Here is a 144,179-nt window from a genome sequence, read left to right as displayed (position 1 = left end):
TTTTTCTAGAGTTTTGAACATAAAGGAATGCTGTACTTTGTCGAATGCTTTTTCCGCATCTATCGAGATGATCATATGGTTATTATTTTTAAGTCTATTGATGTGGTGAATAACATTTATTGATTTCCATATATTGAACCAGCCTTGCATCCCAGGGATTAATCCTACTTGATCATGGTGCACACTTTTTTGATATGTTTTTGTATCCGATTCACCAGAATTTTATTGAGGATGTTTGCATCTAGGTTCATTAGAGATATTGGTCTGTAGTTTTCTTTCTTTGAAGTGTCTTTGTCTGGTTTAGGTATCAGGGTGATGTTGGCCTCATAGAATGAATTTGGAAGTTCTCCCTCTTTTTCTATTTCCTGAAGTAGCTTGAAAAGTATTGGTATTAGTTCCTTTTTAAAGGTTTTGTAAAACTCTGCTATATACCCATCCGGTCCTGGGCTTTTCTTAGTTGGTAGTCTTTTGATGGTTTCTTCTATTTCCTCAATTGATATTGGTCTGTTTAGGTTGTCTATATCTTCTTGACTCAATCTGGGCAGATCATATGACTTAAGAAATTTATCTATGCCTTCACTATCTTCTAATTTATTGGAGTATAAGGATTCAAAACAATTTTTGATTATCTTCTGTATTTTTGTGATATTGCCTTTTTCATCCCATATGCTAGTAATTTGAGTTCTCTCTCTTCTTCTCTTTGCTAGCATGGCTAAGGTTCTGTCGATTTTGTTTATTTTTTCAAAGAACCAACGTTTAGTTTTGTCAATTTTTTCAATTGTTTCTTTTGTTTCAATTTCATTAATTTCAGCTCTGATTTTAATTATTTCTTGCCTTCTACTTCTTTTGCTGTTGTTTTGCTCTTCTTTTTCTAGGATTTTGAGATGAAGTATGAGATCATTTATTTGTTGTTTTTTTTCTTTTTTAAAGGAATGAACTCCACGCAATGAATTTTCCTCTTAGAAATGCTTTCAGTGTGTCCCATAGATTCTGATATGCTGTGTCTGTGTTTTCATTTATCTCTAAGAATTTTTTAATTTCCTCCTTGATGTCTTCTATAACCCATTGATCATTCAGCAACCTATTGTTCATTCTCCAAGTGATGTATGCTTTTTCCTTCCTTCTTTTATCATTGATTTTCAGTTTTATTCCATTATGATCAGATAAGATGCATGGTATTATCTCTACTCCTTTATATTATCTAAGAGTTGCCCTGTGACATAATATATCATCTATTTTTGAGAAGGATCCATGTGCTGCTGAGAAAAAAGTGTAACTGCTTGATGTTGGATAGTATATTCTATATATGTCAATTAAGTCTAGGTTATTAATTGTGTTATTGAGTTCTATAGTTTCCTTATTCAACTTTTGTTTGGAAGATCTGTCCATTGATGAGAGAGGTGTGTTGAAGTCTCCCATGATTATTGTATGGTGGTCTATTAGACTCTTGAACTTGAGAAGAGTTTGTTTGGTGAACATAGCTGCACCATTGTTTGGGGCATATATATTTATGATTGTTATGTCTTGTTGGTGTATGGTTCCCTTTAGCAGTATGTAGTGTCCCTCTTTATCCCTTTTGATTAACTTTGGCTTGAAATCTATTTTATTTGATATGAGTATGGACACTCCTGCTTGTTTCCGAATTCCATATGAGTGATATGATTTTTCCCAACCTTTCACCTTCAGCCTATGTATGTCTTTTCCTATCAAATGTGTCTCCTGTAGGCAGCATATTGTTGGGTCTTGTTTTGTGATCCATTCTACTAGCCTGTGTCTCTTAATTGGTGAGTTTAAGCCATTAACATTTAGAGTTATTGTTGAGATATGGGTTGTTCTTCCAGCCATATTTGTTTATTTATGTTACTAAACATGGTTTGTTTTCCTCTTTGATTATTTTTCCACCCTTTACTGTCCTACCTCCCACTGTTGGTTTTCATTGTTATTTTCCATTTCCTCTTCCTGTAATGTTTTGCTGAGGATGTTTTGAAGAGAAGGTTTTATAGCTGCAAATTCTTTTAACTTTTGTTTATCGTGGAAGGTTTTAATTTCATCTTCCATCCTGAAGCTTAATTTCGCTGGATACACAATTCTTGGTTGGAACCCATTTTCTTTCAGTGTTTGAAATATGTTATTCCAGGATCTTCTAGCTTTCAGAGTCTGTGTTGAAAGATCAGCTGTTATCCTGATTGGCTTACCTCTAAATGTAATCTGCTTCCTTTCTCTTGTAGCTTTTAAAATTCTCTCCTTATTCTGTATGTTGGGCATCTTCATTATAATGTGTCTAGGTGTGGATCTCTTATGATTTTGCACATTCGGCGTCCTGTAGGCTTCTAGGATTTGGGATTCTGTCTCATTCTTCAAGTCTGGGAAGTTTTCTCATATTATTTCATTGAGTAGATTGCTCATTCCTTTGGTTTGAAACTCTATCCCTTCCTGTATCCCAATGACTCTTTTTTTTTTTTCTGTTAAGAGGTGGTTTAACAATTCCAAACACAAAATTTCTCATCAGTTTTTAAAAGCTATTTACAAAAAGTTTCAATTCTACTACTTTTACTTTTAAATATATCAAGCACTTCTAAATATATAGAAGGACTAGATATTCCACATAAGACCCTGTCCACTATTCACACAGCACTGGTAAATAAAGTTGCACGCATAGCAATGGTTAAATATGAGGTATCTTCTAATATGACCATTTTGTCCTTGAACCTCTCCCTCCTCATTTCCTTCTATTTTCAGTCCAGTGGACAAGTACAGGCATATGTAACAATTAGAGATGGTCGAACAAATCCATATCCAAAAGTCTTTTTACAGAGGACAAGCTTTCCTATGAATTTCAACAAAAAAATGTACAAAATGTTCTAATTTTACTAACTACTTGGTCATACACTGGCAACCTCTTTAACATCTAGAGACTAGATGTTACAAAATTGGGACTTATTTGTCCATTATATACACTATATACACAGCAAAAACAAAATGCACAAAACATAGAAAACTGATGTCTGAAAATGTCCAAATATGAACACACTAACCTTTTGCAATTTCTTCCCTCCCACCTCCTCCACATCACTGAGCAAATACAGACAGTACTATACCGCTCACAGAGGTGGTTTAATAGTTCCATTCCCAAAAGACTATTTCATATGAATTTTAGCAAAAAGATATTTACAAAGTGATATTTTACTACCTCTACGTTTAACATACATCGGGCACTTCTAAACATCTAGACAAGACTAGATGTTTCAAGTAAGGACTCAATTTGTCCACTATGTACATGACAGTCTTGAATACACTGCACACATGTAACAATAGTTCTAATTTGAAAATGTCTTCAAAATATGAGCATTCTGGCCCTTCACCGACCCAGTGGGCTATAATGCTCAAAATTTTCAGAAGACAATCTTTCCTAGGAATTTTAACACAAAATATTCAAAACTGGTTTACTAATTCTACTTTGTCATACACTGGCAACCTCTTTAACATCTAGAAAGGCTAGACGTAGATTAGGAGGACTCATTTGTCCTTTATATACACTATGTACACAGCAAAGTTAAACAAAACCCAGACAACTCTTGGCTCTCGGTAAGCACACTGGCATGGTGCTCCCCAGGACCAGCGCCAACTGTACTATTCAACAGGGGTTTGGCTATTGCACCCCCCCCCCCAAAAAAAAAGAAACCATTTCATAAGAATTTTAACAAAATAAATTTACAAAATGTGTCATATATTTTACCACTTCTACTTTTAACATATATCAGGCACTTTAGAACATCTAGAAAACCTAGATATTTAAAAAAAAATATTTAGCATTTTCAACTATATATACACTAATGAGTAATAAAATGCACACGCAAAACAATGGTTATTATATGAAAAATGTCTTTTACGTAAAACCAGTCTGGCACAGGACCTCCTTCTCATGGTCAGTCTTCTCCATGTCCAACAACCCACTGAACAAACGTGGACAAGTGTCGCTCCTAGAGGTGGTCTAACAAATTCATTTCAAAGTCACTTCCAGAAAACATTTCTGATTTTTTCAAACAAAGGGACATTTACAAGATGTTATTTTCTAACTCTATCATGCGTCAGGCATCCTCTTTACATTTAGAATGTCCAGATGCAGCACAGGTTTTAAAAGGTTGGGGGGCAAGTTGAGAGCAGCTTTTTCATATTATATACACAGGCCTTTTACAAAGGGCCAGGAAATCTCCCCAAAGGGTGGCGGGCGTTTCCAACTGGGTAGATGCAGCTTGTGACTACCGTTTCTCTCTTTGGTAAAACGAACACCAACCGCCCGAGGCCGCTAACCGTTCCACCCGTCGTCGTCTTCCGGGGCTTCGCTCACCTTCCAGGACGGTTCCGGTCTTTGTTGGCCGAGACAAGGTGCGGTCTCGAGGAGCCGGCACTGAGCGCTCACGGAGAGCCCTGGTCTGTGCGGCTCTGCTGTCCAATGCGTGGTCGAGCTTTCAGGCGTCCATCCTCCTTCTTGGGACCTTGAAGCCCCTGCCGGCCTCCGCGGCGTTTGGACGGCCGCCATTCTTCTCGCCATGCCACGCCCGCCGCCACCCAAAGGCGCCACGTCCCAGGTGGCGGCTTCAGCTGGGACGGGCACGATTGAGCCAGGAGACCCGGCAGCCCTCGGGGTCCGGGGCCCGACAGGTCGCCGCCGCCATCAGGTCATCCATCTGGGTGGCAGGTTCACCAGTCCTTCACAGCCAGGGCCAGCCAGTGGGCACTCGCAGCAGGAGCTCCGGGGATCTGCAGGAGAGGCCGCGTCCTGTCCTCGGGCCCCCCAGCGCACCCGCCATCCTGGGGCCGGGGGTCCCAGAGGGCCCGGGGGAGCAGGCCGCACTCCCGTTTCTCACCACGCTCTCTGCCGGAACTCCCAATGACTCTTAAATTTGGTCTCTTGATGTTATCCCATATTTCTTGGATGTTGTGCTCATGGTTTCTTAACAGTCTTGCTGAGCTGTATATGTTCTTTTCAAGTTGAAATACTTTATCTTCATTGTCTGATGTTCTATCTTCTAAGTGTTCTACTCTGCTGGTAGTATTCTCAATTGAGTTTTTAAGTTGGTTTATTGCTTCCTGCATTTCTAGGATTTCTGTTTGTTTGTTTTTTATAACCTCTATCTCCCTGTATAGTTGATCTTTTGCTTCTTGGATTTGTTTATGTAATTCATTTTTGAAGTGATCTTTCATTGTCTGATTTTGCTGTCTGATGTCTTCCTTGAGACTCCAGATCATCTGAAGCATGTATATACTGAATTCTTCATTTGACAATCCATCTGCTGCAGATATTACATCTTCTAACATTGAGTTGACCTGCATTGCTTGTGGTCCTTTCTTTCCTTGTCTCTTCATACTGTTCACGTTTCTTTCTGCTTGGTGAAACTGTTGTGCTATTGAATTTTCCCCCTATATATTTATATTGGTCTTGTATAGTTGCAAAGTCTCCCTCGCAGGTGCGGGCGCCGGCTCTGCCCCTCTGCGGGACACTAGGCTTGTTCTGTCGGTGGTCACAGTTCTGCCTACTTTGCAGGCACAGGCAGAGGCACTGCCCCTCTGCAGGCCTCTGGGTCTTTTCTGTCGGTGGTCACAGTTCCGCCTACCTTGCAGGCGTGGGGGTGGTGGCGGCTCTGCCCTTCAGCAGGCCACTGCGCCTGTTGTGCTGGTGGTCACAGTTCCGACTACCTTTCAGGCATGGGGGGAGGGGGGCGGCTCTGTATGGATTTTCTTAATGTTTGACTTAAATTACATCCAACTTCCTTCATGGTCAGATAAGTGCTGATGGAAGAATGAAAACTAAGTAATGATGTTCTAGAAGACAATGTAATGAATAATGTGAGTGAGCCCTTTGCTCTATGATTTATGGAGAGGCCGAAATGCCATGTCAATGAAAATGTCTGTTACTATGGACAAAAACAATGTGTTCCATTAAACTGGGAAAAGATTAAAAATCTTCTGATGAGTGTTTGGCAAGGTAATAATAATCCAGATTATTGTGTTGACTGTTATGAAGACAATATGTTTTCTACTAATTCTTTTTGTGTTTCAATAGTGGATTGTGATGACCTTGGACTAAGAGCCAAGTGACTGAAAGAAAATTTCCCAGTTACATTCTTTTTAAAAAAAATATATTAAGAAAGGGAGAATATGTGGGAGGCCAACTTTAGGGGTGACTGAGTTACACTCCCCAGCTGGGTGCTGAGGCGCTCAGTCACAGAAATGGGTGTATCTTGCTACAGCCACATGGGTGAAGCTATGCTCATCTGTTCCTTTGTAATATAACCCCTTGCCCTTTTCGGATAGAATCTTCCATGGAAGTGCCTTGTTATGTCCCCTCCTCTTACAGTGCCCTTTTGTGTGGCATACCCAGGTGTCAGTCAACCTGCTGACAGTGGACATCATGAAGATAGACTCAGCCCCCTGAAACCCAACCCCTTGCCTCATTTGAATACCTTCTCCTCAATAAAAGGGATCAGCCCATGCTCTCTCTCTCTCTCTTTCTGTGGACCCTTAAGGTCAGAGGAGCTGTCACAGCAACCACAAAGAAAAAGGTATTTGTGTCTCTTGTGTGGTTATTTCATGCAGCCCAGTTAGCCCAGTTTAACTGGAGTGACCCCTGAGCCTTTTAGTTGCGAGAACAGAAACCTGGCAAGCCTGGACACCAAGGTGGGAGGGGTCTCTCGCCTAAAGGAGCAAGTCCGCTCTACCCAGGCTGCAGAGTTGTAAGAGCTCCCACAGACAACCTAGCTACCTCTTTGCTTCATATTCACCTAGGGATCCAGGCTAGTAGAGGCACTGTCCTCCAATATGTGATATCCTATGTTTCCCTTGATGTCAATATCTGACCAGAAGATGCCAGAAATGAAGAGGATCAAATAAGGACAGTCTCTGTGGACTAGGCCTCATCACGTCTGTTCACATTGCACATTAATTTAAATGATATTTAAATAAAAGAGGAGTGTGCATCTTCTAGGAAGTGTTGTTGAAAGGAGGGAGCATACTTTTCTTCCAACCATCTTCTCGCTGAATAAAATTGAGAAATGGTGGCTGGAGCACAAGCAGCTATCTTTAACCATCTGGTCAAAACCACACAGTAAAGATGATGGCATAACAGTGCATGAGTTCCTGAGGGGCAAGGAGCTCCCATGGCAGAGCTCCAGGCTGTTTACCTACTGTCTTTAAGGAAACAATGAGCTCCTGTCATATTTAAGCCACTGTCATTTTGAGTTTTATTTGCAGTTGAATCAACTTAACTTACAAGGTATTCTCTAAATGTTTGGTATGCTATTTTCTTTTCTGCCCACATCCACCCCTTTGTATTGGTGCCTTCTGCTATTTCCTTCTCATAATCCAGAGTAGTTTCAGAACTCTCAAATATTTAGCAGCCAATAGTTTTAGCACATATTTTACATCTCTATTATTTCACTTGAGAAAGAAAAAAAAAAAAAAAACACTTAGGATTGGTTCATAAATTCAGATTATTTCAAGAAATATTTTTTGACAACCACTAATGTTAAGTCCCAAACTGGATACAAAACATATAAACATAATTAGCAAAACTACCCCTGCATTTAAAGAACTTGCATTATGGGTACATTACTGGTACCCCTTCCAATTCCACTCCACCCTCCTGTTTGAAGAAATTGAAAAGATACAATTACATTTCTCAGACTCACTTCCCACTTGAGTTCTAGGTACAAATAAGGTCTGCCAAAGAGATATTCTTAGAAAAAAATGTACAAGTAAATGAAGGTTATGTTCCTACATTTGCAGGTCACTTGTGAAGTGTGATGACATGTGACATTCACACTCCCCTTGTGGTCTTCATGGTGTGAGAGTCAGTGCTGACAGCAGCAATAGCAGTGTCTAATCCTAGGTACATTCTACTCAGAATAAGCCAGGCTTATTAGTAACAAATGATGGAGGGGGCCTGGGATTGTGGCTCAGTGGTAGAGCACACCTCTAGCACTTGGAAAGCCCTGGGTTCAATCCTCAGCACACCAAAAAAATAAATAAAGGTATTGGGTTTAACTACAATTAAAAAATTTAAAATAAAATATTAAAAAAAAAAACAAATGATTCCCAAAATCTCAGGCCTAATGGATCTTTTGATTCTAGGTTAATTTGTGTTCTGAGTGAGCACACAACAGTAGAATGTCATAAAAAAGAGGACCTGGTTTGTAAGGGTGGCCGGGTCAGGAAATGGGGACTGGGTTTCACTCCTTGGCCTTTGTAAGATGCAGTGTCCTTTGTGCACCTGGATCCAAAGACTCTACAGCCCCTTCTGGAACACTGGCCAATTTTACCTCCACAACTTAGAAAACCCAGAAACCATGCTATTCTAGAGAAATGAGTGAACTTCATCAAAGCTAACTCAGGGAGCTGGGGACATTTCTCACTGGTGGAGCACTTGCTAGCATGTGGAAGGGACTTGGTTCCATCCAAGGCATCACAGAGACAAGTAAACAAAGAAATAAATCCAAAAATGACATGACCACATTGGGAAGGTTTAATTGGAGTAGAGCTGTCTATCTGTTAAGGTCTAAACAACTCAGGATGGCACCTGGCATTTTGCCAGAGGGAGTGGTATATGAAGTAACACCAGCGAGCCATTAAGTGTGGAGGATTCCTTATTAGTTGACTGCTGTATCTAGTTTATGTTAATTTGATAAGCTGTGTGCAATATATAAATACTGCTCCTGTCCTACAATAAAGGGCTCCCACTCCTGCTGTATCAGTGTACACAAGTTGTTCGTCATCCCTCCCCGGCTAGTTTGCTGCAGCCAGACTGTGGCAGATGGTGGCCCATACAGGTAGCCCCAGGACACTTGGGTTTAAATGACGAAAAAAAGCTGCCCGTCCATAGATAGGACAACAGCAAATCTGCTCATCCCTAGGCAGATAAGGTGAGAGGAAAATGGCCATTTCGAGAAAATGGAGAAGATTGATACAGTATGTTTTTGTCTTGTTTTGTCTTGAAATATTGTATTGTCTTTGTGATGAAAATATGGAAGGGATGTTAAGTAAATTGATAATGGAAAGAGGCACCCCAGTGGAACCAAGAGCAGTTAGGGCATGTGTTGATAAGAGCCCAGGAACTCTAGTCAGAAAGAAAAAGAAAGTTCAGAAGAAGAAGGATTATCAGGAAAAAAATTGCAGCAAAATGGTATTACTGAATACTTTTCGTTGCCGGAGGGTGTGTGAATTGTTGCGGCTGCTGCCACGTGCGCGAGCGGGTCACAGCACAGCAAGTTCTTTCAAAGCGGAGGCAGCTGGCTCTTCCACTGCCAGAAGCCGAAATCTAGACCTGACCTGGAGGCACAGTCTCACAGTCTCTTGCTCCCTGTGCCCAGAAGCAGTTTGAGTCCCGGACTCTCCCTGGGGCTATCTGGGGCTGCCCTGGACGCTGCAGGCAGAAGACGCCCCCGTGAAGTTTGATCATTTCCAAGGCCAGTAACTACAACCATTAAGGCCTGTTTCAAATGTAAAAAAACCTTGAGATAATGTACTAAATTGTTCACAAGTTTGTTTTCTTAGTGCCTGCTGGAATACTACAGGATTTTCTTTAGCCATCCGGAGTTCTTACCTTCGTGCAAGTGCCAGTGAAGATGAAGGTGGTAGAATTTCCAGTGTTGCTGAGAACAGGAAGAGACTTCGGATCACGCTAGCTGCCTGCAGAGCTTACCTGGATTGTGATTCAATCTAGCTGCCTGCAGAACTTACCTGGACTGTGATTTAAGCTAGCTGCCTGCAGAAATTACCTGGACTGTGATTTACCTGGACTGTGAGTTAATCTATTGACACACTGCTTTACCTGGACTGAGACAACAAACTGTAATCTACAACAAATTGTAACTCGGTATCTTTGCTAACGGTGTCATTGCTGGTATCATTTTTCCAAGGGCTTCTTACATGGAGCCATCAATTGGCTTGGTATTGTCACATTTTGTATCCTCCCCTTCTGCTTGTAGCAGATTATTAATGGTGTTTGTGTAAAAACCACTATGGTCGTTATTTAAATTAAACAAAAGGGGGAAATGTTAAGGTCGGTAAACAAGTCAGGTTGGTGCCTGATATTTTGCCAGAGGGAGTGGCTAATGTTAAGGTCTGCAAACAAGTCAGGATGGCGCCTGGCATTTTGGCAGAGGGAGTGGTTTATGAAGTAGCACCAGTGAGCCATTAAGTGTGGAGATTCCTTATTGGTTGATTGCTGTATCTAGTTTATGTTAATTAGATAAGCTGTGTGGAATGTATAAATACCGCTCCTGTCCTACAATAAAGTTCTTCCACTCCTGCTGTATCAGTGTACAAAAGATGTTCGTCACCCCCCGGCTAGTTTGCTGCAGCTGGACTGCGGCATCTACCTGTTAGAAATATTCAAAAAGAAAGAACCAGAACCCACATGAAAATAATGGAATGCATTCTTTAATTGGCCTGGACAGGTGGGTCAAATTGATGTCCTGAAAAATTCTCTTCCAAAAACAACTGGAAAAGCTGGCTTGGTGGTGCTCAGCTGTAGTTCCAGCAGCTCAAGGGGTGAGGCAGGAGGATGGTGAGTTCAAAGCCAGTCTCAGCATTTTAGTGAGGTTGTAAGCATGTTTGTGAGACCCTGTTTCAAAATCCTACCTGGGGATGGAGCTGACTGGTGTGGCACCCTTGGGTTCACTGCCTTGTCCCCAAAACAATAACAAGTATGAAAAGCCAGTTGCAGTGGCACATGCCTGGGATCCCAGCTACTCGAGAAGCTTTATGATTTTATTCCTTCTCCCAAATTTACTAACTGGGGCATGAACCATCCTTTTATTTTTTCCAGTCCATTGAGATGCAATATTAGGCCATTTATTCGAGAACTGTTTTCCTATTGAATCTATTTCTTGCTGAGGACTTCCCAATTAGAATTGCTTTTGCTGTATCGCCAGGTTTGAATATCTTGTTTGGCCCTTTTCATTGGTCTGGAGGCATTTACACTTTCTTTTTTTATTTTTATTTACTTTTCTTATTTCTTACATACATGACAATGTTTTGATTTCTTCAATGACCCATTGGTTGTTGGGGAACACGCTGAAGAATTCCCATGCTTTGTAACTGTCCAGGTGTTCCCCCTGCTATGGATTCCATTCTTATTAAATTTATTGAGATTTATTTTGAGAATAAATGGAGAATGTGTCGTGTGCTGTTGAGAAGGATGTTTGCTCTGCAGTGGTTGGGTGGGATGGTCTGTAAATGTCTACTGTGTGCAGAGATGATCTGTCCAGTGCTGAAAAGGGGAGTTGACTGGGCTGGGGATGTGGCTCAAGCAGTAGAGTGCTTGCCTGGCATGCATGCAGCCCGGATTCCATCCTCAGCACCACATACAAACAAAGATTGTGTCCACCAAACAACTAAATAATAAACATTAAAATTCTCTCTCTCTCTCTCTCTCTCTCTCTCTCTCTCTCTCTCTCTCTCTCTCTCTCAAAAAAAGAGGGGGAGTTGAAGCTCCCACTGTTCTTACTGTGTTGTAGTCAAGTCAACTTCTTCATTACATTCCAGTAATATCCCTTTGCACATGTGGGTGCTCAGGTGTCGGGCACTTGTATGTGTACAATTGCTGTCTCATGTTGCTGAATTGACCCCTTTATCATGGTGTGACCACCTTGTCTCTTTTCATTGTGTTTTAATCTGTAGTCTATTTTATCTGACAGGAATCTAGCCATTCCTGCTCTAGGTTGGTTTTCTTCCTGTGGAATATCTTTTCCATCCCTTCACTGTCACTCTGTGTTTGTCTTGAGGTGAAGTGACTTTCTTGTAGAGAGCAGGTGTTTGATTCCATTAAAAAAGAAAATCCATTCAGTCATTTTACATCTTAAATTTCAGGAGTTTATTTCCTTTACATTCAGGGTTTTTTACTGAAAGATACACAATTATTTCTGACTGGTATTATTTGTTTTTAGATTTTTTTTTCTGATTTCTCTTTAGATCTTTTTCTCCGTTTTCCTCCCTTACTCTCTAGTCTGTTTCTGTGGGTTGGTGCTTTCTTCTGGGATAAGTTTGGATTTCCTTCTTTGTCATTTGTGAACATGCCATCATTTTTGTTTTTTTCTTTGGGCTTCCTCTGGGATTTAGAAAATTTTTACAGTTACCAAAGAGCATTTTAAGCTGAACAGAACCTCCCTCTGCTCTGATACCAGTACTCTGGATTCTGTCTTTTTCCTTGTAACTTTTGCTTTGGTTGCCCTGGTTTCCTTCTCCTGGTTTTGTGCATTCCTTAACCTCTTACTTTGGCCATGCTTAACACTCACCATTTTGTTTTTAACTTTCCTATTAGTCATTTGAAAGTTTAAATATTCCTGTTAAGTAAGGCAGGCACACTGCTGTATGCATGTAATACCTCAGGAAACTGAGGCAGGAGGATTGCAAATTGAAAGCTATCCTTAGCGACTTAGCAAGGGCCTAAACAACTTAGTGAGACCTTGTGAATTCTGCACCGAACATGGGAGTCTCCAAGTAAGGCAGGGTCCACCATCAGTTGATAGGAATGAAAAAGTCAAATGTATTTTTCTGCCTCCTGATGTGGTTTGGGGTTAATGCCCAAGGTGTTACCTGTGCCCCCAATGTGGTATGTCACCATGCAGCAGGTCCTAATCCGGATGTCTGTGGGGTCTCCAAGCTGTGGTCCAGGCTAGCTGTAAGGATGGCCTTAACCTAAAAATGGCCTAAGCCTGAGTAATTCCAGTTGAAAATGAACCTGCAGGTCCACCAGGTTCAGCCTCCAGAGCCCTCTAGTATGTATCAGGCACATCCTGATAAAGACAATTCTCTGTCCACAACCCACAGGAAACTCAGAGTGAAGTTATGGTCATTTGCCTTCACCCTGATGGGAGTCAGAGGTGAGAGGTAAGGGCAGAAATTGTCAAACCAGAGGTCATGACCTGAATGTAAGATGTCACTAAGAAACAGAGTAGTAGCTGATAGGGACTTAAAAGGTGAGCTGAGCCCCAACATTTAGTAAAAATGATGGAGCAAGTGAACAGACATTGAGCCAGCTGCACTCATGGCCACATGCTGGAGAGCCTGATGAGGTCCTGCATTAATATCCTAACTCTTGTTATTGTCTGCCTGATCCTGTGCATCATCCTCACTGCTCTCAAACTCTACAGCCACATTTGACCTGGTGAGAATGGTGACTTCCTCTTAAGACTGTCTACTCAACCACCTGTCACATCCTGCCCAGGAGAAGCCTCCATCAGTTCCTGGCCTGATCACTGTGATCTTAATGAGTGAGCATCTGCTGGACTTCAAACCTAAGACTTGAGATACTAAACCTGGCACTTCAGCGGAGCATGCAGAGGGAATGTGTGTAATGAGTCTGGCATGATTAAGTGTTTGCTGTGCTCAGAGTTAACTTAGGATTTTTAGTTTTGAATTGATTATGTGTATTGCAGTGCCCAACATTAAGGATTATCATTTTCTTGATTAAGAACCTATACAATGAAGTTGTATTGAGTGATTTGAGTGAACAAAGCATTGAAAAATGCATTAGTGTGTGAATGTGATTTATTTCTCCCCTCCACAGCAGATGTCACACCTTCACGCATCCCAACACTAGCCAGGTTCCCTTGGTCCCTAACCACTTCCACAGCATTGTCCTAACTTTGCCAATAATCTTGTGGGCTTTACAACATGCTTACTGTACATTCTCTCTGCTTAAATGTACCTGGGTTAGTTTTTGATATAAGAACCATGGATGCAAGTCACAGTGGCAGATGCCTGTAATCCCAGTGACTTAGGAGGCTGAGATAGGATGATAACAGGTTCAAAACAGCCTCAGCAATGGCAAGGCACTAAGCTCATCACAGAGTTTCTGTCCCTAAAATATATTCACAATTGTGCTGGGGATGTGGCTTAGTGGTCGATTCCCGTGAGTTTAATCCCTGGTGCCCACCACAAAACCAATGATGGTTGATGTGTGAAAATATGTAGGGTTCAAGTGACCTGGAGAGTAAACACATATGTGAAAATTATTCTCTCTAGCCCAAGGCCAAGTACAGCCTTCATTCAGTATCCAAAGTGAATTGATTCCAGAACCCCCCCCCCCTGTATACCAAACTCTGCACATGTTCAAGGTACATGTATGAATGATGGACTGTTTGAATAAAACCTATGCACATCCTCCGGTGTGCTTTAAACCATCTTCAGGTTCCTTGTAGCATTTAATACAATGGGAATATTATATAGCAGTTTACACTGTGTTGTTTAGAGAATAATGACAAGAAAAAAGACTCTACACATTAAGCACAGATAAACTTATTTTCAAGCATGTTCAAAGCAAGATTGATTGAGTCCAAAGATCCAGACCCTACAGCATCAGAGCCTAGATTAGAGACGCAATAGCACAGAAGTGTGAGAAGAGTCAGAAGCAAACAGAGACATGAGATAGAGAAGATGACCAAAGAACCAGGAAGTGCAGCCTTGAGAATTAGAAACACCACAGCTCTGACATCTGCTTGGTGTCAGCACAAAAAGACCTACACACCTAGGGACAACAAGGACATTTATGAGAGAAAAATAAGACTAGCAAAATGCACCTGGCAAATTTCATTCAGTGCCTAGGTTTCAATAATGAAGGGAGTTGTGTCTCTACTAATTTTTCCAATGAAACAGTTCAATGTTTCATCTTACCTAAAAGCAATAAGCTTCAGAAATAAGGAACTGAACTAATAGGAAAGGCCTAATTGCCCGACATGTTGTATAATTAAAGTATTCATTTCCTCCAACTTGTATTTATTGAATTTAAAAAAATGCTAGAACTGTGGCTCAGTGGTTTAGTGTCCTTGGGTTCTACTCTTGGTACCAAAGGTGGGGGGGAAGAGGAGAAAAAGAAAAAGTGACTTGGGTACCTTGTTCTTTTGCTGAATAAAATTTTGGGGTGGGTAGCCTTAAAAAAGGTGGATTGCAGTGGACACAGTGGCAAAACCTCTAATTTCACCAACTCAGGAGCTGAGGCAAGAGTATTGCAAGATCACGGACATCCTGAGCAAGTTAGTGATAACCCTTTCAAATTAAAAAAATAAAATGTACTAGGGATGTGGCTCAATGTTAAAGTACCCCTGGGTTTAATCCCCACTCCCTCCACAAAAGGGGGAGTTTGGATGTGGTTCAATGTGTAACAGGGGTTTGCTGATTCTTTCACTAAATCACTTGTGGCTTTGAATCTTACATATTTTTTTTTCTTTCCCCCAAATCTTCTCCATAACTTCTTTCATGATCTTCTTGTCCCTGATGTTCTCCTTCCTGGTTTCTTCACTCTAATCTAATTTTCTCAGAATCACCTCTAAAAAACAACCTGTTCAGCACTAATCTCTAAGGTATATAACAAACTCAAAAAGCTAAGCACCAAAAAAAAAAAAAAAAAAAAAAAAAACAAGTTACCCAATTAACAAATGGGTCAAGGACCTGAACAGGCACTTCTCAGAAGAGGATATACAATCAATCAACAAACATATGAAAAGATGTTCATCATCTCTAGCAATCAGAGAAATGCAAATCAAAACTACTCTAAGATATCATCTCACTCCAATCAGAATGGCAGTTATTATGAAGACAAACAACAATAAGTGTTGGCGAGGATGTGGGGAAAAAGGCACACTCACATATTGCTGGTGGGACTGCAAATTGGTGCAGCCAACACCGAAAGCAGTATGGAGATTTTTTGGAAATCTGGGGATGGAATTACCATTTGACAAAGCTATTACTCTCATCAGACTATACCCAAATGACTTAAAAACAGAATCCTACAGGGACACAGCCACATCAATGTTTATAGCAGCACAATTCACAATAGCTGAACTGTGGAGCCAACTTAGATGTCCTTCAGTGGATGAATGGATAAAAAAAATGTGGCATATATACACAATGGAATTTTACTCACATTAAAAGAGAATAAAATCATGGCATGTACAGGTAAATGGATGGCATTGGAGAAGATAATGCTAAGTGAAGTTAGGAAATCCCCCTCCCCCAAACAAATGCCAAATATTTTCTCAGGTTTAAGAAGGCTGACTCATAGTGGGGTATGGAGGGAGACCATAGGAAGAATAGATGAATTCTAGATAGGGCAGAGGTGTGGGAGGAAAAATAAGGGCACATGGGATTAGCAAGGATGGAGGAATCGGATGGACATCATTATACAAATACATGTATGAAGACAAGAATTGGTGTCAACATACTTTATATACAACCAGAGATATAAAATGCTGTGTTGTTTACATGTAATAAAAAATATAATGCATTCTGCTGTCATATATTTTTTTAAATCAAGCAAAAAAATAACAACCTATTCCTCTGATAGGCAGAATGACAGCCTTTGGGACAGAAGACACTTTTTTTTTTTCTACCAAAATAGTAAACATTCCCTTTCCTTTTTCTCAAAACTGTGTCCTCATTATTACATTAGCATCAGGGATGAGAACAGAGCATTTGAAAACAAGTGCTTTACTGGTATAGGGCATCTGAGCAAAAAACAGTACCTTTAGAGGGTCTACACTCAGACAGTCTTCCCTCATGACCTACAGCCAAGGAGTGGTAGCACATGCCTGCAGACCCAACAATGCCATAGGCTGAGGCAGGAGAAGCACAAGTGGGAGGCCAGCCTCAGCATTTAGCAAGATCCTGTGTCAAAATAAAAATGAAAGGAGGTGGGGATGTAGCTCCGTGGTACAGTACCACTGGGTTCAGTCCCCAGTACCAAAAAAGAAACACAAAATTGTGGCACATAGTTTGTGATGAAAAGAGAATATCACATTTCTATCTCTTCAAATGACCAGAGGTCTGGACTTAGTGTCTCTACATGCAGTTTCCCTTCATCCCAATAGTTTTGATTTCTGCTTTGAATTAGATCATATGAAACTTCTTTCCTTCTGTTTTTCTTTTCCTTTTTCTGTTGTATTTTTTGTTTTGTTTTGGTTTTGGTTTTGGTTCTGAGGATTGAATCCAGGTGCACTACAACACAGAGCTACATCTCCTTTTCATTTATATATTTTCAGTTTGAGATGGGGTCTCACTAAGTGGCTTAGGGTCTCATTAAATTGTTGAAGCAATTTAATCCTTGCTTAAGCAATTTGATCCTCCTGAGTCAGCCCCAAGTCATTGGAATTACAGACACCTGCCACCACACTGTGCTATATTTCTTTATTTCCCCTTTGCAAATATGTGTGAGTGTGTTTTGCTGGGTATTGAAGCCCAGGGATGATCTGTTGAAGCTACATCCCAGGCTTTACAGTTTGTATTTTCAGACAGTGTCTTGTTAAATTGCCAAGGGCATTGCTTGAAGTCTTAATCTACCTGCCTCAGCCTCCCAGGAAGCTGGGATTACAGTTTCAGGTCACCAAACCTGGAATGACACAATATTTTTTTATACACTGGATTCTATTCTGATCTATTTCTTTCCCAGGACTCCACTCCAAAGTGGCACGCTGTCACATGTACAAGATGCACATGACAATCGAGCCTCATCTCAGAGTTAGCATTTTCCATCTCTTACTTGAAAATGTTCTCAAATACTATATGTGGTTTTTAGCATTGTTTACATTTAAATGGAGCATGTTGGTACCTGTCTGTAATCCTGCTATTCAAGAGGCTGCAGCAGGATGATCATGAGTTTGAGACTAGTATGGAAAACAAAGTGATACCCTGTCTCAGCATAAGACAGGGCTGAGAACCAGATGTGGTGGGCCATGATTGTAATCCCAGTGGTTTAAGATGTTGAGGCAGAAAGGATCAAAAGTTCAAAGCCTGTCTCAGCCACTTAACAAGGCCATTATCAGCTTAGTGAGACCTTCCCTCAATAAAAATTGAAATGAGCTGGGGATGTGGTTCAGTGGTTAAGTACCCTGAGTTCAAACACCAGTATCAAAAAAAAAAAAAAAAAGAAGAAGAAGATGAAGAATGGGGAGGAGAAAGAGGGGTAGAAAGAGAATAAGGAGGAGGAGGAGGAAAAGAGAAAAAAAAAAAATCTAAGGGCAAATGGACAACACTGACCTAAGGCAGAGTAAATCCACAAGCTGCCCATTCCCTGTACTGGGCACAATGACATCTGGCTCTAGAACCCAGCAGTAGAAAGTCAATTGATAGGAAAGGGGACACACTGGGACAAGCCTGCCCCCTACTGGATCTTTTGACACTGATTTTTAGGTGGTTCTTGCTTCAGATTACACTTTTCTGTGATTGGCGCTGACTGTGGAGAGTAGCCATGAAAATTAATTCAAAACCAATCTCCCCCAACCCCAAAAGTGACTTTCTGTTTGTTTGTTTTTGTTATTGGAAGGTGTGTAGGGGCTGGTGGTGTACCTGGGTAGAGGCATCTTGGAGGGCAATGGGGAGACAAAAGTAGAAAACTGGACCCTATTTGTTGGTGAATCTAGCTTTCCTGCTGGGTGATTTTTCTTCCTGGACTCGAGCTCCTATGACCCCTGGTGCAAGCATAGCCTGGCTGCATGTGGCTTCTGGGAACCGAGTGCCTCAACTCTCCAACTCCCCCCAAGGCCAGTCTTACTACCCTTGCCACTGTAGGTTTCTTCCCTGCCCAGGAGAAGCTTTATTCCTTTTTGTGGTGCAAAAGAGCAACCTCAGGTCAAGTTGCCCAGGGCCACCTGCACGGACTGCCAAGTTGCTCATGGTCACTCACATGCAAGCCAGTATTTTTCACCTTGGTGGCAATGATTCCACTGATGCTGTCTCTGTTTCTTGTTAATTCCCTCTAGGGAGCATGGTCCTCTCAATAGCCTTCTGGAAATGGAAACAGACCTCAGGCCATGTTCCAAACCTGCCAAAGCCTGCCAATTGCCACTTAGCAAGCCCTGCCTGGGGCCACCTCTCCAGCCCCAGCTCCCTTCTCTCCCCTAGTTTCAGGTGATGAGTGGACTCCTATGTGCCTTCTGTGGGCACCTCCCAGCCAAACATTCTGTTCATCCCCCCACACCTTCTTTCACTCCAGTGGCTTGAGTCATAAGATTATCTTGAGAGCCCTGACAAGGTATCAGACTAAAAGACTGTAGGACAGAAAGGACAGGACTCTTTGGATTTGGAAAAAGCCTTGGACAAACATAAGCTTTGGAGAAGATTCAGAAAAACCCCTGAGGAGGAAAGATGAATTGTGTTCTGGTTGGGATGGCACCTACCTGGGTTATGGAAACAAGCTAAAACCAGTCATTGTCAGAGGACCTTAGCAGCCAGAGAGGGCTTCTGAAACTGCCTATGTCAATGGTTATCTGGGATTTAAAACATGCCAATTAACAGAATATATATATTTATACGACACACACACACACCACACACACACACAGAAATATATTCATTTGATGGATTAATCCACTGATTGAATTATAGCTCTCATGATCTGATCATTTCACCTCTTGCTTTAACACAGAGGTTTTGAAGGACAACTTATATCCAAGCCATATCAGAGACACTTGCCTTTGACACATATCTTCTGCTCCCCAACTTCCCAAAGAAATCACAGTTCCCACCTCAGTGGATTATGGAGACTGGACTCTCATATTTAACATACAATGAGACCCCAACCTGGGTGACTCTCCTTAGGAGACCAATGGAGTTCCTCTTTGGGAAGTTCCTTCAGGTAGGAATGAGACCCTGTCATTTGTCTTTGTTCCCTTAATTGTTTTCACTTTTGATGGGCAGGACCACCTCAGGAAGAAGGTCAGGAAGGGTTTTGAAAGTCTATATTTGTTAAATTCATAATTTTGATCTGATACACCTAGGTTAATATGTTTTTCTGTTTACATTCTGCTTAGTTCTAAGGCCAATTTACAGGGATTAATTCTCAGTATAATAGATTTTTATAAATAACCTACAAGGCTTTCATTTGTCTCTTTTTTGTAGGGGCACCGGGGTGCTGTCCATCTACATGTATTGCCATGTCTACATATATTTAGTACTAAAAATTGATATATGAGCTCAGAAATTAAAATTTAAAAAATGGATACAAATACTTTTGCTTCATATGATTTAAAAGGTTCAATTGAAATTGGGTTAATAAATAAAAGTCAAAATGTCTTTAAACATACTAATGCAGAGTTTCATTTCTAGGTGATCAATCATTTAATAAAAGGGTAATGTCTATAAAGTGTCTAATATCTATTGTCTCTAGAATTTTTCTTCAATGGGAAAATATTACAAATTCTATTCAATGTACTTCTCTTATAATTTTTTTAAAAAATGTAAATCTGATCTGACCTATATGAAATTAACCATGGATGTGTTTGTTAGAGACATCTGATTGGTTTACAAAGTTTAAATGTTAACTATTAAATGTAATATCAAGTAATCAAACTTTTTAAATTCCATAAGGTAAAATAATTAAGCATTGTTGGTGTTTTCAAATTTTGGTACATTTAAAAATATTCAAATTACTTTACATTATCCCCAAAAACTAAAAGTTAAAAGTCCCAGCGGGTATAATTCTATATTCAAATAGTCAAGAGGTTTCAACTGCATTTCAATTAGAGTACTATAAATATATTTCCTCTTATTAAAATGGATTAATTTATCTAAATTCAGAAATTGACAAGGGTTATTTTAAGGTATAAACAAAAAGAGGGATCCATGGATCAAAAATTATTAAAAGCTTCTCAATATAAAAATATATTTAGTAAAAAACATGTTTCCAGGTAAGAAAGTCTTTGTGTGGTAAAACATAATTATAATACATCTAAGTATACAAGAGGGTCTAAGTAAGTAATGTAAACATCTATAAATAAAGGAGAAATATTAAAATGTTTTTTTTTAACTAAGTTGTTTATATATGAAATACAAACAGTTAAAAGTATTCAAGGTTATTCCCTAAGAGCAAATATTAATGTACTGATATAAACAAAAGTTTGATTTACATATTAAAATGACAAACACTTCTTAAAGTATTAACAACATTGTGTCTGTTAAGTTTTATTCTCTAGAGCAACTAACTGGAAAAATGAAGGTTTGTATACCTCTGGTGAAACAGCAACATTTATTTTAGAGTATTGTTCCACATTACAGAGTCTAAAACTTGGTTGACATAAAAATATCAATAAAAATGTAGTATACTACTCTTCTTTACATATTAAGTGTGCTTGCTTACCTTGATTTGACCCCCAAATCTCGCTTTTGTGGATTTTTGGTTTAAATATGAGGCATAACTGAAGGTGGTATGTTACTCTGACCATCTCGCTTTTAGACAGTAGAGTGTCTGCTGCTGGCCAGCAATAAAGGCTTAATTGGAATGGCAACGTGTGGTCTGAGAGTTATTTCAGGGTCTCGGTATCCATATAATATTCACCCAGAGGAATTTTGCAGTCTGAGGCTATTATTCTCCTTTTAGATATGGCACTTTCTCCCAGGTGCAATGTAATCTCTTGAAGGTTTTAAATCCTCTATGGCCACGTACTGAGGTACACACTTACAGTCCCAGTAACTTGGGAGGCTGAGGCAGGAGTATCAATGATTCCAAGCCAGCCTGGTCAACATAGTCAGACCCTGTCTCAAATAAAAATATAAAAAGTGTTGGGGGTGTAGCTCAGTAATAAACTGCCCCAGGTACAAAATCCCAGAAAATACATACACACAAACACACACACACACACACACACACACACACACAGAGTCCAGAAGCCTCATGCATGCCAAGTGATTGCCATCAGATTCAGAAAACTCAAGGGAGCCAATACTGACCATGTAATGGCTTAGAATATTCCGTGATCACAATGTCACAGCTGATGATGCTACTGTGAAAGATTGCAGAATCAAAATGAAATTTATGTACCAAATCCTCACAAAACTGGAGGGCAGGGGACCATGCAGGAGAAGGTCCTTGAGCTTGATAGTTTGATAATAGACTTTCAGGAAGACTCTGCCAAAACCACAACATTACACCAAAAAATGGCTTCTAAACTCCTAAAGTTCCAAAGAAGATCACAGGATTCTTATCATTGGCTCTCAAGAGATTAAAAAAACACAGAATGGGACCTGCAACTTCCAAGAAACTCCAGGAGAGCCTTTCTTCTGCACTGCAGTGGAGTCTACGATGGTTCATTCTCAAGCACATTTTGAAACTGGTGGGCAATGATTCCGAAGACAATTAAAAACAGTAATGGCTTCCACGTGGAATGTTCCAGTTGAACATCTCTCAATCATCTGCTCTTTTAAGCAAGGTGAGGTGGGCCATGCCTGTAATTCCAGATTCTCAGGAGCCTTAGGAAGGAGGATGGCAAGATTCAGGCCAGACTTGGCCATTTGGTAAGCCTGTTTCAAAATAAATCAAAGAGAACTTGGCATTTGGCCCCTGGTACAATGCTCAGTACTGGATGAGGGGAGAGTAAGTTTTTATGCTTCAAGTTGGTTTTATCAACTTCGCTGATTACACGGAAACAGTAAAACTGAATCATCTCTGTTAAAAGTTGAAGTATTATTTCATAGGACATAACTTCTGTATTCACTTTAAATATGTTTCATCACTCTGGTTAAATGACTTATCTTTTATAATGATCTGGGACCCCAGGTTTCATTAAGTGCTTTAAACCTTTTGAGATTATTGACTAACTTGTCTATGATCAAAGACTGCATTGTCATTTGACCTTGAGGTAACATTGGGATGTTCTAGAGAACTCCATATTTGCTCAAGGGATTTCTAGAAGAGAGATATTAAGGCAATTAGCCTAATTTGATACGAGGGGGAGTCCTGTCAAATATGACATAACATTTTCAAGTTATATTTATTTAGATATTTTATTAATATTTGCTTTAAAATGGCAAAAATACATAAAAAATCTCATATGTTTTTAGACATAATTCTGGACACTATATTAAAACCTACGCCAATCAAATCACCTTGTTAATAACTGATTATCATAAATTCCCAACAGATTTTTAACCATGATGATTCTAAATGTTTAGCATCAATATTTTTCATTTGGGGGGGATGTGGCTCAAGCAGTAGCATGCTCACCCGGCATACAGGTGTACCTGGGTCCCATCCTCAGCATCACGTACATATAAAGATGTTGTGTCTGCCAAAAAATAAAAAAAAATGAATATTAAAAAATTCTCTCTCTCTCTCTAAAAAATAGAGTTATCATTTGGATTATTGCCCTGAACATAACTAAAATCAGATTAATTGATTAAGAAGACAAAAACTACTAACAAGTTTACTTGAACACAGGTCTATCATCTATCTATCTGTCCGTCTATCTAGCTATCTATTTATGTATTTATTTATTCATTTCTTTATTGTTGCTAGGGTTCAAACTCAGGGCCTCATGCATGCTAGGCAAATGCTCTATCTTTTCAAAATTGGAATTCAAAACAGGGTGTGGTGGTGAACACTTTTAATCCCATCTGCTGTGGTGTGAAGTGATAAATGCAATCAATAAGATTGTCAGTTATGGGTTCCAGATTAGTAAAAAATACAGATGATGGATATAAAATCTTGAAAAGTGAGATAAGACAATTATAAAGCAAGAACTCTCATAGGCAGGCCTGAGACTCCATTCTGCTGCCTCCTATGAAAGACTATTAAAAGAGCTGTTTCTGAGAAACTGAAATGACAGCTGTTTTCTTATTTAAAAAAAATTGCATTCTGTACTTTGTACCCCACAAATTGTACCCTACTCAGGATGCACTGGTGGTCATGGAGAGCTATATCCTGGGTTTGATGCTATTGTGCGTCTATATGACTTTGAAGTAGATTCTCATACTGATGACCCCCACCCAAATTCAGGATGTGACTGTCTAGCACCTGCTTGAACCCAGGACCGTGCTCAACTGAAATGCAAGGCTAATGTGCTGGCTTGCTGACTGGAAAATTTTGATCCTGCCTAGAGCCTAGAGGCCCCACTTATTAATGTTATAATTTCTATAATTGGCTAGCTTACATGAGGATAAGTAAGTCACTGATTTGTGGATTTTGTGCTTATAATGTCTTTGGATGGATCAGGAAGCTGCTCTCCTCTCACAGAGCTTGAGACTCTGTGGTGGGTGACAGTCCCTAGTCAGGTAAGTAAAGCTCTCTTTTGATTTGAAATTCAGACTTAGAGTGCTTTCAGGAGGGACTCCCCGTAATGCCATCTATTTAGCAGGCTAAGGCAGAAGGATCTCAATTTCAAGGCCTTTCTCAGTAATTTAGTGAGAACCTGTCTCAAAAAAAAAAAAAATAAATAAATAAAAAATAAAAATAAAAAAATGGGCTCCAGATGTAGCTCAGTGGTGTAGTTCCCCTGGGTTCAAACCTTGGTACCCAAACTGAATACATGAAAAATATAATTAACTAAATAATTAATTAATAAAAATGAAAAGAAGCTGAGGATGTATTTCAGTGGTAAAGCTCTCCTAGGTTCAATCCTCATTGTCAAAAAAATAAAATAAAATAAAAATACATAAATTCAGGGCCTAAATATTTTTTTAAAAAAATGATCACCTGTACTCATAAAATTTGTGCAAAAGTCTAACTCTTCATAGAATAGTAAAGGCTGCAGCTTGGAGATGAGATACCCAAGGCCTAATGAATGAGCAAAATTGAATTTAACAGTGATTTCCTGGTGGAGGGACTCTGAGAGCCACTCCCTCCAAAACAGCGTGATATGGTTGTTCTGATCGTTGGAGATGATCTCCAGTGGCCATTCTTGAACACCCTGATGCAGCAGTAAGTGGTCCCCAGGTCCATGCCGACCACGGTACCAATGTCCTTTTCTTGTCCTCCTTCTCCACCACGCTGCACAGAGCAGCAGCAGAACCGTGGCCATCAGAGAGAGCTTCATCTTGCCCTAGCTATTGGCCACTTGCTCTCCTCAGCAGACAGCCAGAGTCGCAGGCAATCCAGCAACAGGCCTCAGCTGAGAGGAGTGAGGTTACAGGTCTCTCACACTCCAGACGCCTCAACTCTCTCCGACTGTGTTGTCTCCGCCAATGTCTCAAACTTTTTAGTATTGAAGTGCATTTTCTTTCTACAATTGTATTAATTCCCATATGTAAAAATTGACAAGTAGAATGCTAGTAAACACAGATTCGCAAGCTTTTTGGCCACTATGTAAATATTAAAAAGTTAAGTGAATTGCCAATGCTTCCACACATGCTATAACAACACAAGTGGTCAAAGATGCACTAGAACATAATGTTGGAAAAAATATATTCATACCCAGTCAAGATTTTTCAGGCACTCGCCTTCAGAAGCATTTTATGAATCAGCACTATGTTTGCTCCAAAATAAAGCTCATTTTCCCCTACTGCCCCTATTTGTTGAGAACAATATTATACATTAAGGATGCATTTACATGGATCATTTTATAGAGAAAATTATTTGAAATTTAAAATTATAATACTTATTTTATGCATAACTTCAAAAACACAGAATTTAAAGACAATACCAGTGAGGCACTATCATTCTATATGACTAAAACACTACCATTCTATATGACTAGCAAACAGGATACAAGGCCAAAAGGCAAAATATACACTTTGGCAATCCTATACAAAAGGGTTTCTGTCACAACATTGTTTCATAAATAAACACAATACATAAAAATGAAACAAGAAAAAGAATAACTGAATTTTGACAACCCTACCCAAACTGTGGCATTTCAAATTCAAGGTCTTGTAACTCTTCCATTTGTTTTAGCCTGAGTCCCTGGCACATTGGATTCATGTCAGGCAGGCCGAGCTCCTCACAGTTCTCTTTAGGCTCAGCAGCTGGCTTCAAAGCATAAGCTGATGTGCTGTCTGCCTCTGGAACAGACTTCTCCACAAGACTCAGGGGTGTAAGAGCTGTGCTAGGAGGCACTGCTGCTGAAGGTGAAGCTGGTCTCTCCTCAGTCCCCCTGACTTTGCTGGTCAGAGTAGGTGGTTTGTAAAATGTTGTCCCGAGATGGGGTTGCAGTATTCTGGGTACTCTTGCAGGAGCAAGATGGTGAGAATGAGAGGACAGTTTCACTGGTGCCTCTCTTGCTGATCTGGCTGGCATGTTGGGCTGTGTGGAACTGCTAGAATGGTCACCACTAACCTTGATGCTCATTGTCCCCTTTTCCTGGAGTGTACTTGGCACAATCACTGTACTCGTGCCAGTTAAGTTCTTTGGTCCACATTCCTATCCCTGAGGATTTTTTTTTTTTTTTTTTTTTGGAATCTGCTGATTAAAACCATTAAATTGGGAGCCAACAGTAGCAGGGGTATCTTTTATATTAAGTCCTTCAAAGGTAAGATTCTGGCAAAACTCGTCTGAGTTGACATTTCCCACATTTCTGCTGTTTTTCTCATTAGGAGAGCTTGCAAGATGAAACTTATCTACAGGAAAACAGAAACATCTGATCTTTGTGCTTGGCATAGGCCTCTGTATATCATTTGTTGCCACATCATATTTCAGACTAACTTGTTTTGTGGTTTTACACATACTGTCCATCTTTTGTGATGATAATTCAAGTTCTTTGTTATCTGAAAAAGAAGAGTTTTTTTTTTTTAACTTCATGGAGCTTGGTTAATAAGGAAGTGGTGGTTATTTATGAATAGGCATTCTCTCAAACAACACGGTCTTACATATTTTTTCCAACATTATTTTCACAGTCATCTATGCAGAGGAATTAAAAATCCATACAATATTAAAGGCACATTCTTAATTAAAGCATTACTTTTAAAAATTTATCTTAAAAGAACAAATAATCACAAAGCACATAAAAATTTTAAAAAATCACTTCCTGAAGTAACTTATTTTAATATACTACCCATAAATGAGTATTTTCTGGGTTAGGATTTTCCTGATTTCAACAGGCAGACAATGGTAACTCTAGAACAGTAACACTGTTCGTTCGGTACACTAAAAAAGGCCGTGTCCTGAATCCCAAGGACTTTGTCTGTCACTTAATCTGCTTTCCAGCTACATTCTGTCCATACTAAGGGCAACACACCAGAGAGGACTTGGATGCTCTCCCAGCTGATCCACTAATACATGCCAGCATTCTCTGGTGAAAAGGAAGGTGGAAAAGCTGTCAAAATTGCCATTGTGCTACTGGTCCTGGAGACTCCAAATTTACCTCCTTCTCTTTCTCCTCTAGTCTGGTACGAAGGTCCCTGTTTTCTCACCTAGAAACCTAGCACCTCACACTTTGTCTTTGCTGCATGTACCCCAGAAGCTGCTGTTGCTAGAAAGGTGCAGCCCTCTGGCCATGATCCTCCTCTCCCTGCTGAGAAACATCAGACAACTGTGTGCCTTGCCACTGGTCTGATGGCTTTCCAACAGCCTTTTTCATAGCCCACAGTCCTCATCCCTGTCACCAGGTCCTTCTCCCATATCCTTGGGCAGTGGTTTACAGAGAGGTGCACACCAGCATCACTTGCAGGTCATCATCTCCTCTGACCTCCTTATTCAACTGAGGCTGCTGGCTTCTCTTCCCTGGTTCCCAGGCAGTGCTCATGTGATTTGCTGTCCTGAGCCCTTCTCCTCATTGATAGAAGGGAGCTGAGCCATTGTGGTTGGATGGCAACCACTAGAACATATTTAGAGTCCTGCAGAACTTCTAGCACCACTTCTAGCTGCCTGGGTGCTGGCTCAGCTCCTGCTCCAGTTCTTCCCTGGGCAAATCTAGTGCACTAGCCCTACCTGCCTTCTTCTATCAAGACAGACTCCTATGTGGAAATTGGCAGGTGGTGTTAATGATCTACTATAGAAAAAGCTCAGAATTACCTTGTATGTAATGAAAACTTCAAATATTTTAAAATTATTTATTGTTATTACCATACCTACCTGGGAATCCATTTCATTGGACAGGGAAACAAGTTTACATTTAGGAATGAGACAGGATGAGGTTCAAATCCTGAATCAATGATAATTTAGGGACATGACCCTTGGCAATATTTACCTTCCTCAGACTGTTAGCTATGGCTTAAATGAGGCCAAGTTTCATAGCACAGAAGTGCTAATAAGATCAAATCATAGAAATGGAATCAGTGAGTCCAGTGCTTCTCTTTGCAGAGAGGTAATGGACTGTCTTTGTTTTCAGACTTTCTCAGGCTACACTCATTGATATTTCATTAATTTTATATATCAAATTTAACATAAATGGCTATATGTTGAAAAATTCAGAGTTAGCCCTACTAAAGCAGTAATGAATGGAAGGTTTTCAACCCCCTTACCAGAAACCATTCACTGAAATAAAGTGATCAAAAAACAGTGAGCAATAAGACTGGAGCCAAAAAATGGAAGACATGTGTGCTTAATGTGCTAAAGTTAGGCCACAGGTAAAGGGACATCAAAAATCTTTAGGAGTCTATTTTTTGAAGTTTCAGGAGTCCATCTTTTTTTCTTTCTTGAATTTAATTGATGACAAGGAAGTAAAAGTGAAAAAAAAATCAGAAAGAGAACAAAAATAATTTATGAATTTCAAGATATCTTTTTACAAAAAAGAAACAAAGCATGATATTCATTTAAATGACATTCATTAAACTTTCTCAATGGCTAGCAAAGTTAACTAATAAAACCTTGAATTGTGAACTTACCTCAACTTAATTCACCGTTTTTTTTTTAATAATGAGAATTGTAGACGGACACAATATTTTTATCTTCATTTATTTATTTTTATATTGTACTGAGGATCCAACGCATGGCCTCACACATGCCAAGGCATCGATTTACCACTGAGCTACAAGCTCAGCTCTCACCTTGGTTTTTAATCATGACTTCTTGGCAAGGTTTGAAATATGCAAACATATAAGTTACATGACCACTCACCAATGAGACATGCATCCCATTTTTGCAATGCATTTTGCTTGCATTCTGATTCCTCAAATGATGTAGCCAATTCAAAATTTTCAATTTCAATATCTACAGTGTGGCTATTCTATTGATACAAGAAAATTTTTAAACTAAAAGCAATACACATCTCAAAACCAACAGTTCAAAGACTATTAACTTGTTAACATAAACATCACAAATTTAATGCAATTCTATAATGATCAAAACTCAATTGCTTTGAAGAAATATATTGTGACTTTGTGGAATGTTTTGTTGCTATTACGTTTGGAAGGAGGTCTTTTATCCACTCAAGGTGCAACAAAATAAGTAATACCTGAAACATTTTGTGGCTCTAGGGACCCATCAAAGACCATCTGTGCATTGGTAATGAGGAACTCTTCCAACAGGGCCTGATTGGTGTATGAAGCAAGGAAGGAGGAGATGGTACCAGGAGTGGTTGTAGGCCTGGTCCTCATGAGACAGGGTCCAAATACCACCCCAAGTTTTTGAATTCATCAGGTTTTCTTCAGAATGGTCTACTATCCTGAAAGGAAGAACATATAAAGTGTATGAGATTTTCCTAGTAGATGTCCTTAATGTTAGTTTACTATGACTTGACAAGCGTGGAGAAAACTCAGGCTATAGAAGACTACAAAACATTTGTCAAGGGTGAAGATGATGAGTCTAGGGAAATAAACCTTTGTTTCATTATGATAATTACCACACATCAAACTTAGTTTCAGAGTACTATATTAGGATAAAATGCATGTAAGTAGGAGGAACTACTGAACTCAGTAGCAGATTGAAAAAAAAACACCACTAAATATTGCTCCATCTTTGTATGTGGATATACTCCCTGTTTCTTATACTGGAAACTGAAACATCACTGTCAATTTCTCTTTCACTGCCCAGTTAGTTTTCTTTTTTTAAAAAAAATAATTTTTACCTAGACATGGACACAGTACCTTTATTTTATTTATTTATTTTTACGCAGTGCTGAATATCAAACCCAGTGTCTCACATGTGCTAGGCAAGTGTTCTACCACTAGCCACACTTCCAGCTGCCACAGCTAATTTTCTAGCCTAGATAATTCTCTCTCCTGAACATCTCTCTATTCTATTGCCACTATCAATGTTTTGGTTTTACTTCAAACACTCTCAGCTTGTTATTTCTATGACTATCCAAGGAAATATTTCTCTGCCTGGTTTAGCTATCAGGATGATACTAGATTCATCTATAAGTAAAGAAGCTGTGAGATATATATTTGTCTTTCAGAGGATTCATCACTGATGTATAGAAATGCATTTGATTTATGGGTATTTATTTTATGTCCTGCTACTTTTTAAATCCATTTATTATTCTAGTTTTCTGGTGGAGTTTTTTGGATCCTCCAAGTATAAAATTATGTCATTGGCAAAGAATGATAGTTTGAGTTCTTCTTTTCCTATTTATATTCCCTTGAATTTCTTTCATCTAATTGCTCTGGCTAGAGTGGTAAGGATTATGTTGAACAATTTTTAGATGAATGCTTCCAATTTGTCTTCATTTAGAATGATATTAGCCTTAGGTTTAGCATAGAGAGCTTTTACTATGTTGAGGTATACCTCTACTACCCCTAGTTTTTCTAATATTTTGAACATGAAAAGGTACTGTATTTTGTCAAATGCTTCCTCTGTATCAATTGATATAATCATAGAATTCTTCTTTTTAAGTTTATTGGTATGATGAATTACATTTATTGATTTTTGTATGTCAAACCAACCTTGAATCCCTGGAATACACAACTTGATCATGGTGCATTGCTTTTTTTCATATGTTTTTGTATATGTTTTGTCAGAAATTTATTGAGAATTTTTGCATCTATGTTCTTTCGGGATATGGGTCTGAACTTTTCTTCCCTTGATATTTCTCTGCCTGGTTTGGGTATCAGGGTGATACTAGCTTCACAGAATGAGTTTGGAAGGGTTTCCTCCTTTTCTATTTCATTGTTATTTATTTTACTTTATTTTTTAAAAAATAAATGACAGCAGAATGTATTACAATTCTTATTACACGTATACAGCACAATTTTTTATACCTCTCATTGTATATAAAGTATGTTGACTCCAATTCTTGTCTTCATACATGTATGTGTATAATGGTGTCCATCACATTCCATCATCCTTGTGAATCCCCTACCTCATTCTTTTCCCTCTCACTACTCTGCCGAATCTAAAATTCATCTATTCCTCCCATTGTCCCCCTTCCTACCCCAGTATGAGTCAGCCTCCTTAAAGCTGAGAAAATATTTGGCATTTGTTTTTTTTGGGGGGGGGATTTTCTAACTTCATTTAGCATTATCTTCTCCAATGCCATCCATTTACCTGTAAATGCCATGATTTTATTCTCTTTTAATGCTGAGTAAAATTCCATTTTGCATATATGTCACAATTTTTTATACATTCATCCACTGAAGGGCATCTAGGTTGGCTCCACAGTTTAGCTATTGTGAATTGTGCTGCTATAAACATTGATGTGGCTGTGTCCCTGTAGAATTCTGTTTTTAAGTCCTTTGGGTATAGTCTGAGGAGAGTAATAGCTTTGTCAAATGGTAATTCCATTCCCAGATTTCCAAGGAATCTCCATACTGCTTTCTGTATTGGCTCTACCAATTTGCAGTCCCACCATCAATATGTAAGTGTGCCTTTTTCCCCACAACCTCGTCAACACTTATTGTTGTTTGTCTTCATAAGAGCTGCCATTCTGACTGGAGTGAGATGATATGTTAGAGTAGTTTTGGTTTGCATTTCTCTGATTGCCAGAGATGATGAACATCTTTTCATATGTTTGTTGATTGATTCTATATACTCTTCTGAGAAGTGTCTGTTCAGGTCCTTGGCCCATTTGTTGATTGGATTACGTGTTTTTTTTTTTTTTTTTTTTTTTTTTTTTTTTTTGGTGCTTAGCTTTTTGAGTTCTTTATATACCCTAGAGATTAGTGATGAACAGATTGTTTTTAAAAAGGTGTTTCTGAGAAAATTAGATTAGAGTGAAGAAACCAGGAAGGAGATCATCAGGGACAAGAAGATCAGGGAGGAGGAAGTTAGGGAGAAGACTTGGGGGAAAGAAAATAAATATGTAAGCCACAAGGGATTTAGTGAAAGCATCAAGCAAACCCCTGTTACACACTGAACCACGTCCCAAACTCCCCCTTTTTTGGAGGAACTGGGGATTGAACCCAGGGGTACTTTAATACTAAGCCACATCCCTAGTACAGTTTTTTTTTTTAATTTTGAGTGGGGTTATCACTAACTTGCTCAGGATTTCCATTAACTTGCAATCCTTTTGCCTCAGCTCCTGAGTTGGTGGAATTAGAGGTTGTTCTACTGTGTCCAAAACAATCCACATTTTTAAAAACTCCCACCCCAAAATTTTATTCAGCAAAAGAACAAGGTACCCAAGTCACCATTTCTTTTTCTCTTCTTTTCCACCCCATTGGTACCAGAAGTAGAACGCAAGGACACTAAACCACTGAGCCACAGTTATAGCATTTTTTAAAATTCAGTAAATACAAGTTATAGGAAATGAGTAGTTCAATTATACAACATGTAGGGCAGATAGGCCTTTCCTATTAGTTCAGTTCCTGATTTCTGAAGCTTATTGCTTTGAGATAAGATGAAACATTGGACTGTTTCATTGAAAAATTAATTGAGACACAATTCCCTACTTTATTGAAATGTAGGCACTGAATGAAATTTACCAGTTTCATTTTGCTAGTCTTATTTGTCTCCCAGAAATTCCCTTGGTGGCCCTAGGGGTGTAGGTCTCTTTGGGCCAACACCAAGCAGATTTCAGAGCTGCAGTGCTTCTAATTGTCAAGAGTGCTCTTCCTGGTTCTTTGATTGTCTTCTCTAACTGGTGTCTCTGTTTGCTTCTACCTCTGCTCACACTTCTGTGCTATTGCATCTCTCACCTGGGCTTTGAGGCTGTAGGGTCTGGATCTTTGGACTCAATCAACCTTGGATTGAACATGATTGAAAATAAGTTCATCTGTGCTGAATGTTTAGAGTCTTTTTTCTTGTCATTATTCTCTAAACAGCAGAGTGTAAACTGCTATATAATATTCCCATTGAATGCTGTTTTATAAGGAACCTCGAGATGGCTTAAAGCACACTGGAAGATGTGCATACGTTATATGCAAAACTGCGTAATTTATACATGGACATTGAACGTGTGCACAGTTTGCTATACAAAGGAGGTGGGGTCCTGGAATCAAATCACTGTGGATAATGAGTGATGGCTGTACTTGGCCTTGGGCTAGGGAGTATAATTTTCACATATGAGTTTACTCTCTAGGTCACTTGAACACTACATATTTTCACACATCAACAATCATTGGTTTTGTGGTGGGTACCAGGGATTGAACTCAGGGACACTCGATCAATGAGCCACATCCCCTGCACAATTGTGAATATACTTTAGAGACAGGATCTCCCTGATGATCTTAGTGCCTTGCCACTGCTGAGGCTGGGTTTGAACCCGTGATCCTCCTATCTCAGCCTCCTAAGAAACTGGGATTACAAGCATGTGCCACTGTGACTGGCAACCATGGCTTTTAGAATCAAAAACGAACCCAGGTACATTTAAGAAGAGAGATTGTAAAGGAAGCATATGGTAAAGCCCACAAGATTATTGGCAAATTTAGGACAATGCTGTGGAAGTGGGCAGGGACCAAAGGAAGCTGGCTAGTGTTGTGATGGGCAAATGTGTTGCATCTGCAGTGGAGAGGAGAAATAAGTCATATTCACACACTAGTGCTTTTTTCAATGCTTTATTCATATAAATCACTCAATAAAATTTCACTGTATATGTTCTTCATCAAGAATATGATAATCCTTAATGCTGGGCACTGCAATACAAATAATCAATTCTAAAGTAAAAGTTCTAAGTTAACCCTGAGCCCAGAAAACACTTAATCATGCCAGACTCATTACAGACATTCCCTCTGCATGCTCAGCTCAAGTTCCAGGTTTAGAGTCTCAAGTCTAAGTGGTCCAGTGGATGCTCACTCACTCAGACCACAGTGATCAAGTCAGGAAATGATGGAGGCTTCTCCTGGGCTGCATGTGACAGCTGGTTGAGGAGACAGACTTAAGAGGAAGTCACCATTCTCACCAGGGTTGAGATGTGTCTGTAGAGTTTGAAAGCAGTGAGGACTATGCAGAGGATCAGGCAGATAATGACAAGAGTTGGGATATTAGTGCAGGACCTCATCGGGCTCTCCAGCATGTGGCCATGAGTGCAGCTGGCTGAATGTCTGTTCACTTGCTCCATCATTTCTACTAAATGTTGGGGCTCTGCTCACCATTTCAATCCATATCAGCTATTACCGTATTTCTTAATAATGTCTTACATTCTTGGTCATGACCTCTGGTTTGAGAATTTCTGCCATGACTTCTCACCTCTGACTCCCATCAGGGTGAAGGCAAATGACCATGACTTCACTCTGAGTTTCCACTGGGTTGTCGACAGAGACTTCTCTTTTTCAGGCTGTGCCTGATTCATACTAGAGGGCTCTGGAGGCTGTGCGTGGTAGACTTTCAGGTTCATTTTCAACTGGAAATACATAGGTTTAGGCCATTTTTATGTTAAGGCCATCCTTACAGCTAGCCTGGACCACAGCTTGGAGCCCCCACAGAAATCCTGATTAGGAACTGCTGCCAAGTGACATAGCACATTTGGGGCACAGGTCACACCTTAGGCATTAACCCCAAACCACATCAGGAGGCAGAAAAATACATTTGACATTTTCAAACCTATCAACTGATGGTGGACCCTGCCTTACTTGGAGACTCCCATGTTGGATGGGGAATTCCTTGACACAGGAAGGGCTTTCATTCAGAGGCCAAATAAACTACACCTCAGCTACAAATGAAAACTAACACATATTACCTATTTATATATGTGTGTATACACCATCCCTAACTTATTCTCCTACCCCTGAATAGTCATACTGGCCTCCCTCACCAGAGTTCTTGATTGTTCAGAGAAGGGGAACATGATGGAGATGTAGAGACTGCTCTGTAGCTCTGGGGTTGGGTGTTACCTGTCGGGCTGGGACAGCCCACCTATTGCTTTATTTGGTGAATCATATTCTATGGAAAAGTCTTTGGGTATCCCCCATAGAAAAATAAAACCACACACTCACTCTCTCCTTCCAGTGTGGAAGCAGCACTCTTAAGATCTCAGAACTGGCCTGTCCTTGCATTTCAAAATTGTTTCTGTGCTGTCTGGTTTCTTCGTGTAACTCACAGCCAGCTTTCTGCAGGACGGGAACACAGCATATCATCCAGTGCAGGCCACAAGTGAGAGTACAGGCTCTTGAAAGGGCTGGGTCTAATGGGAAGTCAGCACTGTTTATATTTTATTTTGAGACAAGGTCTCACTAAGTTGTTTAGGCCCCTGCTAAGTTGCTGAGGATAGCTTTCAATTTGCAATCCTCCTGCCTCACTTTCCTGAGGGATTACAGGCATAAAGCAGTGTCCCTGGCTTATATAACAGGCATATTTAAACGTTCAAATAAATAATAGGAAAGTTAAAAACAAAATGGTGAGTGTTAAGCATGGCCACAGTAAGAGGTTAAGGAATGCACAAAACCAGGAGAAGAAAACTAAGGCAACTAAAGCAGATGTTACAAGGAAAAAGATGGAATCCATAGTACTTGTATCAGAGCAGAGGGAGGTTCTGTTCTGTTCAGCTTAAAATGCTCTTTGGTAACTGTAAAAATATTCTAATTCCCAGAGGAAGCCCAAAGAAAAAAACAAAAATGACAGCATATTGACAAATGACAAAGAAGAAAATCCAAACTTATCCCAGAAGAAAACAGAAACAGACTAGAGAGTAAGGGAGGAAAACAGAGAAAAAGATCTAAGGAGAAATCAGAAAAAGAAACTAAAAACAAATAAGACCAGTCAGAAATAATTCTGTATCTTTCAATCAAAAACCTTGAATGTAAAGGTATTAAACTCCCCAATTATAAAATGTAAAGTGACTGAATGGATTTTCTTTTTTTAATGGAATCAGTCACCTGCTGTCTACAAGAAAGGCACTTCACCTCAGGACACACACAGAGTGACAGTGAAGGGATGGAAAAGATATTCCACAGGAAGAAAACCAAACTAGAGCAGGAATGGCTAGACTCCTGTCAGATAAAATAGACTACGATTAAAACACAATAAAAAGAGACAAGATGATCACATGAAGATAAAGGGGTCAATTCAGCAACATGAGACAGAAGTTGTACACATACATTGAAACCTGAGCACCCACATGTGTAAAAAGATATACAGGAAAGTAAAAGAAGAAGTCGACTACAACACAATAAGAACAGTGGGGGCTTTAACTCCCATTATCAGCACTGGATAGATCATCTCTGCACACAGTAGACGTTTACAGACCATCCCAACTAACCACTGCAGAGCAAACATCCTTCTCAAGAGCACACATTCTCCATTTATTCTCAAAATAAATCTCCATAAATTTAATAAGAATGGAATCCATAGCAGGGGGAACACCTGGACAATTACTAAGCATGGGAATTCTTCAGCGTGTTCCCCAACAACCAATGGGTCATTGAAGAGATCAAAACATTGTCATGTATGGGAGAAATAAGAAAAATAAATAAAAATAAAAAAAGAAAGTGTAAAATGCCTGCAGACCAATGAACAGGGCCACACAAGATATTCAAACCTCTGGACACAGCAAAAGCAATTATAACTGGGAAGTCCTCAGCAAGAAAGAGCTTCATTGGAAAATAGATCTCCAATAAATGGCCCAATATTGCATCTCAAGGGACTGGAAAAAATAAGGATGGGTCATGCCTCAGTAAATAAATTTGGGAGAAGGAATAAAATCATCAAGCTTCTCGAATAGCTGGGATCCCAGGCATGTGCCACTGCAACCAGCTTTTCATACTTGTTTGTTATTGTTTTGGGGACAAGGTAGTGAACCCAAGGGTGCCACACCAGTGAGCCCCCATCCCCAGGTAGGATTTTGAAACAGTATCTCACAACCTTGCTTACAACCTCCCTAAGTTGCTGAGGCTGGCTTTGAACTCACCATCCTCCTGCCTCACCTCCTGAGCTGCTGGAACTACAGCTGAGCACCACCAAGCCAGCTTTTCCAGTTGTTTTTGGAAGAGAATCTTTCAGGACATCAATTTGACCCACCTGTCCAGACCAATTAAAGAATGCATTCCATTGTTTTCATGTGGGTTGTGGTTCTTTCTTTTTGAATATTTCTAACAGATAGACAGCTGTATTCCAATTAAACCTTCCCAATGTGGTCACATCATTGTTGGATTTATTTATTTGTTTACTTATCTCTGTGATGCCTTGGATGGAACCCAGGCCCTTCCACATGCTAGCAAGTGCTCCACCACTGAGAAATGTCCCCAGCTCCCTGAGTTAGCTTTGATGAAGTTCACTCGTTTCTCTAGAATAGCATGGTTTCTGGGTTTCTAAATTGTGGAGGTAAAATTGGCCAGTGTTAAGGAAGGGGCTGTAGAGTCTTTGGATACAGGTGCACAAAGGACTCTGCATCTTTCAGTGGCCAAGGAGTGAAACCCAGTCCCCACTTCCTCACCCGGCCACCCTTACAAACCCGGTCCTGTTTGTTATGACATCCTACAGTTGTGTGCTCGCTCACAGCACAAATGAACCTAGAGTCAAAAGATGAGGAACTCAAAGAGAGGTGAGTGCTTTATCCCCAGGCATCTGAGAAAACAAAGTGCCCTCACAATCCTTCCAGTGTTCAAGGGGTCTGGAGGCACCAGAATATCTTCAAGTCCCTTTTTAGTCATGATAACGCTTAAAAGAACACATGATGACAGATCTCATTATGCAGATCTTCCTTGACTTTATTTGATCCTAGAATCCAACAAAATGAATGCCATTCAGAACCTTCCGCCTGCCCCACTCGTGAAAGCTAGACTTAGAGCCCGAGCAAAGGAAGTGCCATAAAGAGGGAGCGAGGCACAAAGATCACTCTGTGGGTGACAGAGATGCGGGCTGTGCTTCGCCCTGACTCTGCTACCAGTTCCAAGAGTGAGCTGCAGTCTGCTTACACATCAAAGTGGGTTCCAGTTCACTGTGTGTGGAGAATTATTCAAGCCATAATTAAAACACGTCCACAGGCAGCTTTAGAATACCTCAAATGAAGACTGGGTGGACCTTGTTCTCATCCTTGGATGAGAAACTAAGGCTAAGGTCACTGTACAACCCCATCAGCCCAGTCCTCAGCGGAGGGAAGTGTTAGAGGAAGATCTCTCAGTTATGTGCTACCCGACCCCCCACCAGAGCTTGCAATTGATTCAGTTTCATTTTGAAATATTTACAAGTGTTTTCTACCTATATGATTCTACTATTTTGCTGAAAGGGGATTTGGGTCCTTCAAGGGGCACCAAAGGTTTAACTGTGGACAGACTACCTAGGTGGATGACAGGCAAAGTTTGGTGAGGCCCAGAGGCTCTGATCAATGTGCAGCATGGACACCTCCTGCAGCACTGGGAGTGGGACGATGAGTCCTGTCTTATGCACAGATGCCCTTGCCCAGCACTCCCAGAGACCAGGACCTGAGTTTTCTGGGTCTACATGGAGAACCACGAGGAAGAACCAGCATTGAATGTCTGGGTGGCACTGAGGTCCACTGAGGTTTTCTTGCAATGGCTCATGTTCAGTGCCAACATAGAATGTTCCAATCCACCTGTGTAAACCTGCATGTGTTAAGCCACAGACTAGCCACATATCATGACCAGATTTCAGTTTGATACCTTGGATTTTTGGGGCTGAACCTCATTGTTCACCAAGAACCCCATGCCTTCTTTCTCCATCAGGACCTGGAGAATCCCAAGGTTTCATTAGAAAGCCAGGTAAATCCAGTGCAGAGGACGTCAGAAGACTAACCTTGAGATTCTGTTCATTTCTGACGATTTATGGACCAGCCATGAAAGAAAGTAGCATCTTCCTGTGCCCATCAAGCCTGAATTTCAATCTAGAAATCCAGGTCCCTATGTATGTCTCTATAGAGACACATGTCCGGAAGGTCCTATCCTCGGGGGGCTTCCCTCCAATGGAGCCCCCTGCTGTGCTTTCCTTTCCCCATCCACTCTTTAGGCAATGTCTGAAATGGTGGGCTCTGTGTTCCCTCTAAGGTGACCTTTCATCCTGGTTATACCTACAATTGCCTAGAAGTACACTTTTGAAACACACCCAACTAGGCAGCTGTTGGACAGGAGCAGTGAATGAGACCCTGGTTATACATGAACTTGGAGCCACAACGACGACAGGGGACAGTAGAGAACACAAGGATGTTTGGCTGCCTAAAGTCCCTCACTATTGCTGTCAGCTCAGCACAGAGTTGGGAACATCTGCCTGGGTGGATGGTACCCCGGGCATCATAGCTCTCCAGAGGGGCAGGGTACAGCTCTATGCTCAACTGGCTCAGCCTGGCAGTGTGAAGCAGCAGGTCCCTCAGGGTTGACATAGAGAGGCGGTTCCCATGGATGCTCATGATCACAAGCTGGGAGCAGCGGCTCAGGGCAGGCAGGAGGGCCTGGAGCTGGGAGTCAGTGATCCCGCAGGCTTCCAGGTCGAGGCTGTTCAGGGTGGTTGCAGTGCGGTCCAGCAGGATTTGGAGGGGCTCCAGACTGAAATCGGTCAGTTTGATGCCCCTCAGTTCCAGGTGTCTGAGCTGTCTGGCGTTTGGATATCGGGAAAGATAATTCCAGTCAGAATCGGACAGTGGGCAATTGGTTATTGAGAGGGTCTCCAGGGGCGTCTTCAGGTGCCTAAGGAAAAACCAGATAGTTAGTGCTGAGGAGCAATGTCATGGAGGCAGAAGACAAATTGGCCCAAACCCAAAGTCACCCTGGTGATCTGACAATGGTCCACACTTAGGATGCTGCCTTTTGCAGAATCTGGTCATTCACCTCACCCCATGTCAGGGTGACCCTTTCACCACATCTCCTGTGATGAGTCCGCATCTCGGTGTCCCCTCCTCTCTGCCAAGCAGAAAGTCACAGGTCTGGCCACAGGAGGTCATGGGGAGTCATGTATGAAGGACACATTTGAACAGGATGTAAAAAATCCACTGGGGTGAACCCTCTGAGAGGCTCACACCCTATATCCTCAGCAAGATTTCCACCCCTGCTCCTGACCCTTACACCCAGGATCACTACCTGGAGTTCAGAACAGCCTTCCCCAGGTGGGTATAGAGGCAGGTCCTCTGCTCCCAGCTGGGGAGCACAGAGCTTCCCTGATGACAGGTGTCAGTGTGGGGGCTTCCCTCCTTCCAAGCCCTCTTCTCTACCCGCTTTCCACCACCTTCACTGGACAGGCATCCCACGGAGGGAACATCAATCCCATCCCTAGCTCCTGTCCCTCCCAACTGGATTCCCAGCATGATGGCACTTCCCAGACTATGGGCCCTCCTTTAGGAGTTTGCTCCAACACACGTTATGCAAACTAGCTTCAGAATCCAATAGGAACAAAAGGATGGGTTATTTACCTTCCAGTGTCTTATTAACCATGAGAGTGTCAGTGGCTGGTAGGTGCAAATTTCCTGTAACTGGTCTGCAGAGGGTGCTCACCCCCCCCCGTTACTCACCTCAGCACCTGTTCCAGGTGGCCCTCGAGGAGGAAGACAGCATTGGCACAGAACTTCCGCAGGCAGTCCATCCTGAGGAACTGCGAGGTGAGCTGGGCGAGCAGCTGCTCCTGCTCCTCTTGGGAGGTGTAGGCAGGCACATAGACCTGGGAGACAAGCAGCTTCCTCAGGTTCCTCATCTGGCCCAAGAAAGGAGCACAAGCAGCCAAGGTGGAGGGCGCCCAGGCGCAGTGCACTTCCACCTTCTGGACAGAGTCCAGCTGCAGCAGTCTCAGGACCTTCCTGGTGTGACGGGTGGGTTTCCCAAAGATCTTCAGCCTATTGCAACACAGGTGCAGCCTGTCCCTTCTCTGTCTGACCCACAGGAACAAGTGTGTCAGGAATTCATCCAGGGATCTTTTTCTGAGGCTCAAGTCTATGAAAACCTTGAAGGGTGGCTTAGCTGCCATTGCTGGACCAAGTTTTAATGTTCGATTCTTCTTAATGTCCTCTGGTGAGCAGGCATCAAACACGGCTCCAGACCACATCCTCCAGAAGTTCTGGGGAACATCCCGCAAATCCAGCACCTGCAGTTTCCACCTCCTGCGGGGACGACAGCAGAGTCTCAGCCCCGAGGCCCCTTCCTTCACCTCTCAGCTGCGGCCCCCTGCTCCACCTCTTCCTTCTGTCTCACTTTTCTCCATCCACTTCCCTCCAATCCAGCCTGGTGCCCCCACATGTACAGACTGAGGCAGGGGCAGTTACTGCCTCCTTCATGGGTCACCACAGCTGCCACAAGCACCTCCACATCTGGAAGCCTTTCCCAGATGGGGCTCAGCATGGCCAAGGCCTCTCCACCCCTCCTTGCTGGCAGCTCAGGAAGCCTGTGGTGCACAATTCAGCACCCACTCTCCCTGCCTATTCCCATTCCTTCCCTGGCACTGAGGGTGCTCCCTTCCAGGCCACCTAGGTCCCCCTCACCTCGGGTGATCCTGCTGGGCAAGCAGCATGTCCAGCCCATCCAGGGCCACTTGGATCATCTCAAGCTGTGGCTTCCTCATCAGGGCCCCCAGGGGCAGGCGGGTGAAGGGCCAGGCCTGTACCATTTTCTTCAGGACCTCAGTGTGTCCCCTGCTGAAGGCCTCCACAAAGAGTGGTGGGAAGAGCTCTATGGGCAGGTCCTCCAGATCCAGGACAGCCCTGGACTTGTTGCTTAGCAGGCTGTGCCCTGCCAGCTCCAGCAGCGTGGGTGGGGACTGGATGCTCATCCTGGGGAGTCTGAAAGAAGAAAAATGCTGGCAAATGGTCCAGGGAAAAGGTCACTATCCCATCCATTGCCAGCCTCTGGGAAGGGGGTACTGGGAAGTCTATAAGCACACCTCACCCTTATGGGGGAAAGCTTTGGATTATTATTTTGTCCTTTTAAAAGGGGAATTGGAGTGTCATGTGACCTAAACAGTAGGCCCCTAGATTCAACAACTATATGGCTGGAAATGGACTTGCCCTCATATGGATGACATTCGTTTTAATTTTTTTTAAATGAGCATTTATAAAACATGTGCCCATATTATAAAACACTTGGATATTACAACAGAGCCTCATGGATATCTGTTACACATGTGACATTCTGCCATCTTAGGGGGATGTTGAAGAGAACAAACAGATCAGAACAGAGTCTGTGAACTGTTCCATGAGATCATTTGAAGCTTTTGGTTTAATTTGTTTAAACAAATTATAAAAGTACAAAACCCACCTAGGCCACACAGTACACTCTTTTAGGGGCCGATATTGGCGACTGAATTTAGGACACTCAACCACTGAGCCACTTCCCTAACCCTATTTTGTATTTGAGATGGAGACAGGGTCTTACTGATTTGTGTAGCATTTCGTGTTCTGAAGCTGGCTTTGGGCTCTAGCCCTCCTGCCTCCTCAACCTTTGAGTTGGCGGGATTATTGGTGTGTGCCACCACACCCAGCCAAAGAGTATAATTTATAGGCACACAATATAAATATTTCCATCATCAGAAAATAGAATTGCAATCAATTAGATTGAAATAGGAATCCAATCTCCTTGGTGAAGAAAGTGGCTGGGGCTCGAACTGGGCTTGATCCTCAGCAGCACATAAAAATTAAAAAATGGTGGCCTGGGGATATACCTCTGTTATTAGAGTGCTTGCCTCACATGTACAAGGCCCTGGGTTCAATCACCATACCAACAAATAAATACATAGATAAATAAATAAATTATATTTTCCATATATATCTTAAAAAACAAACAAAAAAATAAAACATATCAATAAAAGTTGGGCGTGGAGCCTACAACTATAATCCCAGGGGCTCTGGGGACTGACACAGGAGGATCAAGGGATCAAGGCCAGCCTCAGCAAGAGCAGGTGCTAAGCAACTCAGTGAGACCCTGTCTCTAAATAAGATAAAAAACAGGCCTGGGGATGTGGCTCAGAGGTAGAGTGCTCCTGAGTTCATATACCCGGTATTGAAAAAAAAAAAAAAAAGAGAAGAAAGAAAAGAAAAAAAAAGGAATTTGAAAGTGACATAAACTAAAATGGAAATCCTAATATTCAGCATAAAGGCAAAACCACACTGAGAGGCAAAATCGAAGGCCTGAGTTGGTTCATGAGAAAAGACAGGAACAAAATTATTCCTGAATCCACACAGGTGAGGAGGGAAGGCGCTGTTCCTTAGGCCAGTGAGGGACTTACAGGATCTGGCCAGGTGTGCAGGTGCTCTGAGCTTCAGCAGGTCAGGATGTGTCTCCTTAGGCTGCAAGACTCTTGTGCTTCTCTTGTGGCTCTGCAGAAGATTTTATGGACCTCTCTGGCCACGCCCCCACCTCCATCTGATTGACCAGCATCCAATCAGAAAGCAGTATGTGATCACCTTCCCCAGTCTCCGCCCACTTAATCATGATGGGATTTTCTTCCTTGCATTAGTTCATTGAATCTGATGGTCATGCAAGAGCAGCAGAATCGGAAGATGTGAGAGTCAATGATACCTTTGTCCATGCACTCCCCACCGTGGACTCAATTTTGTCCATATGTGACCTTCCTGTTTCTACTGTGAGATGAAAAAGTATTTAATCCCTAATGTAAGAAAAACATTACTGGAAAATACCTTTCTACAGAGATCTGAGCCAAATCAAAATTATTTGAAAAAAAAATAATTTTCAATAATATTTTGAAAATTCCAGAGAGAAAACAGCTTTTGGAAGACAGTAGTGTCATCCACAAAGATTACAGAATGGAAACCATGTTTCCAACAGTCACACAAGTGTCAAGTTAACTTGCAGCAAATATGAGCACACTAGGGAGGCAGAGGACACGGGAAGGTAGAATCAGTCTTCTAGACTTAGGGCAAAATTTCTTCTGTCTCTTTGTACTGGGGATGAAACACATTGGCTCTCTTCCACTGAGCCACATCCCCATCCCTTTTTATTTTTTTGCTTTTATTTGGAGGCAAAGTCTCACTAAATTGCTTAGGTCCTCCCTAAGTTGCTGAGGCTGGCCTCAAACTTACCATCCCCCTTCCTCAAGTCTCCTGAGTTGCTGTGATTACAGGCACAGGCCACCATGCCCCATCAGACTTGGGAAAGTCTGAAAGCCACTGAGGGTGGAAGCGGTGGGCAACTTGGGATGTTGGAGAGAAAGACACAGGGTTGGACAGCAGGTGTCCTTGACTTCAGGGAGGCCACCAATTAAAGAGCCTTCTTCAGAATCAGGGACTTCCCCAGAGAACATCTCCCAGAAAACCTTGGCCACAGTCACTTTCCAAGGCCTTTAGCCAGGGAGAAGAACAGAAGCAAAGGAAACTTTCAAGAGTCTGAGTAAAATGAAATTCTAAAATTGAGGAAGGAGAGACAGAAAGAGATGGAATGCTTGGATGAGCCATGTGAGGTGAGCACTTCCAGGGAACCTGTAGAAGGAATGGTTTGATGGGTGGCTGTTAGACAATTGCATTTCTGTTTTTTCAGTCTGTCTTTGTTTTAGTCAGCTTTATGGTGCTGTGACTAAAAGACCCAACGACAACAACTACAGAGGAGGAAATGTTTATTTGGGTGGCTTGGTTTCAGCGGCCTCTATCCAGAGACAGCACCTCCAAGTTGAGACTGAACATCATGGTAGAAGTGTGTGGCAGAGGGAAGAGGCTCACATTACCAGAAAGCAGAGAGAGAGAGAGAGAGAGAGAGAGCGAGAGAGATAGAGAGAGAGAGGGCCACTTGCAGATACAAACTCTACACCCATATTCACACCCCAAAGATAAGCTTCCTCCAACCACAGCCCACCTGCCCTCATTATCCCCCAGATAATACCACCAGGGATTAATTCACTGGCTAGATTAAGGCTATAAACCAATCATTTCTCGTCCAAAAACATTGTCACATGTGGGCTGTTGGGAGACACAGCATCTAAACCGTGATGGTCTTTTGGGGTATCTTGCTGGAAAATATCACTGCTCACATCACATAATCATATGTTAGTTAAATAATTACAATTGGCTAAGGTTATATTTGGTTTCTGTTTCACGTAATAACTTGCCACAAATGAAACACATTTAATTTCATGTGTGTGTGCAGCCATATAGGATTAAGGCTACATCCAACAGGGTCTCTGGTTTTTATGCTCTACAATATTTGAAATCTACTCTCTGATTTAATTTTAAGTTTCTCTGGAATTTGTCTGTGTGTCATCAGCTGAAAGGGTGACTTCATGCCACAGCCCTGACTTCTCTCATTACCCCTGACTTGGTGCACAAGGCAGGACAAAATTACAGTCAACCTATGTCACAACAGACACTGGCTCTCCAAAGGACAAGTGTAGTCAAACATAATGGGGCAGGAATGCAGGACACTTAAAGAAAGATGAGTCAGAGCTCCATCCAGGAGGCAAAGAAAGACAGGGTGTCAAAGGCAGCTTTGAATCAATTATCACTGGCTCCACAGATTCAGTACCAAGGGTGGCCTCAGTTCAAGGAAAATAGGTGGTGACTGGCCAGGTGTCCTCTTAGAAAATTTGAGGGGTGACGTTTTGGTTGGATTTGATGTACAGCTCATGTTGGGGCTGACTGGTTTGTGATAGTTCCTGCCATTCAGGCAGGGCTGCCCAGGGACCTTCCCTTCGCAGCACCCTGCTTCCCCTTCCTCAGGATTTGACACAGTTACTACCTGTTGATTTGAGCACCATTTATGTTTCCCCCTTGGGATGAAGATTTTTTTTTCCTCTGGATGTATCACATAATGGTTAGGGTTTGATTCTATCTCAGTGCCAGGATAGACTTTTCCTGTTTGGTCCAGTCCCCCATTGGAGGGAATTAACAGATGACTAGGAATCAGTGTTGAAACACATTGAGCCATATTTGAACAACAAGGTGGGTTTGGAGGGAGTGGCTCTCAGAGTCCCTCCACCAGGAAATCACTGTTAAATTCAATTTTGCTCATTCATTAGGCCTTGGGTATCTCATCTCCAACCTGCAGCCTTTACTATTCTATGAAGAGTTAGACTTTTGCAGAAATTTTATGAGTACAGGTGATCATATTTGAAAAAAAAAATATTTAGGCCTTGAATTTATGTATTTTTATTTTTTATTTTTTGACACTGAGGATTGAACCTAGAAGAGCTTTACCACTGAGCTACATCCTCAGCTTCTTCTCATTTTTATTAATTAATTATTTAGTTAATTATATTTTTCATGTATTCAGTTTGGGTACCAAGGTTTGAACCCAGGGGAACTACACCACTGAGTTACATCTGGAGCCCTTTTTTTTAAGTTTTTTTTTTTTTTTTGAGACAGGTTCTCACTAAATTACTGAGACAGGCCTTGAATTTGAGATCCTTCTGCCTTAGCCTGCTAAATAGATGGTGTTATGGGGCGTCCCTCCAGAAAGCACTCTAAGTCTGAATTTCAAATCAAAAGAGAGCTTTACTTACCTGACTAGGGACTGTCACCCACCACAGAGTCTCAAGCTCTGTGAGAGGAGAGCAGCTTCCTGATCCATCCAAAGACATTATAAGCACAAAATCCACAAATCAGTGACTTGCTTATCCTCATGTAAGCTAGCCAATTATAGAAATTAAAACATTAATAAGTGGGGCCTCTGGGCTCTAGGCAGGATCAAAATTGTCCAGTCAGCAAGCCAGCACATTAGCCTTGCATTTCAGTTGAGCACGGTCCTGGGTTCAAGCAGGTGCTAGACAGTCACTTCGTGAATTTGGGTGGGGGTCATCGGTATGAGAATCTACTTCAAAGTCATGTAGACGCACAATAGCATCAAATCCAGGATATAGCTCTCCACGACCAACAGTGCATCCTGAGTAGGGTACAATTTGTGGGGTACAAAGTACAGAAATGCAATTTTTTTTAAAATAAGAAAACAGCTGTCATTTCAGTTTCTCAGAAACAGCTCTTATAACAGTCTTTCACAGGATGCAGCAAAATGCAGTCTAAGGCCTGCCTATGAGAGTTCTTGCTTTATAATTGTCTTAACTCACTTTTCAAGATTTTATATTCATCATCTGTATTTTTTACTAATCTGGAACCCATAACTGACAATCTTATTGATTGCATTTATCAATTACACACCACAGCAGATGGGATTAAAAGTGTTCACCACCACACCCTGTTTTGAATTCCAATTTTGGAAAGATAGAGCATTTGCCTAGCATGCATGAGGCCCTGAGTTTGATCCCTAGCAACAATAAATAAATAAATAAATAAATAAATAAATAAATAAATAAATAAATAAATAAATACATAAATAGATAGCTATATAGACAGACAGATAGATAGATGATAGACCTGTGTTCAAGTAAACTTGTTAGTGGTTTTTGTCTTCTTAATCAATTAATCTGAATTTAGTTATGTTCAGGGCAATAATCCAAATGATAACTCTTTTTTTTTTTTTTGAGAGAGAGAGAGAGAGAGAATTTTTTAATATTTATGTTTTTAGATTTTGGCGGACACAACATCTTTATTTGTACATGATGCTGAGGATCGAACCCAGGGCCGCGTCCATGCCAGGTGAGCACTCTACCGCTTGAGCCACATCCCCATCCAAATGATAACTATTGATGCTAAACATTTAGAATCATCATGGTTAAAAATCTTTTGGGAATTTACGATAACCAGTTATTAACAAGGTGATTTGATTGGCATACATTTTAATATAGTGTCCAGAATTATGTCTAAAAACATATGAGATTTTTTATGAATTTTTGCCATTTTAAAGCAAATATTAATAACATATATAAATAAATATCACTTGAAAAAGTTATGTTATATTTGACAGGACTTCCCATCATATCAAATTAGGCTATTTGCCTTAATGTCTCTCTTCTAGAAATCCCTTGAGCAAATATGGAGTTCTCGAGAACATCCCAATGTTAGCTCAAGGTCAAATGCCAATATAGACTTTGATCATAGACAAGTTAGTCAATAATCTCAAAAGGTTTAAAGCACTTAATGAAACCTGTGGTCCCAGATCATTATAAAAGATAAGTCATTTAACCAGAGTGATGAAAGATATTTAAAGTGAATACAGAAGTTATGTCCTATGAAATAATACTTCAACTTTTAACAGAGATGATTCAGTTTTGCTTTTCCCATGTAATCAATGAAGTTGATAAAACCAACTTGAAGCCTAAAAGCTTACTCTCCCCTCCTCCAATACTGCGCATTGAACTAGGGGCTAACTGCCCAGTTCTCTTTGGTTTATTTTGAAATAGGCTTTCCAAATGGCCAAGTCTGGCCTGAATCTTGCCATCCTCCTTCCTCAGGCTCCTGAGAATCTGGAATTACAGGCATGGCCCACCTCACCTTCCTTAAAAGAGCAGCTGTTTGAGAGATGTTCAACTGGAACATTCCACGTGGAAGCCATTACTGTTTTTAATTGTCTTCGGAATCATTGCCCACCAGTTTCAAAATGTGCTTGATAATGAACCATCATAGACTCCCCTGCAGTGCAGAAGAAAGGCTCTCCTGGAGATTCTTGGAATTTGCAGGTCCCATTCTGTGTTTTATTAATCTCTTGAGAGCCAATGATAAAAATCCTATGATCTTCTTTGGAACGTTAGTGTTGGGAAAAGTATAAACGGCAGCCATACCCCAGAGAAAAAAACCCCAACATGGCGCCTAAGCACCTCTTCTTTCTACCTTCTTCTTTCCTGCAGTGGCGCGAAAAGTTCCCGCCTGTGTGAACTCTCCCGCTGGCGCCAATTTCAAACCTCACTGGTGTGGAACCTTAGCCCCAGTGAGAACTAATTCCTGGGCTCCGGAGCTGATATCTGAAAGAACTTGCCAATAAATGTGTTGCCTGCCATTTATCTAAACCCTACCATCTCCCCCTTAGTTCTATATAAGCACACTGCTTTTTGCAATAAAATTGGAATTCTCCCGGCGAAGTGTCTTTGCGTGGGGAATTCTTTCATTCTGGTGCCGTGACTCGGATATGGGTGAGCTCTTTCCAACAAGAGCCCTGTCCCCGCTCCGCGGAGACACTCCGCCCTGGTCCGCTCTTTTCAGACTCCGGCTGCCTGCACTCAACACACTGATCTGGCGTGGTAAGGATCCCCTGACCCCGGCTCGCCAACTCCCTTCGAGCTATCGCTGGATTTGTGACTGTGATCTTCCGGCACACTCCAGACGCCCGGTGGGGGAGAGGGAATCCACCCCACTAAGACCTTTACTGGTTGAAGTGGACCCTCTGGTGATCCATTTCCCTTTGGGGCGTGAGGCTTCTGAGTTTACTTGAGAGGCTCTGTGGTTTTTTTCCCTCCTCCGCTGCTGCTGCCGCTGCCGGCTAAGAGTTGCTGTTTCCTGCGGGGCTGCTGTGTCTGGCTGAAGCTGCCTCTCTGCTCGGGAAAACTGAACTCCCAGCCTGGAACTGCGTTCTGCCAGAGCCGGAGTTCTGTTTTCATTACTGACTTCTTCCACTGCGGTCGAAAACTTTCCTGACGTCAGGTTGCCCGTGGCTCCGACCCCATTGGGTCTCACAGATCGCACTTCACTGGTGACGACCAGGTAGTGCCCTCTGTATTTCCTCGTGACGGCTGGTCATTTTGGGGACGCCCACCTGACCCCCGTTCGCCCTGGGCTTCCTGGAAGCTGGTGCAGCCCGGGTTTTCCCTTTGTCTCTCTTGCTTACTCTTATTCTCTCTCTCTCTCTCTCTCTCTCTCTCTCTCTTCCATCTTTCCCTGTGACTATGGGCACCTCTTCGTCTATACCTGAAGCCTCACCTCTCAAATGTTTAATAAAAAATCTGGCCACATTCTCCCTCACACCAGACATCAAGCCCAAACTTCTAATCAAATTCTGTACCCAAGATTGGCCTACATATCCACTGGATAATGGCAATCATTGGCCTCCAGAAGGCTCCTTAGATCCAAACCTCCTCCGGGACCTTTTTAACTATTGCCAGAGTCTGAAAAAGTGGAGGGAGATTCCCTGCGTTGAAGGTTTTAGCCTTCTCGCACAGCACCCTGCTCTCTGCTCCTCCTGCCCTCCCTCTCAGGTCCTTCTTGCTTGCAAACCCCTCTCTTCCCCTACTTCTACTCCTGACTTCGCAGATTCTTCCTCATTTGACCCAGCAGATGAACCCCCACCTTATCCCCCAGCCCCATCTGCCCCTTCTCTCCCACTATACCCTCCTCTTCCTCTGCCTGATTCCACAGATCCTCAGCCTTCCGTTTCATCCCCCTCCTCTCCACCCTGTTCTGCCAGCTCCACCTCCTCCTCCTCCACAGAGACACTCCCTTCCCCTCCCTCTCCTTCCTGTCCACCGTCTGCCTCTTTCAGTCCTCCTGTTACCAGGTCTAAGGGACTCCTTCCCACCCCCAAGACAATCGCACCCCTTCGTGAGGTAGCTGGTCCCGAGGGTGTCATCAGAGTCCACGTGCCCTTCTCCATATCGGACATTACTCAGCTAGAGAGGAAATTAGGCTCATTCACCACTGACCCCACCACTTACATTCGGGAGTTTCAATGGGTCCTACAAGCATATAGCCTCACTCATCATGACATCTACATGCTCTTGGCCAATACACTTCTCCCCGAGGAAAGGCGACGGGTCTGGGAGCTAGCCCAAGCCCATGCTGATGAAAATCATAGGACCAATCCTAACCACCCCACGGGCCCTCATGCTGTCCCAGAGCAGGATCCCCTATGGGATTACAACACCCCTGAAGGCTTACAGTCTCGTGACCTTTTTACATCCTGCCTCTTGGCGGGCCTAAAAAAGGCCACGCAAGGCTGTTAACTTTCAAAAGGTGCAGGAGGTCATTCAAAGGAAGGAGGAAACACCTTCAGAATTCCTGGATAGACTAACCAAGGCTCTTCAACAGTACACAAACCTTGACCCAGAAACCCCTGTTGGCCGTCATGTCTTAATGACATATTTTCTGGCCCAAAGCTACCCTGACATTAAAGCCAAGCTTAAAAAGCTTGAACAGGGCCCTGCTAGTCCTCAGACCGAAATCCTCGCTGTCGCTTTCAAGGTCTTTCATGGTAGAGAAGATGAAAGTGAACGCCGTAGGCAGAGAGCTGAAAATGCCAAATTCCAAATGTTGGCCCAGGTCATTCAGAGAAGGTCATCACCACGCCATCCTAGTAAGGCACCCCCTGGAGCTTGCTTCAAATGTGGTAAGGAGGGACATTGGGCCAGGGATTGTCCTTCGCCAAGGACACCCTCCAACCCCTGCCCAAAATGCCATCAAAGGGGACACTGGGGGGCAGACTGCCCAACAACCCAGAAGGGAGGTTGGTCAGCTGCCCGGCAACCCCAGCCTCTCCTGGGCTTGGCAGAGGAGGATTGACGGAGCCCTGGGCCTTCCCTCCCGACTATTACCATCAAAAAGCAAGAGCCTAGGATCACCTTCCTGGTGGATGGATGCTTCATTACCTTCCTCTTGGATACTGGTGCCGCTTTTTTGGTCCTGAGGAAGTATTGGGGTCCTAACACACCCTCAAAAACTCCTATTGTCGGGGTAGGATGTAAACAGATTTTCCCTCGAACCCCCCCCCCTTATCATGTTATATGCAGGGATCCCTTTTGTCCTTCACACACTCCTTTCTCGTTATGAGCCATTGCCTCATTCCCCTTCTGGGAAGGGACATACTCTCACTATTGAAAGTCACCATTCACATATCACCCCACACCTCTCCTACCTCTCATTTCCTCATGATGTTCCTAGGGGCAGATACACCTCCTTCACACACTCTTCCACAACTATCTAAACCAGTTAACCCTGAGGTTTGGGACACAACTACACCCTCTATGGCTAAATGCAGTCCTATTCATATTGTCTTACGGGACCCTTCAAGATATATTAGTCAACCACAATATCCACTCACAACCACAGCCCTCCTCGGATTAGAACCCATCATCCAGGATTTATTACGAAAGGGGTATCTTAGGCCTACACACTCTCCTTTCAACACCCCCATTCTGGCAGTTAAGAAACCTAATGGGTCCTACAGGCTGGTTCAAGACCTTCGCCTTGTCAACTCCTCTGTGGTCCCCATCCACCCGCTAGTGCCCAACCCTTACACCCTCCTCTCTCAGATCCCTGCTACTACTACCCACTTCTTGGTCCTAGATTTAAAAGATGCATTCTTTTCTATTCCATTGTCCTCAGAATCTCAGGATATCTTTGCTTTTACGTGGACTGACCCTCACACCCGCCATTCTCGTCAGCTTACCTGGACTGTCCTCCCACAGGGATTCAGGGATAGCCCCCATCTCTTTGGCCAAGTTCTTGCCCAGGACCTCACATCCTTTCACCCCACCTGTCCTGACTCTACTGTCCTTCAATATGTCGATGACCTTCTTCTATGTAGTCCCTCTTGGGAACACTCTCAAACCCACACCGCCCAGCTTCTCAATTTCCTAGCAGATAAGGGATATAGGGTGTCTCCCCACAAGGCTCAGGTTTCCCAGTCTTCTGTCACCTATCTTGGTTTTCGTCTTACACCTGGGAAAAAGGAAATAACACTGAATAGGAGGCAACTCCTCTCTAATCTTCCAGTGCCCCATACGAAAGCCGAAATACTATCATTCCTAGGACTAGCAGGTTATTTTAGGGCCTGGATCCCAAATTATTCTCTTCTAGCCAAACCCCTGTATGACCTAGCAAAGGGACCCCCTAGTGAATCTCTTGCCTCCTCCCCCAACTACCACTTCCGCAGGCTTCAGCAACTCCTCCTAAAGGCACCCGCCCTTCACCTTCCTGATCTTTCAAGACCATTTCATCTATATGTCCATGAAAAAGGGGGACAAACACTTGGGGTCTTAGGTCAAAACTATGGGCCTACATTTGCACCTGTGGCATATTTGTCCAAACAACTAGACCCTACCATCCGTGGGTGGGCCCCTTGCTTAAGAGCTCTGGCTGCTGGACAAATTTTACACAAAGAAGCCTCTAAGCTGACTTTTGGGGCCCCTTTAACTATCCACTCCCCACATGACTTGAAGGATCTTTTAGCTTATAAGGGCCTTCAAACCCTTCCTCCATCCAGAGTTCTGTCGCTCCTCACTTCCTTTCTGGAAAACCCTAATATTACTTTCCTCCCCTGCTCTGCACTGAACCCTGCCTCACTGCTCCCAATGACTCCCACGTCTAACACACCAACTCATAATTGCTTGGAAAACTTAGATGATTTCCTCCCCTGTCATTCTTCCATTTCTGAGGGACCACTCACCAAGCCTGACCTTATCTGGTTCACTGACGGCAGTTCCTTTAGGCAGAATGGCACTCATTACTCTGGATACGCTATAGTTTCAGCCACTGAGATTATAGAGGCCAAAGCTCTGCCTTCAGGAACTACCAACCAGCAGGCTGAACTTATAGCAGCCACTCGTGCCTGCCTTCTAGCACAAGGCAAATCCCTCACCCTTTATACTGACTCAAAATATGTCTTCCATATCTTATTATCCCATGCTGCAATATGGAAGGAGCGAGGCCTACTTACCACCAAAGGTAATGCGATCACTAATTCGGCTCTTATAACCAATCTGATAGAGGCCTCCCACTTACCCACCCAGTTGGGAGTTGTCCATTGTAGGTCCCATCAGAAGGACGGCTCTCTCATCACTGAGGGCAATGCCAAAGCTGACCAGGTGGCACGAATAGCTGCTACCACTTCCAATTATGGCCCCCCTGGAGGACATATAATGGCCACTTTAGACAGCTCATCTGAAGCCCCTACTTCTTCCAGTAAGAACAAGGATCTTTTCAAGTTCCTTCATACTCTATTCCATTCCAATTCTCAGTCTTTAACCCTCTTTTTCACAGAGCTTCTTCTCCCTCACCCCCTCTGACAAAGCCATGCTCCAAAATATAGCCTCTAATTGTCAGATCTGTCAGAGGACCAACCCTCATACTCCTTTAAGGCCCAAACCCTTCCCTTCCCACCAAGCCCGGGGACACATTCCCGCTGCTGACTGGCAGGTAGACTTCACCAACATGCCCACAGTACGGCGCACTAAATACCTCCTTGTCTTTGTGGACACTTTCTCTGGTTGGGTTGAGGCATTTCCCACTTCCAATAAAAAGGCTTCCACTATAGCTTCAATCTTACTGACAGACATCATCCCCAGGTTTGGTATGCCCACTTCCTTACAATCTGACAATGGCCCTGAGTTTATTTCTAGGATCACACAAAAGGTCTCTCAAGCCCTCTCCTTCAAGTGGCATTTCCACTGTCCATATCGCCCCCAGGCTTCAGGGAAAGTGGAAAGGGTAAATCGTACTCTAAAGGAAGTCCTTACCAAATTGACAATGGAATTAAACTTAGACTGGGTCAAACTCCTTCCCTTGGCTTTGCTTCGAATCAGAGCTCTCCCTAAGAAACCATCTTTACTGTCTCCCTTTGAGATAATGTATGGAAGACCTCTTATACCCCCTGGGCTGGTCATTTCACAAGGACCTCTCACCCGAGATTTGTCTTTGCCTCTCTTGTTTCATCTCCGCTCGGAACTCTGGAAATATCAGGACTGGCTTCTTCCGGACCCAGTCTCCTCTCCAAACACTCCTCCCTTAACACCTGGGAGTCTAGTCTATTATAACACCCCAGAGGAGAAAGGGCCTCTTGCCCCAAAATGGGAAGGCCCCTATCCTGTCATTCTCTGTACCCCCACTGCCCCAAACTCTCCTTACCAGACAACCGTCTCACTCCCTGGATTCACATTTCTAGGTTGAAGCCATATCACCAGGAGGCCCCACCTGCTGACGACAGGACCACCCCAGAGGAACTCAAAGAATCACCTCCTGAACCTCCCCTTTACTCCTGCTCTCCACACCCATCTCACCCCTTTAAGTTGCGGCTCACACAGTGTTCTCCACAGCCCAATTCCTCTTAAAGAAGGCACAATGAGCTCTCCCAACACCCTAGTCTTCTCTCTCTGCTTGTTTTTTGTGCTCTGCTTATTTTCTGTGCTCTGTCGGGACTGGCCTTTACCCTCCTCTCCTACCATGTATTTATTCACTCTTCGGGAACGATACTCAGAACATGGCATGCAGAAGGTCTGCGCAGTGGATGCAACTACTTGCTTCATCCACAACTGCACCTCTATTTCCCTAAAATTGTCACCTTCAAGGACCTTCGTCCCTGGTAGCTGGAACTGGCCTTTCATTTGCTTCCTTTTTGATCAAACCAAAGACTATTGTCATTGGTGGCCTGAGATATATAATGGGTGCCCCTATTGGTCATGCAGGTTCCATGATGAACGTGGTAGCTATTCTTACCACTCACTTGGTTACCCTGAAGGGTGGACTTCTAGTTACCTAAAGTGGCATAAAGGCTCTTCATCTGATAACAATGGATGGTATACTTTAGATATACCTGAGCCCAAGGCCAAACGTTGGGACTATGTTGAGTTTGCTGTCTATGCTCAGACAACCTCAGCCAGACCCACAGGGTGGATGACTGTTGGCCGCACCCTGATTACGCCACCTAAAGCAACCATCCAGGTAGTCGAACACATCAAGGAGTCAGAATCAAAACTTCGAGATCTTATCCATAGCCCATCCAAAGAAGATTCAGAGCCTTCAACCCCCTTAGGCTCCCCTCCCACATGGCTCAATTTGCTACAACAAACTCTTCGATTATTAAACTCCACCCCTCTCTCTGTGCCTACTTCTCAGTGCTTTCTCTGTGCTTCACTTAGTCGTCCACTTCTAGCAGCAGTCCCATTAGCGGCAGGAAATATTTCAGCAAAAACTTACAATTTCTCTAAGAAAGGACAACCCCTACATGTGACACATATCCCACTGTGGGAAAGTTATTCCACCAATACTTCATTTCCTTTCATCTGTTTCCACCTGCCAACAATGAATCCTTTACCCATTTGTTCCTTGAGCTATAGCACCCCATTGAGCCCTGCGTTTATGCAACCTGGACATTTCCTCTGGTGTAACGGGTCTTTAAGTACCTCAACAATCAATGTCTCTGGCACCTGTTTCTTGGTTACTGTAGTTCCTCAGCTGTCTTTGTATACTCCCACCAAATTCCAGCAGCTGGCCCTACCTTCCCGCACCCGTAGGGCAGTCTTTCTGCCGGTTCTGGTAGGCCTCACTTTAACAACCTCAGTGGCAAGTCTCGGACTCTCTGGTGGAGCTATAGGTCATGCTCTGTGGGCATCCAATGACCTGCAACAAAAACTGCAGGAAGCACTCGATACCACTGCTGAGTCTCTGGGCTCCTTACAGCGGCAGGTTACTTCATTGGCACAAGTGGCTTTACAAAACTGAAGGGCAACTGATCTTCTCACTGCAGAAAAAGGGGGTACATGCCTGTTCCTCAGAGAGGAATGTTGCTACTATGTTAATGAGTCTGGGCTAATAGAAAAAAATGTTGTTAAATTGCAGGAATTATCGACCCAACTGCTCAAACCCACCTCCTCTAATCCCATAACGGGGTTCTTCCAATCCTCTCTTGCCACGTACTTACTACCTATCTTGGGGCCCCTTATTGGGATGCTCCTTTTTTGTGCTCTCTTGCCCTGCATAATGAAGTTCCTTCAAACCCAATTGCAAAAAATTTCTAATCAAACTTTCAACCAGCTTCTGCTTAGGCACTACCAGCCTCTGATGACCGATGAACCCCCAACATCTCCAAGAGAACAGTTCACTCAGTGCTGAAGCTCACTACCAGGCATGATGGAATGCAACGGACATCAGACAGCAGGAGACAACGAGCTCGGAGAACCTCTTAATCTGCCATCCTGGATTCATGAGTCTTTATGTCCTTCTAAGCTTCCTCATGGCCCTTGGCCTCTTCTCTGTCAGTCCCCCAACATGGAACTTCTGCCAAAAATTGACCTTTGCTTTAATTTTTATCTTCATTCTGTTTTTATTCGCTCTGATCTTCTTCAGGTGCTGGTGACGCCATGTCCAGGCAACGCTTCCAGTATTTCCTAGAGTCTCTGTTACAGGACCAGTGGCTGATACCAACAATCTCCTCCATCCAGGACTGGTTCGATGCCATCGACAACTTGTGGCTTCAGGGAACTTTCACAGACTTCACCCCTACGGAAGTAGCTGTCTATAGCCACTGGGTTTTATTTCTGGCTGCCATGATATCCCCAGACCTGCCCCCCCCCCCAGCATTCCTCCACTTCCCTTTCTAGGCCCCACAGCGCCCCCACACAGCAGGAAGCAGCCGGATCTGACCAACGAAATCCCACTTCCTAAGAAAATAAAAAGGGAGGAATGTTGGGAAAAGTATAAACGGCAGCCATACCCCAGAGAAAAAAACCCCAACATGGCGCCTAAGCACCTCTTCTTCCTACCTTCTTCTTTCCTGCAGTGGCGCGAAAAGTTCCCGCCCGTGTGAACTCTCCTGCTGGCGCCAATTTCAAACCTCGCTGGCGTGGAACCTTAGCCCCAATGAGAACTAATTCCTGGGCTCCGGAGCTGATATCTGAAAGAACTTGCCAATAAACGGGTTGCCTGCCATTTATCTAAACCCTACCATCTCCCCCTTAGTTCTATATAAGCACACTGCTTTTTGCAATAAAATTGGAATTCTCCCGGCGAAGTGTCTTTGCGTGGGGAATTCTTTCAGTTAGGAGTTTAGAAGCCATTTTTTGGTGTAATGTTGTGGTTTTGGCGGAGTCTTCCTGAAAGTCTATTATCAAACTATCAAGCTCAAGGACCTTCTCCTGCATGGTCCACTGCCCTCCAGTTTTATGAGGATTTGGTACATAAATTTCATTTTGATTCTGCAGTCTTTCACAGTAGCATCATCAGCTGGGACATTGTGATCACAGAATATTCTAAGCCTTTACATGGTCAGTATTGGCTCCTTTGAGTTGTCTGAATCTGATGGCAATCACTTGGCATGCATGAGGCTGCTGGACTCTGTGTGTGTGTGTGTGTAGTTCCTGGGATTTTTGTACCTGGGGCAGTTTACTACTGAGCAACACCCCCAACACTTTTTATATTTATATTTGAGACAGGGTCTGACTATGTTGACCAGGGTCGCTTGGAATCATTGATACTCCTGCCTCAGCATCCCAAGTTACAGGGACTGTAAGTGTGCACCTCAGTACCTGGCCATAGAGCATTTAAAAACCTCAAGAGATTACATTGCACATGGGAGAAAGTGCCATATCTAAAAAGACACATTTTTCTTTGATCTTGTGGTTGAATAGATATTATTGATCCCTAAGAACTAATACATAATCATCTTTAATACTAGTTTACCTTATTGAAGAGTAAAGGCTTTCAAATATAGAACCTTTCTGTGCCGCAGTACGGCTGCAGCAAAATAACCGGCGGGGGGGGGGGGGGGGGTGACGAACAACATGTGTATGTTGATACAGCAGGAAAGGGAGCCCTTTATTGTAGGACAACAGAGGTATTTATACATTCCACACAGCTTATCCTTATTAGCATAAACTAGATACAGCAGTCAACCAATAAGAAATCTCCACATTTAATGGCTCCCTGGTGTTACTTCACAAACCACTCCCTCTGGCAAAATGCCAGGGGCCATCCAGACTTGTTTACAGACTCTAACATTTGCCAGGTGCCATCCTGACTTGTTTACAGAACTTAACATTTCCCCCTTTTGTTTGATTTAAATAACGACCATAGTGGTTTTTACATAAGCACCATAAATAATCTGCTACAAGCAGAAGGGGAGGATACAAAATGCCACAATACCAAGCCAATTGATGGCTCCATGCAAGAAGCCCTTGGAAAAATTATACCAGCAATGACACCATTAGCAAAGATACTGAGTTACAATTTGTTGTAGATTACAGTTTGTTGTCTCAGTCCAGGTAAAGCAGTGTCTCAATAGATTAACTCACAGTCCAGGTAAATCACATTCCAGGTAATTTCTGCAGGCAGCTAGCTTAAATCACAGTCCAGGTAAGTTCTGCAGGAAGCTAGCTTGAATCAGATTCCAGGTAAGTTCTGAAGGCAGCTAGCTTGATCCGAAGTCTCGTCCCGTTCTCAGCAACACTGGAAATTCTTCCACCTTCGTCTTCACTGGCACTTGGATGAAGGTAAGAACTCCAGATGGCTAAAGAAAATCCTGTAGTATTCCAGCAGGCACTAAGAAAACAAACTTGTGAACAATTTAGTACATTATCTCAAGGTTTTTTACATTTGAAACAGGCCTTAATGGTTGTAGTTACTGGCCTTGGAAATGATCAAACTTCACGGGGGCATCTTGTGCCTGCAGTGTCCCGGGCAGCCCCAGATTGCCCCGGGGAGAGTCCGGGACTCAATCTGCTTCTGGGCACAGGGAGCAAGAGACTGCAAGACTGTGCCTCCAGGTCAGGTCTAGATTTGGGCTTCTGGCAGTGGAAGAGCCAGCTGCTGCTGCTTGGAAAGCACTTGCTGCGCTGTGACTCACTCGCACACGTGGCAGCAGCCGCAACAATTCACGCACCCTCTGGCAACGAAAAGTATTCAGTAATAGCATTTTGCTGCATTTTTTTTTCCTGATAATCCTTCTTCTTCTGAACTTTCTTTTTTCTTTCTGACTAGAGTTCCTGGGCTCTTATCAACACATGCCCTAACTGCTCTTGGTTCCACTGGGGTGCCTCTTTCCATTATCAATTTACTTAACATCCCTTCCATATTGTCATCACAAAGACAATACAACAATTCAAGACAAAACAAGACACAAACATTCTGTATCAATCTTCTCCATTTTCTCGAAATGGCCATTTTTCCTCTCGCCTTATCTGCCTAGGGACGAGCAGATTTGCTCTTGTCCTATCTATGGATGGGCAGCTTTTTTTCGTCATTTACCCCCAAGTGTCCCGGGGCTCCCCATATGGGCAACTATCTGCCGCAGTCTGGCTGCAGCAAACTAGCCTGGGGGGCGGGGTGACGAACAATTGTGTACACTGATACAGCAGGAGTGGGAGCCCTTTATTGTAGGACAGGAGCAGTATTTATACATTGCACAAAGCTTATCTAATTAATATAAACTAGATACAGCAGTCAAATAATAAGGAATCTCCACACTTAATGGCTCGCTGGTGTTACTTCATAAACCACTCCCTCTGGCAAAATGCCAGGCACCATCCTGACTTGTTTACAGAACTTAACATTAACCACTCCCTCTGGCAACATTCCAGGCGCTATCCTGACTTGTATACAGACCTTAACAGATAGACAGCTCTACTCCAATTAAACCTTCCCAATATGGTCACGTCATTATTCGATTTATTCCTTTGTTTACTTATCTCTGTGATGCCTTGCATGGCACCCAGGCCCTTCCACATGCTAGCAAATGCTCCACCATTGAGAAATGTCCCCAGCTCCCTGAGTTAGCTTTGATGAAGTTCACTTATTTCTCTAGAATAGCATGGTTTCTGGGTTTTCTAAATTGTGGAGGTAAAATTGGCCAGTGTTCCAGAGGGGGCTGTAGAGTCTTTGGATACAGGTGCACAAAGGACTCTGCATCTTTCAGAGGCCAAGTAGTGAAACCCAGTCCCCACTTCCTGACCCGGCCACCCTTACAAACCAGGTCCTCTTTTTTATGACATTCTACTGTTGTGTGCTCACTCAGAACACAAATTAACCTAGAATCAAAAGATACATTAGGCCTGAGATTTTGGGGATCATTTTTTTTTTTTTTTTTTTAATATTTTATTTTAAATTTTTAATTGCAGTTAAACCCAATACCTTTATTTATTTTTTATGGGGTGCTGAGGATTGAACCCAGGGCTTTGCAAGTGCTAGAGGAGTGCTCTACCACTGACACACAACCCCAGGCCCCCTCCATCATTTGTTACGAATAAGCCTGGCTTATTCTGACTAGAATGTACCTAGGATTAGACACTGCTATTGCTGCTGTCAGCACTGACTCTCACACCATGAAGACCACAAGGGGAGTGTGAATGTCACATGTCATCACACTTCACAAGTGACCTGCAAATGTAGGAAGGTAACCTTCATTTACTTGTACATTTTTTTCTAAGAATTCACTTTGGCAGACCTTATTTGTACCTAGAACTCAAGTGGGAAGTGAGTCTGAGAAATGTAATTTTATCTTTTCACTTTCCAAACAGGAGGGTGGAGTGGAATTGGAAGGGGTACCAGTAATGTACCCATAATGCAAGTTCTTTAAATGCAGGGGTAGTTTTGCTAATTATGTTTATATGTTTTGTATCCAGTTTGGGACCTGACATTAGTTGTCAGGTTGTCAAAAAATATTTCTTGAAATAATCTGAATTTATGACCCAATCCTAAGTTTTTTTTTTCTTTCTCAGGTGAAATAATAGAGATGTATAATATGTGCTAAAACTATTGGCTGCTAAAGATTTTAGAGTTCTGAAAATACTCTGGACTATGAGAAGGAAATAGCAGAAGGCACCAATACAAAGGGGTGGATGTGGGCAGAAATGAAAATAGCATACCAAACATTTAGAGAATACCTTGTAAGTTAAGTTGATTCAACTGCAAATAAAACTCAAAATGACAGTGGCTTAAATATGACAGGAGCTCATTGTTTCCTTAAAGACAGCAGGTAAACAGCCTGGAGCTCTGCCATGGGAGCTCCTTGACCCTCAGGAACTCATGCACTGTTATGCCATCATCTTTACTGTGTGGTTTTGACCAGATGGTTAAAGATAGCTGCTTGTGCTCCAGCCACCGTTTCTCAATTTTAGTCAGCGAGAAGATGGTTGGAAGAATAGTATGCTCCCTCCTTTCAACACATTTCCTAGAAGATGCACACTCCTCTTTTATTTAAATATCATTTAAATTAATGTGCAATGTGAACAGACGTGATGAGGCCTGATCCACAGAGACTGTCCTTATTTGATCCTCTTCATTTCTGGCATCTTCTGGTCAGATATTGACATCAAGGGAAACATAGGATATCACATATTGGAGGACAGTGCCTCTACTAGCCTGGATCCCTAGGTGAACATGAAGCAAAGAGGTAGCTAGGTTGTCTGTGGGAGCTCTTATAACTCTGCAGCCTGGGTAGAGCGGACTTGCTCCTTTAGGCGAGAGACCCCTCCCACCTTGGTGTCCAGGCTTGCCAGGTTTCTGTTCTCGCAACTAAAAGGCTCAGGGGTCACTCCAGTTAAACTGGGCTAACTGGGCTGCATGAAATAACCACACAAGAGACACAAATACCTTTTTCTTTGGGGTTGCTGTGATAGCTCCTCTGACCTTAAGGGTCCACAGAAAGAGAGAGAGAGAGAGAGCACGCGCTGATCCATTTTATTGAGGAGAAGCTATTCAAATGAGGCAAGGGGTTGGGTTTCAGGGGGCTGAGTCTATCTTCATGATGTCCACTGTCAACAGGTTGACTGACACCTGGGTAGGCCACACCCAAGGGCACTGTAAGAGGAGGGGACATAACAAGGCACTTCCATGGAAGATTCTATCCTAAACAGGGCAAGGGGTTATATTACAAAGGAACAGGTGAGTATAGCTTCACCCATGTGGCTGTAGCAAGACACACCCATTTCTGTGACTGAGCGCCTCAGCACCCAGCTGGGGAGTGTAACTCAGTCACCCGTAAAGTTGGCCTCCCACATATTCTCCCTTTCTTTATATATATATATATATATATATATATATATATATATATATATATATATATATAGAATGTAACTGGGAAATTTTCTTTCAGTCACTTGGCTCTTAGTCCAAGGTCATCACAATCTGCTATGGAAACACAAAAAGAATTAGTAGAAAACATATTATCTTCATAACAGTCAACACAATAATCTGGATTATTATTACCTTGCTAAACACTCATCAGAAGATTTTTAATATTTTCCCAATTTTATTGGGACACATTGTTTTTGGCCATAGTAACAGACATTTTCATTGCCATGGCATTTCGGCCTCTCCATAAATCATAGAGCAAAGGGCACACTCACATTATTCATTACATTGTCTTCTGGAACATCATTACTTAGTTTTCATCCTTCCATCAGCACTTATCTGACCATGAAGGAAGTTGGATGTAATTTAAGTCAAACATTAAGAAAATCCATACAATGTAAGTTTTAAGACATAGCCACAAAGGCTGAAATTGAATAAGCAAGGAATAATATTTAAAGTAGTCACTTTAGGGATAATGAGAGCAGCAGTTTGTCTAGGTCTGGTTAATAGACATACACCTGTTTCAAAGCCTGAATATTAACTTTAGCATATTATAGTTCTGAAATATTAGCTGGCAATAATTAATGAGGCAATAAGTTGTATTCTTATAGTCTACAGGATATTTATCATTTTTTCTCTTCACTCTCATATTTAAGGAGTTAATTAGGTCTGTCAGTAATACAAATACCCTTGGAAAAATCTATTTTAATAATCTTTCCAACAATTGTCCATAAAGGTAAATGTAGTCTTAGTCACTAAAGTCCAGCATAATTGGCTGGCTTGGGTTTTTTATCTGTTGTCTAGCATAAGTTTCTGTCACTGGTGTGGTCAATTTGTTGCTCGGCTATTTGGCTACCTCAGTCATGGGAGCTGGTGATAATTGGCTTTTGACAAACCTCAAGTAAATGTCCAGTAGCTCAGTTTCTTTTTGGAATGTACACAACTGTTATAGGGTTTGAGTGGGGCATGCCTGTTAATTTACATAAGCAAGATAATATTCATAAGCCAATCATCTTCTGCCTAATGTAACCATACTGTGAGGAAACTCTGTATGCTCGTAGCTGTTAGTTGCAACTGAAGGCTATTCTAACATTTTCTCCTCTTTTATTAAATTTATTGTCAAAGGAGAACCCTGATGAGAAAAAAAGGGAAAAAGAAAAGCATAGAAAAAATGAGAACTAAGAAAGAGAAAAGCATCCAGACATGGCCCATTCCTGTAGCTGCATTTGTCTCCTGCTATGTTGAGCAGGCAGTCACTGTTGACTAGTCCACAAGCTGACAAGCAGACTGGTTTTATTAGAGAGGTTCCTGGTATGGAAGTTAACTAGTGAGATCAAAATAAAACACACAGACTCAATTACCTTTTTCTATGACCAGGTCTGAGACAGCTCTCACCTCAAACCACCCAGTGGGGCAGCAAGGCTTACTCAGGGCTAGCAGGAGAGAGAGAGAGAGCAAGCCAGGGAGTGGCCTTTTATTGGGGAACAAGAAATTTAGGGGAAAATTTCATCCATTGACGGTCAAGGGGGTGCAGCATTCCAAGGACAGGGTCAGTGATTGGCCTAAAGGTCAGTGGTCAGTCACACCCCCACAGGGACAGGCTCTCTCACCTGGAGAGTGTGGGGAAAGCTCCAACACAGTTTGGCCAGAGCACCTCACACCCAATTCGGGAGGTGCCCAATCACGTGAGAGAATGGCTTCCCACAGACTAGGTCTCTGTCTCTAGGGTTCTGATCTGAGCTGGATGTGGGGAGCAAAGCAGCCATGGGGCAGGAGACCTCTCTCAGAAGGGGAGAAGAATTAGGCCTTTGCACTCGTTGGGGGGGGTGAGGTTCTTTGCCTCACCTCTGTTGGCCCCCAAATTTTCTCCTGATGGCCCCTCTGCGACTGTGTCTGTCTTAGGTTGTCCCTCCCTTGAGGAATCTTACCCGTCATTGACTAACCAGCCATCCTCCGGGGCCAAACAGGGTGATGTGGAGTGTGCATGGCATCATCCCCAAGAGGGCTCTCTGTCTCCTTGATAGATAATTCCCCCATGGCCTCCATGCCAGCATTTACCCTAGGATCAGCAAACTTAGTTTTCTTCTCCATAGAGGGCCCAGCTCACAGCATTGGGCTGGTGGGGATGCCTTCAGGAAGGAAAGCGACAGGTCATAGACAGACACACAATAATATAGTAACAAGGCTGAGAGAGACAGATGAAGAGGAGATCCCTCATACAGAACTGGCCCTTAATTGGTGTTACTCACATCTGGTCCATAGCCGCCATCCATACAGATGCGGAACAATCCATTATCTCAACACTGTCTTTTTCTCAAAAGATACTTCCAGACAGTCTGTTTACCATAGAATCAATATATAGGTATAACTGACCATTACAGTCAGGACAATTAATCTAGTTTCATGGGTGGACTTTCCAGTCCACACTGCAAGACACATTAAATGTGGACCTGGGAAATGGGTCCATACAAGTCTTTTCATAATTTTTATTTACCTGACAAGCTTGTGAAGCTGCATGGCTATAAGCTCTGTAGCTGGAAATTTACCTTCCTCTGCCAGGTTTCTCAATCATTATAATGATGACTGGTTTAAACTCTCCTTTGATATCTGATTTAACTTGCTGAATCATGTTCAGTAACATTAAGACTCTTCATATTACAATTTAAGAAAAAACTTTTAAATTATTTTGTAAAATTTAGTGTCTCTCTGGGATCCTGTATTCCCCCTTTTCCTTATTTAATAAAATTGAGTAAAGGCTTGGCATAAGTCATAGTATTATTAGTTTAAGTTATAGATAATAGTACAAGTATTTAAATGATTAAAAATAGATTTACCTTTTATTGATTATTAATTTTTTTTAATATAGACTAGTTGATCCATCCTAACAATTTAGAAAGTATCTTCAATTTTTTTGAGAGAAGGTCTCAAAATCTCTATATTTTAGAATATTATCCTTTAAATAGGTATATATTAATTGCATTTAAAAAATATGATTAAGGTTATTTTCTGTGTAGGGAGCAGTATATAAATCTTACCGTATTTTTTGTGGACAATAGATCTAGTCAGAAAACTTATATAACATCAATGATTTTTTTTTAAATTTGTAACCTTTATTGTTTCAAATTAATATATAACTTTAATTTGGAGAACCTTAGTCTTAACAAAATGTTTTTTTTTTTTTTAATTTTATAATTATCTAACAAACAAAATATGTAAAAATTAGTATCTCAGTACCTTAGAATCAATCAATTTTAGACTCTAAGGACAATTGTTAAAATCGGGATTTAAGTTAGTAGTTCAATATATTTAATGTTTTATCAAAAATGTGAATTTATTTACCAAAATTAATCTTTGTTTTAAACAGTAAGAATTATTAGGCAATGAGGATCTTTCTTTAAAGAAATAAACTTACATTTTAATAGGTGCTTATAATGTTAAAATATGGAAAAATCGTAGCTCACATTAGTATAGTTAAATTAGGAAAATAGCCTGAAATACCCTTAAATTAATTATAGTCAGTTTAGTATATATAAATCTCTTTTTTAATCATTCTAACTTTTTACATCATTTGTTTAGATAATAATATAAAAATCTATTTTACTTAGGAAAATACTTTTATCATTGAAATATGAATATAAAGACCATGTTTTACCCAAAGATGATTTCTTTCTTCTTTTTATGATCCATGTGTGCTTTTTCTTTGTTGAAGCATCTTTTTCTTCTAGAAAAAAACAAAAATTTGGTTATGTTTTGGAACAATTTCTGAAAACCTTAGAATCTATAAACAAATTATTGTACTTTGATAAGAAATATCAATGGAAATATAGTTAAAATCCTTAGACATTTTGTAGACATAATTATAATTATTTATCATCTTATGAGTTTGAACAGTAACTTTGAGAATTAGAAACTACTTGAAGACTGTATTTTTACTTAAAAGCAAATTTATAGTAAACACATTTATCTCAAATATGTGTAACTGAAAAGGCAGAGTATCTGATAAATGAAAATATAAAATATAAATTATGGGTTTTCTGTTGAAGAAAAACAATTTGGCAAATATATATTAACTAATCAATTAGGCATGTGCTAATTATTTTATAGATTAACAAATGTAGGTTATCTAAATATCTAAAAAATATATATTAAGAATAAGAACATAACTTATAATTTTATTAAATTTATGTAACCACATGGTCTTAAAATATTTGGATCCATTTTAATTTATTTTTCAATAGGAGTTCACTCTTCTATGTGATGTCACTTGATGTAACTGAAATAAGATACTTGTGTATACATATTTATTTTTTATAGTTAGGAATGAGAATAAGGATTTTTTGGTCATCACAGGAACATTGCCGGCTTTGTTCCTGTAGTGAGCAAAAGCATCCTCATAACCTCCAAAATTAAAAGTAAAATATAAAGAAGCATGTTTGATATCTCTCCAATAGAGCATTATTTAGTAACACAACTATAGATAAAAGTCAGGTTATTTAACTCACAACTAACTTAAATTTAGTACTGCAACATAGAAACCTGTGGAATTAAATTTTGTCTGAAAAAGATATCTTTCGTTAGCATTTACAGGTAGGCATTTTTTAAAATAGAGGCTCTGAACAGCTCTGGTAGAAATCTGAAACACAGTAGTACAGGTTAGTGGCTGGAAGGCAAGACTGGAAATCCTGTCTGAGTGACTGTGGAAGAACTAATCAGAAGCCCGTGAAAGTGTGGGAGGTGGGACCAGGAAACCCGCTCTTCCAGCCAGGCACCCTTTGGTTACCATGGTGATGCAAACAATGTGGAGTCCCCTGCCCATTGTCGGGGGCAAAATTTCCCCAAGTTTTCCTAGCCGATTGCATTTTGTTTGATTTTGTCTGCATTTTCCCCTGCCTGGCCAAGATCCTACTGTAGTAGCAGCTTGTTCTGTCTCTGCGACCTGTCGTTGCAGCTCCTGTACATCCTGCACTTTTTTTCTGTGGCACGTGGGTGCTCCAAAGGTTTTTTAGCAGCAAATGCTAGCATTACCATCAGATCTCAAGTTAGTCTGTGTTTGGCATTTAGGTCAAGTAATTCAAGGGTTAAAAGCACTGCTGGCTGCATGGGCTAGAACCCCATAGCAAGTAGCAAGCAGCAGTGGCTAAAGTCTCTTGTCCCCAGTGGCTGAGTTACAGCCATTCTGATTCACAGGACAATCATGTAGTAAAAAGGTCCATACATACTTTCTGAGTATTGACAAAAACAATAGAAAATTGAAACTTATTTCTCTCCAGGTAAACATCACACTTTATCTCCCTTTTTCTCACTCTCCTAGCACAAACTTCTGAAAGGGTAAAGTTTCTAAGCTGCAAAGCCTGAGTTAAAATGTAAAGGACCAAGTATTGTTAAGTTTCTAAGCTACACTCAAAGCCTGAAGTTCCTGTAGCTCTTAGGATAATTCCAGGGACTGCCCATTAGATAATTCCCCCTGACCACTTAGTTGTTTAACAACCTGGACCCTGTGCAGCTTGGCAAGTAACACCTCAGGGCCCAAACCAATCAGTTTGAATATATCCCCCTCCTTAGGACTGACCTATCACTCCAGCCCGAACTGTTCCCACCAATGAATGTACTAATCATGTTTGAGAATTGTTGTTTGATTTTCTGGCGGTGTATGGTGATTTGTTAAAGGGGATGTGATGTATGTAAAGTCCCTGCCTTCCCTAAAAAAAGTGTACTTAAGCACTGCTCAACCCCTGCTCGGGGCTCTGGGCCGCTCTCCCTTCTTGAGTGAGCACGGAGCCCCAGCATGCTGGATCCTCAATAAACCCCCTTTTGCTGTTGCATGAGCCGGTCTCTTGGTGGTCTCTTCCTCTGACGTTCACTGGACCCTTACATTTGGTGCGTTGGCCGGGAATCCCACAGTGCCGGACAAGGAGACCCCAACGGACTCCTCTAGGGGTAATTAGGGCACCTTTTTTTTTTTTCCTTTTCCTTGCGATCACTCGGAGTTTCGGTTTAAGGGTTGGCAGAGTGGCTGCCGGCGGAGAGCGTGAGTTCCCCCCGGCGGTGGTGGACAGACGTGTCCTGAAGCCACAGGCCACGTCCCCAAGGGACACCTTGGAGGACTCGGGAAACTGGGGGATGGAAGCGCCCTCAACTCAGGTGTATTCAGTGACTCTGCTGCCAACCCATCAGGTTCTGTCGGCTATTTAGTTTTGTTCATTGTCTCGTGTTGAGTTTACTGTCTGCCTTTAGGGTACTTGTGTTAAACGTTTACTGTTTGTCCTTGTCTGTGTCACGTTTATATTGTCCCTGTCTCTGTCTGAGTAACTCCCATTATGGGACAAAGCCATTCCACACCTCTGTCCCTGACCCTTGATTATTTGACAGATGTCCGCTCAAGGGCCCAGAATCTTTCTTTTTCAGTGAAACGCCAGACCTGGCAGACTCTCTGCGCTTCAGAATGGCCCACCCTTGGAGTTGAATGGAACACAGAAGGATCCTTCCACATCCCTTTAATCCGCAAAGTCAGAGATATTGTCTTTCAGCCGGGGCCGCATGGCCATCCAGATCAACAGCCATATATCTTAACCTGGCAGGACCTCTGTGAATTTCCTCCCACATGGGTGAAGCCTTTCCTTGTCCCAGCCCCCACTCCCACCCCTTCCCCCACCCGACTTACAGGGTTAGTCCAGTCGCTGATGTTCTCACACCAGCCCACTTGGGATGACTGCCAACAACTCCTGGGGACTCTCTTCACAAAAGAGGAATGGGAGAGAATTCTCCTGGAAGCCAGAAAGAATATTCTCGGACCAGATGGGAGGCCAACTCAACTTCTCATCATCATTGAAGCTGGCTTCCCCTCGAACTGACCCAACTGGGACCCTAACACCTTTGAAGGTAGGGAGCATCTCTCCACTTATCGCCAGGCTCTTATAGTGGGTGTCAGAGCGGCCGCCAGGTGACCAACTAATTTGGTCAAGGTAAGAGAGATTATCCAGGGGACTAATGAATCTCCCTTGAGGTTTCTGGAGAGAATTATGGAGGCATATAGGAGATACACTCCCTTTGATCCTCAGGCAGAGGACCAAAAGGCATCTGTTGCAATGGCTTTTATTGGGCAGGCTGCCCTGGATATTAAGAAAAAGTTACAACGTTTAGATGGATTACAAGATATGACCTTAAGAGATTTAGTCAGAGAAGCTGAGAAAGTATATTATAGGAGAGAACAAAAGGAAGATGAAAGGAGAAAAAGGCAGACTAAAGCATTGGCAAAGGTCCTGGTCGCAGCCGCAGATAGACCAGAAGTTAAAAAGCAGGAAGTCAGGAAGGGATACCTGGGCCCACGCCAAAAGCTGCCCCTGGCCTCGGATCAATGTGCCTACTGTAAAGAAAAAGGACACTGGGCCAAAGAGTGCCCCAAAAAGAGGCAGCCAGGCCAGCCTGTCATGCTAACTCTAGAAGATGACTAAGAAAGTCGGGGCTCGGATCCCCTCCCTGAGCTCAGGGTAACATTTGAAGTGGAGGGGACCCCAGTGACCTTTGAAGTAGATACAGGAGCAGTATATTCAGCCCTAAAGACCCCACTGGGCCTTCTATCTAATAAAAGATCCTTAGTTCAAGGGGCTAATGGCAATAAATATTGGGCTTGGACAACAAAGAGAACTATGGACCTAGGAAGGGGAAAAGTCCACCACTCTTTCCTAGTAATCCCAGAATGCCCAGCCCCATTGATGGGCAGGGATCTACTCACCAAGATCCAGGCTAAAATAACCTTTAACCCTGATGGTCCCCAAGAGGAATTTCTAAATCCTTCAGTAAAAACCCCCATAGTCATGGCTTTGACTATGTCAGTAGAAGATGAACATCAACTCTTCACGGCCCCTGGGACTGATCAAACAGGTAAGCTACCCCAGAAATGGATAAAAAATTATCCTGATGCCTGGGCAGAAACTGCTGGGTTAGGTCTAGCCATAAAACAACCTCCAATAGTAGTAGAATTGAAAGCCTCTGCCTCTCCAATCAGTGTTAAACAATATCCTTTAAGCAAAGAAGCTAGGGAGGGGATACAGCCCCATATTCAGAAATACCTGGCTATTGGGGTACTAAGGCCCTGTCAGTCAGCCTGGAATCCCCCCCCTCCTGCTACCAGTAAGAAAACCAGGAACTGGTGACTACTGTCCTGTTCAAGACCTAAGAGAGATCAACAACAGAGTCCCCCCCCCCCCCTGCTACCAGTAAGAAAACCAGGAACTGGTGACTACTGTCCTGTTCAAGACCTAAGAGAGATCAACAACAGAGTGCAGGACATTCACCCCATGGTACCTAATCCATATAATTTGCTTAGCACTCTGAATCCGGAGCGGAAATAGTACACTGTGCTGGACTTAAAAGATGCTTTCTTCTGCTTGCCCCTGCATAAGGACAGTCAGTTGTTGTTTGCTTTCGAGTGGATAGACCCAGAAACAGGAACATCTGGCCAACTAACCTGGACTAGTCTCCCACAGGGGTTCAAAAACTCTCCCACTCTCTTTGATGAAGCTCTCCACAGGGACCTCAATGACTTCAGAACTGCACACCTCGAAGTCACCCTACTCCAATATGTGGATGATCTGCTGCTGGCAGCCAACAACAGGGAGAACTACAGAATAATGCTGGGACCCCCCTGCTCCACTCAACCCGGCTACATTGCTGCCAGAAGAATCATCAGGACTCATCGCTCATGATTGTCAACACATACTGGCAGAGGAGACCTAAAGGATCAGCCACTGCCTTGCCCTGAGGTCGTATGGATTATGGACAGGAGCAGCTTCCTCCAAGAGAGTAAGGGGGGGGGGGGGCTGCAGCAGCAGTAGTTAGCAAAACAAATGTCATCTGGTCCTCTGGCCTCCCAGAAGGGGCATCAGCTCAAAAAGCAGAACTAATTGCCCTTACAAAAGCACTGGAAATAGCAACAGGCAAAAGGGCAACCATATACACTGATAGCCGCTATGCATTTGCCACTGCTCATGTGCCCGGGGCTATTTACCAGCAAAGGGGGATATTAACCTCCGCCAAGAAGGAGATAAAGAACAAAGATGAGATCCTCCACATTCTCTCCACAGTAAAAGGCCCTAAAGAACTAGCTATAGTGCACTGTCAGGGGCACCAGAAGGGGAACGACCCCTGACCCCGTGGCAGTTGGAAACAGACTGGCAGATGAGGAAGCTAAGTTGGCAGCCATAAATGGAGTGACCCTGTTAAATGTTTCCACACTGGGGGAACAACAACCAGGAGACCTGGCTGCACAGGAACATTCCGGCAACTTATTCTTTTTTTTATTATTATTTGGGGTTCCCAAATAAGAGGGGGGAATGAAGCCAGATTTAAAGTTAGGTAATCAGTATAGTTAGGTAAATCAGGGTCTAATACCGAGTGAAATCTAAAATGGAGGCCATGCTGAAAATGATTCCAGGAAACACAGGACAACTCGTGGCAATCAGACAGCAATATGCTCCACTGACAGAGATGAAAAATGAGAGTCCCCAATAATTACGATTCATTACTTTTAAGATTAAAAGTAGTCAGAAAAAGGGAGTGGGAAATGAAAGGGTAAAGTTTCTAAGCTGCAAAGCCTGAGTTAAAATGTAAAGGACCAGGTATTGTTAAGTTTCTAAGCTACACTCAAAGCCTGAAATTCTTGTAGCTGTTAGGACAATTCCCGGGATTGCCCATTAGATAATTCCCCCTGACCACTTAGTTGTTTAACAACCTGGACCCTGTGCAGCTTGGCAAGTAGGCACCTCAGGGCCCAAACCAATCAGTTTGAATGTATCCCCCTCCTTAGGACTGACCTATCACTCCAGCCCGACCTGTTCCCACCAATGAATGTACTAATCATGTTTGAGAATTGTTGTTTGATTTTCCAGCGGTGTATGGTGATTTGTTAAAGGGGACTGTGATGTATGTAAAGTCCCTGCCTTCCCTAAAAAAGTGTACTTAAGCACTGCTCAGCCCCTGCTCGGGGCTCTGGGCTGCTCTCCCTTCTTGAGTGAGGATGGAGCCCCAACGCGCTGGATCCTCAATAAACCCCCTTTTGCTGTTGCATGAGTGGGTTTCTTGGTGGTCTCTTCCTCCGACATTCGCCGGACCCTAACACTTCTAGAACATAAAGGCCAAAAAAATTCTCTCTCTCTTTTTGTTTTTTGTTTTTTTTTAATATGATGCTGAGGATCGAACTTAGGTTCCGCCCATGCTAGGCAAGCACTCTACCACTGAGCAACAATCCTAGTCCCCCAAAAAAATCTTTTAAAGATTTATAAAAACAATTTTTAAAAAATCCACAAAAGTGCGCTTTCCATGGAGAGGACTCAACTCAACAACATAGCCCATCAATCATTTTAATAACTATATTAATTTAGAGTCTCTACAATTATACCCCAATATTAAAAATTTTAACGTCACAGATTTTCCGTTTGTCTAATTCACTTACTTTCCACAATTTTGCCCACAATACTCTGCAATCCTAAGCATGCTTAACTTCTGGATAGAACTTTCAACTTCACTCACTTTCTTTAATATTCAAATTGGAGTCCCCTTAGGAGCCAGAATTCGTCGCTTTTGTCTCAATGGCTTAAAGACGCAGACCTTTTGACCCACATTGGACGCCAATTGCCGGGTTTCTGTTCTCACTACTAAAAGGCTGAGGGGTCACTCTAGTTAAACTGGGCTAACTGGGCTGCATGAAATAACCACACAAGAGACACAAATACCTTTTTCTTTGGGGTTGCTGTGAAGGCTCCTCTGACCTTAAGGGTCTGCAGAAAGAGAGAGAGAGAGCATGTGCTGATCCCTTTTATTGAGGAGAAGCTATTCAAATGAGGCAAAGGGTCAGGTTTCAGGGGGCTGAGTCTATCTTCATGATGTCCACTGTCAGCAGGTTGACTGACACCTGGCTAGGCCACACCCAAGGGCACAGTAAGAGGAGGGACACACACAAGGCACTTCCATGGAAGATTCTATCCTAAACAGGGCAAGGGGTTATATTACAAAGGAACAGGTGAGCATAGCTTCACCCATGGGGCTGTAGCAAGACACACCCATTTCTGTGACTGAGCGCCTCAACACCCAGCTGGGGAGTGTAACTCAGTCACCACTAAGGTTGGCCTCCCAAACAGGCTAGCCTGTATTCTGCCTCAGCCCATGTAGAGGGGACTCATCCCTACAGTCATGAGAACCCTTCCACCTGGGTGCCCAGTGGTGGTGGTAGGGGGCTTGTGTACAGCTGCAGCCAGGGTAGCAGGCACTCGCCCCTCCAGGTGGGATACCCCTTTCACCTGGGTGTCAGGGGGGGCTCATATCTAGGTGCAGCCAGAGTAGCAGGGCTCACCCCTCTAGGCAAGAGACCCCTCTCATCTGGGTTTGTATGGGGGCTCCTATAGAGCTGCAGCCAGGGTAACAGGTACTCACCACTCCTGGTGGGAGACCCCTTTCACCTGAGTGTCTGGGGGAACTCATATACCTCCACAAGGAGGGTAGAGGGGACTTGCCTCTCCAGGCAGGAGACTCCTCCCAACTGGGTGTCAGTGGAGCTAACACCCCAACCAAGGTAGAGGGGATTTGCACCCCCAGGAGGGAGACCTCTCCCACCTGAGTTGCAGGGAACTTGTATACCACTGCAGCCAATTTAAAGGGGATTTGCCTCTCCAGGCAAAGACCCCTCCACCTTGGGTGTAGAGGGAAGCTCATTTACCACTGCAGCCAGGGTAGAGTACACTCGCCCCGCCAGGCTGGAGACTTCTCCCACCTGGGTGTCCTGGAATCTCGTATATGGCACCAGCCAAAGTAGAGTGGACTCTTGCTCTTCCAGGCGGGAGACCCCTTCTACCTGTGTGTGTGGGGTGAGCTTGTATACCACTGCAGCCAGGATACAGGGGACTCCCCGGTCAAGGCCTGAGACCCCTTCTAGCTGTGTGTCAGGGTAGCTTATATATTGCCACAGCAGGAGTAGAGTGGACTCGCCCCTTCAGGCGGGAGACCCCTCCCATGTGGGTGTCAGGGGAGCTCTTATACTGCCTCAGCCAGGGTAGAGGTGACTCGCCCTTCCAGGCGTGAGACTCCTTCCACCTGGGTGTCCTGAGGAGCACCTATACAGCCACAGGCAGGGTACAGAGGGTTCTACCCTCCAGGCTGGAGACCCTTGACACCTGTTGTCAGGGGAACTCCTATACACAGCAACCAGTGTAGAGGGGACTCTCCCCTCCAGGTGGGAGATCCCTGCCACCTGTGTGTGTGGTGGGGGTGAAGCTTTTATACCCCTGCAGCCAGAGTAGTGGGGACTTGCATCTCAAGGCAGGAGACCACTCCCACCTGGGTATCAGGGGGAGATCTTATACCACTGCAGTCATGGTAGAGGGCACTTTCCCCTTCAGGCGGGAGACCCCTTCACCTGGGTGGCTGGGGAGCTCCTATATTACCACAGGCGGGGTAGAGGGAACTGTCCCCCTCCAGACAGGAGACCGCTTCCATCTGGGTGTCAGGGGAGCTTGTATAAGGCAAAAGCTAGGGTAGAGGGGACTCACTTGTCCATGCGGAAGACCACTCCCACTTGTGTGTAGGGGGGCGGTTGTATACCACCTTAGCCAAGGTAGTGAAGACTTGTCCCTCCAGTCGGCAGACCCCTCCCACCAGGGTGTGTGGGAGAGCTTGTATAAGGCCACAGCCAGGGTAGAGGGAACTCATTCTTCCAGGAGGAGACTCCTCCCACCTGGCTGTCAGGGGGAGCTCCTATACCCCTGCAGCCAGGGTAGAGTGGACACACTCCTCCAGGTGAGAGACCCCTCCCATCTTGGTGCCAGGGCAAGCTTGTATTCTGCCTTAGCCAGGGTAGAGAGAACTCGCCCCTCCAAGCTGGAGACACCTCCCACCTGGGTGTTGGGCAGGGGCAGGTATACATCTGCAGCCAGGGTAGCTGGGACTCGCCCCTCCAGGCAGGAGAACCCTTTCATCTGGTTGTCAGGGGGATCTCTTATCCTGCTGCAGCCATTGTAGAATGGACTCGCCCCTCAAGGCAAGAGACCACTCCCCCCTGGGTGTGTGGTGGAGCTTGTGTATCTACAGAGCCAGAGTGGAGGGCAGTCACCCCTTCCAGTGGAAGACACCTCCCATCTTGGTTGGGGGGGGGAGCTCCTATACCACAGCAGCCAGAATAGAGGGGACTCGCCCCTCCAAGCATGATACCACTCCCATCTGGTTCTCTGGGAAAGCTGGTAAAACCCTGCAGCCAGGGTAAGGGGAAGTCACCCTTCTAGGCTGGAGACCTCTCCAACGTCTGTGTCATGTAGAGCTTCTTAACAGCTGCAGCCAGGTTAGAGGAGACTCCTTCCTCCAGGCGGAAGACCCCTCCCACCTGGGTGTCAGGTGGAGCTCATAAACCTCAGCAGCCAGGGTAGAGGCAACTAGCACCTCCAGTTGAGAGACATCTCCCACCTGGGAATGGTGGTAATTCCTATACTGCCTTAGCCAGGGTAGAGCGGACAGGAAATGCCTAATGCAGTAAAAGTTTCTTTCTCACACCAAAATGTTTACTGCAGATGTGGACAGTTGCTCTCCATGTTCTTAGAATCTAGGATGCTTCAATGTTGTAGCTACTAGGTTACCCCGGGTCTCTTCCATGACTTTTGTGGCATGGAAGAGACAGTCTAGAGAGTGCTCACAGCTTGTGAGGGTGTCATCCCGAAAGTGACACATTACTTCCTCTTAGGTATAATTGGTTAGAATTAGTCACATGGTCCTATCTACATGTGGACCTAGAAATGTAAGCTTCCATATTTGGAAGTAAATGAGTCACACAAAAGGAAGCAAGAATGTGAAGAGAGAGCCTACAGAATGGGGGAAAAATCTTTGCTACCTGCACCTCAGATAGAGCAGTAATCTCCAGGATATATAAAGAACTCAAGAAACTTAACACCAGCTGGGCGTGGTGCTGCACGCCTATAATCCCAGCAGTTTGGGAGGCTGAGACAGGAGAATTGTGACTTCAAAGTCAGCCTCAGCAATTGTGAGGTGCTTAGCAACTCAGTGAGACCCTGTCTCTAAATAAAGTACAAAATAGGGGTGGGGATGTGGCTTAGTGGTCGAGTGCCCTGAGTTCAATCCCAGTACCAAAAAAAAAAAAAAAAAAAAAAAAACCTAACACCAAAACCAAATAAAAAACCCAATCAATAAATGGGCAAAGGAACTGAATGTACACATCACAGAAGAAATACAATTGGTTAATAAATATATAAAAAAATGTTCAACATCTCTAGCAATTAGAGAAATGCAAATTAAAACTACACTGAGATTTTATCTCACTCCAGTTAGATGCCAATTATCAAGAATACAAATAACAGTAAATGTTGGTGAAGATGTGGGGGAAATTGTACCCTCATACATTGCTGATGGGACTACAAATTGGTGCAAGTACTAAGGAAAGCAGTAGGGAGATTCCTTAGAAAACATTGAATGAAACCACCATTTGACCTAGTTATCCCACTCCTTGGCACATTCCCAAGAAAGTTAAAATCAATGTACTATAGTGACACAGCCACATCAATGTTTTTTTGTTTTGTTTTGTTTTGTTTTTTTAATTTTTTATTGTTGGTTGTTCAAAACATTACATAGTTCTTGATATATCATATTTCACACTTTGATTCAAGTGCGTTATGAACTCCCATTTTTACCCCATATACAGATTGCAGAATCACATCAGTTACACATCCATTGATTTACATATTGCCATACTAGTGTCTGTTGTGTTCTACTGCCTTTCCTATCCTCTACTATCCCCCCTCCCCTCCTCTCCCCTCCCCTCTTCTCTCTCTACCCCCTCTACTGTCATTCATTTGTCCCCCTTGTATTATTTTTCCCTTTCCCCTCACTACCTCTTGTATGTACTTTTGTATAACCCTGAGGGTCTCCTTCCATTTCCATGCAATTTCTCTTCTACATCAATGTTTACAACAGCTCAATTCACAATAGCTAAGCAATGGAACCAAACTACGTGCCTTTCAAGAAATGGATAAAGAAAATGTGGTATACATATATAGTGGACTATTACTCAGCCTATAGAAGAATGAAATTATGGCATTTGCCAATAAATGCATGAAACTGTAGACAATCATGCTAAGTGAAACAAGTCAATCCCCCAAAATCAAAAGCCAAGTGTTCTGATATGCAGATGCTAACACACAATAAGGAGTGGCATGAAGGGAAAATAGAAGTTCTTTGAATTAGACAAAGGGGAATGAAGGGAAGAGATGGGACAATGAGAATAGGAAAAACAGTAAAATGAATCAGACATAACTTTCCTGTGTTCATATATGAATATACTCTAAGGGTCCCACGAAACGTCGGAGAAAGAGACCACCAAGTGACCACTCATGCAATTGGCAGAAGGGGATTTATTGAACCAGCATGCTGGGGCTCCGTGCCCACTCAAGAAGGGAAAACAGCCCAGAGCCCCGAGCAGGGGCTGAGCACTGCTTAAGTACACTTTTTTGGGGAGGGCAGGGATTTTACATACATCACAGTCTCCTTTAACAAATCATTATACACCATGGGAAAGTCAAGCAACAATTCTTAGACTTGATTAGTACATACATTGGCGGGAACAGGTCAGGCCGGAGTGATAGGTCATTTCTAAACGGGGTACACATTCAAACTGATTGGTTTTAGGGCCTAAAGGACTACATGACCAGTTACACAGAGCCCTGAATTATTAAACAACCAAACAGTCAGGGGAAATGTTTACTGGGCAGTTCCAAGCATTGTCTTAACAGCTACAGAAATTTCAGGTTTTGCAGGTAGCATAGAAACCTAACAATACCTAATCCTTTACATTTTAACTCAGACCTTGCAGCTTAGAAACTTTACATACCTGGTCTTTTACCCTTTAACTTTTACACTTTAACGTCAATTTCTTTTACCCTTACAATACAACCAGTGTAACACCACATCTTACATAACCACAAGAATAGGAATTTATACTCCAGCAGATATGATATGTCAAAATACACTCTACTGTCATGTATAACTAAAAAGAACAAATAAAAAATTTTAAAAAAGAAGTGAAATAGGACCAGACTAGTTATGTTCATCATAACTGATGTGACTTTGGACTCACTTTTCTGGGGATTTCTACTCCTTCATCCCTTCCAAGGACCTCAGAAGCACTGAAATGCCAGATGAAATTCCTTTGTGTTTTGAAATATCTAGACGGGTTGTGGATTCCTACAGCAAATGCTGGCTGAATCGAGTGTGTACTGGTAGCTTTGTATAATTTTACCACTATCTGACCTTACCATCTCTGCCTCCTAAGGCTGTCCTGTATGAACTGCATATTCCAAGCTCCTTTGCCTTCTGGCTTTGGTTGGATGGGATCATGGGAGAATCCAGGAGGAGATGAGAAAATAGGAATTTAGACAGATCAGGATATCTCTCTCTGCCTCCTTTCAACTCCCCATTAAACTGTGAGATCTTGATCCTGCCTCCAACTCTGTAGGCTCCTTTCATTAAACTTCCCTCTTGAGTACACTTTGAGTATGATGTCGGTTTTGAACCTGATTCATAGCAGGTATTTAATAAGCAAAAATTTTCGACTATAAGTCTAAAAGAGAGTAACAGAACATCTCCCATCTTCCAGTTTTACTACAGCTGGAGGTCTTTCTAAGATGCCCTTCTTCTGCCTTAAAACATCAGTGGCTCCCAAGTATAACCATCACCACACCCCCACTGTAAGCTGCAGCCAGACAGAAGTAATTTCAGCTCCCTCTGCAATGTGTTCTCTTCCTCTGAGCCTCTGCACATGCAGCATAGGCTGGAAACTGCTCACCACCCCCACTCTCATCAAAAAGTCACTTACCCTCAGAAGCTTCCCTGAGATGGTAGAATATTTGTTGAGGGCCACAGCCCAGTCTGGATGACTGCATGGCATTTTGCCAGAAGGGAGTGGTAGAGAGGTGATGCCAGGGAGCTGTTGAGATGATGGTGGTTATGTTAAGCTGTGTATTCAACTGTATATTAGACCTTTACTGTCCAGTAATAGGGCGGCTCTTGTTGCCTCCGGCGTGTCATCTACTTTGGAGTTCCCATAGAGTAGAGTTCTTGAGAGTGAGTGAGCTCAGCCCTGTGGAGTGGGAGACAGTTCCCGGGGAGGATGCATGGAGTGCAGGTGGAGTTCGGGCAATAATGTTTCCTGTTTGAACATACAAGTGCTTTGTGGCAGCTCGGTTATTTGTGCCCAGCCAGACTGCGGCAAATACTCTCCCTCTGCAGTCTTTATGTACCATTATATAGAGAGAGTATTCACTGTTACATTGTACTAAGACTGCCGACTTACCTGTGTCCTCCAAGACAGTAAGATCTACATCAAGGAAAGAGTCCTAGGACAGGGAATGAGTCTTTCCCCCTCTCTGTGCATCTCCGTCTCTTTCTGTCTCCCATTGATCTGTTGCTTTTCTGTTTTCTTCCATTCATTTATATTTAGATCCCAGCATAATAGCCTGGCACACAGTAGGTCTTAGTAACTACAAATGTTGAATGGTTAAAACTCTCTCTTGGCTTCCAGGTCATTTCTCTTTCTTGATTTTTCTCTTTCTCTGGCTTTCCTCTTTCTTTGTTCTTGGAAGCCTTCACAATCAACTCCTTCTCTGTCTAACCATTAACTATTCTTCAGAGCAGCTCATTCTTATCTGCCTTTTGGACTTCAGCCATCAGTAAATACCACAATCCCCCAAAGCATATTTTCAATCTTAACCTTTCACATGTGAAAGGAAAGTGACCACAACACTCAGAGCAACCAAAAGATCTTTATTGCAGCAGTGCAACAAAGAGAAAGGAAAGAAGGAAAGAGAGAGAGAGAAAAGAGAAGACATGAACAGGGAGAGAGCAAGAGCAAGAGAGAGACAGAGAGCGTGTGTAAGAAAGATAAAGAGCAAGAGAGAGAGTGCAAGAGAGGAAGAGCAAGAGAGAAAGAGCAAGAGAGAAAGAGCAAGAGAGGGGGGGCCTGGCAGGAGGGAGTTTTTATAGCCCAAATCTAATGGGGCCTCTGGGTCTGCAAGCTGCCTTGTTGGCCCAAGGCGGGGTTAAGTGTTCAGCCTTAAGCAGGGTTGAATGTTCAGACTTGAGGCAAACAGGTGATAAAGGACCAGATAGAGGGGGGGTTTGAGTGTGTGGGCTATCTTGCAGCCAAAATCTGCTCAGCCTGCCCTGCAGACAACACAGTTCAGCCTGCTCTGCACCCAACAACATGAGCTAAGGCTGGCCCTCTCTCCCTTCAAGCAGTTCAGATAAAGTCTAATTATTTCTCCATTCCCAACCTGTCCTCCTCCTGCTTCCAGTACTCAGTCCACCCAGTTTTCCAAGTGACAAACTTCAAAGTCCCCCAACTCTTTCCATTGTTTTTCCCCCTTTGTCCTGCTGGGCAACATGTTTCATCCATTCTCACAGTTTACACTCTGTTTCTGAGTCTTTATTTTTCCTAATTCTTTTACCAAGAACAGTTTGCCCCCACTTTCTCTCAAATACTTTGCATTCTTTGAAATTCAGAAAACTGGTCAATTTCAATTCATTGCTTCTTCCTCCCAGTACTACCTAAGTGATTTCTATTTTTTTCTGCTTGTGGGATTTGTTTGTTTGTTTTTGCACTTCAAGGGTTTGAACCCAGGACCTTGCACACATGCTAGTTAAGCACTCTACCACTGAGCTATAGATCCCCCATGCTTGTTAAAATTTTGAGGCAGGGTCTCAGTTTCCCAGGATGGCCTCCCACTTGTGATCCTCCTGCCTCAGCCTCAGAAGCAGCTGGGCTTGATGGGTACCTGAGCCGAGTAGATGGCTAGGGCACCTGGTTTGATGCCATGGCTTTTAATGTTGGATCTAAACATGTCTCCATCAGTAGAAGGTAAAATTCTTAGTTTTTTTTTTTATTTTATAAATCATTGGGACTAGCTTGTGATTGATATTTTATGCAATTAAAATATTTTATATGAATGAATGAATAAATGAATTAACTGGGAAAGAGAATCTTTTCAATTACACCCTTCAGAGGTTATTGCAAGAGAATCTTTGAGATTGAAGGATAATAGTCTCAGTTGAAAAACCTGAACTTTATGTGACCAAGTCAATATACACTTTAACAAGATATTGTATGTGCTTATACACGACAGTTAATTGCTATGCACGTAGAAAGATTTTTTTTTTAAAGCTTACCCTGCAGAATTTGATTTTAAACATTTTCAATTCCGAGTATGGGCAAATTTTAAAAGGGAAGGTGTGATTTTAACTCCTTCTATGCTCTTTTTTACCCTAAGTGACAGGCATTAGAAAAAAGAAAAAAAAAAAAAAAAAAAGCCTGTATCAGTACAGGGCTGGGCACTTGGTAGGCCCTCAACACATTTTAATTCCTTTCCTTTTTCCTCTTCTTTATTTCATATTTGAAGGTTCGTGATTGTTGAGTATTTAAGAGAAGTTTTAGTTTTTGGATTTCAATTTGACTAAAACAACGTCACATTCTGACAGTCCCTATTAACTCTGAAACCCAAGGGAAAGAAATCGCTGGAAGGGGAGGGGGAAAAAAGAGGCGGTGCAAAAACTGAAAGCAAAGGCGCCCAGGAAGCCATAGAAGGCAGCTTTTTTGGCTGCCTTTGTCTGTTTTTAAGCCTAGAGAGGCTTGATGAGCTAACTGCAGTCGCAGATTAGTTTCCCCCAGGAGGCGCCCGCCTGCCCGGAATCTCCCCGCCCTCCAGGTGCCTCCTGCTTCCGCCCCGCAGTGCTGCTGCAGATCCCAGCCGCTGGGGGCGCCCAGGGAGAGTCGCTGAGGTGGAGACAGCAACCTTACTCCCAGCTTCGCCTCTCAAAGCTCTCAGAAGGGTGACGACAGTGGTGAGGTGTGCACCGAAGGGCGCCCTTTCTCCGGGCTAGCTGCAGCACAACCGCTTGCCAAAGGCGGCTGGGGTCCGTGCTGGAGCCGCTGCCGCGCTCAGGTTCAGGCTGCCGCAAGAGGCGGCGTTGGCGGTGCTGGCCCCTGCTGTCCAGAGGCGCCCGGGTCTGGGCAGATCCTGGACTCAGCAGAGCTAAGGCGGCGCCCGCCTGCGCAGCCTGCTCGCTGGCGCCTGGCTCTCACAATGATGAAGAAGTTTAAGTTTAAGGTGGACTTCCAGCTCGAGGTACCCTTGGTCAGTGGGGTCCTCTTCTTCAAGATGTGGCTGCTGGACGGCGGCAGCTTCACTGCGGAGTCCTCCAGGTAAGGCGCCCTCCGTGCCTCACGCGCCTCCAGAGCCCTGCCTGAGCAGCCTTGGCTGGTTCATGGACAGCATCCCTTCCCTTGGCCCCTTCATTCCAGCTGGGCAGCTAGCCTTGTGAGCTCCCTGTCCTGCAGGGACCCATCGGAAACCAGTTAGGAATGTATCCATCAGCACAAAATGCTTCACAAATGGGTTTAACTAGGTTGGCCTTGGCTTCTGCATTCCTGGCTCCAAATGGTTCCTGGTGACAGCTCTTTCCTCCCAATTCTCTAGGAATGGGAGCAATGGCCAAAGGGAGAGAGAGGATGCTTCTTGTTTCCTTTAAGACATTTCCATATTTGTAAAATAAAAAGTGGAATTGGAGCTGTTGTTAAAAACAAAAAGCATCCCAGCTGCTCTGAGTTCTAAGAACACCCCCTGTGAACAGCCTGTGCTTGGTGTCACTCTTCTTTTTGGTGGGCTAGGAGGGGTTTTGTGTGCCCAGATTGAGGCTGAGGTAGGCCAGGTTGGCCTTAATTTAAGGCAAGTGTTCCTAGCAGATGAGGCAACAGTCCATGAGACTGTAGATTGCATCTCCAGCTCATCTAATTACCTGTCTTGAAGTGACCACTGTGAGTCTCAATGTGGGGGACTTAGAACCAAGAGGGGATCCAAAACTCTGTGCTCATTTTGAAATGAGCCTCTCCCTGTGCGCCCTGTGCACTCTTGGGAGAGACATTAATAGGTTCCAGAATGCAGCCAGGTGTGGCAATGTTCCTTGAGTAATTTCAGGGTTATTCACAGACTGACAGATTTGCCCTAGGGTGTTTTTCTATTTTCTTCAAAAGAAAAAAAAAAAAAGTTTATCACTGAATTTTTGAGTTCTTGAGGTCAAGGAGAAGGGTTAATGATGTTTGTTTAACCCAAATATATATGTATATATATCACAGATTTTATTTTTACACTAAAATATTGTACTTTCTTTTTTATCTGTCATCCCGTTAAAATTGTAGAGGAAATAATGTCAATGCATTGTGGAATTGGAGCCAGAAAATTGTCCACTGTGGCAATATTGAAGGTTATGGCAGCCCGATAATGTCTGGTTGGCTAAACCAAAGGATGTGTAAAGCACTATTGATTCTCAAAATTAATAAATAAAAATAAAAATTAACATTGGTAACAAATCTGAGGATATTCAGCTAATTAATTATAGTACATAATTTTTAGCACACCTGTAAGAGAATAATGAATGGTGCAAATAATATGTATGTGTGTGTGTGTGTGTGTGTGTGTGTGTATAATACCAGCTCCCAAGGTACTGAAAAGCCTATATCAATTCTGAGTGTACTGCAGGTGAAAGTGACTGTCTTGTTTTGCTGCTAGGTTCTACCCCCCTACCTGGAGCAGATAGGTGAGTACTCCTGGCAATGGTGACACCTGGTGGTCAGGACACTTGCTGGCTACCTTTTGAATATAATTCTTTCTTTCTTTTTCTTTTTGCTTTTCTTTCTATCTTTTTTTTTTTTTTTTTTTTGTACAGGGGCTTGAAATCAGGAGTACTGGACCACTTTGCCACATTCCCAGCTCTATTCTGTATTTTATATTTATACACAGGGTCTGGCTGTGTTCCTTAGGGCCTCACCATTGATGAGGCTGGCTTTGAACTCACAATCCTCCTAAAATATACTATCCTATTTAATTCTCACAGCAAGCCCAGGGATCCCCATTTTGTGAATAAATGATTCAAAGTCCCCACAGATGATATGTATAATGCCGAGATTGTGATACAGGTGTAACATCAAACAGGGTGATGCCAGATAAAAGGAGAAAGTGTGTTCTATGCTGAAGAGTTTCTAAATAGGCAGATTCCTAATGGTTTTAAAGTGCAGTGGGTATCATTTCATTTGTCCTCTGCAAGAGTTGGAAAGGAAAAACTGTGCTGTGATAAGCTTCACCCTTTCTCTTCCAACTAAAATGTGGCTTTAATCAAGGTAAACACTGTTAAGCATATTGCTTGATTTTTTCTTCCTTTTTTTTCCCTTTTAGGCTGAGCAGAGAATGAGAAAACTCTGATTCTTGATTTATCCCCCTCTCTTCATCCTCAATTCTTTTTAAATTTATTTTAAAATTTATTTTTGTAGCTATAGATGGACAGAATGCCTTTGTTTATTTTTATGTGGTGCTAAGAATTGAACCCAGTGCCTCACACAGGCTAGGTAAGTGCTCTGCCACTGAGCTACAGCCCCACCCCTCCTCCTCAGTTCTTATCATTAAAAATCTGTATTTATGAAAAAAAAAAAAAAAGAATAGTGCTTGATACAGCCAAACAAACAAAGAAACAGAATTTGAGGGAAACGATTCAAAATAAGACGTATGTGCCTTTGAAGTTAGGTAGAGAGAGTTAGCATAAAGCTAAGAACAAGAGTTTGGAATGAGGTAGGTTTAAGCCTAATCCCAGTTCCACCATGGTAGATCTGGGTGTGGTTACTTAGGCTCTCAAAGTTAAAAATCTGTAAAATTGAAACAGTCACTGACACTTGAGGCTATTTTGAGGATTTAGTAAGTTGATGTGCCTAAGATGTGCCCAACAGTGCTTTGGCATCTAGTTGGCACTTAAAGAGGAGATGACAAACTTATTCGAAAAGGTCTGCTTGCTTTGACAAGGGAAAAAATAAATCCTGAAATACCAGTGGTAAGTAAATTATTTCAAAATTGCATAACTCTTACCTAGTGGATGCCAGTCTAGGAATGCAACTGTGATTAAATGCTAGGTTTTAATTTCTAAAAATCCATTTGTGGGACCCTTTTAAATCAGAAACATTAGACACTGTAACATTTCTCCCATAAAAAATGTAAAATCAATAATATGTAAAAGATATAATAAAGCACACTCAAGACTGCTGTCTTTAGAAAGGTTTACCAGGTTGTTCTTGGCTAGTGTCTGGGAACCTGAGTGGTAAATAGTTCTATACCTGATATAAAACTTCATCTAAATGATACAAGCTGCTCAATGTGCCTAGACTGCACAAAGTGTGATTCTTGATAAACACCTTCTGAGAGTCATGCATTTGGGTCCATTAAGCAAAAAGTGCTAATGTAACCAACCTAATTAAAACCTTCAGCACTGAGTCTCTAATGAGTTTTCCTAGTAGACAACACATGCCACAATTTGATGCTAAAGAAATTGTGCCTGAGTCTGCTTAGTATCCTGCTGCTGTAATAAATCATAGCCATAAAACTACTATATGCTGAGTCCTGTGAGTTCTCCTGAGGAATCTCCAAAGCCAGGGATGGTCTTGGGAACCCCCCTACATGAACTAATGTGAAACAATATTTGTTTGTTAGAGAAAAGTCTTGGAGATATATAGAAAATTCTCATCTCTTACACACACATACACACACACCAAACACTTGTCTTTGTATAAAACCTAAACATGCAGATACTTAATTTTTCACCAATATTAATTGTGCATTTACCAGTTTCTAGCTGTTAGGAATTGTGAGAAGTACAACAAATAAAGGGTCCACAAAAAATTACCTCAAGTTAATAAAAATAATTATAATTATTTTTCAGTAGGAGACAGTATGACTTGCTGCCCTGTCCATGGGTCAGACAATATGTGAGGGTTGTAGAAGTTATAAAGGAAAATATTTCATTTACAACTGTACTGGTTACTGAAAATTGTATTTGCATTTCAGTTGAGCATGCTGGGAGGATGAATTTGCATTGACAAGAAAGTGAGGTGGGAGGACAGCTTGAGCAAGATACTCATAGAATTGGTTCTAGATCATCCTGATTCCACAGAGTTCATGTGGAGCAAAAGCAGATTAGAAAAAGCCTTTGAATGCCATTATAGTTTGCTTTCCACTTCTCATAGGATAAAATTCAAGCTAGGATTCTTGAGCTGAGTTGTAGTATGATTAAAGTGATATTTGAGCTTCCTAGCAGGACGATGCTTTTGAATTTAAGTGATAATAGATGCGATGAGGAGAAAAATTAGGAGTCTATTAAAATAATGCAGGCAGGAGCTAATGAGATCCTGAACTCAAGTTTCTCATATGAGTGACTGATAAATGAAAATGCTGTGATAGATCTCTTGATGCCAGGAGATAAATAAGAAAGTCCAGATAATTGTATATGGTGGTAGAATATATGAAGACTTAAGTTGATAACATGATACATTGGGGGTGACAGTGAGTCTGATAAGCAGTCAAAGTCACATTTATTGTGATATATGTGTTTCTTAAATTCTTGTCTATGGGAGCCATACAAACCTGCTTATTTCTCATTTAGGTCTTCCTTATACTGTTTTGGCCTTTTAGTGATTGTTAGTGAAAATTAATTTTAGAAGGATTCATTTTCTTCAGGGAATGTTTGCTCAGTGAAGAGGTTAAAAAGAAATAAGACTAAAAGGTATTTATTTGTAATGAATGAAGTTGTTATTATGATTTTGGTACTGGGAATTAAACCCATGAGTGAATAACCACTGAGCCTCATCCTCAGCCATTTTTATGTTTTATTTTGAGACAGGGTCTTTTTAAGTTGCTTAGAGCCTCACTAAATGCTGAGTCTGACTTTGAACTTGGGATCCTCCTGCCATAACCCCCCATGCCCCCAGTCATTGGGATTACAGGGGAGAGCCACAGTATCCAACTATAATTGTTATTAAAATGGTCAGGGTAAATGGTTAGATTTTACATAACCACAATTATACAATTTGGAAAATACCTTGTACAATTATATTGGTCTATTCAGCTGAAGCCAAATTCTTGCATAATAAAATATTTTCAAATATCTCTTAGACAAAATATTATACTTTTTGAATCTTTTTAGAGTTCTTCTTTTGTAAACATTTAAATCACTTTTGAAGTTTTATTAAGACTGTCAGGATAAATTTAATTTTGTTCTGTTTAAATAAAGGAAGAATTTTTTTCTACATATTTTAGGCCAATTTTCCCTATTTCTTCATCTGTATGGGTGAGTGGGTGCTAATAGCTAAAGTAATTTTTCAGATTTCACATGAGTTTGTGGCAAAAACACATGTGAATTCAGGAAGTGTCCAGGAAGCTATTGAACACGTCTGTGTATTGGATCTTTTACTTTGTAAACAAGCTAAAAAGATTTCTCTCTTTTTTTGTCAAAGACTGTCTTTATGTTTTCAAGATTTTATTTGTTTTTTTTTTAACTTGTATAACAAATATTTATTATTTTAACTAAATTATTTATTCTAATTTGGTAAACATGATGGCAGAATACAATATATTTCACATTACATATATAGAGCACGATTTTTCAAGTCATTGATTGTACACACTGTTCATGTCTATGTACATGTACTTAGGGTAATGATTTCTAACTCATTTCACCATCATTTCTACCCCCACGCCCCCTCCCTGTTTTCAAGATTTTAATTCACTTCATTGTTTATTTCTTTTTAGTAATTTTCCATACTTCAAAAGTTATATAGACTCATGTGGAAAACTTAGAAAAGCAAAAAGAAAAGAACAAAAATTGCATATAAATGAACAATCCAGAAATAAACACTATTACCGATATTTTGGTGTATGACCTAGGAACCTGTATCAATCCCCACATATACATACATACATAGACATATATGCATGCCCCCTCCACAATCATCAGCTTTTTAAAAAAGAGATCATAATGTAATTAATACATTTTTTGACATCTATATCATTAAATATTCAATGTTAAAGTGCTTTAAAATTAGCATACTATAGTGATCGATGCATACCAAAGTTTATATCAGTGCAGTGCAAAATAGCGGAGTAATGGAACCAGTCTAGGTGCCCATCATCAGATGAAAGGATAAAGAAAATGTAATATATATAATGGAATTCTACTCAGCTATAAAGAGGGATGAAATCATGGCATTTGTGAAGTAAACGAGACTCAGAAAATCAAGGGCAAATGTTTTCTCTCATATGCTAAAGCTAGAGCAAAATAAGGGGGAAAAGGCGGGGGCCCCATGCAAATAGAAGGGAGACCAATGTAGTAGAAGAGGAGGATTGAAGGGAGGGACTGTAAAAGGGAGGATGCACAATAAATTGACCAAATTTATGATCTGTACCTATATGATTGTACCATGATGAATTCCACCTTTATGTGCACCTATAAAGCACCAATTTAAAAAACAACAAATACATAGAAAGAAGATCAGCAGAGCAGAGGAAGGGAATAGAGCCAGGGAAGAGGGGAGGGAAAGAGAAAGTATCTGGGACTGAAATGGAGCAAATTGCACTCCAGTCATGTATGATTGTATCAGAATGAACTCCACTATTATGTATAATTATAATGTGCTAATAAAAATGAAAATGTTTTAAATAGATGCATATCATTCTATTTTATTAATTTTCATGATTTATTGTACCAACCATTTTGTAGCAGTCGGGTTCTTGTTATTTTGAGATGCTGGGTATTGGACCTCTACATCTGGGCCATATCCCCAGCTCTTTTTTTTTCCTTTGTGATTAATAGTTTTATAAATAAACCATCTTAAGCATCCATATAGCCCAATTTGGTGCATGATTATTTAGGATTAACACTTAGAAATGGAAATATCTAGTAATGCATGCATGTTTTTAATACATTTGACATACACTGCCAGTTCACCCTTTTGCATTAAATTGAGTTTTGATGATGGAAAAAAAACTAATAAATATCAAATATCAAAAGTAACCAATATTAGAAAATGCTGTTTGACCATATGACAGATAATTGTTTACACCCTGGCTCCAGCAATGGCCCTTCTGGGTATATATCCAAAGGCAATTAAATCAGTATGCTGAAGAGAAGTCTGCACTCCCACATTCATTGCAACATTATTCACAATAGCCAAGACACTGAAACAACCTGTCTGTAACAGATGAATGGATTTTTACAATGTGGTATATCCAATGGAATAATATTCAGTCTTTAAAAAGAAATAAATCCTGTCATTTGTGACAAGGTGGATGAACCTGGAGGACATTATGCTAAATGAAATAAGCCAGGCATAGACAGTGCACATGTGTAACATGAAAAAGGCCAACTCCTGGAAGCAGAGAATAGAATGTTGGTCTCCAGAGCATAGGGATGGGAGGTATGGGGAATTCCTAATTTCTGTTAGAATGAATAAGTCCCAGATATATATTGTATATCATAATTATTAGAGTTAATGTACTTTTCGAAATTGCTGAGAGTGGATGATAAATGTTCTGAGAACACAAAACAAGTGAATTGGTGAAATTATTAACTTAATTGAACCATTTCACAATGTACACATATATCAAAACATCATTATACACCATGTAATAACACATTATGAAATAAATATATAATTGAGTGCATAATTTTTAGTCAACTATATATTAATATAAATAAAGATATAAGAAGAACTCTTTATATCCTCACTGGAAATGGAATCATCAATTCATTTTATTATAATAGCTGTGATCTACTAGTAGCTAACTCTTATCTTAGCACTTTCCATGTGTGTGTGTATATATATATATATATATATATATATATATATATATATATATATATATATGAGTATACTTTTGCATATTGTTCTGAGAATAATAATGTAGTTTGCTGGTAGAATAAATAGTCACAAAAGTTTGGTTCATAATTTTTATTCTATTTTAAATTACTTTTATTTTTAACATCTTTCTAGATTGTATTTTGACTGTTTCTAAATATAAACAATGGCCATAGCAACTTTATCTTCTGAATTCTTTGCTGATTTTACATCACATAGAGAAGCTCTATCATTTTATCTTAGAAGTAACTAACTCACTTTCTGAGCTGCCTACACTAGAAGTTTCTGGGAAACCATTTGAAGCAGAGTTTCTGCATCTGCCATGGACAGCAAAGATGTTGTGGTTCCTGAGCCAGGGGAGTACTCATGAAGAAAATGTGGCATTTACCTCAGGTTTTCATACTGCCTTGACTGTATTTTCTGGAAGTACTGTAAGTCAGGATGTCTGCATATTTAGTGGAAGAAGATTCAGCACTTATCCCAACTCCAGATGAAGAGGGGAAAAATTCTGATAGTGAAGTTTACTTGAGTAGAATCCCAATAGTGAAGAGAGATCAAGTATTACCTGGAACTGTCTCCCTGACACAAAGGTTTTTGATAGCGATTTGAGCAGTGTGGATACCACCAGGGCCCCAGGAGGCAGTGACCCAGCTCTGAGAACTTTGCTATGTGTGGCTCAGGCCAGAGATGCACACAAAGGGAAAAATCTTGAAGCTGGTAAAGCTGGAGCAGTTTTTGCAATACTACTCAAGGACGCACAGAATTGGGTTCAAGAGCATCATTTAGAATACAGAGGAGGCAGGGACTATGCTGGGGGATTTGAGAGTGAACTGATTAATCCTAAAGAGCTGATTCTCTCCATTGATGGGAAGTGCTAGTAGGAGGTAGTATCCCCAAGAGAAGCTCAAAGAATATTGAGTTCTGAGCTTGGTGCTGTGGAAAACCAGCTCATATATGCATCCTGGACATTCTGTTCCCTGAGGCACTGTGATGATGACACTAGGCCTGAAATATCCCTCTTTGTCTTTGATAGTGCTTCTTCACTTAAAATCTGTTTTATCAGATGATAGTGTAGTTACGTGAGCTTTTACATTGAGAATTCCAAGTTTCTTTTTCCAGCCTTGTACAAAGTTACAAAAGATTTGGTGATTCCACTTGCAAAAAGGTCAATAAAACAGGCAAAATTGAATAGTATGTTCATGGCAAATTAAAACAAACAAACAAAAAATAATAATACTCAAGATTATGTCTGGGTGATGTGGTGCACACCTGCAGGACCAGCTACTTGGGAGCTGAGGCAGGAGGATCTCAATTACTAGGCCAGTTAGAGCAAGTTAGAACTTGCCTCAACATCCAATAGAAAAAGGGCTGGGCTTTTAGCTCAGTGGTAAAATGCTTGCCTGGTATGTGCAAAATGCTGGGTTAATTCTAGCACCCCCTAGCTCAATCATTCACAAATGTTTACCCTGGTGGGGGAAGAAACAGGCCTATCATTAAGGAGGGATGTAAGTTGCTGATTAACAATCTGTTAGCGATATATGGTTAGATAAGATTTTATTTTATTCTTTTCCTTTTCTTCTTTTTAGGTGCTAGGTTTAAACTGGCTGTTTGTAAAGACATTTTAGAACAGCATAACATATATGGTTTACTAATTAATTTATCACTATTATTTGAAATTTGTTACAGTCAAAAGTAAAATCATACTTTATTTTTTACAAATTATTTCTAAAAATGTCATGAATACATGCTTGTTTAATTATTTCTGGTAAATATGTATAACCATTGTTTTTTAAACTTTCCTTAGTAAACTCAAAATTCAATAAATGTTCATTTTCAAAAGATAGTTGATTTGTTTTTTGCCTCTCTCTAGCAAATGATAGGGACCTAAGATTCCAATGGTGGGCTCAGCAAGAAATTCCCTGGGGCTAAGAGTTCAGTTAGTGTGGTCTGGGCTGGTGTAGTAGAGGTTATGTTTCAAGTGGCATTTCAGGGATCCATGTGGACATAACCAGTACAGCAATGACTGAGGACTGGATTTGGCATATTTGAGACCAAGCAGAATGAAGGAGCAGTTGACCTTGTCAGGAGGTTAAGGGAACAAATAAAATATTTAGGATTATAGAAGCCAGATTGGGATGTCCTCATGCATCCCAATCCAGGAGAAAAGGGATTTACAAATTTGGAAAGGGAAATAGTTGAAATCCCAAAGCATCAAAGAAGAACAATTAAATATCAGTGTGAACTCAAGGTTTTCAAGATTTACAATGTATGCTTACATGAGAATACACACAAATGTTTTTGTGTCTACATGTGTATATGTACAAGTTTGTCTCCCAACAGGTTAAAACCAGTAACTTCCCAATTAGCTATGAATTCTTCTCCAGTCTTGGATTCTAAACACCATTCCCCATTTAAAGAAAACAGTGTTCCTTTGAAACTGTCTAATCTAGATCTGGGGTAGGGAAAAGTACAAGATGACCTTGTAACATTGTGATGTACCAAAAATAAGGAAGAATCCAAAAAGACATGTAGACATGTCGAGGGGACTTAGAAGATAGTGTAAAAAGATTCCCACAGACAAAATCTGGGAAATTTTCAACATGAAAATAAATGATATATTATCAGCTACTTAAATAAAATGAGAACCCAGAATCCTAAACTGATATAAATGAATAAACACATAGAGAAGGGAAGATTCTTCTTTACTATAGGATATCAAAGCAGAAGTGGTGGACTCACCACCTGGCAATCAAAATGGTAACTGATTCAGGAAAGAATTGTCAATAGACTCAAACTAGCTGTCAGCAATTCAGTAGGAATTAGAACATTTCATGGTCTCCATGAATCTCCTCAATTACTAACTTTACAATGGAAAAACTTTGTAGATACTATCCTATCCTAGTGGCCAAAGACCACATCACCAGTAAGGAGACAAATAAACACTGTGCATCTTCTAGTATGATACAATGAAAAGAATCAATCATCATTTCAGATATTTATGACACAAATGTATATCCCAACTCTAATCATGAGAAATATTACAGAAACCCAAACTGAGCAAGCAACACTATACAAATTGGCTTATGCTCCTCAAGTGTCAAGGTCATGAATGAAAAGACCAAAATGTATTCCAGATGGAAAGAGACCAAAGAGATAAGACAACAAAATGCACCATGTAATCCTAGATTGGGATGCTTGAAGACAGCAGCATTATTGGGTCAATCACCAAAATGTGAATTCAATCTATGGGTTAGATGTCATCATGTTAATGTCCGCAGTTTGATGTGTATACTATGGTTAAAAAGGAGCGTCACTGTTTAAGTACACACTCAAGTGGTTAGAGGTAATGGAGAATTATGTCTTTAATTTTCAAATGATCCAAAAATATATTGGGATTATATTGAATCCATAAATGTAAGTTAAATGAATGTCTTTTAAATATTGAGGCTTCTAATTTCTGATGTGGTCTAAAATTTTAACCATGAAGATTTTTTATACCTTTTTATTCTTAAGCCCTTCCACTTTTCATTTCATTATTAAAGAGATCTTAATTTCTGTTAGTGGCCCATATCCAGACTACTCCATACTGATGGTGAATGAAACTTTGCCAAACTACAGATATTCACTGAATTGCCTACATATATATTCATACCAACACTGTACATTAAAAGTAGTTTAAAATACTCATAAATTCTCCTGAACTTCTCGGCATGTAAAATAGGCCCATGAAAGGAAATACTTCTCATAAACATGAACAATATGCTTTGCACAAAACTTTCTGGTGGCCTGCCAGCTCTAACAGGAATCTTTATGATTCCCTTTCCCCTTGCTCACATCTGTTTCCAAGTGTCCTAAAACAACTTTCCAATGAAGAATTTCTACCACATTATTGGTAGCAGGGCACTGTGTATGCTCTGGGTACTCTAGAAACAGCAACCCCTTCTCCAGAGTCACTTTGCTTCAGTGCCTCCAGGAAGCTGGAACATTCTGGCTGAAGGCTCCAAGCTGAACAAAATCCCAGGAAGGACATGAAAGTGCAACTCTATTTGTGAGTTTTGACTGGGTTGTATCCACGTCTTAAAACTGAAGGAGTTAAATGTAAGTAAGTTTTCTCACAGGATGATGAATAAGTTCTTGAAATGGACCCTTGAGTATAGTTGCAGAATTATGTGAATATATTTAGTGTTCCTGAGCTGTACACTTCAAAATAGTACAAATGGCTAATTTTGTGTGTATTTTACAATAAAATCATCAAAAGATGCATTTTTTATCATTCAGTGTTTCCTGCTATTATTTAGTAATCATATTCATTAAGAGCACTAACCACCTGGGCATACTGACGCACACCTATAATCCCATTGGGAAGCTTAGGCAGGAGGACTGAAAGTTCAAGGCCAGCCTCAGCAGAAGCAAGGTGCTAAGCAATTCAGTGAGACCCTGTCTCAAAATAAATTACAAAATAGGGTTGTGGATGTGGCTCAGTGGCCAAGTGCTTAAGAGTTCAACCTTTGGTACCCCCTCCCCCCCCAAAAAAAAGAAGCACTAATCAAAATTTGACAGCCTTGTATTTGAGATTTGGATCTGCTTGCTGCATCTCTGGAAACTAAAGACATGTCAGTTAGCTAAACCTCAGTTTCCTCACCTGTAACACAGGAATTATAAAATGCTTACTTACCCATTATAGGTTGCTGTGAAATTTCAACTTGGTAAAGTCTAAATACACAAAAGAAGCTCAATAAATGATAGCTCCGATTTTATTTTTAAGTTCAAACCAATATGATTCTTGTACTTTTTATAAGAAAGGCTAAAAAAATGGCTTTATTATAAAAAACTCCATTTGTTCATTTCTCCTTAGTACTTAATGTTATGGAGAACTATAAGACAACATGCCCTAAAACCCATTTAATATTATAGTCAAGTGATGAGCCCATGTGTTCACCACTGAGTCAATAGTTAATAATCTTAAGGTATCATACTGCAAGAGGCAACAATTTCAGAGAAGCCACAATTACTTGATGTACTTGAAATAATTTACATATAATAATGTGTGTATAAACCTGTACATATAATTTTTATCAAGTATAATATAATCATACAAAAACATTGACTCACAATGTAGTTCAAACATACCAAAGAAGGCTATTTTATTTTTGTCCCTTTTACATCCTATTTTAGGCAAGTTGATGAAACCCAGAACATAACAGGAATGAATTAGTTTATAAAAACTGGGTATTTTATAAGTGAAACAGATTCAGTAATCTACATCTCTCAAATTGTAAACAATGAGACTTACTATACTCTCAAAATGAACTTAAATAAATTATTGCTCCATTCTAAAGACATAAACGTTTTCACTGGTTGATAGTCAAGGTAGAAAGAGTATGTAAAGTGATTTATAAGTAAAAACATTTCATTTAAGGATTTTTTTTTTTTTTTTTTTTTGGTACTGGGAATTGAACTCAGGGACACTGAAACATTGAGCTGAATCCGCAGCCCTATTCTGAATTTTATTTACAGACAGTGTTGCTAAGCACCTCGCCATATCTAAGGCTAGCTTTGTACTTAAGATCCACCTGTCTCAGCCTCTGGAGCTACTGGGATTACAGGCATACATCCCTGCTCCTGGCAAAAACGAATGGTTTCAACAAAACCCACATGATCTCAAGAGAAAATACATAGAAATATTCATATAACATTCTCAATTATATTAATTTATATTATATATATTATTATTTTATTATATATACATATTATATATAAATTATATATATAAATTAAATATATATATAAATTATAAATACTAATATATAATTATATTATATATTACATAATTTATATAATAATATAATATAATATATAATATAAATTATATGTTATATATTCAAATATTTATATATTATATATTTATATAAATTATATATATATATATATACTTATATATAAATTATATGTATTAATATGTAAATATATATGTAAAGTATATATATGAAATCAATCATATATTATAAAAATTTTATATATTTATATATAAAAATATATATTATTTATACATATTTAATAAAATTATTTATAATATATGAAATACATATTTTATATACACATATAATAATATATAAACTAAATATAAATATATATTATTATATATAACATATTATTATCATAATATATCTAAATTATATTAATTTGTGTTATATTACTTATTGTAATGTAATTATATGATAATATAATTTCTATTATTAATAAGATAACAATATGATTATTATATTATAGTTTAATTTATATTAATATAATATATAAAATATATGGATTATATAATAATTATATATAAATGACTTATAATATATCATATATATGTAATTCTATAATATGTAATATATAATATACATAATACATAATACATAATATATTATATATAAATATAATTTAAATTATATAGTTTAGTTATTTGGTTTTAGATGGTTTTAATACTTCTGATAGTGTTTTTTCCCTTAGCTTTATCTGTATAAATTTTTATTTTATGACAGTTCCAAACTTTTTAGTATTTTTTTTAAATAACAAACATTTATTGGTGTGACTTATGGTAGGAAAACATTCCTACACGAGATGTGCATGACCAAATCATTAAATAGAACATTTCTGAGGTGAACACACATCCTCACCCATGTTTTTATATCCAGTTTTTAAGATAGCCAATTCCTCCTCTCTCTCCACCCCAAAACATGTGAGCAACTGCTAATGGAAAGCAGTAAACAGCCACTTGGTCTATAGCATTTTCAACTCCACTCTGAGGTGAAGATTCCAAGTACATTTGAGACTTACGTTCTCTCAATTGTCTTCTAATGAAAGTTCCTGAGTCCAGTATTTACAATATTACAGCACTAGCAGACCATTGTCTACAACTCTTCTCTTTCTGCTGTATCCTCTTCACCAATCCAGGGAGGGTCTGCACTTCCATAGAGTTTGCTGATAATTGGCTGAACAATTTCTTCTAGTTCCTTCTGTTTAGCTTTGAAGTCTTCAATTTCAACATCTTGGTGGCTTTCCAGCCATTCAATCTTTTCCTCTACAGCTTTTTCAATGGTCTCATTATCTTCAGAGGAAACTTTGCCTCCCAACTTTTCTTTATCTCCAATCTGATACTTTAGAGAGTAGCATAGCTTTCAAACTCATTCCTAGTATCAATGCACTCCTTGAGTCTTTTGTCTTCCTCAGAAAACTTCTCATCAATTTCTTCAGTTGTCAGTGGATTTTGGTCATTGGTAATTGTAATCTTATTTTTGTTCTCTGTACCTTTGTCTTCAGCTGTTGCCCGAAGAATAGCATTCACATGTATCTCAAAAGTGACTTCAATCTGGGGGACCCCACAGGAGGAATTCCAGTGAGATCAAATGTACCCAGAAGGTGGCTGTCTTTTTTCAGGGGTCTTTTACCTTCATAGACCTTGATTGGAATAGTAGGTTGATTATCAGAAGCTGTAGAAAAGATCTGAGACTTCTTGGTGGGTACCACATTGTTCCTTGGTATCAGCTTGGTCATGACACCTCCCACAGTTTCAATACCAAGCGTCAGGGGACATACTTCAAACAGTACTAGATCACCTGTATCTTGATCACTTGAGAGTACACCAGCCTGGACAGCAGCACCATATACATCAGCCTCATCTGGATTTATGCCACAGGACGGCTCCTTGCCATTAAAGAACTCTTTAACAAGTTGCAGAATCTTTGGAATTTGAGTAGAGCCACACACAAGAACAATCTCATCAACATCAGACTTCTTCAAGTCAGAATTATCCAGTACTTTCTGAATACGCTTCATGGTAGACTGAAACAGGTCCATGTATACCTCTTCAAATTTTGCCCAAGTCAGGGTTTCAGAAAAATCTTCTCCTTCATAGAAGGACTTAATTTCAATTCTTGCTTGATGTTGAGAAGACAGGGCCCGCTGGACCTTTTCTACTTCACGCCCGAGATTCTGCACAGCTTTGTTGTCTTTCCTAACATCTTTGCCAGTCTTCTTTTTGTACAGCTTGATCCATAACATGCTGGTCAAAGTCTTTTCCACCCCATGGGTATCAGTATTAGTGACCATGACTTCGAAGACACCATTGTCAATGGTGAGAAGAAGCACATCAAAGGTTCCACCACCCAGATCAAACACCAGGATGTTCTTCTCTCCCTCCCTCTTATCCAGGCCATAAGTAATAGCAGCTGCTGTAGGCTCATTGATGATCCTCATAACATTCAGGACAGCAATAGTTCTAGCATCTTTGGTTGCTTGCTGCTTGGCGTCATTAAAATAGGCTGGTACAGTAACAACTGCTTGGGTAAACTTCTTTCCCAAATAAGCCTCAGCAGTCTCTTTCATTTTAGTGAGAACCGTAGCAGAAATTTCTTATGGACCAAATGTCTTAGTTTGCCCACCTCCAATATCAACCTGAATGTATGGTTTAGTTTTTTTTTTTTTTTTCAACCACCTTGAAAGGCAAGAACTTGATGTCTTGCTGCACAGACAGGTCATTCCAAGTGTGGATGAGAGCCCCTTGGTGTCAAAGACTGTGTTCTCAGGATTGAAGGTGAGTTGATTTTTGGATGCATCCCTGATCGGACATTCCCCTACAGGGGCGAAGGTCACATAAGATGGCATGATGAGGTTGCTCTGATCATTGGAGATGATCTCCACGTGGCCATTCTTGAACACCCTGATGCAGCAATAAGTGGTCCCCCGGTCGATGCCAACCACGGTACCCACGTCCTCCTCCTTGTCCTCATCCTCAGCCACGGCTGCTGTGCAGCACCCCTGCTACCAGAGAGAGCTTCATCTTGCCATAGCTGTTGGCCACTTGCTCTCAGTCAGCAGCCAGAGAAGCAGACAGCCAGAAGAACCAGGCAATCCAGCAACAGGCCACAGCTAAAAGCAGTGAGGTTATGGGTCTGTCACACTGAGACACCTCAACTCTGTCCATCTGTGTTGTCTCTGCCAATGTCTCAAACTTTTTAGTATTGAAGTGCATTTTATTTCTACAATTGTATTGACTACCATATGTAAAAATTGACAAGTAGTTAAATATAGATTCGCAAGCATTTTGGCCACTATGTAAATATTAAAAAGTTAAGTGAATTGCCAATGCTTCCATATATACTATAACAACATAAGTGGTCAAAGATGCACTAGAACATTATGTGGGAAGAAATATATTTATACCCAATCAACATTTTTCAGGTACTTGCATTCAGAAGCATTTTATGAATCAGCACCAGATTTTCTCCAAAATAAAACTCATTTTTCCCTACTGCCCCTATTTGTTGAGAACAATACCATACATTAAGGATGCATTTACATGGATCATTTTATAGAGAAAATCATTTGAAATTTAAAATTATAATACTTATTTTATGCACAACTTTAAAAACACAGAATTTAAAGACAATACCAGTGAGGCACTATCATTCTACATGACTAAAACACTACCATTCTATATGACTAGCAAACACAATACAAGGCCAAAAGGCAAAATACACACTTTGGCCATCCTATACAAAAGGGTTCTGTCACAACATTCTTTCCTAAAATAAACACAATACCAAAAAATGAAACAAGAAAAAGAAAAACTGAATTTTGACAACCCTACACAAACTGTGGCATTTCAATTTCAAGGTCTTGTAACTCTTCCACTTCTTTTAGCCTGAGTCCTTGGCACATTGGATTCATGTCAGGCAGGCCAACCTCCTCACAGTTTTCTTTAGGCTCAGGAGCTGGCTTCAAAACATAAGCTGATGTGCTGTCTGCCTCTGGAACATATTTCTCCACATGACTCAGGAGAGTAAGAGCTGTTCTAGAAGGCACTGCTGCTGAAGGTGAAGCTGGTCTCTCCTCAGTCCCCCTGACTTTGTTGGTCAGAGTAGGTGGTTTGTAAAATGTTGTCCCAAGATGGGTCTGCAATATTCTGGGTGCTCTTGAAGGAGCAAGATGGTGAGAATAAGAGGAATGTCACACTGATGCCTCTCTTGCTGAACTGGCTGGCATGTTGGGCTGTGTGGCATCACTGGAATGGTCACCACTAACCCTGAAGCTCATTGTGACTTTTTCCTGGAGTGCACTTGGCACAGTCACTGCACTCATGCCAGTTAAGTTCTTTGGTTCACATTGTTGTTCCTGAGTTTTTTATGGAATCTGCTGATCAAAGCCATTAAATTGGAAACCAGCAGTAGTAGGGGTATCTTTTCTATTAAGTAATTCAAAAGTAAGATTCTGGCAAAACGTCTGAATTGACATTTCCCACATTTCTGCTGTTTCTCTCATTAGGAGAGCTTCCAATATGGAACCTATCTATAGGCAAATGGAAATGTCTGATCTTGGTGCTTGGAATAGGCCTCTGTATATCATTTGTTGCCACATCAGATTTCAGACTAAGAGGTTTTGTGGTTTTACACATATCATCCATCTTTTTGGATGATGATTCAAGTTGTTTGTTATCTGAAAAATAAGAGATTTTTTTTTAATTTCATTGAGCTTGGTTAATAAGGAAGTGTGGTTATTTATAAATGGGCACTCTCTCAAAAAATATAGTCTTACATGTTTTTTTCCTACATGATATTCTCAGTCATCTATGCAGAGGAATTAAAAATCCATACAGTATTAAAGGCTCATTTTGAATTAAAGCATTACTTTTCAAAATTTATCTAAATCAATAGAAAAATTAGCTACAAAGCACATAAAATTAAAAAAAAAAGCACTTCCTGAAGTAACTTGTTTTAATATACTACCCATGAATGATTATTTTCTGGGTTAGAACATTCCTGATTTCAAAAGGCAGACAATGGTAACTCTAGAACAGTAACACTATTCTGTACACCAAACAAAGCCATGTCCTGAATCACAAGGACTTTTCCTGTCAATCAATCTGCTTCCCAGATACATTCTTTCCATACAGAGGGCAACACACCAGAGTGGACTTGGATGCTCTCCCAGCTGATCCACTAATACATGGCAACATCCTCTGGTCAAAGGAAAGTTGAAGAGCTGTCAAAATTGTCATTGTGCTACTGGTCCTGAAGACACCAGATTTAACTCCTTCTCTTTCTCCTCTAGTCTGGTCCTAAGGTCCCTGTTTTCTCACCTAGAACCCTAGCTCCTCACACTCTGTCTTTGCTGAATGTACCCCAGAAGCTCCTGTTACTAGAAAGGTGCAGCCCTCTGGCCATGATCCTCATCTCCCTCCTGGGAAACATCAGACAACTGTGTGCCTTGCCAGTGGTCTGATGGCTTTCCAATATCCCTGTTCATAGCCCACAGTCCTCATCCCTGCCACCTGGTGCTTCCCCCATATCCTTGGGCAGTGATTTGCAGACAGGTGCACACTAGCATCACTTGCAAGTCATCATCTCATCTGACATTCGTCTTCACCTGAGGCTGCTGGACTCTCTTCTCTGGTTCCCAGGCAGTGCTCATATGATTTGCAGTCCTGGGGCTTCTCCACATTGATAGAAGGGAGCTGAGCCATTGTGGTTGGATGGTAAACACCAGAACATATTTACATTCCTGCAGAACTTCTAGCACCATGAAGAGTGCAGGCTCTGCAGCCAGCTGCATGGGTGCTGGCTCAGCTCCTGCTCCAGTTCTGCCCTGGGCAAATCTAGTGCACTAGCCTACCTGCCTTCTTGTGTCAAGACAGACTCCTATGTGGAGATATGTTGGCATGTGGTGTTAATGATCTACTAAAGAAAAGGCTCAGAATTACCTGGTATGTAATGAAAACTTCAAATATTTTAAAATTATTTATTATTATGACTATACCTACCTGGAATACCAACTTTCTTGGACTGAAAAACAAGGTTACATTTAGGAATGAGACAGGATGTGGTTCAAATCCTGAATCAACAATAATTTAGGGACATGACAATTGGCATTATTTACCTTGCTGAGACTGTTAGCTATGGCTTAAATGAGGCCAGGGTTCATAGCACAGAAATGCTAATAATATCAAATCAGATAAATGGAATCAGTGGGTTCAGTGCTTTTCTTTGCAGAGGTAGTGGACTTTCTTTGTTTTCAGACTTTCTCAAGCTACACTCATTGATATTTCATTAATTTAATATGTCAAATTTAACATATATTGCTATATGTTGAAAAATTTGGATTTAGCTCTACTAAAGCAGTAATGAATGGAAGGTTTTCAACCCCCTTACCAGAAACCATTCACTGAAATAAAATGATCAAAAAACAGTGAACAAAAGACTGGAGCCAAGAAAATGGAAGACGTGTGTGCTTAATGTGCTAAAGTTAGGCCACAGGTAAAGGGACATCAAAAAACTTTAGGAGTCTATTTTTTTGAGTTTCAGAAGTACAGCTTTTTTCTCCTTTGACTTTAAATGATGACAAAGAAGTAAAGGTGAAAACAAATTTCAGAAAGAGAACAGAAATAATTTATGAATTTCAAAATATCTTTCACAAGAAAGAAACAAAGCATGATATTCATTGAAATGACATTCATTAAACTTTCTCAATGGCTAGCAAAGTTAACTAATAAAACCTTGAAATTTGAACCAACCGCAACTTAATTTACCTTTTTTTAAAGAATGAGAAATGTAGATGGACATAATATTTTTATATTTATTTGGTTTTATATGGTTCTGAGGATCCAACTCATGGCCTCCCACATGCTGAGGTAAGTGTTTTACTACTGAGATATACGCCCAGCCCTCACTTTGGTTTTTAATCATGACTTCTTGGCAAGGTTTGAAATATGCAAACATATATGTTACATGACCACTCACCAATGAGTCATACATCCCATTTTTCCAATGCATTTTGCTTGCATTCTGATTCCTCAAATGATGTAGCCAATTCAAAATTTTCAATTTCAATATCTGCAGTGTGGATATCCTATTGATACAAGAAAAGTTTTAAACTAAAACAAAACACATCTCAAAACAAACAGTTCAAAGACTATTAATTTGTTAACATAAACATCACAAATTTAATGCAATTCTATAATGGTCAAAACTCACTTGCTTTGTAGAAAAATAATGTGACTTTTTGGAATGTTCTGTTGATATTACAGGTTTGGAAGGAGGGCTTTACCCACTTGAGGTTCAACAACATAAGTACTACATGGAACATTTTGTGACTCTAGGGACCCATCAAAGATCATCTGTGCGTTGGTAATGAGGAACTCTACCAACAGGGCCTGATTGGCATATGCAGCATGGGAGGAGGAGATGGTACCAGGAGTGGTTGTAGGCCTGGGCCTCATGAGACAGGGTCCAAATATCACCCCCAAGGTTTTTGAGTTCATCAGGTTTTCTTTAGAATGGTCTACAACCCTGAAAAGAAAAACACATAAAATGTATGAGATTTGCCTAATAGAGGTCCTTAATGGTAGTTTACTATGACTTGAGAAGGGTCAAGAAAACTCAGGCTGTAGAAGACTACAAAGGGTTTGTCAAGGGTCAAGTTTGGTGGGTCTAGGGAAAGAATTCTTTGTTTCATTATGATACTTGCCACACACCAAACTGAGTTTCAGAGTACTGTATTAGGATAAAATGCATGTAAGTAGAAGGAACTACTGAACTCTTAGTAGCAGAAGGAAGAAAAATACCCCTAAAAATTGCTCCATCTATGTATATGGGATATACTCCCCATTTCTTATACTGGAAACTGAAACAGCACTGTCAATTTCTCTCTCACTGCCCAGTTAGTTTTCTTTAAAAAAAAATAATTTTTACCTAGAGATGGACACATACCTTTATTTTATTTATTTATTTTTATGCAGTGCTGAATATCAAACCCAGTGTCTAATATGTGCTAGGCAAGTGTTCTACAACTAGCCACACTCCCAGCCACCACAGTTAGTTTTCTAGCCTAGATGACTCTTTCTCATGAACATCTCTCTATTCTATGGCCACCATCAATGTTCTGGTTTTACCTCAAACACTCTCAGCTTGTTATTTCTATGACTATCCAAGGAAATCTGTCTCTGCCTTGTTTAGCTATCAGGATTATACTAGCCTTATGTATGGGTAAAGAAGCTGTGATATATATATATATATATATATATATATATATATATATATATATATATATATATATATATATATATATAGTTAATGTGGTAGTTTTGCTATTTGTCTTTCAGAGAATTCATCACTGATGTATAAGAATACATTTGATTTATGGGTATTGATTTTATATCCTGCTACTTTGCCAAATTCATTTATTATTCTAGAAGTTTTCTCATGGTGTTTTTTGGAACCTACAACTATGAAAGTATATCATTGGCAAAGAATGATAGTTTGAGTTCTTCTTTTCCTATTCATATTCCTTTGAACTTCTTTCATCTAATTGCTCTGGCTAGAGAGGCAAGGATTATGTTGAACAATTTTTAGATGGAATGCTTCCAAGTTTTCTTCATTTAGAATGATATTAGCCTTAGGTTTAGCATAGAGAGCTTTTACTAAGTTGAGGTATGTTCCTGCTACCCATACTTTTTCTAAGGTTTTGAACATGAAAAGATGCTGTGTTTTGTCAAATGATTTCTCTGCATCAATTGATATTATCATAGGATTCTTCTTTTTTTAAGTTTATTGGTGTGATGAATTAAATTTATTGATTTCTGTACATCGAACCAACCTTGCAACCCTGGAATACACAACTTGATCATGGTGAATTGTTTGTTTTATATGTTTTTGTATGTGATTTGCCAGAATTTTATTGAGAATTTTTGCATCTATGTTCATCAGAGATATGGATCTGAAATTTTCTTTCCTTGATATGTCTCTGGCTGGTTTGGGTGTTAGGGTGATACTAGCTTCACAGAATGAGTTTGGAAGGGTTTCCTCCTTTTCTATTTTATGGAATAATTTGAGGCCTTCAACAGATGAATAGATAAAAAACTTTGGTATATATACACAATGGACTCTTACTCAGCATTACAAGAGAATGAAATAATTGTATTTACAGGTAAATGGATGGAGTTGGTGAATACCATGAAATAAGCCAATCCCCCAAAACCAAAAGCCAAATATTCTCTCTGATAAATAAATGCTGATCCATAATTGGGTGTTTGGTGCTGGAGGAACATTGATTGGCCACAGGGGAGGGAAGGAAGAGGAGGGGTATGTGGTAGGAAAGATTGTGGAATGAGACAAACATCATTACCCTAGGTACATGTAAGATGGCACATGAGATGTGACTACATCATGTACAGAGAAATGAAAATTTCTGCTCCATTTGTGTACAATGGATTAAAAAAATTCTACTGTCATGTATAACTGATTCAAATTAAAAAATGTATGCTTTTTAAAATTTTTATTTTATTTATGTATTTTTATGTAGTGCTGAGCTTCGAACCCACGGCTTTGCACATGCTCTACCTCTGAGCCAAAACTCCAGCCCCCCCAAAAATAAATTTAAACAAAATGTTAAAAAGGAGATCTGAATTTCTGTCAGAAAGGTCTAGCAGGCAAATGTGAATATGTAAAATTCTTGATGCCAAGTTCTTTAGTGAGTACAGAAACAATAGGTTCAACTCATCTGCCAGGTAGGTAAGATTTTCTTATCAGGCTTCTAGGAAGGGTAGCACAGTTCCTGCTACTGTTTGCTATATTTATCCTAATGAAATCAAATTTTCCAAATGCAAAATGATTTCTTGTGTGTTCATGTCTGTTACTCTCTGCCTAGTATGCTGTTCTGCACATTCTCTACCAAATCAAGGGCTTTTGCCTCTTCTGCTCTATCCCTACCCCCAAAACTTTCTATGCATGCCTGCAAGCTGTGCACAGGTAAAAGTAAAAGGATGATGATATACTGTGGTTATATACAGGTCTATTCCCCAAGATGATGAGCCCACAAATAGTAGAAACCCTGTGTTTTCATCCTAGTTTCCCCAGCCAGAGCCTGGCACACAGGAGGCATCTGAGAGAACCATGTTTGCTGAATGAACATATATTCAATGTCTCCCTTTCCCAACACATAATAAAAACATCCTAAAAAATCATTTTGAAAATTATACCACAACAATATAAATGTACTGAATACTATTGTCCTGTACAATTACAAATTTTTAACATGGTATAAAAATTCTTACCACTTAAGATGGACGACAAGGTATTATAGAGTGTTAAAATTGGATGGTGGCAATTGTCTTAGAAGGTCCTTGGTTTTGAGAAGAATTTGGTTGATTTACTTACACATATTTGGGTATGTGTTGTCTTCATAGTTGTCCCTTTTTGTGTCCTGTTCTTGGTTAATCTGTTGAATGGCATTTGCAAGCTCCATAAATTCCTGGTACCATTGGAATAAAACCAATGGTTCTGGTAGCTAAAGAAATAAAATTATATTAAAAATACCTTTGGGCTGCGGTTGTGGCTCAGAGCTAGAGCACTTGCCTAGCACATGCCTGGACCTGGGTTTCGTCCTCAGCAGCACATAAAAATTAATAAATAAAAAAAGTTATTGCATCCTGCTACAACCAAATAATAAATAGTTTGAAAAAATCAACTGTTTTTTTTTTCTTATTGTCAAATGTAAGTGAGAGTTACTTAAATAATTTAGTATGTCCCATTAGATTAACAAAATCTAAAGACAATCTGTATTTATTTATTTCTTTTTCAGTACTGGAGATTCAACATAGGACCTCAAGCATGATAGGCAAGCACTCTAGTACTGAGCTTCATCCCTTCCCATAAAATATATGTGTTTGGTAAGGAGTTGACTTAGAAAGCAAATAAAAATCTTGACTATAAATTTTATTTATGGTAGTAACAAATTAATAGATAATGAGTCAAATTCTAAACTTTAAATGAATTTTAAACTTTAAGCTTCATGATAGGATTTTAAAAGTCTTCATCTTTATTCTAAACACATTATACTCACATCTGCCCCCCCCCCCCCAAATAGCATGATCTTCAGCTGTTTTACTGGAACAAACATAGGATAGTGCACAAAATCAATAAAAATGAATCAGAAAAGGCATGGATTTTATGAGTAAGAGGTAAAAATATGAAAGTGCTACAGGGCCCAGATTTTACTTGGGCATGAATGAAGATCAGCACAAGATAATATGACCTACAAAACCATACTGTTAACATCTCTTGATTCTTTAAAGCAGGCTGATTTGCCATGAATAGATCAAAAGAAAAAGTTCTTACAACAAATATCCACTGCCATAAGAATTTCAATATTTCTACTGATCTACAATAGAAAATTCAGTGAACATTTATCTACCTGATATCCTATAATATCTATGGCAATTTAGGGTGTTGCGCTGTGATCAGCTCCTATCTTCACCACTCTGATATCTGAAGCAATTCACTTTACCTTTTAGAGCTTTAGGTCAATGAGTCAAATAAAGCATACTCTCTGACACTATTGCAAGAACTGAGCACACTTTCCCAAATGAAAGTCTTAGACATACAAAATTTCTCAACAGAATGCAAGTTTATTATATTGGACCCTATTCATCTCCTCTCCCTGACTGACTAAACAAGATTAAGGATGACACATTATGAGACTTCCAGTCATTCAAAGGTATCAACCTCCATTTCCCAGTTGAGGTGTCTGTAAAATGTGATTAAAGAGTTATCAATGCTTTCCTGGGCTAACATTGTAGATCCAGCAATTTATACTTAATTTCTTTCCCTCCTGCAACCCCACTAAGATACTGTAGGCTCATAACGACTAGGAAAATAGAGAAAACAAAAAGCAACTAAATTCACAAGTAGAAGAGCAGATGAACAAGTTCTGATGCAGCATTTACAAGAGAGTTGACCCTTTGTCACTCAACATGATTTTCAGAATCCTAAAGGGACATGGACAATCACTACCAGGTTTAGGTTAGGTTGATCTTGGGTTAGGTTGCAGGTAGGCTAGCTGAGAAAGCTTAGCTCTCTATAGAATCCTGTATCTACTCCATGTACTAGAGAAATCTCCTTCCTAAAACTCTGGAAATTTTTTCTCTGAGCAATGTGATACAGAGGCTCTCTGAATTGAGGCAATGCCAAACATAAGGCACAGAGAGGTAACTGTCTTCCAATGGGGATTTGTTGGGTATATGCACACTGAAAGCAACCCCTTTCCTGGGGAACTGGGCTTGTGGCTCAGTGGTAGTGCACTCATCTAGTATGTGTGAGGCACTAGGTTTGATCCTCAACACCACATAAAAATAAATAAATAAACTAAAGGTATTGTGTCCATCTACAATTAAAAAATAATGCCTTCCTGGAAGGATCACACCAGTGCCAGAACAGGGAACTAGAGACATGTAGTTAGGCATATATCAAACAATCCACCTAGACCACTTTATAGTAAAGTTCAAAGTTTTTAAAAACCCTTGATGTGTTCAAGTGCTTCCAAAGCGATTTCAAGTCCAAACTTTAACATAACTAGACACCATGAAAGACAAAATTCAAAACAGGTAGAAAAAGAACAAATTGAAGGTCTAAAACAATGCTGTCAATATTCTGGCAACCAGTCAGATATGGTGAAAGAGTACTGGAAATGCAACTGATCTAAATTGAGATGTCCTCTAAATGAAAAATAGATACCAGATTTCAAAGAAGAAGAGCTGCAAAACAAATAAAGAAGTAAACAAAATACCTCATAATTTAAAACACTAGATATTCAAAATGTTAAATGATATATTAAAATTTACTTCACCTAATTTTTTAATTTTATGTTGCTATAAAAAACTTAATGTTATATATGAGGGTGACATTGTATTTCTGCAGAGGTTAGAGGCTAAATAGAGAAAAGAACCCTTAACAAGAAAAATTGATGAATATCCACAATAAAAGGCATAATATAGTCTTTTTTTAAATGTTATCAAAGGAATAGAAAATCAGACTTCTTGAAAATTAAAACATGATCTCACAAATGGAGTAATTTACATTAGTCAAGAAGAAAGACAAGGAAATGTCTTAGAAAGGTTTTGAAGAAAAAAAGAACAATAAAAGAAAGATAAGGGAAGTAGAGAACATGTATGCTTGCCAAGCAAGTGCAAGACCCTGAATTTTAATTCCCAGGATTACAAAAAACAAATTTATAAATATTTATATGTGTGTTGTGTATGTGCACAAACACACACACACACACACACACACACACACACACACACACACACATCTCCAAACAAGAGCTTCAAGTGCAAATTACAAAGACAGAGGTTGGGTGGGGAAATGGGCAATAAAAATTGAGAAAAGTTCCAAGAACTAAAGTGCTCACAATTAAGCCAGATTTAAAGTTAGGTAGTCAGTGTAGTTAGATAAATCGGGTCTAATGCCGAGTGAAATCTAAAATGGAGACCATGCGGAGAATGACTCAGGGAAAACACAGGACAACTCATGGAATGTTAATGAAGTCCCGAAAAGGCCCTAGGCCAAAGTCCACCTCAAAGAAATGTTAATGAACAGCCCCCAGCAAAAAGGTGCTGACTCAGAAGTCCTTCCTGACCAGATTACTTCTTTGGCCCACCTGTGTCCCACCCCTCGGGCCTTCCCACCTACATTCCATCACTGAAAGAACTATAAAAAGGGGAAACAACCTCACTTCCACGGATTCCACCTCTTGGGTCCCCTTCTTCGCCAGGGAGAAGTCTTTTCTGCTGTCCTTTAATAAACTTCTAATTTCTACTCTGACCTTGCCTCGGCGTGCTTCTTTGGTGTTATTCTTCAACATTGTGAAGCAAGGACTCCTCACCGGTCAACAGCGGTAACAACTGACAGAGCTCATGGAGTGGCCAGAATACTGGATGGAAATATATTCACATCAAAGTACATCATTATAAAATCTTAGAATAATTGGGGGAGCAATATTTATATGAAATATAAAATATTTTTTCTCTTTTTATTTGATGATAGGTTTAGAATAAAAATTTAACCTGTTTTTTTAAGTGCCACTGAATTGTTCACTTTATTTTTTTTATTAGTATTAACATATATTTTTTATTTTTTTTTAATTTTTACTGTTGGTTGTTCAAAACATTACATAATTCTTGATATATCATATTTCACACTTTGATTCAAGTGAGTTATGAACTCCCATTTTTACCACGTATATAGATTGCAGAATCACATCGGTTACACATCCACTGATTTACATATTTCCATACTAGTGTCTGTTGTATTCTGCTGCCTTTCCTATCCTCTACTATCCCCCCTCCCCTCCCCTCCCCTCTCCTCTTCTCTCCCTACCCCATCTACTGTAATTCATTTCTCCCCTTTTTTTCCCTTTCCCCTCACTTCCTCTTGTATGTAATTTTGTATAACCCTGAGGATCTCCTTCCATTTCCATGCAATTTCCCCTTCTCTCTCCCTTTCCCTCCCACCTCTCGTCCCTGTTTAATGTTAATCTTCTTCTCATGCTCTTCCTCCCTACTCTGTTCTTAGTTACTCTCCTTATATCAAAGAAGACATTTGGCATTTGTTTTTTAGGGATTGGCTAGCTTCACTTAGCATAATCTGCTCTAATGTCATCCATTTCCCTGCAAATTCTATGATTTTGTCATTTTTTAATGCAGAGTAACACTCCATTGTGTATAAATGCCACATTTTTTTTTAATCCATTCGTCTATTGCAGGGCATCTAGATTGGTTCCACAGTCTTGCTATTGTGAATTGTGCTGCTATGAACATCGATGTAGCAGTGTCCCTGTAGCATGCTCTTTTTAGGTCTTAGGGAATAGACCGAGAAGGGGAATAGCTGGGTCAAATGGTGGCTCCATTCCCAGCTTTCCAAGAAATCTCCATACTGCTTTCCAAATTGGTCACACCAATTTGCAGTCCCACCAGCAATGTACAAGTGTACCCTTTTCCCCACATCCTCGCCAGCACTTGTGGTTGTTTGACTTCATAATGGCTGCCAATCTTACTGGAGTGAGATGGTATCTTAGGGTGGTTTTGATTTGCATTTCTCTGACTGCTAGAGATGGTGAGCATTTTTTCATGTACTTGTTGATTGATTGTATGTCCTCCTCTGAGAAGTGTCTGTTCAGGTCCTTGGCCCATTTGTTGATTGGGTTATTTGTTTTCTTATTGTTTAATTTTTTGAGTTCTTTGCATACTCTGGATATTAGGGCTCTATCTGAAGTGTGAGGAGTAAAGATTTGTTCCCAGGATGTAGGCTCCCTATTTACCTCTCTTATTGTTTCTTTTGCTGAGAAAAAACTTTTTAGTTTGAGTAAGTCCATTTGTTAATTCTAGTTATTATCTCTTGTGCTATGGGTGTCCTATTGAGAAATTTGGAGCCCGACCCCACAGTATGTAGATCATAGCCAACTTTTTCTACTATCAGACACAGTATCTCTGATTTGATATCAAGCTCATTGATCCATTTTGAGGTAACTTTTGTGCATGGCGAGAGAAAGGGATTCAGTGTCATTTTGTTGCATATGGATTTCCAGTTTTCCCAGCACCATTTGTTGAAGATGCTATCCTTCCTCCATTGCATGTTTTTAGCCCCTTTATCAAATATAAGATAGTTGTGGTTTTGTGGATTGGTTTCTGTGTCCTCTATTCTGTACCATTGGTCCACCCGCCTGTTTTGGTACCAGTACCATGCTGTTTTTGTTACTATTGCTCTGTCATATAGTTTGAAGTCTGGTTTCACTATATTGCCTGATTCACACTTCCTGCTTAGAGTTGTTTTTTGCTATTCTGGGTCTTTTATTTTTCCATATGAATTTCATGATTGCTTTCTCTATTTCTACAAGAAATGCCATTGGGATTTTGATTGGCATTGCATTAAACCTATAGATATCTTTTGGTAATATTGCCATTTTGATGATGTTAGTTCTGCCTATCCATGAACAGGGTACATTTTTCCATCTTCTAAGATCTTCTATTTCTCTCTTAGGGTTCTGTAGTTTTCATTGTATAAGTCTTTCACCTCTTTTGTTAGGTTGATTCCCAAGTATTTTATTTTATTTTTTGAGGATATTGTGAATGGAGTGGTTGTCCTCATTTTCATTTCAGAGGATTTGTCACTGATATACAGTAATGCCTTTGATTTATGTGTGTTGATTTGATATCCTGCCACTTTGATGAATTCATTTATTAGCTCTAATAGTTTCTTTGTATACCCTTTTGGGTCTGCTAGGTATAGAATCATGTCACCTGTAGATAGTAATAATTTAAGTTCTTCTTTTCCTATTTTTATGCCTTTAATTTCTTTCGTCTGTCTAATTGCTCTGGCCAGTGTTTCGAGAACTATGTTGAACAGAAGTGGTGAGAGAGGGCATCCCTGTCTTTTTCCAGATTTTAGAGGGAATGTCTTCAATTTTTCTGCGTTCAGAATGATGCTAGCCTGAGGCTTAGCATATATAACTTTTACAATATTGAGGTGTGTTCCTGTTATCCCTAGTTTTTCTAGAATTTTGAACATAAAGGGATGCTGTAATTTGTTAAATGTTTTTTTCTGCATCTATCGAGATGATCATATGGTTCTTATCTTTAAGTCTATTGACATGGTGAATAACATTTATTGATTTCTGAATATTGAACCAGCCTTGCATCACAGGGACGAATCCTACTTGATCATGGTGCACAATTTTTTTGATATGTTTTTGTATCCGATTTGCCAGAATTTTATTGAGGATTTTTGCATCTAGATTCATTAGAGTCTTTTGATGACTTCTTCTATTTCCTCAATTGATGCTGGTCTGTTTAGGTTGTCTATATCCTCCTGACTCAATTTGTGTAGATCATATGACTTAAGAAATTTATCGATGCCTTCACTATCTTCTATTTTATTGGAGTATATGGATTCAAAATAATTTCTAATTATCTTCTGTATTTCTGAAGTGTCTGTTGTGATATTGCCTTTTTCATCCCATATGCTAGTAATTTGAGTTCTCTCTCTTCTTCTCTTCATTAGCATGGCTAAGGGTCTGTTGATCTTATTTATTTTTTCAAAGAACCATCTTTTAGTTTTGTCAATTTTTTCAACTGTTTCTTTTGTGTTGATTTCATTAATTTCAACTCTGATTTTAATTATTTCTTGCCTTCTACTTCTTTTGCTGTTGTTTTGCTCTTATTTTTCTAGGATTTTGAGATGAAGTGTGACATCATGTATTTGTTGGTTTTTCCTTTTTTTAAGGAATGAACTCCAGGCAATGAATTTTCCTCTTACAACTGCTTTTATTGTGTCCCATAGATTCTGATATGTTGTGTCTGTGTTTTCATTTATCTCTAAGAATTTTTTAATTTCCTCCTTGATGTCTTCTATAACCCATTGATCATTCAGTAACCGATTGTTCATTCTCCAAGTGATGCATGATTTTTCCTTCCTTCTTTTATCATTGATTTCCAGTTTCATTCCATTATGATCAGAAAAGATGCATGGTATTATCTCTACTCCTTTATAATGTCTAAGAGTTGCCCTGTGACATAATATATGATCTATTTTTGAGAAGGATCCATGTGCTGCTGAGAAAAAAGTGTAACTGTTTAATGTTGGGTGGTATATTCTATATATGTCAATTAAGTCTAGGTTATTAATTGTATTACTGAGTTCAATAGTTTCTTTATTCAACTTTTGTTTGGAAGATCTGTCCAGTGGTGAGAGAGGTGTGTTGAAGTCTCCCATAATTATTGTATGGTGGTCTATTAGACTCTTGAACTTGAGAAGAGTTTGTTTGATGAACATAGCTGCACCATTGTTTGGAGCATATATATTTATGATTGTTATGTCTTGTTGGTGTATGGTTCCCTTGAGCAGTATGTAGTGTCCCTCTCTATCCCTTTTGATTAACGTTGGCTTGAAATCTATTTTATTTAATATGAGTATGGACACTAATGCTTGTTTCCGAAGTCCATATGAGTGGTATGATTTTTCCCAACCTTTCACCTTCAGTCTATGTATGTTTTTTCCTATCAAATGTGTCTCCTGTAGGCAGCATATTGTTGGATCTTTTTTTTTATCTATTCTACTAGCCTGTGTCTCTTAATTGGTGAGTTTAAGCCATTAACATTTAGGGTTATTATTCAGATATGGATTGTTCTTCCAGCCATATTTGTTTATTTATGCTACTTAACGTGGTTTGTTTTTCCTCTTTGATTATTTTTTCCCTTTACTGCACTACTTCTCACTGTTGGTTTTCATTGTTATTTTCCATTTCCTCTTCCTGTAATGTTTTGCCGAGGATGTTTTGAAGAGATGGTTTTCTAGTTGCAAATTCTTTTAGCTTTTGTTTATCATGGAAGGTTTTAATTTCATCTTCCATCCTGAAGCTTAATTTCGCTGGATACACAATTCTTGGTTGAAACCCATTTTCTTTCAGCATTTGAAATATGTTATTCCAGGATCTTCTAGCTTTCAGAGTGTGTGTTGAATGATCAGCTGTTATCCTGATTGGTTTACCCCTAAATGTAATCTGCTTCCTTTCTCTTGAAGCTTTTAAAATTCTCTCATTATTCTGTATGTTGGGCATCTTCATTATAATGTGTCTAGGTGTGGATCTCTTATGATTTTTGCACATTTGGCATCCTGTAGGCTTCTAGGATTTGGGATTCTGTCTCATTCTTCAAGTCTGGGAAGTTTTCTCATATTAGTTCGTTGAACAGATGGCTCATTCGTTTGGTTTGGACCTCTATACCTTCCTGTATCCCAATGACTCTTAAGTTTGGTCTCTTTATGTTATCCCATATTTCTTGGATGTTCTGCTCATGGATTCTTAAGAGTCTCGCTGAGCTGTCTATGTTCTTTTGAAGTTGAAATACTTTGTCTTCATTGTCTGATATTCTATCTTCTAAGTGTTCTACTCTGCTGGTAGTATTCTCATTTGAGTTTTTAAGTTGATTTATTGCTTCCTGCATTTCTAAGTTTTTTGTTTGTTTTTTATAACCTCTATCTCCCTGTATAGTTGATCTTTTGCTTCTTAGATTTGTTTATGTAATTCATTGTTGAAGTGATCTTTCATTGTCTGATTTTGCTGTCTAATGTCTTCCTTGAGACTCCAGATCATCTGAAGCATGTAAATATTGCATTCTTTATCTGACGTTCCATCTGCTGCAGCTATAACCTCTGAGTTGACCTGCATTGCTTGTGGTGCTTTCTTTCCTTGTCTTTTCATACTGCTTGCATTTCTTTCTGCTTGGTGAAACTGTTGTGTTATTGAATTTTCCCCCTATATATTTATATTGCACTTGTATAGTTGCAAAGACTCCCTTGCATGGGCAGGTGGTGGCTGTGCTCCTCCTCCAATTAGGGTGATCTGTCTATCATGCCGGAGGGCCGCTGGGCCCCTTCTCCAGTTCGCGTGGTCTGCCTACCTTGCAGGCAATGGCTGGGCCCCTCCTCCCAATAGGGGTGATCTGTCTACCATGCTGGCGTGCCACTGGGCCTGTTCTCCAGGTTGCATGTCTGCCTACCGTGCAGGCACGGGTGGCGGCTCTGCCCCTCCTCCAATTGTGGTGATGTGTCTACCATGCCGGCGGGCAGCTGGGCCTGTTCTGCCGGTCGGTCGCAGGTCTGCCTACCTTGCAGGCACGGGCGGCATCTCTGCTCTGCCCTTCCTCCAATTGGGGTGACAAAATTTAACCTGTTAAAGGTGTAAATTTAACACTTCACAGATGTCATATGAAGTAAATTGGGACAGATCTACTAAATGCCGACTGTTTTCCAGAGCTTGACACAGTCTTGCCATTTTTACCTTGTTGCCACTGACATGATAAATTCCCTTGAAGAGAAAAGAAAAACAGTTTGCCATATTTTACTTTAGTACAAAGGGCTACATACAGACATCTAAACAGAGTTGATGGATCTACTTCAATTTGTATTGGTATTTAAGAAAATACAAGTTGAATCAAATAAATAAATATTTTCCAAATAAATATGAATAAATTCAGTTATTACAAAGGGAGAGTGCTGATTTTCTTAAAGTCTCTTTTTCATTTAAACAAAACAAAAAGGCATTTATATTTTTAGAGTGTTAAGAGTTAACAACATACTTCTAAACACAAGGCTGTGTTTTCAATCTCTGTAGAACACATTTTTATTATGAAAAGAATGCCATCTGACTCCTTTTTGGCAATGCGTGAGAATTCTGCTCTAAATAAGGGAGTTTTCCCCTGAAGTTTCTGATGTCTGCAAACAATGGCTAAGTTTACCATGCATTTTTTATGGCAGACAAGAAGAAACTAAAAGAAAATGTTTTTTGAAAGATGATTGACACAACTTAAAATTATTCACAACTAAGCAAAGTACAGGCAGACTAATAATGACAAAACTAAGTTAAAAAGTACTACTTGTGGGTTTTGAATTACATTTAACATCAAAACAAAGTAGAAAACTAGAAATAAACTGTGGGACTTTATTTAAAATGTCCTGGCAGAGCCAGATGTGATGGCATAGGCCTATGATTCCAGCTACTTGAGGGGTTGAAAAAGGAAGATCACAAGTTGAAAGTCAGCCCAATCTAGCAAGACCCCATTTCAAAACACAATTTTAAGAAGGCGTAGAGTGCTTGTGTGGCATGCACAAGATCCTGAATTTAGTTCTCAGGAGTACAAACAAAAAATTATATATATATATATATATATATATATATATATATATATATATATATATATATACACATATATATATATGTGTGTGTGTGTGTGTGTGTGCGTGTGTGTGTGTGTGTGTGTGTTTGTGTGTATGCGCACACACACACACACGTCTCCAAATAAGTAAGATCATAACAAAAAAAGTATTTAGCAAAATTAAAAATTGTGATTCCAAAAATATCACTTTGCATTTAACACCTTGGAATATGACAATGCATTCACAGTATCTACATCTTGCAGGAAATCTCCATTTTCTGAACTTATGGGTGGCAGGTGCTTTTGCCATTAATGGTTGCTGAAATGTTCCAAGGGAACTGGGTCCTTACAACAGAAATGTTAGTATGTAAGAAGGGTAAAATGACAAAAAACATATACCACATGATATTATACTTGGAATAATTCTTAGACTTTGAGATTTTTTATATATTACAAAAAGGTATTATTTTGCATTTCTAACATAAAAAAAAACATCTCATTTATTGATCTCTTATAAAACACACATTTTTTTTTCTTTTTTATTTACTTATGACAGTGGAATATATTACAATTCATATTACACGTACAGAGCATAATAGTTCACATCTCTGGTCATATACAAAGTATATTCATACCAATTTTTGTCTCCATAGATGTATTTAGCACAGTGATGACCATCTCATTCCACCATGATTTCTAACTCCATTTTCTCTCACTTCCCCTGCCAACCCTCTGCTCTAGAGTTGGTCTATGCCTCCCTTGTTCTCCCCTCCCTACCCCACGATGAATTAACCTCCTTATATCAGAGAGAACATTTGGCATTTGTTTCTTTGGGATTGCTTAACTTCACTGAGCATTATCTTCTCCAGCACCATCCATTTATCTGCAAATGCCATGATTTTATTCTCTTTTATTGCTGAGTATATAGGATTTTGGAAGAACCTGGCACGTCTTGATGCAGAAATTAACAAGTTGATTCTAAAATTTATATGAAAATGTTAAAGATATGGAAGAGCCAAAGAAATTTTAGAGAATTTAGACTGCTTAAGATTCACTGTAGATGTACAGGATTCAAAATTTGAGATATTGGCCCAGAAAGAGACATGGAAATCAACAGAATAAAATAGAATCCAAAAGGAGACTCTCATGTATTTAGTGAAGCTATTTCTTTTTTTAAAATTGATTTTATTTTTTTTAAATACATGACAACTGGAATGCATTTCAATTCTTATTACATATATAGAGCACATTTTTTTGTATCTCTTGATATAAAGTATGTTCATGTCAGTTTATGCCATTATACATGTACTATATTTTTTTGCATTAGAATTCTTAATACACATATAAACAACATTTTTTCATATCTCTGTTTGTAAATAAGCTATGTTGATACCCATTTCAAGTTTTCATATATGTACTTTGTATAATGATGTCCATCACATTCCATCATCCTTGCTATTCCCCTTCCCGATCCCTTTCCCTCCCACCCCTCTTCCCTGTCTAGAATTAATCTTATCCTCCCATGCTCTCCCTTTCTACCTAACTATGAGTCACTCCTCTTATATCAGAGAAAACGTTCATCATTTGTCTTTTGGGGATTGGCTGACTTCACTTAGCATTATCTTCTCCAAAGCCATCCATTTACCTGCAAATGCCATGGTTTTTTTTCTTTTTAAATGCTGAGTAATATTCCATTGTGTATAAATGCCACTTTATTTATCTGTTAATTGATCAAAGGACATCTAAGTTGGCTCCACAATTTAGCTATTGTGAATTGTGCTGCTATAAACATTGATGTGGCTGTGTCCCTGTAATATGCTGTTTTTAAGTCCTTTGGGTAAAGTGCGAGAGGAGGAATAGCTGGGTCAAATGGTGGTTCCATTCCCAGTTTTCCAAGGAATCTCTATACTGCTTTCTCAACTGGCTCCACCAATTTGCAGTCCTACCAGCAATGTATGAGTGTACGTTTTTCCCCTATATCCTCGCCAACACTTGTTGTTGTTTTTCTTCATAATAGCTTCCATTCTGACTGGAGTGAGATGATATCTTAGAGTAGTTTTGATTTGCAATTCTCTGCTTTCTAGAGGTGATGAGCATGTTTTCATATATTTGTTGATTGATTTTATATCCTCTTCTGAGAAGTGTCAGTTCAGATCCTTGGCCCATTTATTGATTATTTGGTTTTTTTTTTTTTTTTTTTTTTTTTTTTTGGTGTTTAGCTTCTTGAGGTGTTTATATACCCTAGAGATTTGTGCTCTATCTGATGTGTGAGGGGTAAAAATTTGCTCCCAGGATGTAGGCTCTCTGTTCACCTCACAGATTGTTTCTTTTGCTGAGAATAAAAATTTTAGTTTGAATCCATCCCATTTACTGATTCTTCTTTTTAATTCTTGTGCTATAGGAGTCTTATTAAGGAATTTGGGGCCTAATCCCACATGATGAAGATTATGGCCTACTTTTTCTTCTATTAGACACAGAGTATCTGGTTTAATTCTTAGGTCCTTGATCCATTTGAGTTAAGTTTTGTGCATGGTGAGAGATAGGGGTTCAATTTCATTTTGTTGCATATGGATTTCCAGTTTTCCCAGTGCAATTTGTTGAAGATGCTCTCTTGTCTCCAGTGCATTTTTTTGGCACCTTTATCTAATATAAGATAATTGAAATTTTGTGGGTAAGTCTCTGTGTCCTCTATTGTGTACCATTTGTCTACCGGCCTGTTTTGGTGCCAACACCATGCTGTTTTTGTTACTATTGCTCTGTAGTATAGTTTATGGTCTGGTATAGGGATACCACCTGCTTCATTCTTCCTGCTTAGAATTGCTTTAGCTATTCTGGGTTCCTTATTTTTCATGAATTTTATGATTGCATTTTTCTATTTCAGTGAAGAATGCCATTGGGAATTGGATGAGAATTGTGTTGAACCTGTATCATGCTTTTGGTAATATAGTCATCTTGATAATTTTAATTCTGCCTATTCATAAACAAGCAAGGTAGATCTTTCCATCTTCTATGGTCTTCTTTTTATTTTTCTCTTTAGGGTTTTCATTGTATAGTTTTTTCACATCTTTTGTTAAGTTGATTCTCAAGTATCTTATTTTTTTTTTTTTTGAGAATATTATGAATTGAATAGTTTCCCTCATTTCCTGCTAAGAGGATTTGTCACTGATACACAGAAATGCTTTTCATTTATGGGTTTTGATTTTATATCCTGCTACTTTGTTGAATTCATTTACTAATTCTTGAAGTTTTCTGGTGGAGTGTTTGGGATCTTCTATGTATAGAATTATATAATCAGCAAATAGTGCTAGTTTAAGTTCTTCTTTTCCTATATTTATTCCTGTAATTTCTTTCTTCTGTCTAATTGATCTGGGCCAGTGTTTTAAGAACTATGTTGAATAGAAGTGGTCAGAGAGGGCATCCCTGACTTTTTCCAGATTTCAGAGGGAATGCTTTCAGTTGTTCTCCCTTTAAAATGATATTGGCCTGAGGCTTGGCATAGATAGCCTTTATAATGTTGAGATATGTTCCAGTTATCCCTAGTTTTTCTAGTGTTTTGAACATAAAGGGTTGCTGTCTTTTGTCAAATGCTACTTTTGCATCTATCAAGATGATCATATGATTCTTATCTGTAAGTACATTCATATGATGAATTAGATTTATTTGATTTCTGTATGATGAAAAAACCTTACATCCCTGAGATCAATCCCACTTGATCATGGTGCACAATCTTTTGGATATGTTTTTATATTGGATTTGCCAGAATTTTATCAAGGATTTTTGCATCTATGTTCATTAGAGATATTTGTCTGAAGGTTTCTCTCTTTGAAGTGTCTGTGTCCGGTTTTGGAATCAGGATGATATTGGCCTCATAGAATGAGTTTGGAAGTACTCTCTCTTTTTTTTTTTTTCTATTTCCTGAGATACGTTGAAGAGTGTTGGTATTAGTTCTTCTTTAAAGTTCTTGTAGAACTCAGCTGTGTATACATCCATTCCTTGGCTTTTCTTGGGTTGGTATTCTTTTGATGGCTTCTTCCATTTTTTTCACAGGATATTGGTCTGTTTAAGTTGTGTGTATCTTCCTGACTCAATCTGGGCAGATTATATGACTAAAGGAATTTATCAATGCCTTCACTGTCTTTTATTTTATTAGAGGATAAGTTTTCCAAATAATTTCTACTTATCTTCTGTATTTCTGTAGGGTCTGTTGTGATATTGCCTTTTCATCACGTATGCTGGTAATTTGAGTTCTCTCTCTCCTTCTCTTCGTTAGCATGGCTAAGAGTCTGTCAATTTTATTTTTTTTCAAAGAACCAACTTTTATTTTTGTCAATTGTTTCAATTGTTTCTTTTTTTTATTTCATTGATTTCAGCTCTCATTTTAATTATTTGTTGCCTTCTACTGCTTTTGCTGCTGATTTGTTCTTCTTTTTCTAGGGCTTTGAGGTGTAGTGTGAGGTCATTTATTTGTTGACTTTTTCTTCTTTTAAGGAATGAACACAATGCAATGAATTTTTCTCTTAGTACTGCTTTCATAGTGTCCCAGAGATTTTGATATGTTGTGTCTGTGTTCTCATTTACCTCTAAGAATTTTTTATTGTCTGCCTTGATGCCTTCTGTAACCCATTGTTCATTCAGCAACACATTGTTCAGTCTCCATGTGATACAGAATTTTTAATGTTTAGTTTGTTGTTGATTTCCAATTTCATTCCATTATGATCTGATAAAATGCATGGAAGTACCTCTACTCCTTGGTATTTTCTAAAAGTTGCCCTGTGACATAGTATATGGTCTATTTTTGAGAAAAATCCATGGGCTGCTGAGAAGAAAGTGTATCTGCTTGATGCTGGTTGATATATTCTATATATGTCAGTTAAGTCTACGTTATTGTATTATTGAACTCTATCATTTCTTTATTTAACTTTTGTTTGAAAGATATGTCTAGTGGTGAGAGAGGTGGGTTAAAGACACCCAAGATTATTGTGCTGGGAGGTCAATTTGACTCTTGAACTTGAGAAGAGCTGTTTGATGAACATTTTTCACCATTGTTTGTGGCATATATATTTATGATTGTTAAGTCTTGTTGGTGTATGGTTTTTGTGAACAGTATGTAATGTCCATCTTTATCCCTTTTGATTAGCTTTAGCTTGAAGTCTACTTTATTTGATATGAGTATGGAGACCCCTGCTTACTTCCTCAGTCTATGTGAGTGGTATGATTTTCAAAACCTTTCACCTTCAGTCTGTGTATGTGTTTTCCTATCAAATGAGAATCCTGTAGGCAGCATATTCTTGGATCTTTTTTTTTTTTAAATCCAATCTGCTATCCTATGTCTTTTGATTGGTGAGATTCAGCCATTAACATTTAGGGTTACTATTGAGATATGGTTTGAATTTCCAGCCATATTTGTTTATTTTTGTTACTTAACTTGACTTGGTTTCCTCTTTGATTAGTTTTTTTTGTTTAGTGTACTACCTCCCTCTGCTTTTTTTCATGGTTGTTTTTCAATTCCTCTTCATGAAATATTTTGCCAAGGATGTTTTGTAGTGCTGACTTTCTAGGTGTAAATTATTTTAACTTCTATTTATCATGGAAGTTTTTCTTTCTTCTTCAATCTGAAGCTTAGTTTTGCAGAATACAATATTTTAGTTATCTTCCATTATCTTCCAGTGTTTGAAATATATTGTTCCAGGATCTTCTAGCTTTCAGGGAATATGTTTAAAATTTAGCCATTATCCTAATTTGTTTTCCCTTATATGTAATCTGATTCCTTTTTCTTGTGGCTTTTAAAATTCTCTCCTATTTCTGAATGTTGGGCATTTTCATTATAATGTGTCTTGGTGTGGGTTTTTTGTGATTTTGCATTTTTGGCACACTGTAGGCTTCTTGGATTTGGATTTCCATTTCATTCTTCATTTCTGAAAAGATTTCTGATATAATTTCATTGAACAGATTGGTCATTCCTTTGGTTTGGACCTCTGTGCCTTCCTCTATCCCAATAACTCTTAAATTTGGTATTTTTATGCTATCCCATATTTCTTGGGTGTTCTGCATGTGGTTTCTTATCATTTTTGCTGTACTGCTACATTCTTTTCAAGATGGTAGACTTTGTCTTCCTGGCCTGATGTCCTATCTTCTAAGTTGTCTACTCTGCTGGTGATGCTCTCATTTGTGTTTTTAATTTGGTTTATTATTTATTTCATTTCAAGGATTTCTTTCTTTTTTATACCTCAATCTCCCTGAAGAGGTGGTCTTTTGCTTCTTGAATTTGTTTATGTAGCTCATTGTCAAAGTGATCTTTCAATATCTGTATTTGTTGTCTAATGTCTTCTTTGAGATTGCAAACATCTGAATAATGTTAATCTTGAAATGTTTCTCTGTCACTTTTTTCTGCTGTTTCTGATAATGCTTCTAATGATGTATGTCTTCAATTGTTTCTGGTATATTCTTCCCTTGTCTTTTCATGTTGCTGGCATTTCTTTCCTGTTCTGTGTGACTTGTGTTATTGCTTTTATCCTATAGATTTGTAGTGCTCTTGTATATTCCAAGATCCCTCCTTTGTCGGGAAGGACAATGTTGACAGTTCCCAATATCAACAATGCATCATCTATGTGTAAATTACAGCTATTAAGACATTTATAGTAAGTATCAATGTCTAGTAATGTTGGATTCAATTATAGTTTAAAATATAATCAGTAATTTCATAGAAGATGTACACTTTCTGGTGGTGGACAGAGAACTGGGGGTCAGGTGACTGATGATATGTTAATGGGGAAAGATGTGAGGGCAATGGGGTTAATAAAACTGGAAATTTGGAGGAGAACTCTAATCAAGAGTGTTAGTAGCAGGAGAATAGACAGGAGGTAATTTATGGGAGACAAGTACGTGGGAGGACAGTAGAATGCATAAAAACAAACGTATATATGTATTTAGAAAATTAAAAGAAGTAAAAATTAGGAGGTTGAAAGAGGAAGAGAGAGAGGAAGAAAAATAAAAAGAAAAAAGAGAACAGAGAGAAAGAGAAATATAAAAGGGGGTCTTATGCAATTCCTCCATATTATATTATTCTGGTGACTCAGTTCTTAAAGTTCTATTTCATACAAAGTTCTTGGTTGCACATATGTTGGGGTTGTGAGGACCAGAGGTGGAGGGGTAGAGGAGAAAGAAAGAGGATAAAATGGAAGAGAAGAAAACAAAAAACAAAACAAACAACAAATTACTCTCAGAGTTCCGTTTTCTTCTCTTCTCTTTCAGTAGGTGGAGTTGTCTATTCCAAGCTTGAGTCTCTGCCCTCAGGGTGGTGCAGGCAGTCTATTCTGAGGAAATTCAAAGTGAGCTGGTTGATCAGCCACTCCTGTTCTTCTGGGGAGGTGTGGGCAGGCACACGGACCTGGGAGACAAGCAGCTTCCTCAGGTTCCTCATCAGGCCCAAGAAAGGAGCACAAGCATCCAAGGTGGAGGGTGCCTAGGTGCAGTGCACTTCCACCTTCTGGACAGAGTCCAGCTGTAGTAGTCTCAGGAACTTCCTGGTGTGGTCAGTGGGTTTCTCAAAGATCTTCAGCCTCTTGCAACACAGGTGTACCATGTCCCTTCTCTGTGTGACCTACAGGAACAACTGGGCCTGGAATTAATCCAGGGGCCTTTCTGTGAGGCACAAGTCAGTGACTACCTTCAAAAATGGCTTAGCTGCCATTGCTGCACCATGTTTAATGTTCAATTCTTCTTCATGGCCTCTGATGAACAGGCATCAACCATGCTTCCATACCACATCCTCCAGAAGTTCTGGGGAACATTCCGCAAATCCGGCACCGGCAGTTTCCACCTCCTGTGGGGATGAAATCAGAGTCTCAGCCCTGAGGCCCCTTCCTTCACCTCTCAGCTGCTGCTCCCTGCTCCACTTCTTCCTTCTGTCTCACTCTTCTCTACACCTTTCCCCTCCAATCAAGCCTAGTGTCACCCCACTTCTACAGGCTGAGGAAGGGGCAGGTACAGCATCCATCATGGGTCACCATAGCTGCCATAAGCACCTCCACATCCAGAAGCCACTCCCAGATGGGGCTCAGTATGGCCAAGGCCTCTCCACCCCTCCTTGCTGGCAGAGTAGGAAACACTTGGTCCACCCTTCAACATCCACTTTCCCTGGATCCATCAGTCATGGTCAGTTTCTTGGACCCCCTTCAGTATTCCCTTCTAGGCCACCTGGGTCCCCCTTACCTGGGGCTATCCTGCTGGGCAAGCAGCATGTCCAGCTCATCCAGCGCCACTTGGATCATGTCAAGCTGTGGCTTCCTCATCAGGGTCCCCAGGAGCAGGCAGGTGAAGGGCCAGGCCTTCACCATTTTCTTCAGGACCTCAGTGTGTCCTCTGTTGAAAGCCTCCACAAAGAGTGGTGGGAAGAGCTCTAGGGGCAGAGGTCCTCCAGATCCAGAATGGCCCTAGACTAGTCGCTCAGCAGGCTGCTGCCTGCCAGCTCCAGCAGCATGTGTGGGGACTGGATGTTCATCCTGGGGAGTCTGAAAGAAGAAGGATCCTGGAAAATAGTCCAGGGAAAAGGCCACTATCCCATCCTTTGCCAACCACTGGGAAGGGGGTACTGGGGAGTCTAAAAGCACACCTCACCCTTATGGCAGAAAGCCTTCGATTATTATTTTGTCCTTGTAAAAGTGGAATTGGAGTGTCATGTGACCTAAGGCAGTAGGCTCCTCCATTTCAGCAACTACCATGGCTGGGAAAGGACATGCCCTCACATGGGTGACATTAGTTTTAATTTTAAAAAATTAAATGAGCAATTGTAAAAGCATGTGCCCATGTTATAAATACTTGGAAATTACAACAGAGTCTCATGGATATCTGTTACCCTTGTGAGAATCTGCCACCTTAGGGGGAGTTGAAGAGAACAAATAGATCAGAACAGAGTCTGTGAAGTGTTGCATGAGATAGTTTTAAGCATTTGTTTAATTTGTTTAAACAAACAATAAAGTTACAAAACCATGTAGGCCATAAGGTATAATTTTGGGGACTTGGGAATGGGTATTGAACTCAGGACACTCAAGCACTGAGCCACAATCTCCAGCCGTATTTTATATTTTAGTTAGATACAGGGCCTCCCTGAGTTGCTTAGGGCCACACTGTTGCTGAGGCTGGCTTTGAACCCCAATCCTCCTGCCTCCTCAGCCTACGAAGTAGATCAGATTACAGGCACATAACATCACACCTGGCAATAAAGTATCATTTTAAAGGCACACAAATTAAATACCTTAAACATCAAAAAATAGAAGTACAATCAATTAGATTGATATAGAATTTCAATCATTCTCCTTGGTTAAGAAATATTAAAGCGGCTTTGACTGAAGCTCAGTGATGAAATGGTCACCTAGCAAGTGTGAGGCCCTGGGTTTGATTCTCAACAGCACATAAAAATAAATAAATGATGGGCAGAGGATATAGCTCAGTTGGTAGAGTGCTTGCCTCACACACACAAGGCCCTGGCTTTATTTCCTAGTACCACCTAATACATAGATACATTCATAAATGTATTGTGTCCCTCTCAACTAAAAAAAAAAAAAAAAAAAAAAAAAAAAAAAAAAAAAAAAAAAAAAAAAAAAGAAGAAGAAGAATACTTGGGCCTTTTGCAAATGCCTGTAATTCTAGCAGCTGGGAAAATGATAGGAGCATCACAGTGGGTTCAAGGCCAGCCTCAGAAGAGTAGGTGCTACGCAACTCAGTGTGACCCTGTCTCTAAATAAAATACAAAATAGGCCTGGGAATGTGGCTGAGTGGTTGAGTGCCCAGAGTTCAATCTCTGGAACAAAAGTTGAGAAAGAAAGAAAATTGAAAGCAATATAAACTAAAGTGGAAATCCTAATTTTCATCATAAATGTAAAATCGCACTGAGAGGCAAAATCTAAGTCTTAAATTGGTGCATAAGAAAAAATCAAATACAAAATTGTTCCCGCCTCTGCACAGATGAGGTGGGAATGGGGTAGTGCTCAGAGTGGTGAATGACTTACAGGATCTGAGCAGATGGGCCAGGCTGGGATCCTCAGCATGCCAGGGTTGGACTTCTGGACTCCAGGACTCTTGTGTTTCTCCTCTGGCTCTGAAGAAGCTTTTATTGACCTCCCTGACCACGCCCCCAACTCCACCTTTTGACTAGCATGCAATCAGAAAGCAGTATCTGATCACATTCCCCAATCTCCACCCATGTAACCCTGATTGGATTTTCTTTCTCCAGATTAACTGATATAGTCAGATATTCATGCATGAGCACAGAATCAGGGATAGTGAGGGTCAGGGATTCCTCTGTCCAAGCACTCCACACCATGGACTGAATTTTGCCCATATGTGACCCTCCTGTTCCTGCCTGTGAGACAGAAAAACCCTTAATCCCTAAACTAAGAAAAACTAAAACTCCAAAATATCATTGTAAAGGAAACCTTGGCCATATCAAAATTATTCAAAAAATAATTTTAAAAAATTCCAGAGAGAAAACAGATTTTTGAAGACAGTAGCATCATCCGTGAAGAAAACAGAATGGACACCAGATATCCAACTGCCAACAGTCACATAGGTATCCAGTTACTGTACAGCATATCTAGGCCCACTCAGAGAGAAGGCATGGACAAGGAGGGTGGAATCAATCTTCAAGGCTTAGGAAAAGACTTCTTCAGTTTGTCTCTTTGTACTGGGGATCAAACCCATAGGTGCTCTGTCACTGAGCCAGATCCCCAGCCCTTTCTATTTTTTTTTTTTTTTAATTTAAAGACAGGTTCTCACTGAATTGCTTAGTTCCTCACTAAGTTGTTGAGGCTGGCCTCAAACTTGCCATCCTCCTGCCACAATCTTCTTTTAATTTTTTAAAACAATGTAGGTACTGACATTTTCTTTTCCTTTGGCACTGGGGATGGAACCCAGGGGAGCTGTACCACCGAGCTACATCCCCAGCCCTTTTCATTTCATTTCAATTAACTAATTAAATTATTCATTTATGTAGTTTTGGTACCGAGGATTGAAACCAGGGGCACTGTACCACTGAGGTACACTGCCAGCTTATTTTTATTTTTATTTTTATTTTGAGACAGGTTCTTGCTAAATTGCTGAGACTGGCCTTTAATTTGAGATCTTCTGGCCTTAGCCTCCTAAGTAGATGGGATAACAAGTGTTCACCATCACAGCCCTTTTCAAATTAAAAATTTTAAAAGGTACAGCATTTGCCTAGCATGTACAAGGCCCTGGGTTTGATCCATAGCACCAAAAATAAACAAACCTATAAATCCAAAACCTGTGTTCAAGTATACTTGTTAGAGGTTGTTTGTTTGTTTGTTTGTTTCCATGAATCTCATTGTAGTTACTTGTAAGAAAAAAAATCCAAATGGTAATTCATATGATAAACACTTAGAAGAGCCATGGTTAAAAATCTTTTGGTAATATGCTGTAACCAGCTATTAACAAGGTGATTTGGTTGTTTTAATATAGTGTCCAGAACTATGTATGACAATATGTTAGTTTTTTTAATGAATTTAGTGCAATTTTGAAGCAAATATTAATAAACAGCCAAATAAATATAACTTGAAAAAGTTATGTCTTATTTGACAGGGTTTCCCATCATATCAAATTAGGCTAATTGAGTTAATATCTCTCTTCTAGAAATCCCTTGAGAATTTCTGGATCCCTCTGTAATATCCCAATGTTAGCTCAAGGTCAAGTGACAATGTAGAATTTGATCCTAGAGAAGTTAGTCAACAATCTCAAAAGGTTTACAGCACTTAGTGAAAGTAGGGTCTTAGATCATTATAAAAGATAAGTCATTTATCCAGAGTGATGAAAGATTTTGAAAGCTAATACAGAAAGTTATGTCATAGGAAATAGTACTTCAACTTTTATCAGAGATGACTAAGTTTTCCCTTTTTTCAAGCAATCAGAGACCTTGTTAAATCCAACCTAAAACTCCAGAGCTGAAGGTTCAAAGCCAGCCTCAGCAAGATCAAGGCACTACTAAGCAACTCAGTGAGACCCTGTCTCTAAAGAAAAACACAAAATATGACTGGGGATGGGGCTCAGTGGTCGAGTACCCCCCTGAGTTCAATCCCCAGTTTGTGCCCCACCCCACCCCCCAAATAAACATAATCTGAAGCATAAAATGTTACCTCCCCCCGGTACTGAGCATTGAACCAGGGGTACTCTACCACTAAGCCACATGCTGACTCATTTTGGTTTTATTTTTAAATAGGCTTGACAAATTGCCAAGTCTCATCTGAATCTTGACATCCTCCTGCCTCAGCCTTCTGGGAAGCTGGAATTTCAGGCATGGCCCACTTCACCTGTCTTGAAATGCACTTCTAAGAGTGAAGCAATTTGACAGCTGTTCATCTGGAACATTCGCATGAAAACCATCACAATTTTTAATTATCTTTGGTATCATTTGCCCACCAATTTCAAAATGTGCTTGAGAATGAACCATAATAGTCTCAGCTGGAGTGCAGAAGAAAGGCTCTCCTGGAGTTCCTTGGAATTTGTGGGTCCCATTCTGTGTTTTATTAATCTTTTGAGAACCAAAGATAAAATCTTATGATCTTGTTTGTAAAGTCAGGGGTTTGGAAGCATTTCTTTTGGATAAGGTGGTGGTTTTGGCAGAGTCCTCCTGAAAGTTTCTTTGATCAAATTATCAAGCTTAAGGACCTTCTCCTGCATGATCCCTTGGCCTCCATTTTTGTCAGGTTTTTGGTACAAATAAATTCATTTTGATTTGCAGACTTTCATGGTAGCAGCATCAGCAGGGACACTGTGGTCATGGAATATTCTAAGCTGTGGTCAGTGTTGGCTTCCTTGGGTTATGTAAATCTGATGGCAATCATTTGGTACACACATGGCTGCTGGACTCTCTCTGTGTGTGTGTGTGTGTGTGTGTGTGTGTATGTATGTTGGTACTGGGGATTGAACTTGAGGCATTTTACTACTGAGATGCATCCTGAACACTTTTTCTTTTTTAATTTGAGAGAGCATCTCAGTATTGGAACCTTCAATCCTACTGCCTCAGCCTCCCAAGTTGCTGGGTTATAGGTGTGCATCTTTGTACCTGGCCATAGATCATTTAAAACCCTTGAAAGACTACATTGCACCAGTGGGCATGTACCATATCTATAAGATGAATAATAGCCTTGGACTGCAAAATTCCTCTGGATGAAGCTTCCAGGGAACCCAGATTTATCCTGCTGAATATGTCAATGATGTAGGGTGTGCTCATTGATAAAAGGCTCTCATTTCTTCTTTTAAAATATTTATATTTTTATTAGAAATATCACTTTTTACTAGTTAGGGTACAAGTGACTTCCTGATGAACAGCAGGACAAAGAGATCACTTCTCCTCTGGAGTCCTCCTTGGTCAAATCCCTCTCAGATTGCACTGCTAGTAGACAATTCACAGTGTTCAAACTTTTTATAACAGTTGATAAAATATTAATAAGTGATTTTTCTTTCCAATTTAGAGATTCCTGCCTGAGATACAATTTCACTTACAAAAGAGTGAAATCCTGAGTCCTTTCTGGTCATAGGTACATTAATCCATTTTTTGCTACTGTTATAAAATACCTGAGACAGGCTCAGTTTATTTTTTTAAACAGATTTATTTATCTTACAGTTCTGAAAGATGCAAGGCCAAAATCAGGCAGCCCTCTTGGTTTGGCCTTTTGGAGGAAGCCAGAGCAAAACCTGGGGCTCAGGCTCAGGCTTCTAAACAGCTCTCAGGAGGACTGACTCAGCATCTCAGGAGAGCCATTCCTTTCTAAGAACACACATCCAATGACCTCCCAGGAGATTCTGCCTCCTAAAATCACCACAATGAGATTTATCTTTCTAATACATGAAGCTTTCTAATACATGAAACTGCACCAAACCATATCATAGGGATACAGCTTGATGTGACCAGAGCCATCTCAGTCATAACTGCCATTTTACCCACCAGTTAATCCTGACACACATCTCAAGCCCTGGAGGCCAACAAAGTTGTTAACAATCACAGAAACATGTTGTACCAGTCTCTGATTCCCAGACCTTTACTTTTCTTTTGCCATTTCTTTTGTACTGGGGATGTAATCCAAGGGTGGTTTACCCACCATCACTTTTTATTTTTTATTTTAAGACAGGATCTCGCTAAGTTGCTGAAGATGTTTCTGAGTTCCCCAGATGGCCTTGAACTTGTCATCCTCCTGAGTCAGCCTCCCCAGCTGCTGGGATTACAGGTGTGCCCCCACCCAGCCTGGTCTGACCTGTTTCTTAATATCCACTGATGTGTCAGACACATTATTGTTTTTGAGAATGTCCAGGTATCATCCCAGTGGCAGTCCAGCATCTTGCTGCTGCCTGAGACATGCTTCTGTCCTTTAGTCTCCAATAAATAGCACTGGATGCAATCCTGGGTCTATCTGTCCCTAGCATTGGTTTTATGGAAAGTTATATAAGTTGCTTTGAGACAATTATCAAGAGCCAAAAGCATCCTGGAGTGTAGTACAGGGCCACATTTCTCTGTAGCACAAAACAATTGGGCTTGGGAACACATGACAGACTAATCAGAGGTAAATTCATGTAGGACCTTAAGTTAGGGATGTCATCAGCTTTTTAAGAGGATCTCTGGCCTTTTCAGGTAGGAGACAGGATGAGCTACTGGGCTCAACCCACTTAGGTAGAAAATTTTATTTTATTTTTATTTTTATTTTTTGTTGTTGTCACACAAGGTGAATCATCTAGCATTCATGAGAGAAAGGGTCAAAGTGAATCCCATTATCCAACACTTGGTGGTGGTATGATGTCACAGTCCTTTACCACATCTGCCTCTGCATATTGAGAGGATGAATGCGCAGTTTTGTGATAGTAGGAGCAAATGTGACTCCATTTTGTTTTATGACTTCATGCTGTAAAACAACCATGCCAAGTAGAAGAGTCATAACTGGGGCAAGATGTTCTTTTCCTTTTGCTAAAAACACCTTTAAGAACATGGAACTACCTAATGGGGTATTGTTTCTGTAACTAGGGTAATGAGGTTCTGTTTCTGTAACTGGGGTGACTGGGATAATTGTGATTGTTTAGGCTTCCCTCTGCTTGACTGCACTGTCCAGCTTCTGTAACCTGGCTTGCTTGCATTGGCTACACCCCCGCCCCCCCCCCCCCCCGAACATCCCTTTTGTGGTTTTCAGGCTTATCAGGAGTGCCCTTGCAATTTTTCTGGGCTGATCAGGGGAACAGCTTTATATTCTGGTCAGCTGCCACCAGTGTGCTTCAATAAAGGCTTGATTCGATTATACGTGAGTGGTCTGGAAGTCAGTTTATGAAACCCTGGGACAAAGCTTGAACTATAACATTTGGGGGCTCATCTGGGATCCATTTCTTCCCTACCCTCATGCCAAATTTGCCTCCAATGACAGGCCTTTGGACCTCAGCCCCGGAGTAGAGGGGAGCTCCTGAGAGACGTTCTTCAGCCTCACTCGGAGGAGGATTCCAATCCGTCCTAGGATGCTCTGAAAAGCCTCTTGCCAACTGTCAGTTCTGGGGAGTCGACTCTTCTCTGGAGTAAAAGGTCAGATTGGATGCAGTCGCTTACACCTTCCCCGGGACAGGACGAGACATTGTCACAGTCTCCCTGGAGGTCTCCCTGTGTGACCTCATCTGTCTGTAACTGGGGCCCACTGGAGGCCTCCCTGGGAGGCCTCATCTGTCTGGGGGCGGGAAGAAATATGGTCTATGCCCCATTAGAGGTCTCCCTGTGTGACCTCAGTGATTGTTGCTTGTCCAGTGTCTGTTCTCCTGTTTGTCATTCTCCAGTGTCTTCTGCTGTTGGTCATTTGCCCAGTGTCAGTTTGGCGGCCGTTTTTTCTGTTTTTGTGGTCTCTGCCCCATTAGAGGTCTCCCTGTGTGATCTCAGTGATTGTTGCTTGTCTTGTGTCTGTTCTGCTGTCTGTCATTTCTCCAGCATCTTCTTGCTGTTTGTCATTTGTCCAGTGTCTGTTCACCAGCTGTTTGTCTTGTGTTTATCTGTCTGAGTGTTGTGTGTGGGGTCCTTTTCTTGTTCTCATAACTGCTCTTCTTTCACCAGGATTCCTTCGCTCCACTGACATTGGAGACAAGGAAGTGCTACAGAGATCTCTACCTGGACTCCTTTAACTTGTTTTCTTAACAATTTTCAGGACTTTGTCTTTTGGTTTGTTTTTGTTTGTTCCCTTTGTGTTCTATGTTAATTTCTACCTCAGTTTGTTTCTAATGGAAAAAAAAAAATGGTTAAAACGGTTTTAACTGTGCTCACTACAGCTTGCATTAAAACATAAAGTGCTGCCACCAGAACTAAAAAAAATTGTCAAAAGTAAAAGCTAAAGGTAAAAAGAAAAAGGCATTCTAGAGATTGCCTTCATTTAGGAACTGGGCCAGGTGGCCAACTGGGTAAATCTTGTCAGTTCCTATAGAGGAGAGATAAAAACTAAAGTGATATATAAAATTATTATTCCTAAATTGTATAACAAAAAGCATAATTTTGTCTAGAAATTTGGCTTTTGTCTCTCAGTATTTGCAAGCATAAATAAACTCCCAACTATTAAAAAATGATCTAAAGATTTTTCAATGTCAGGCTAAAAGTTGGTGGCTGCTATCCAAGAAACCCAGAAAAACCAGTTTAAAATGGGACCCCAACCTGGGGGACTCTCCCAAGGACACTAATAAAGCTGTGTCTTTGCGAAGTTCCTCCAGGGAGAAATAAACCCCCTTCATTTGTCTATGTTCCCTCAACTCTTTTCAGCTTTCATGAACAGGACCACCTCAGGAAAAAGGTTAGAAAACTTGTAAAATTCTATGTTTGTTAAACTCATAATTTTGATCCAATATGCCTAGGTTAATATGTTTTTCTGATTACACTCTGCTTTATTCTAAGGCCAATTTACAAGGGTTAACTCTCAATCTAATAGGTTTTGAAAAAATAAGCTACAAGGCTTTTGTTTGTCTGTTTGCTTTGTGTGGGTGCACTGGTGTACTGTCTGTCTATGTGTATTGCCATGTCTAAATATATTTGGTACAAATGAGCTCATAAATTAAAATTTAAAAAAATGGATCCAAATACTTTTGGTCAATATGATTTAAAAGGTTCAATTCTATTTGGGAAAATAGATAAAAGTACAAATGTCTTTAAAGTTACTAATACACAGTTTTGTTTCTACATGGGTAAACAGCTATTAAAATGTTAATGTCTAAAAAGTGTCTGATATACATTGTCTCTAGGATTTTTATTCAACAGAAAAAAGAGATCACTAATACTATTCAATGCACTTGTCTGATACCTTGTTTTTTAAAAAAGATACATTTATTTTATGTATATAAAATTAATATAAAATTAATCATGGATGTGTTTGTTAAAGACATCTAATTGGTACAAAGTTAAAATGCTAACTGTTAAATATAATATCAAGTCTCTTAACTCCTTAAATTCCATAAGGTAAAACATTTAAACAAAGTTGGTGTTTTCATAAATTTGTAAACTAAAAAGAAAGTTTAAAATTATTTTGTGTTATTATACAAACAAGGTTACTATAAATTACAAAATCCCAATAGGTATAATTCTACATACAAAGAGTCAAGATGCTTCAATTGTATTTCAATTAAAGTACTATAAGTAACAAATATTTCAAATTATTAAAAGGAATCAATTTATCTAAATTCAGAAATTTATAAGGGTTATTTCAAGGTTAAAAAAAGGATCAATGGGTTAAGAAACTTATTAAAACGTTCTAAATATAAAAATATATTTAATTAAAAAAAGTTTCCAGGTAAAAAGTCTTTATGTGATAAAGTATAATTATAATAAATCTAAGTAAACAACAAAAGAGTCTAATTAAGTAATCTAAAGATCTATAAATAAAAGACAAATATTAAAATGTTTATATGTAACTAAATTGGTTATATATGTAATACAAATAGTTAAAACTATTCAAGGTTGTTCCCTATGGACAAATAATATGTCCTGATATATTTATATGTTAAGATGACAAAAACTTCTAAAAATATCAATTACATTGTGTCTGTTAAGTTTTATCACCCAGAACAAGTAATCTTGGAAAAATTAAGGTTTTTACATCTGTGGCTAAACAGCAACTGTTATTTTAAAGTGTTGTCCTACATTACAGAGTCTAGATTTTCCTTTAAAAGCTAACCTTGGTTAATATAAAAACATCAATAAAAAGTGTGGTACATTACTCTTCTTTACATATTAAATGTGTTCATATCTTTCAGGTATACAAGTCTTTAAGGTAAAAGGTTTAAAGAAACATTTTATCAAGGTGGTATTCTCCAAACTAAATGGTCTGTAATGGTAATTTAAACTTATAAAGATAATAAATTTTATTGGGGATTTATATTATTTGATGTTTTGTACCAAACCTTATGTTATCTTTTACATTGAGATATAAAAATTTAAAGATATTATAAAAAGTAATGAGAGACTAATCTATTTAAAGGTTAAATATTATAAAACATTCTGCCATTTTTCCACATAAAAAATTGTTAAGGGCTCTCAGCCTTTCCTTAATTAATGTTTCAGATGTATGTCATATTGTACTACTAACATACATACAGAGTCAGAAAAACAATATATGTAAACTTTATAAAATGATATCTAAATAGAGAGACAAACATCAACTTTAGAACTAAAACATTTTACCTAAGATTGTGAAGAACCCTGCCTTACCTGAGATAAGGCTCTGCTTTCCACCTTACAACATGTCAGAATAACTTCAAAGCAGGCCAGATTTCAGTTAATTTAAAGTTATATTCAAAGATTAATTTTATTGGAAATATTAATGTGATCTCAAATAAAAACTAAAGGTATAACTCAGGCAAGGTTCAAAATTATATACAAGCTAAATATGTTTTTACTATTGTTAATTTCACTTTGTATTTTCATTATAACTAAAAAAAAAAAATGTGACCACTACACTCAGAGCAACCAAGAGACCTTTACTGTGAAAATTTCTGATTAACACAAAGAGAGAGAGAGAGAGAGAGAGAGAGAGAGAGAGAGAGAGAGAGAGAGAGAGAGAGAGAGAGAGAGAGAAATGCAAAAGAGAGAGAGAGACAAGAAAGTGCAAGAGAGAAAAGCAAGATAGAGAGAGAAAGAGAGAAAAAGAGAAGGAAAAAGAGAGAGGAAAAAAGTGAGAAGGAGAATGAGAGGCAGCAGAAGTGAGAGAAAAAGGAGAGAGCAAAAGCGGAAGACCTAGCAAGAGACAGTTTTTATAGCCAAAATCTAATGGGGTCTCTAGGTCTGCAAGCTGCCTTGTTGGTGTACAGTGATTTGATTATACAGTAGATGCTAAGGTGTCAATTTCTGCCCTCAGGCAGATGTTCAGCATTACATAAATTAATAAATAAAACAAGGATATTGTATTATGTAAAAATTAACTGTAAAGTTATAAACATTAAAGTTAAAGCCCAGCATTCTTACTTTAAAACTGGTAAAACTGACTTGCTGGATGTTTAAGGCCCAATTTAAATATTAAGTTTAATATAAAGGGGCCAAAAAACCAACAATATTTGGTTCTAGCCCTCTGAGTCAGCCTGAACCGAGGACAGGGGGAAAAGCTTTGCAACTCTGGTCATATAACCTCTCAATAAGGGAGATTAATGAGACCCCTGGAGAACAGAAAACCAATGTGTGTACATGCTGCAAAAGAGGAGGGTCATTTAAAAAGGAGGCATGCCTGATGCTTCCAAGGGAAGCCATATGATCAGCAAGACCTTGACTCATCCTAATGCAGATGACACTAACAGAGCTAAAATGCTGATCACAAGTTCCCCAAGAATGTCCTCCAAGAAAACTCAGCTGACTCTTACCAATAGATAAAAACAAGGTAAATTTGACCTGCTTGGTCTTAAACACCTAGCAAAAACAGCTAAAACCAAAGCACAGCCATTTCTGAACATTTAAAAAGAAACAACAGTTATTATAATGTAACTTAAAATGTACACTAGTGTTAGCACCCCTCAAAATAAGTAAGACTGAAGGCAACAATAGAGAAATTCTTAGGCCAAAATGCCTGATAACTATCAATAAAAAAACTACCAGAAGTTTTTAGTCAGTTTAAGGCCTACAGACCTTCCTAACTTCCAACACAGGTAGATGTAATCAATGTTTATTAATATAATTATCTAGCCCTAAGTAACAAAAGGATCTTTACTGAATACAGAGGTCATGCCAAAAAGGTATTTTTACAAAAAACAGATGACATTAACTAATTTAACTAAATTTTGTGTCTACATTCCTGATAATTCTGACAATGTTAAAGATTTATGTTCCCTAAAAGTGCCTTATTAGGCTTTGTTAGGCCTTGTTATGGGGACATTTTCTCAGGTCTTCTGCCTCCTGGTAAAAAATTATTAATTTCTGTCATTTTCATGATATTCATGGACAGGTCCAGATGCTACAACTGCTATTTGTATTAATCTTACTTCAGCACCCATGTCTTTTTGTTTCTCTCATAGAAGTGCCCACCCCAGGTGAATTTACATCCTGTTCTTTCTGAGCCAGATTTTTACCATGGACTCCTTGACCCACTCAGTTTCTAAAAAGGGACTCCAAACTGCTTGCCCACTGCACATCACCCTCCTTTCAGGGGGAAGTAGCAAGAACCTCCCTTTTCCCTTACGGCAGTTGGAGGTCCCTAATATTAGAGGAAAAAATAAGGTCAACATAGATGTTCGCCAATATGTCTAGCTCAGGAAGATGTACCTGGGAAACTGCTCCCAAGAACACCCTGGATGATCTCCCATAAAGAGACATTTGCTTCCACAACCCAACTTATAAGTGGGACAACTCCCCGTTCACCAAAAATTGTGCTTCCTGGGTCCCACTTTGAACTCCTTGACTAAATCTCCAAACTGTCAATAACTCTGAACTATGTAACTTAATATTTTGATGGAGTAAAGGGAAAAGAAGAACCAGACTTAATTAAAAGGCCATTCTCCACTGATTTATCAACATAGACTGGCTGTCCCCATTTTAGTTCCCCTCCTGGCTGGTTTGGGAATAGCTGGATCTACTGCTTTAGAAACTGCAGTTCTTATCACAGGATATATATCAAATAGATATAAATTTAAACTTCAGACAATTGGTTCCAAAAACCTATTCTCATGGTCCCCTTGGTTGACTAACATCATTTCAGCCGTAGTTGGGCCCCTAGTCCTTTTCCTGATTGGTGTTACTGTAGGACCTTGCCTCTTAAAAACCCTCCTAAACCATATACACAAGAATGTAGATGAGGTCAGACTTATGCTCTTGCGAGCCCAGTATAGTCCCTTAGACACGGAAGGAGGGAACAAAAACTGAGGCCTAATGATATGTAAGATTGACATCAAACCTACTAAAACCAGTGGGGAATGTGATAGTAGGAGCAAATGTGACTCCATTTTGTTTTATGACTTCATCGTGTAAAACAACCATGCCAAGTAGAAGAGTCATGACTGGGGCAAGATGTTCTTTTCCTTTTGCTAAAGAAACCTTTAAGAACACAGAACTACCTAATGGGGCATTGTTTCTGTAACTAGGGTAACAGGGCTCTGTTTCTGTAACTGGGGTGACTGGGCTAACTGTGATTGGTTAGGCTTCCCTCCGCTTGACTGCACTGTCCCGCTTCTGTAACCTGGCTTGCTTGCATTGGCTAGACCCCCCGAACATCCCTTTTGCGGTTTTTAGGCTCATAAGGAGTGCACTTGCAATTGTTCAGGGCTGATCAGGGGAACCACTTTATGTTCTGGTCAGCCACCACTGGTGTGCTTCAATAAAGGCTTGATTCGATTATATGTGAGTGGTCTGGAAGTCAGTTTATGAAACACTGGGACAAAGCTTGAACTGTAACAGTTTAAGTTAGATACAAACAAAAAATTTTCTATGAATTTGATAAAGTAAACCCCATATATCATCTCCAATTAAGCATGATTTAGTTCCTCTACAAATATACCCTAAGCATCTATTTTTGAACCCTGATGCAAAGAAAAGACCACCAACTCCAATTTTAAATTAAATGAAAGCAAGTTTGTGTTTGTGTACATGATGAGACTGATCAGTGGCTGTCCCTCCAAACACAGGCTAAAGACCAGGCCCTCAGCACTACAGGAACAAGGTTTTATATCACAAAAAGTTGCAAAGGGGATGTCTTGAGAACTTATAGCTAACAGACAATTGGTTCCAAGTATAATAATTAACAAGTATAATACAAAGGCAGATATTAGGTTAATGATATACATGGCATGATATTTCAAATTAGGGATTAAATTTAAATCCCAATATTAGAATTTATGAGGCACCACTGATGTTTCAGAGAAGGTTGTTATCTGGTCAGGGAAAGCCAGGCATGGGTGAGTTCAAGGCACAGGCAAGAATTGCAAACAAGTTTAGAAATTACAGTAATTTATAGTAAAACAGAAATGGACTTTTCATGGCTTTGTGACGAGATGGTTCTCAATCTTATGTTGGAATCAGGCTGGGTTCATCACTATCCATCCCATACAGAAAACTATAATTTATCTTATAAAGAGAAATTCTATTTGCCTCTAGAATTTCCTTTGAACCAATGTCTAGTTGTTAGTTTTCTTATGTGTGGTTGACAATATCATGGTTCTGTTTTGATTTTATTTGTATTGTTAAATATGAGGGAGAAATGCTAATTATCAGAATATACTTGAAAAATACTTGAGTGTGCTTGGAAAATGACTAATTAATCCATTGGATGGATTGATTCACTGATTAGATTACAGCTCTCTTGATTTGATCATTTCTCCTCTTGCATTAATACAGCAGCTGTTTTTTAAGTTTTTTAAAAAAAACATTTATTACAGTGTATTTTTACATACTTATATACTGTAATAAATTGTTCTATTTTTGGTTATCGTTGTTTTCTTATGGTGACTAATGTATGAATCACACTTTCTCATGGGTATGTATTTGCAGGAAAGAACTTGGGGTTGCTACTATCTGTGGTTTCAAGCATCCACTGGGGTCTTAAAGTGTCCCCTGAGGATACAGGAGAGGGACTGCTTTACTGGGATATGCCACCTCGGAAATTGTTGACAACAGGAAACCAAAGAGTTCATCCCTTGAATTCTCAAGTTTCTATCCATTTACTTAAAGAATTCACATGGATGTGCCAATATTGTACCAGGGACATTGTGCAGTTAAGACGGGTCGAGGAAGGCCAGGTTTGGCTCCATAAAATAAAAAAAAAAATTAAAAATTAAAAAAAAATGCAGGAAGGAAGAGAATTCCATGGTGGGAAAAAAAACCCTAAATTATTTGAAGCATTTTCTTTCAGCTGATGGCTACATAACAGCAGCATGGTGTGCTGGGGCTACCTTGCATACATATTCTATCGTTCGATCCGCATCAACAGCCCTGTGCAGTACTGACGCATCAACCATGAAGAAACAGACTCGGAGAAGGCCCCCAGGCTTTCCACTGTTTCCTACATGGTTACTCCCAACCTCGTGGAGGCAAGGGGAGGGCTACCAGGACTTCTGACTCCAAAACGTTTGCTTTTTGCTAATGGCCCCTAAAATTGTAAGTAAATCTTATGTAAATTTTTTCTAATAATGCAAAGTGAGCAAGGACTTGAGGGGAACACCCAAAGCACAGTGGAAACAGATGCCAGCCCTTGAAGGTAGCTTTCCTCCCAGGTGCGCTATCTGTGGTGTGGCCCTTGGGTTCCCCAGCAGCTCTCCCTGCAGACCTGGGTGTTCTGAAGTCAAAGGCTGGATTTGGGTGGCAGCTGAGGAAGTCTGTGCCTCCTGCAAGGACTTACAACTTCCCCATCTGGACAGAAGGGCACTTCCCCACTTTCCACCTGGTTTGCTCCAACCCCTCCCCCTCCCTGCCAGCTTCTCCAACTTTTCCATGCTGCCCTAGTCCAAGGGATCCAGGTCCCTTCTAAGGTCTTGTTCCAGAAATAACAACACAGAAAAAAAGAGCTTGTGATGAGGCGGTCCTGCACTGCCCACCTCGAAGGAAGTGGGACCCCAAGAGCAGACCGGGCAGTGCCATCAGGGGAGCCATCAATGCTGACAGCACCAAGCACCTGGGAGCTGCTAGAGTCGCGAATTCTGGGTCTCCGAAGCTGAGCCTGCGAGAGTGAGACCCAGGAATCTTTGTTGAACAATTTTCTTGGTGGCTTTTCAGGCATGCTAAAGTTTAGGGGACCAAGGAATCTCGCCGATGGGTTGGCCATTGAAAGCACCTAGAAGCTCCTAAATCCTCCACCCAGGCTGGGAGAGGCTGCATATCCCCCGCTACTAAACACTGAAGTTGCCGCTTGGGGTTGGTGACTTAAAGGGGCCTCTGGGCTTTCTCAATGACTTTGGCTTTCTCAGTGACACCGTCTTTCCCACGTAAAGGGTGAGTAACCCTTCTTAATACAGCAGCTTTTAAAGTACATCTCATACCCAAACTATGATTGGGACACATGCCTTTGATCCATGTACACTTCTCCCCAACTTCTCAAAGAGCTTATAGAGACTGGACTCTGCCTGCTAAGGTCCTCTGACTAGACTGGTTTTAGCTGGGGTAAAGGCAACTCATCACCTTGAACTAGGGAGAGCAGGGAGGTGGGGCTGGAGACGTGCCCCCAGGGCAAAGCTTGCCAAGAGGCAGTTGGCAGGCTTGCATAATGTTGCAATGTGGCCTGAGGTTGTTTTCATTTCCAGAAGGCTGTTGAGAGGACCAAGTTCCCCAGAGTGAATTAACAAGAAATAGGGACACTATCAGAGGACTCAGTGGCACCAGGTGGGAAAGACTGGCTTGCACTTGAGTGACTTGGCACCCTGGGCAACTTGACTGGAGGCTGATGATTTGCACTACACAGAGGAGTAAAGCTTCTCTTGGTTCAGGGATATTTATTTCTGTAGTGACAAGGGTAGCAAGACTGGCCATTAAGGCAGATGGGGAGTTGAGGCCCTGGGTTCCCATAGATGACATGAGGCCAGGCTCTGCCTGCAGCAGGAGTCACAGGATCTCTAGTCCAGGAAAAGCAAAACCCAGCAGGAAAGCTAGATTCACCAGCAACTAGGATCCAGTTTTCCAGTTTCATCTACCCAGCGACCTCCAAGATGCCTTTATCTCAGGTGCAGAAACCAAGGCCTTGGGGCCAGCACCTTCATATCTAGCTGACAGAGACCTCAACGTGAGCCCCAAAAGACTCAAAGGCCAACATCAGTTTGCATTCAAGTTAAACTCTCCAAGCATCAGGACACTACCCAGGGGCACCAACAGTGCTTCTTCCCCCACCCACTGTGTCCAATAACAAAAAGAAACAAACAGAAAATCTCTTTCTGGGATGGGGGAGATCTAGTTTTGAATTAATTTTCAAGTCTACTCTCCAGAGTCAGCACCAAACACAGAAAAATGAAATCTGAAGCCAGAGACCCCTGTAAATCAGCCACTAGGGGGCAGGCTTATCCCAGTGCGTCCCCTCTCCCCCAATCAATTTTCTACTGCTGGATTCTAGAGTCAGATTTCATTGTGCCCATTAGAGGGAATGGTCAGATCCTGGGTGGACTCTGCCTCAGGTCTGGGTTGTCCATTTTCCCTTAGCTGGTTTATTTTTCTGTCCCCTCTTCTCTTCCTCCTCCTCCTTATTGTCTTTTTGCCACTCTTTCTCCTCCCTCTTCTTCATCTCCTTCTTTCTTCATACTGGGCATTGAACTCAGGGGTGCTTAAGCACTGAGCCACATCCCCAGTTCTTTTTTATTTTTTATTCAGGCAGGTTCTCACTAAGTTACTTAGGGCCATGGTAAGTTGCTGAGCCTGGCTTTGAACTCACTATCCTTCTGCCACAGCCTCTGAAGCCACTGGGATTGCAGACACTTGCCACCACATTTGGCTCCTAGCCATATTTTATTTTGAGACAGGATCTCACTACGTTTTCCAGACTAGCCTAAACCTCATGATCCTCTGGTTTCAGCCTCTTGAATAGCTGGATTATAGGCAGGTACCACCATGCTCAATTTAAATGTAAGCCATGCTAAAAGCCACATATAGTATTTGAGAGAATTTGGAAATAAGAGATGGAAAATGCTAATTCTGAGATGAGGCTCGATTGTCATGTGTATCCTGTACACATGACAGTCATGCCACTGTGGAGTAAAATCCAGGGAAAGAAATAGATCAGAAAAGTTCAGCCTATTAAAAATATTGTGTAGTTCCAGGTTTGGTGACATGACCCTGTAATCCCAGCTACTTGGGTAGTTCAAGATGCCTTCTTCCTAGCACCTCCCCCCAGCCCTGTTTTGTCAGAATTTGACATGGAGTGGTGTCATTTTGATGGAAAACTTTCACCATTATCTCCACCTGTAAGTACACAGGATTTCATGGCTGATAGACATCCTCAGCAAGAACACAACAAGTGTTGGTTTCCTTGAGTTGTCTGAAACTGATGGTAACAGTTTGGAGTGTGTGTAGTTGTAGGAAAGTGTTTAAAACCCTTTAACATCAGGAAGGCAAGCATGGGGACTATAAAATAAATAATCACCAATGGTCAAGTGATAGGTATGCTGATCCTGCTTGCTTGCCCAATTATTTATTTATTTTTAGTATTGAAGATTGAACCCAGGGGCTCTATACAAGAGTAGTAAAAGGTTGGTGTCCCCAGTGTCAATCCAATAACCAGCACAGATTTTTTCAGAAAAAGGAAAAAGAATATTTATTACTTTGCTAGCAAAGGAGGAACACAGAGGACACCTGTCCCAAAGGCTGTTATCTGCTCATCAGCAGGAAAGGGTTTTTTTTTTTTTTAAAGAGGTGTTTCAGAGAAAATGAGATTAGAGAGGAGAAACCAGGAAGGAGAAGATCAGGGAAAGGAAGTTCAGGGAGGAGAAGGTTAGGGAGAAGGTTTGGGGGGAAAATGTAAGTTTCAAAGCCACAAGGGATACAGTGAGAAACTGATGTGACTCCCTTTTTGAGAAACCAGCCTCTACCTCAGAGCAAAGCCTGTCCAAGAAAGGGGGCATGACCATTGTCTTTGGAAAAACCCACAGAGCACTCCTAGGCACGTAACCAACCTGCTGAGTTGTTTATCTACAAATAACAGGAGAGATCTGCAGTGCCAGGTGTCCCTGACTCAGGCTAGGTGAGGACTCACAGCAACCCCCTAGCAACCACTAATATCAGTATGAGAAAGGGAAAATACCTGGGATGCCAGATGACCCTCCCAGTAGTTTATGGTGATTGATAACATGTTGGGAAACCATGTAGTTCAGCACATACTCCCCTCATGGCTTAAAGCAATCTGTTCAGAAGACTCCTCCTCTTGTACTCACCAATCACCCCTACCCAACTTGTTCCCGCCAGTGAATGTGCTAATCCTGTTTTAGAGTTGTTTTATGATTTTTCCCATGGCGTGTGGTAATTTGCTAA

General features: G+C 40.4%; 1 protein-coding gene and 2 pseudogenes across 1 annotated transcript; all 3 read right to left on the bottom strand.

Moving 5' to 3' along the window:
- Positions 1–25,597: 25,597 nt before the first annotated feature.
- LOC139707388 (rho GTPase-activating protein 29-like) lies at positions 25,598–125,097 on the bottom strand (annotated as a pseudogene).
- LOC139707329 (PRAME family member 12-like) lies at positions 39,009–41,647 on the bottom strand. Its single transcript, XM_071618530.1, has 3 exons — positions 41,361–41,647; positions 40,401–40,982; positions 39,009–39,582 (listed from the first exon to the last, which is right to left on the bottom strand). The coding sequence occupies exons 1-3, from the start codon at positions 41,645–41,647 to the stop codon at positions 39,009–39,011; spliced, it is 1,443 nt and encodes a 480-aa protein (XP_071474631.1).
- On the bottom strand, positions 97,137–99,064 carry LOC114082684 (endoplasmic reticulum chaperone BiP pseudogene; annotated as a pseudogene).
- Positions 125,098–144,179: the final 19,082 nt, after the last annotated feature.

This window comes from Marmota flaviventris, chromosome 10 (assembly GCF_047511675.1).
Source record: "Marmota flaviventris isolate mMarFla1 chromosome 10, mMarFla1.hap1, whole genome shotgun sequence".
In the NCBI taxonomy this organism is placed as follows: domain Eukaryota; kingdom Metazoa; phylum Chordata; class Mammalia; order Rodentia; family Sciuridae; genus Marmota; species Marmota flaviventris.
This window is presented reverse-complemented; position numbering and strand designations above follow the sequence as displayed.

Excerpts from the sequence above, each read along its gene's own strand:
- LOC139707329 (XM_071618530.1), bottom strand. The coding sequence starts at position 41,647 with ATGAGCATCCAGTCCCCACCCACGCTGCTGGAGCTGGCAGGGCACAGC. Across the intron at positions 40,983-41,360 it reads GCCCAGCAGGATCACCCGAG|GAGGTGGAAACTGCAGGTGC; the intron begins GTGAGGGGGACC and ends TCGTCCCCGCAG. Across the intron at positions 39,583-40,400 it reads CACCTGGAACAGGTGCTGAG|GCACCTGAAGACGCCCCTGG; the intron begins GTGAGTAACGGG and ends GTTTTTCCTTAG.